Below are 140,014 nucleotides of genomic sequence, written 5' to 3'. Positions count from 1 at the left end.
ATAAGGACAAAATAAAGGGTAAAGTGAATAGTACCATGATTGACTTTTTAGTGTAAAAATATGGTTTTTCGTTAAAGTGAACAGTACCATAAGCTTTTTGTTAAAACTCCTTTATATAAATAATAGTGTAAAGTGAAGAACCTATTGCTTTATGTACATGATATAGATCTATATACAACAGTTTTCAATATACCATTAAACATCATATAGTGCAGATCTCTATGTACATCAACTCTCACTTGTTCATCGCTCTTTTGGTTTCTTCATTTTCTATGGCCTTCTCTTCAACCCAAACCTAACCTAATGGGAACTCCACCACTTGGACAAGCCTTGAGGTTCTTTGAAACTTGGCAAGGAAGCAACTTTGAAATCCAAAGCATCTACCTAGGAAGGCTTTTTAGATCAACGGCAGGGGGTGCAACAACAGAAGCACGAAAACCAACTGGTTGGTTGAGTTGTGGCGACATTTAGGGGTGTTTCGGGGGCTTCGTGCTCTACTTGCTTATGCATCTCCTGCTGTGCGTGCGGCTCTGACTCTAGCTTTCCTGAGTCCATCTCTGCAGGGATATTTTTTTCAACCTCATGACCTGCCAACCTGAAAAACACCAACTGCTATCAGTTCAAGCGTACTGACAATTTATTGATACATATCGACCACATTGATACAAATCCGTCCTTTAATAAAGGCAAGGGCGGAGCTACCTAAGGCCCAGAGGGGGCATCCGCCCCCACTCAGATTTTTGGGCGATGAAAAAAATTGTCATGACAATTAAAACAACAATAAAATTTTTGATTTTGGTTCCGAATATTTCACGTTTTCTAACCTAAATCAAACTCAATTGAACTGGGGGTTTCATAAATAGATTGGATTCAACCGATGAAGCATCATAACTTGATATAAGAAATTTACTCTGCAAAGTATTTTATATGAATTTACTTCGTCCATTCGTTTGTGGCATTACAATTTAAAATTTAACTTTTTAATTTAGAGATTTTTCATTGTACTTGACCCTCAACAACTTAACACCCATTATTTTACTTGGTTGTTTTAGGACGCCCCCAGTCAAAAACATTTCTAGCTCCTTCCTTGAATAAAGGGTGGACGTCTTGCACTGAGAATGTCTGCCGTGCAAGAACCATATGCAATAATTTTCAAGTATTCTATTCCTGCCATGAACAAATACCGGATAATCCTAACTGCAAGGAATGAAGTTAACAATGCTTACACTGGGAACCGGAATGACTTGGTGCTGTTATTGCTCCCATCAGACCGGTTTGAAGCGACAGAATTCCAGATTTCCTTGGGTTTTATGGCTTCTGTCTTTGCGGATTCATCTGGTCCTTCTGTTTCTTCTACTGATTCCTTTTCCACATTTTCCCTCACGCTTTCAACCTTATATATCTCCACATTTGCACTCTCATTTTCCTCGATTTTTGCCTCCACGTTCGGAGCCTTGTTTTCAACCTTCTCTTTCTCCACATTGTGAATCTTAATTTCAATAGTTTCTGCCTCAGTAACTGTGGGAAGTGGAGTTGGAATGTAGAATAATTCATCATGCCGCGTCAGTTCACCGGATTTATAAAGCTCTCCGGATTTATTCAGAAAAGCAAACTGATCTCTCGAGAAGCTGTTGTTCCCCACATGAAGACTAAATAATGATTCATTTGAAGCAACACTCCAATCCATGCCTGCTGCCGGTTTACTGGAAAAAATATTCGATGGGATTCGACTCGGGTCATATCCTGCAGGCCTTCCCATCATCTGAAACTGAGAGGATTGCGCGGATGATCCGCTTTGCATGCTCCAAGGCAGAATCGGAGAAGAATAACCCTCTGGTAATGACAGAGCCCCCTGAGACTCGTGGTCTGGTCGTGTCGTTGTTACGCAGGGATTGTTACCACCTTCTGTACCATTGACAGATGATTCCAGCGATGAACGTGGAGATGACGATGATGAGGACGATGGTGATGATGACGAGGATGATGGGAAGCTTGAATTTCGGTGGTGATTAACCAGATCGCTTTCAAAATGCACCCTTGGATGCTTACTACCACTTGCATCCCTATATGCATCATCCATGACTTTATAATTTGCAACAGTTGATTATCTTCAGAGAATCAAATCTCCTTTGCCTGTCTCTAATTGTTATTTAACTGCATGATATGAACAATATCAACAATAATTAACTACTTATACACAATGTGACAACAGAAAGGAAAGAGCACATCAACAATAATTGATATTTAACTGCATGGTATGAACAATATCAAATATGGTTAATTACTCGACTTCATGCAAACACGTTGAGAGCTAAATGCAGCGTTTCAATAACATCACAAGCATACTTTCACATATGGTAGCACTTTAAACATTGTAACCATATGCAGACGTAGACTAGGCCAGTTGGCAGGGTAGTATGCATACCTTGTTTTACCAAGTTTTAATCCCACTCCCCGTAAATTAGAGTAGATTATAGAAGAAGAAAAATCATCACAATCATATATTTTTACAATCAGAGAGGCTCAATCTTTTAAAATTGCAAGCAAAACCCTAATCTTGGTTTGAACCATGCATAAGGGTTAATCACAAATCAAACCCTATAGAGATGCATATCTTAGATTCTGGAAACTGGGTTTTGAGCAGCAAACTTACCACTAAATGGAGAACCAAAATAATCATCACATATAAACAAAAGGCCGTTACTTGAATCTTCAAAAACCCTTTTCGATGTTGAACCCGTAAATCAAATCAAACCCAGGAGCTCTTTAACATAAAAGTTGAATACCCTTGAACATCACAATGGTTGTGATTCAAAAGATGGTACAATTTGGGTTTGGGAAGAAAAGGAGTTTGGGGTGAGAGTAAGAGAGAAATAAAGGAGCTAAAAAGGGGTGGGAGACAACCTCGGAGGGTTTCTTACTTTGTTATTGTGAAACAAAAGTAACCAACGGATCAGATGGAAGGTCTTCTGTCGCCATTTTTACTAACTGATTAACTGACTGGAACTCTTGTGAACCAAAATGCTAAATTAACGAACTAACCGGTTCACGCGGGAAAGAAAAGATGAGGGTCTAGAAGTTGGCCCACTTGTGGGGTAGGCCCATTTTGAAGCCCAAATGAAAATTGTCTGAGCCTCTGAGGGATGGGAGGGGTAGAATTGGAAATACAATGGAATATGAGGGTGACAAGTTTAGACTACCAGAGGCTGAGTTTTAGCATGCTATCTGCAAGATCTTGTTTTGATTCACATGCTTTTGGATTTGGAATTTGCAGGAAAAATGGTTCCAGTGGAAGGAGTTTTGAAGAAACAGTTATTCCATGGTGGATTTCTGGCTTTTAACTGTAAGCTGTACTCTCTTTTATATCTTAGACCTTTTGAAACTAAATGTATATATATCTTAGAACAATCATGTCCTACCACCGACTGATACAATCATGGTTACGTGATAAGAGAGACATGCACATAGTTGTATACAACCGGTGACTCCCAATGGCCGTACAATGTTTTATGAGTAAGCTGCAGGCAATGATGATGTTGCTAACTTTAGTTATACAAAACGCTGTATTCTAACATCACTAACAGCACTATAATTGCAGGCACAGAAGGTACAAAGAGCCGGATTCGAGCTCCCGTAATTCAATTAATGCCGACACGAAAAAATGATGAGTCTGAGTACATGAAGTACTTCGTCAGCAAACATAGCGTAGTCATGTTGGCTAGAGCTGATGTGCCCCCTCCCCTCCCTGCAAACCTAGACGTAGTCATGTTGGCTAGAGTGGATATCTCCCTTCCCATAGTTAAGATTCAATTAAAGTAGAATACCGCTTGAATCAACGAGAACAAGTTTTTACTTCAGCATGAAATCCTAGATTTAAAATTTGTGTTGCAATTTTTGGACAGGTTTGTGCAGTGAGGCGGAGAAGGATATATACCATAACAGTGAAACTTATGTGTTACTGGAGCCAGGAGAGGATGAGAAGTTTGTTTCAGAGGATGAGCTGAGAAAATCATTCAAGCCTTGAAGATTAAAAGTTTCTTTTGGCTCAAAGAATTGAGAGTTTGATTGTATTTACTGAAATTAGTAGTTAACAAAGCATAATCACAAACTGTAACAACTACACCCTCTTGGTTAATTTTATTTTGTAGTTCTCACGTCACCTAATAAAAATTGAACACGTGTTAGGCTCGAGACACTAAAGAAACATGTTGAGATTATCCCACATTGTAACATCCTACTAGAAGAGCATATATGAGTTCTCACTTCACCTAATAAAAACTGAACACGTGTTAGACTCGAGAAACTAAAGAGACATGTTGAGAGTATCCCACATTAGAGATAAGAGTCTGACATAAAGTGCATAAACGGTCTTCTGTCTAGACACACATTATCAATTGGTTTTGAGTCGAAAGCTCGAATTCTAACAGAAACAAGGCATGGTTTCAACCAGTACAAGGGCAAGTACAAAATCATTGACACAAGTTTTTGGTACAATCAAACATGAGTGAGTGAGCATGAGGAATTGAGGACACGTTGAAAAATCTCATCACCAGAAACACAACTGTTCCAAAATGCATCAAATTCCACCAAGTTTGAAACAGTGAAAGCTGAAACAAAAAACAAGAAAAAAGCTGTTGGAAAAAAAGTCACAAAAGTGCTTCTCCTCATAGCCTTCAATTATTGCACCCAAACTTTACTTCTGAAGCTGGACCATCCACACCTGCAACTCCTGAATCTGCAGCAGTGACCCAAAAAAACCCAATTAAATTTCCTGCATCAAGTTTTTAATAATGTTCATGCAGTGATATAATATGTATGTATGTGTGTATGTATGTACCTAGAGGAGGTTTGAGTAAATTTTTGCTAGGGGGCAAGAGGGCACCGCCCTTTCTGTTTCTGGCTAGAAGGCCTTTTGTTACAGGGGACAATTTCATATCTGTTGGGCTTGTATACCTACAAAATTTAAGAAAATATATAACACATAAATCATAAATCTTGTGTATAGGATGTCTAATAAGAACAGACCCGCATCAATATCGAGATATTATCGATAACATATATATGTGTGTGTGCAGAGTAATCTTATATGACAATATGAATGGAAGATTTAATACCTTTCTGGGAATTTAAATGCCTTGGGGACTTTAAGGTGGTCCGGCGTGGTGGTTTTGCGTAAATCGTTGCCGGAGTTTTGAGAATTTTCATCCTTGTGTTGGAGTGGAGGCGGTGGCGATTTGCACTCGGAAAATATCTTCTCTGATTGAGTCGGGCTCGTAGGAGGCATTTCTGGTAGATTCTCCAGAGTGTGATGTGTGAGAGAGAAGATTGAACTGCAAATTTTAATAAATTCAGGTGGAATTTAAATACTGAGAGGAAGTGTGCAAATTTGATGCGAGAGGTTACCGTTTGGGATGAGGAATATAAAAAATTTCAACGGTCGAATTTTGGGTTTGTCCGGATCAGGTTTTGGTCGATTTTGAGATTCAAAATAAAGTTAGTAAGAAATTAGTTTTTCGGGTGGAGGCCCAACATCTTAAGGTCCAATTGAGAATATAACTGCAAACAAATAATCATGCATACCATACGAAGAAAAAAATTTGCATTTTGAAAGTACAAAATGTTTTTTTTTCGAAATCCAGATAATAGCTCTTTACTTATTACGGTAAGAGTGACGCTACACTTACCACACATATTTGTATCATTTATCTAATAAAGAAGGGCCCACAATACATGTGAGTCTCATCTCTTATAGAGAGATGGTACAAATATATGCATCTGGATTGTCTGCCCTCCCCTATCCCATACTCTTCCCATCCTCTTCTATTTATGTGGTCACGGTTAAGCCACGTCAACATTTTATATTTCTATTGCTTTTGGTCTGATTTAAGGGCGATGTACAAAATTGCATGAACTATAGGGGTATTAAGCTAATGAGTCATACAATGAAGCTTTGGGAGAGAGTCATTGAGCATAGATTGAGGCAAGAGACACGGGTTTCGGACAACCAATTCGGGTTCATGTCAGGGCGCTCAACCATGGAGGCAATCTATCTCTTACGAAGATTGATGGAAAGATATAGAGATGGGAAAAAGGATTTACACATGGTCTTTATAGATTTGGAAAAAGCGTATGATAGGGTCCCAAGAGACATTCTTTGGAGGATTTTAGAGAAGAAAGGAGTACGAGTAGCATATATCCAAGCTATACAGGATATGTATGAAGGAGCAAAGACTGCCGTAAGAACTCATGAAGGACAAACCGAAAGCTTTCCCATAACTGTAGGATTACATCAAGGCTCATCCTTAAGTCCTTACCTTTTTGTGTTGGTAATGGATGAGTTAACAGGACATATTCAAGATGATATTCCTTGGTGTATGCTTTTCACAGACGATATAGTGTTGATAGATGAAACTCAGGAAGGGGTAAATGCAAAGCTTAACCTTTGGAGAGAAGTGTTGGAATCTAAAGGTCTTCGCCTAAGCCGATCAAAGACAGAATATATGGAGTGCAAGTTCAGTGCAAATGGAGGCCAAAACGAGTTAGGGGTGAGGATCGGAGATCAAGAAATACCAAAGAGCGACCGTTTTCGTTACCTAGGATCTATCTTGCAAAAAAACGGAGAATTAGATGGAGATCTCAACCATAGAATACAAGCTGGATGGATGAAGTGGAAGAGTGCATCCGGCGTGTTGTGTGACCGCCGTATGCCACTGAAGCTCAAGGAAAAATTTTATAGGACGACAATAAGGCCGGCGATGCTGTATGGCACAAAATGTTGGGCGGTGAAGCATCAACACGTACACAAAATGGGTGTAGCGGAGATGAGGATGCTTCGTTGGATGTGTGGGCACACGAGAAAGGATAAGATTAGGAATGAGGATATCCGGGGTAAAGTAGGAGTAGCCGAAATTGAAGGAAAGATGAGAGAAAATCGGTTACGGTGGTTTGGACATGTGCAAAGAAGGCCTACCGACGCTCCGATTAGAAGATGCGATTATAGGACAGAGGTTCAGGGCCGAAGGGGTAGAGGAAGACCTAGGAAAACTTTGGAAGAGACCCTAAGAAAAGACTTAGAGTACTTGGATCTAACGGAGGACATGACACAGGACAGAACACAATGGCGTTCTAAGATTCATATAGCCGATTCCACTCAGTGACTTGGATTTTCCAAGTCTTCAACCGAGAAGTTTTCCTCACTCGGGAAATTAAGGGAACACTACCTCAACCTACATGCTCCACTCACAAAGCTTCAACAAAAGAAAATTCAAAGAACTTAGCGAAGAAGGCTTTGGTGTATTTAACACAATATGTTGAAATGAAGGAAAGCTTATTTATTGATATCCCCGATAAGTTACAAATATGTACATATACTTGAGTCAAAATAAACAAACAAGAGGGAGCCTTCACAAAGGTTGCTTAGGAGAAGTCTCAGCAGTCGGTAGAGCCCCAGAAAGAGAAGGCACCGGAGGGGGATCATTCGGAGCCTCAGTACTGGACAAAACCCTAGAAGGAGGAGGCATCAGAGGTTGATCATTTGGAGCTTCATTACGCGATACAGCCCCAGAAGACGAAGGCAATAAATGCCTTTGGAACAAACCCACAAATCTCTGATGATCAAGTAAAACCTGACCATCAGATTCCTTCATCTGGTCAAGCTTCCTCTTCATGTTTGTAGCATAGTCATGTGCGAGCCGGTGCAACTGTTTATTCTCGTGCTTGAGCCCTCTAATCTCCTGTTTGAGACTCATCACTTCAGCCGCCAATGATTCAACTTGGCGGGTTCGAGCAAATAGGCGTTGGGCCATATTAGACACAGAACCTGCACATTGAACACTGAGAGACAGAGAATCCTTAACAGCCAACTCATCAGACCGTTTGGAAAGTAGTCTGTTATCTTTGGGAGTGAGAAGGTTCATGGCCACTACCACAGCGGTCATATCATTCTTCATCACGGAATCCCCAACGGTAAGAGGACCAGTAGGGGAGACGAATGATGGGCGCCATATGTTGTCTGGAGAAGGCGGGGCTGCCTCTTCAACAAGGTTCAAGTCAAAACGACGGTCGGAGGGGCCAGACATTTTCAAAGGTGTTGAAGAGAGAAGAGGTCGGACAAATCAAGATCTTAGAAGTGCAAGAATGGAGCTTCTACTGGTGGATATTCAAGTGTGCTTTGGAACTTAATGTCAGCCCCTATAAAAATCTGCATTCGACGAAGCTTCAGAAATCGAAGAGGCGTTTGCTTTCTCAAAAGCTGGGCTGCTCAGAGACCACGAGGGTCGATCTCAGAAATTGAAGAGGCGTTTGCTTTCTCAAAAGCTGGGCTGCTCAAAGACCACGAAGGCCGATCTCAGAAATCGAAGAGGTTTGCTTTCTCAAAAGCTGAGCTGCTAAGAGACCACGAGGGCCGATCTCAGAAATCGAAGAGGCACCTACTTTTCCAGCCTTGTCAGCACCTGTCACACGCACACTCAGCTTTGCGGAAATTATGGGCATTCTGTCGAAGATTTCTGGCGAAGTAGAAAGCACATGAATCGTACTGTTCAATCACTCACTTCCCATACGCAACAGTAACTCATGGGTACCACAGATAACTTTGCCAAAGTTCTCTGACAAAGTTGAGACACGTGAAGCTTGCAGCTCCCGCTACATCGCTCTGACCAAGAAGGGTAAAAGAATTGCAAAGAAACAACACTAACAAAGTTTAGACACATAAATTTTGAAGGTCTAGCTACCATATTATTACCCACAAGGGTAAAGGAACAGTACCACTGCTGGATAATTGGAAAGTCTCGGTGTGTCAACCTTTGTGCTTCGTGGCAAGGTAGACTAGCAAACATGCCCAACCTTTACTCACATTCGAGAAAACACTCCCAACAGGATTGCTTGCTCCAAAATCGAAGAGGCACCGCCCTCCGAATCTCGAGAGCCAGACTCCCAACATGATTACTTTCTCAAAAATCGAAGAGAGGGTAAAGGAACAGTACCACTGCTGGATAATTGGAAAGTCCCTGTGTGTCAACCTTTGTGCTTCGTGGCAAGGTAGACTAGCAAACATGCCTAACCTTTACTCACATTCGAGAAAACACTCCCAACAAGATTGCTTGCTCCAAAATCGAAGAGGCACCGCCCTCCGAATCTCGAGAGCTAGACTCCCAACATGATTACTTTCTCAAAAATCGAAGAGAGGGTAAAGGAACAGTACCACTGCTGGATAATTGGAAAGTCCCTGTGTGTCAACCTCTGTGCTTCGTGGCAAGGTAGACTAGCAAACATGCTCAACCTTTACTCACATTCGAGAAAACACTCCCAACAAGATTGCTTGCTCTAAAATCGAAGAGGCACCGCCCTCCGAATCTCGAGAGCCAGACTCCCAACATGATTACTTTCTCAAAAATCGAAGAGACACCGCTCTCCGAATCTCGAGAGCCAGACCCCCAGTAGGATTGCTTTCTCAAAAATTGAAGAGGCATCGTTCTCCGAATCTCGAGAGCCAGATCCCCGACAGGATTGCTTGTTCGAAAACCGAAGAGGCATCACTTTCCCAACTTCAAGAGCTGGATCTCCTTGGATAAAGCTTGTCTGTAATCTTCACACGCAACATCAGCTTTCCAGATACCACAGACCACTTTTTCAAAGTGCTCTGACAGAGTTAAAACATGTGAAGCTGGCAGCTCCCACTACCGTGCTATGACCAAGCAGGGTAAAGGAATAGCATTATTACTTGATGTTAGGGAGACTCCTATATATGTCGACCTCCATCCTTAACGGACAGGCAGACCTGCAAAAATGCTCAACCCTTTCTCTTATCTGAGAGGGCACTCCCAACGAAGCCTTTCGAAATATTCAGCTTTCTTTCCCCCCGATAATACCTCTGTAAACAAGCTATACTAGAGCAAGAATATCTCATATCATCAGGGTTAAAAGCAAGAGTATCCCATATCATGCTTTTTCCCTGTCTTTTCCTTTGGCCTTGTTCTTACCTGCAAGACAAGGAGAAAGAGAGCAATCAGTCAGCACTTGGAATCAAGCTTCCAGCCAGGAACTGACTGCCTGGAACCCCTTACTTGATTACTTACCTGGCATTGCTCTCGAGTACTCATCTTCAACATCTTATGCTTCCAGGGAAGATACCGCATCTGCCTAAGGAACAGATAGGGCAAGTGAGAAGGATACAAGGAAGCATGTGGAGACAAGCGTAACAGCACACGTGCCGATACATCCACTACTCTGTCAAAAGCAAAAGTATCCCATATCAGCAGGGTCGAACGTACTCTAGATTTGATGGACTTGTTTTGACCCTCAAATTCTTCAGTCGGCCTTATACTCTGGAGGAAACCAGAAAACCCTCCAGCCCGGTTCAAGAATAAGCCTGTGGAAAGTTACTTCTTCAAAAGCAAAAGTATCCCATATCATCTCTTCTCATTTTTCTTCTCTTTATCCTTCATGCTGCCTGCAAGATAGGGAGAATGTGAACAATCAGCTGGAGCTCTGATTGCTTACCTTGTCTGTCACCTCTTTCAGCAGATCCCCTAGCCCGGCGACTTGGGGGACTCCTACTACATGGTTTGTATCGCGCTTGACCAAGCCTGAAATTACAAGTAAGCTTCAAGTGAAATTGATACATTACCTTGTGCATCTCCACCAATTACAGATACCACCCCTGGATGGAGGAAGAGTACTTCCAGAGAAGACGCCACATCTACCTATGAGACAGATAAGGCAAGTCAAGACGATACCACACTCCGGTACTTAGAAGTTTCGTGGTTACGAGATCATTCTCCCACAATATTTCCTAATGTCATTTGTACTAAATCATTCACTTGTACTCACTAAATGAGAGCTTGAACCTATGTACTTGTGTAAACCCTTCACAATTAATGAGAACTCCTCTATTCCGTGGACGTAGCCAATCTGGGTGAACCACGTACATCTTGTGTTTGCTTTCCTATCTCTATCCATTTATATACTTATCCACACTAATGACCAGAACAATCTAGCGAAGATCACAAAAAGTGACCGTTTTCACTACCTAGGATCTATCTTGCAAGAGAACGGAGAATTAGATGGAGATCTCAACCATAGAATACAAGCTGGATGGATGAAGTGTAAGAGTGCATCCGGCGTGTTATGTGACCGTCGTAGGCCACTGAAGCTCAAGGGAAAATTTTATAGGACGGTAATAAGGCCAGCGATGTTGTATGGCACAGAATGTTGGGCGGTGAAGCATCAACACGTACACAAAATGGGTGTAGCGGAGATGAGGATGCTTCGTGGGATGTATGGGCACACGATAAAGGATAAGATTGGGAATGAGGATATCCGAGGTAAAGTAGGAGTGGCCAAAATTGAAGGAAATATGAGAGAAAATCGGTTCCGGTGGTTTGGACATGTGCAAAGAAGGCCTACTGACGCTCCGGTTCGAAAATGTGACTACGGGACAGAGGTTCAGGGCCGAAGGGGTAGAGGAAGACCTAGGAAAACTTTGGAAGAGACCCTAAGAAAAGACTTGAGTACTTGGATCTAACGGAGGACATGACACAAAACCGAGCGCAATGACGTTCTAGGATTCATATAGCCGACCCCACTTAGTGGGAAAAGGCTTTGTTGTTGTTGTTGTTGTTGTTGTATTGCTTTTGGTCTTATTATTTCTATAAAAAATCAATATAAAATGTTGACGTGACTTAACCGTGGTCACATAAATATGAGGGAATGAGAAGGGTATGAGATGAGGAGGGCAGACAATCCAGATCCCAAATATATAGTGTGAAGATGGGAGGGTGGACAGAGGTTCTTGAGCTTTTTAGATCATTTATTCAAGGGAGGCCTCTTCCAAAATCCTCATGAAAATTGAAAAAAAAAAAAGATGATAAATATACAAACATGAACAGGAAAAATTATTGCTCGTCAATTTTAACCCCAATTGGTCTTCTGTATTTTTATTGTCCTCCTTAGGTAGTTCCACTAGTGTAGAGAAAAGAGGGTATGACTATGTTTGAGAAACAAGAAAATGTTCCATTGATGGGGGTGTTTGATGCTTATTAAAGTGTCAATTGATGATTCAAATATTCAAACAACAATATACTAGGGTCAAATCAGACATTGGAGTCTACAATGCTTGAATCGTCTTGTTGGATTTGCTCGTTATTGTTGGAGAATACCAACCCACATCTGTTACATAACAAAATAATGCACAATTAATATTTGGGAGTTTTCACCCCTAATATCACCAAGACCCTTTTTGTGATAAAACCAAATACATAGTAATAGGTGGTTAACTTGGGATAATGTCGTTTATGTCGGTAGTGGACGCATAGGCTACAAAGTTTATCATGGTAACATAGCAAGTCCTCCATTTACTAGGCTCGAGTTTAACTTCTTAAGTTGGGTTTTCGAAAAATTGCACCTAGTTTAAGGATATTGAATGACTAGACCCTCGACCATAATCTGTGAATGATGATCGCGCTCTTGAAAAGTTTCATTAGCTTCGGTATAATGACTTGACCCATTCTCAATGTGGGAATTGGTTTCCAGTGTGACCCCACATCAACCTCAACACTTAGTACTGGATGATTAAGTTGAGACATATCAATAACAGTGATTGTGGACCATGTTGAACTTATATTTATCAGTTGCGTTATTCTTGGATGCATTCTTCCATATGTTCTACATTATAAGTAGCCAATCTTATAATGTAGATAGTGCTATAATTTTAAGTAGCTAGGTTTAATTAAGGGAACTTTAACGAAAAGCACCCGGTACTGTTCACTTTAACGAAAAACCACATTTTTACACTAAAAAGTCAATCCTGGTACTATTCACTTTACCCTTTATTTTGTCATTATTATTAAAACTCAAAGTTTTCAAGCCATTTTCATTAGTTTTCCTTTTAATTAAATGGTTGGTTTTCTACTTAAAAACTTGTTTTCATTCCAATTAGTCGTATGCCAATTGATTTCACGACCAACATTTCGTATGATATATTAACCGGGGGTTGTTAATTAGATGTTGTAAACTACTTTGTCCTTTAATATATACTATTCGCTTAGAGCTTCATTTGGATTTCATACACTTTCGCTTCTTTTTATTTTGTCTATTTATTCAATTTTTTAGAATGGAGAATAGTTGGTGGCTTTGTCACGACAATTTATTTTTGGGAGTTTTAACAAAACACTTCTGGTACTATTCACTTTTAACGAAAAACCACATTTTTACCTTTCCCTGGTACTATTCACTATACCTTTATTTGTCATTTTTCATTACAATTAAAGTTTTTTTGGGACTTTTTTTTAGTTTTCATTTTATTTTTTAGGGGCTGAGAAGATTCAGAAAGATATTTCAGCCTTTCCTTATATATCATTATGTGATTTATTAACGTCAATAATCAAACTTAAAACGTATCATGTATAATATGAGGTTGGAATTCGTCCCAACCACTGAGTCACCCGTGATGGTATTTTAGAAACGTGTATTTGGTGTGAAATTACAAATTCATGAATTTGGATGTTGACTTGGACTTTTGAGAGTTTGGTTTTGGAAGCAAAAGATTGTATAAAGGACAACAATGACTTCTTCTAGAAAACAACCTTTTGAATAAGAAAAAGATAAGAAGATATTTTGTTTGACAAAAAGAAAATTACTACAACCACACACACACATATATATGTATATGTATATGTATATGTGTGTGTATAAATGAATATATATATATATATATATATATATATATATATAATATTGTGTGTAAGTGGAGAAATTGGAGACGATGACTATGGTGAGATAGGTAGTGAAGGTGACAACGACAGATGTCTCTGTAAATAGCCAATATATTGACAAAAGCAGATTCTCTGCCCTCTCACTTTCCGTACCCTCCTGTTTTGTGTGATCACGGTTAAGTCACGTTAATATTTTATATTATTTTTTTTATAGAGATAATAAAACAAAAATGAATAGTAATATAAAATGTTGACATGACTTAACCGTGACCACACAAACAGGAGGGCACATGAGGAAGGAATCAACTTTTACTTTTGGAAGTAGATTCTTTGCCCTCCACTTCCTGTGCCTCCTATTTTACGTGGTCACGGTTAAGCCACGTAAATATTTTATATTATTTTTTATAGATATAATAAGACAAAAAGAAATAGTAATATAAAATGTTGACGTGACTTAACCGTGACCACATAAACAAAAAGGCACGAAAGGGCAGAGAATCTGCCTCCTTTACTCTTTTTCATTTTGAAAATGACTTCCAGGACAGGAATTCATTTTGAAAATTATTATTTTAATTATTAGAAAAATGTCTTTAAAAAGAAAGTTATTAAAAAAATGAAATTACTAAGACCCATCTTTAATTGAAAAACAAATACCTTTTTTTTAGAAGGAAAGACAGATACCTTACGCAATAAAATTGAGTACCATTAGTTTTGGTAATACGGAATATAGTTACTAAAAGTATTACAAGATAGCTTTCTTGAAAAATATGTGAAACATTCATGCGTGAAAAGTAAGTACACATACACATGTTTAACATGCGTTTATGTTTGATTTAAACAAATTAATATTTTAATGAATTATTTAAATGCTACAGAAAATATAAGCAATTTTCAAAAACTATGTTAATATGTCTATATACACGATTTTATTTTGTTAATGTGTATACACGAATTTAAACTAACAAAATAAATTTCACCAATTTTCGTTTGCAAAATAATGTCATTATTAAATTGATTTAAATATGTTTACTAGAAATCTAGTATTAGTACTTACAAGTAACATATTTAATATTAACAAATCAATTAGTGAACAAATTTGAGAACTAAATTTGACAACTCTGGTATTATTTTTAAAGATTACTTTGGCATGAACTATGTAAAAGAAAACTAGTGATTTCAAAAACAATAGTAAAGTATATAGAGGTTTTTGGTTTGTGCAAATATTCTTCAAGCACAAGAAGTTGGTGTGTGTGATTTATATCAAATAAATCGAAATATGTGATTTTATTAAATAATGTCCACCTGAGAAGTGGAGGCACCTCCATGTTAACTGGTAAGACTAACATTATGCTAAATTTCTAATAATACGTCACATATTCGGTTTTTAGATAAGTTGTTCATATAATATTCTTTTTTTATTAAAATATAATATTGTTCGTTAAGCATAGCAGGGTGTTGGTTTCTAACATCTCGAATTCAAAATTATCTTCTCTTAATTATTATTAGCAGATGAGCACACACTTTGTGTGTGTGAACAATTTCATTTTATTTTTTGTTTTTTATTAAGGAGTGTGATTAATTTTTAAAATTTTAAAAAGTGTATGAAATAATGATAATAAGTGCATATTTTTTTTTAATATTACATAATTAATGTTTTGTCTTCTTTATGTAAATATTGTGTATCAAAAGTGAGGGAAAAATTGAAAAAATAGGAATATGATTGTCATTTTTTTAAAATAAGGGTGAAATAGGAAAAATAGGGACATGATTGTCATTTTCTCAAAAGATACAAAATTACTGTTTTGCCCTCCTCATGTCAATATTGTGTATCAAAATGAGGGCAAAATAGGAAAAAAGAGGGGCAAAAAGTTAACAAGGAGGGTTCTCTTTATAGAACAAACTAGCATATGGGCACACACAAAGTGTGTGAGAAAATTTTTTATTTTTGTTTTTAAAATAGAAGGAGAGAGGAAGAGAGTGATAGAGAGAATGTGGGAGTGAGAAGTTTTTTTATTTTTTATTTAGAAATATGTTATGATTACATGTATGTGAGGTTTTGAAAAAAAAAAACCAAAATTTGATTGTGTGAAATTATATTTCTGTTCCATATTTCTTATTCATGTTCTATTTTAATTAGAGGGTTAAATTGATAATTTTATAAAATTTTGATTAATAATAAGTGTTTTATTAATCAGTAAAGATTAATAGAGATAATAATTTCGAACTACCACACCCTAACGTTAATAATAAACTTAAAAAAAAAAAAAAAAAAAGCATTGTTGTTTGCATTACTAGGCGGAGGGTAGACTCAAACCGAGCAGGTCAAAGCATCCAAGCCCAATTGGCGTTATTAAAAAAAAAACAGACCGTAAAGTGCAAAAGACAAATCGAGAAAGGTTACGCAAAGTAGAGCCCAATAATTCTTATCCGAGAAAGTTGGCTTCTCTGTGTTTTCCCAGAGAAAATGTCCGTACAGTTCATCTGAATGCTTTTGCTGGCTGCTACATCTTTTGCTTCAACCATTTCTGAAGCAGAATTTTGGGGTCTCTCCTTTTTGTACGTATTGCAAATCTGCAACCTGCAAAAAGTTCGAATCCTGCAAAGAGTAAGAGGTAAGATTTCCGTTTTTTTCTACTGTTAATTGCTTTTTTGGGTTCAACTTTGGGGTTGTTTTTTCTGCATCGTATTGTTTATGGTGATTGCCATTTGCCACTGATGACCAACTTTTTGAAAAGACTGGTCTTTTTTGCTAATTCGACGATAAAAAGATTGCCCCTTTATTCTAATTTGACGATTCCTTTTGATTGCAGGACTTTTCTTATCCTCAATCGCCTTTTGGGTTCCCACTTAATTTTGGAGAGTGGTGTTTGTTGGGTATTTGCCAATTTTCAACATAGACTACTTCAGTGGATGCAAAAAGCTTTGATTCTGCAGTTGTTCCACCAAAAGGGTATCTTTTACTTTTCTGTTTTTTTGATAAAATTGGAGGGTTTTGGTTCAATTGCTGAAGTTGTTTCTTGTACCTTGGTAAGGATTTTGAACTAGGAAGGGCCTGAAGTTCAACTGTTGTCCTTGATCCCAAAACCGAAAAGATTTGAGTTGGATTTGTTGGTTCATTTTTAGGTGTTTTTATTGTATGTTGAGGGGGGATTGTAAATCTATGAACCCGGAAATGGAAGGAGAATGCGATTTGATTGCCGCGGCAAAGAACATAGTGAGGGCCTTGGGGTCGAAGAAGAACCTTACAGATGGTGAGAGGGAGATTTTGGCTAATCTTGGCACCCAATTGTCCAGCATGATGGGACTCAGTGAGAGAGATGATGAGAATAAGGATAAAAAGATCAGTGAGGTCGAAGATCGCCTTAATTGGATTCAGGAGAGGATCATGAGTTGGGAGGCTGATCAGTCTATGATATGGGATTCGAGCCCGAATGAGTCTCTGGAGTATATGAAGGCTGTGGAGGAGGCTCGGAGATTGATCGAAAGATTGGAAAGGTCGTGTTTGGATAAAAATGATGAAGAGTATGAGGTGTTACATAGAGCTCATGATGTTCTTCAAACGGCAATGGCTAGGCTAGAGGAAGAGTTCAAGTACATGCTTGTTCAGAACAGGCAACCCTTTGAACCCGAGCACATGTCTTTTCGTTCGAGTGAAGAGGATATTGCGGATGGAAGCTCGATAATCTCTTTTGGGGATGATTCGATTGAGGACTCACTTCAAACGGATAGTGTCAGCAGAGCGTCTGAGGAAGTCATCATTGATTTGGTTCATCCGGATATAGTTCCTGAGCTCAGAGGCATTGCAAATTTGATGTTCAATTGCAATTATGATCAGGAATGCATGCAAGCTTATACCATCATCCGAAAGGAGGCATTGGATGAGTGCCTCTCCATTCTCGAAATCCAGAAGCTGAGTATTGAGGATGTGCTGAAGATGGACTGGGGCTCCTTGAATTCCAAAATCAGAAGATGGGTCTGGGGTATGAAGATCTTCGTGCGAGTTTATCTAGCTAGCGAGAGATCGCTCAGCGATCAGATTTTTGGGGAGCTTGGAGCGATTTATTTGGATTGTTTTGTTGAGGCATCAAAGGCTTCAATGCTGCAGCTTCTGAATTTTGGTGAAGCCATGTCTATTGGCCCCCACCAACCGGAAAAGTTGTTCCGCATTCTTGACATGTATGAGGTGCTTGCAGATGTTCTTCCCGACATAGATGCTTTATACGCAGACGAGGCTGGTTCTTCTGTAAGAATTGAGTGTCATGAGGTTCTGATGAAATTGGGTGAGTCTGTGAAGGCAACATTTAGTAAATTCGAGAGCGCCATTGCATCAAACCCCTCGACTAACCCTGTTGCTGGAGGAGGAATACATCCTCTCACCAAATATGTGATGAATTACTTGAGGATTCTCACAGACTATGGAGAGACCCTTAATTATCTCTTCGAGGACAGTACTGATGCTGATTCCATTTCGCTGTCGCCTGACATGAGTCCTACCTCAGACGAGGAGAACAAACCCACTGATTCTCCAGGCAGAATTTTCCCAATGGTTCGCCACTTCCGATCACTTACTTCAACTCTGGAAGGCAACCTTGACGAAAAGTCCAGGTTATACAAGGATCCTTCCTTGCAACACGTATTTTTGATGAACAATTTACGGTACATGGCTCAGAAGGTTAAGGGGGATGAACTGAGGCCCATTTTCGGAGACGGCTGGCTTAGGAAGTGCAACGGGAAAGTTCAACAGCAAGCATTGAACTACCAGAGATCTAGTTGGAGTTCCATCCTTAATTTGCTCAAAGAGGAGGGCATTCAGAATCCCGGTACAAATTCTATCTCAAAAACCCTCAAGGAAAGGCTCCGCAGCTTTTATCTTGTGTTCGAAGAGATCTACAAGAGCCAAACAACATGGTTCATTCCGGATCCTCAGCTTCGAGAAGATGTGCAAATCTCAGCATCCCTGAATGTAATCCAAGCTTATAGGACATTTGTGGGAAGACATTCAAACGACGTAAGTGACAAGCTCATCAAGTACAGTGCGGACGATTTGCAGAATTACCTCTTGGATCTCTTTGAGGGATCCCCGAAATCATTACAAAATTCCAGCAGGAGGTGACAGCATAATAAGTAGTATTGTGACTATTGTCATGTTATTATTTACAGCAGAGGAAGGCTTTTCATTTCATGCTCATATATGTTTTGATTGTTACAACTGGCCAGGATTCCCCCATGAAAATTGAAAAGGGATTCTTTCCCTCGGTAGTTTTCGTGTGTGTAACGTTTGTAATGTGATGAATTCAGTTCACTTTTCTGACCTCTGCATTGGATATCCTAACTGATATAAGATTGAATGAAGCAAGTTTTCGCGTGTGTATCATTTTTAATGTGATGAATTCGGTTTATTTTTCTGACCTCTGCTTTGGCTGTCCTAACTGATATAAGATTGAGCGAAGCAGATTTTCGTATGCAACTTTATGTGCTTTTGCCGAATATGTTTCTCTTCAAGTTTGTCAAAATTGGGTGGTGATTCTGTCATAAAGTTCTATGCCTCAGCTGTTGCAGCAAACTCAAGACTATGATACCATGTGAGTAGATTTGGCCCCAGTAGTCCATACCAACTCAAAGTTTCATCTCTTGTTACTGGTGATTCATCATAAGGTCAAGTGACGCTTGAGACAGACATACGGTAATCACTGGTTGCACGAAAAATTCTTCAAAAAGGCTTGAAAGGCTAATTTATTTGAGCAATCACTTCACTCACAAACAAAATAAAGGAAGTCACGTGAGCAAGATATACATACGTGGATATATTATCCGCTGCATCCGCATTTTCCTCTCGAAGTTGATGTCCAAGTCGCAGTAAGATTGTTCAGCAAGACTAGTCAAAATGGAGTCACAAGTACATTGTGTTTCAGTTTTTTAGGTCCAGTCCAGGTTAACAGAATTTTCCAGTTCACGTTTGACAAGGACTCAAGGACCGGACTGCTAACTTTTATTACCTGTAGGTCCCTGGAGAAGTTTGCTTTTGTTAGGAAATGCCATCAATGTCCTGTAATGTAATGTTAGGTCCCTAGTGGTGGTTGGAGATATAAATGGAGACCTACTCTGTCTGATTTTTGTGGCTGAGAAGAAGTCCGAAGGGCTGAGTCATGCCTCCCAAGAACCCCATTCAAATTACAAATACAAGTGACATTGAAAGAGTATTTTGCACCATTGCAGCAAAAATCAATTGTTTTCTGTTTTTCTCACTTCTTCAACCTCATTTATTTTCCAACTACTTGATTTAGTCGTTCCTTTATTTGTCTCTTTAAATGGAGATATTCTTTGTGTCTGCCAACTGTATTTAACACATGACCGGTAGTAGAACCCGCGAGAGACCGGTTGTACCCATCATACGAGAGGGACTGGACCTTTGTATGAATGATTTTATTAATGACCTGTGAGCTTGGTCGGGGCAAAGCTGAATCTCCAAAGAAATTTTTACATAAACCTTTACTTTTCTCGCACAGCAAAAACTAACAGCTAAATAACCGAAAAGTGAAGGTTTATGTGAAAAAATACAAGGTTAGTTGTGTACTGTATCTTAACTTTGCTTGTATAAGTTTATTTTACACTACCGGTCCTAAGCCCGGATAAAAGAGGAGGAAGAGTGTGTTAGGTAGTCGACAAGCAACTCCCTTAATATTGTTGTTTTTGCGTACTGCGTCTTGGAAGGGTACAGGAGGACAAGGATAGAAAAGGGTAGTTGTAAATATTATGTTCCATTAGCAAGTATTGTGCTAGACTTGCTCCACGGATTCCAGGAGCAAGAACAGACCAATAGTTGCCCCACCAGCGTCGACAGCCAATTTTCAACCATCAACACCAATGCGACTTTTATGCCAATGCAACCGGAAATATCAGTAGTAGCTCAAAATTTGCATTTCAAACTAAACTAAAACTAAACTAAATTAAACTAAAATTAACATATCAAGTCTGTACAAGATTCAACTTCGTTACAGTGACAACTTTTTTTTTTTGTGCCCCTCCACTTATTTATGACACACCACAATCCACCTAGACGCGGTCATCATAAATGGTTTGTGCGATAATGTCGGAGGCGGGTTCAGGATAATCCATTCAATCTTCTTCTTTTCTTTCTTTTTTTTTATAATTTTCCTCTTCCCACGGAACTCCTCCTCTTTACACCATTGAAGAAGATGTCAAGTCCTCTGATCGACCCTTCTATGATCACTGCCTATGCACAGATCAGAACTCAAACTTCTCAACGTAGAGTATCCGTTTGAATACCAGTGACTGAGAAAAATTTCTCGTCCGACACCCCTTACAATATAGCAAGATTCTCTATATTTAGTTGATCATCTAATCCATGTTAATGTCATGCGATAGAGTTAGTTGCCTTATACGAGTTGCTGCTCTCGCACACATAGCATATATAGTATGAAGACTTAGCCCATCTCAAAATTTGACATCTGATACCCCTTGTCAACCTAAATTCACTTTTATCATCCAGTTGTCGGAGGTTTGCACGTAAGGTAAATTTAGACGAGTTCGCCATCAAGTGTGTAAATCAAGATGAGACGTAACAGTGAATGTGTTTAATGTTAGTTGCTCTTCTTAAATTGATACAAGCCGTTCAACGAAACGACGGCTGTAAAAGTTGAAAATTTTCTGAGCACCTTACTGTGCTGTCACGCCCTAAGCAATCCAAGTAGAAATCCCCTCTCCTTTCTGTTTTGTTTTGTTTTTCTATTTGGCAGCACCCACACACTCTCTCTCTCTCTCTAGTTTTTCACTTCCAGTGGAAAGCAAAAACCAGCTGCACAATCCGCACGGCATTCTGCTGCTGCCAGATCAACGGAAGAATCAGAATGATGCCGCTAATGTGGTGTTCTGCGCCACCGTCGCCACCGCCGGAAGCGATGGTGGGTACGTTAATGGCAAAGAAAGATGGAAGCTCTAGGAGTGTGGTGATCAATATGAGGGGTGCAGGTACAAATAATGGGTTCCCATCGTTCCTTCCAAAGGAGGTTGAGAAAATTAAGGACCCATATGCCAGAAAGTTGGCTCAGAGGATGGAGAGGCTCCCTGTGTCGGTAACCCACTAATCTCGTTCTCATTTTTGTTAATCTGACTAATTTCGTTTATTTACGAGTTTAAATTACTTTAATTTACTAATTTAGAACTAAAGGGAGTTTGATGAGCTCTTAAACTGGTCTAATCCACATATAAGTTATAACACATGTATGCTTAATGCCACTAATTATGATGTACATTTTTTCATGAAGTACTTGGGCTTATTCCTAAGATGATTTTCGCATGCTATTATTATTTTTCTTTTTGTGTACTTCTGGAGAAGTTTTAAAAAGAAAATGAATATGCGAAAATTAATTTTCTACCGATTAAAGCGATTCCCTGTTTTTTTCATTTTCATCATCTTCTTCAAGAACATCTGACTCAAAAGCTGGGAAGTACTTGAGCTTGCAGCCAAAACTGGGAAGTGGTTGAATAAGTGCATTTTTGTTTTTACTTTATTATTTGTCCTGATTCAATGAAATGAATAAGGCCATCTCTAACCGAGGGCTGGCTAGAAGACTCGTTTTAACCATCTGGCCTTCCAAGATTCCCCAAGATATTAATATTTTAATGAACAGTACATGGTCATATTTGCCTCCGTCTCCAACAGAGGGCCAAAGGGCCAGAGGGCTCGTTTTAGCCATGTCACAAAAAACCGTCTCCAACCGAGGGCCAAACATAATTTATTATTTAAAAACTACAACAAAAATGTTGTTTAAGTTTCATGTTGTATAATTTTTATGTTGGTTAATGTTATTTAATGTTGTTTCATATTGTTTAATGTTGTTTCATGTTACTTAATTTAATTTAATGTTGTATAATGGCTTAGGAAGTTATAGGAAAAAAAATAGAATTTAAAAAAAAATATGAAACAAATTTTCTCAAATAGAAGTTATAGGAAAAAAAATGGAATTTAAAAAAAAATATGAAACAAATTTTGTGAAATAGAAGTTATAGGAAAAAATGGAATTTAAAAAACAATATGAAATAAATTTTGTGAAATAGAAGTTATAGGAAAAAAATGGAGTTAAAAAAAATATGAAATAAATTTTGTGAAATATAAGTTATAGGAAAAAAAATATGAAACAAATTTTGTGAAATAGAAGTTATAGGAAAAAAATGGAATTTAAAAAAGAAATATGAACCAAATTTTGTGAAATAGAAGTTATAGGAAAAAATAGAAGTTATATGAAAATTTTTGTAAATAAAAAATAATAATAATAATGTAAAAAAAAATCAAATCAAATGCAACGGCTAGTAGCCGTTTCATTTGAATTTTTTTTAAAAAAATCATGTCGGTTATAACCGACAGGAATACACCATTATTTAGTATATTAAATAATAGCATGTATTCCTGTCGGTTATAACCGACACGAATAACAAAACTATAAAAAAAAAATTAGCCAGCCCGAAGCTGGCTGGCTGGCCGAAAGCAGCCAGCCCTTTGGCCCTTTGAAATTCCGTGGGGCCCTCCCAGATTCTCGAGTCCTCTGGCCTAGCCCTCGGTTGGAGACGGTTTTAGGGCTATTTTCGGCCCTCTTGCCCTCTGGACCCTTCAATTAGAGATAGCCTAAGTACTTTTTGCCTTTTGTGGGATGGTGAACAGTGAACTCACTCAACTTTGGAGTGATCGATACAAGGTGATAATAGTCATTTCCATATGGTGGGAATATTCTTTGCATGAAACTATTTTTTGTGAATACAAAATAATCAAGCTAAATGTACTAATTTTCCAAGTTTTTGTTTAATAAAACTTTAGTTGCGCTCAGTGACGGAATTAGGATTTTCAATATGTGATTGAGTTGAAATATTCATTGAAACTGTATGTGGCACGTGACATGTGATGAACAGATGATTCTCAATTTTCTCGTCCACTTTGAAGTTACTCATTGACTTTGAATAATTTCTCATTTCTCTCTTTAATGTAGGGGTATTACCCCTGCTAACATAGTGTGACTAATGGGGCAAGCCGGTTGTGATTGCAGATTGGGTCGTCGGAAAGTTGTATCATGAGTAGTTGTGTAAGGCCTCTAAAACAAAGTGAGATCAATCCGGTGGTTCTCCTCCATTGCTTTGACAGGTTTGTAATGCTTGCAAATTGCAGATTGACCCGTTACAAGGTGATTTAGTGCTGAACATGTTTGGTCATGTTTGTGTCTTTTAGTTCTTGTTTAGAATGGAGGTGCGCGTACCCCCTGCTTGAAGAGGCCGGGTTGGAGGCTTGGGCTGTTGATGTTCTTGGGTGGGGCTTCTCTGATTTAGGTTCGTTTACCTGCGTTTTCCTCATTGTTTTATTTTTTTATTTTTTCCGGCTGGATATGATTATATACTTCCAGTCTCTTTCTTGCAACAAGTGCTTAATGTTCATCTGTTTAATCATTTGTTATCTGTTATCTGTACTAGAAAGGTGTCCACCATGCAGTGCGGCAACCAAGCGGCATCACCTCTATCAGGTATATATGCAGTGTGATATTCTTTTCTTTATTCTTTTGTTGCTCCAGTGAATATTGTTTCGGTCTATCTGCAATGGTTTTGATATTTTGTTATGTTAATTACTTTAAGTCGAAAATGGTCTACATTTTTCATCATCTGTTGAGAAAATTCGAATTTAATCTTATTGTTTGAGCTCGGAGATATAACTGGATTTCACATTCGAATTATAGTTTTGGAAGTCCTACATCAGAAGACCGATGGTATTAGTTGGACCAAGCCTCGGTGGTTCTGTTGCAATTGACTTTGCATACCACTATCCAGTAGCTGTGAGTGTCTATCATATTGAGCTCCTTCGCTCTAGATGCGTTGTTTCAGAAATTATGTAGTGTCCATTTCATAAATTTAATTCTTGTTTTCTATTTTCAGGTTGAAAAGCTGGTTTTAATCAATGCAAGCGTCTACGCAGAAGGCACCGGAGACATGGCAAAGTTACCTAAAGCTGCGGCCTACGCTGGGGTTGGTGTCCCCTTACAGCGATATTTCAACCCTATGTGAATTCTCTTAGCTTGCTTGCCTAATGTTCTGATCTTTTTATTCACCAGGTTTCTTTATTGAAGAGCACCCCTCTACGCTTCTACGCAAATATGCTGGCCTTCAACGACATTTCATTAGCTACAACCTTTGATTGGACTAATGTAAGATAATCTTTCTGTTAATATACTCAAGTTTCCAACTGAAACAGGCATCTAGTATATTGTTGAAATTTTTATCTTGGCATCTTTGTCTTAGATTTTTGAAGTATGTGTAATGGAAAGCTAACAGAGATCGTTCCATAATTAGGTCGGACGCTTACACTGTCTGCTGCCTTGGTGGAAAGATGCAACAGTCAGTTTTATGAGTAGCGGAGGCTATAATGTCGTTTCTCAAATAAAACAGGTAAACTCTCGCCATCTTAGTGAGTACGGTATATAAGTGGTACGCAGAATTCGGCAAGTCGGGTAGGTAATAGGAAGCTTGTATTCTGAAACCTTATTTTACAGGTAAAGCAGAAAGTACTAGTGATTTGCAGCGAGCAAGACAATATTATCAGCTACAAACAAATATTGGTGAGTTTTGAGCTCCTACCTGCTACTTAACTTTTCCTGTCGTACTTAAACCAAGCATGTTTCGCAATCATTTTATGACGGAGGACTTAATTTATTCTCGTAATCTTAAAAAACGCACGAGAGATTGCAAACCCTACTTCAAAATCGTTGCTAAAACTCGATATGCCTGTTTGAAGCGTTTTGGAAAACTTGATGCGAAATGTATTGTGCGACCACTGACATTGCCGGTTGCTATAAAGTAGAAACCGAAACACATGCTAAGATGTCAACATATATGCATTCCTTAATGAGTCTTCTTCTTGTTGTAATCAAAATGCAGAGGCTGCGTTGTGAGCTTTCGTCTGCAATCATGCGGCTAATACCGGATAGCGGACATCTCCCTCACGTTGATAATCCCGCCTCCATCGCAAAACTAATTGCAGGGTTTGCCCGGAACGGTCGTTGCTGAGAGAATCCCTCCTCTGGTCCTATGTGGCAGAATTATAGGACTTACTCCCTGCTAAGAGGCCCGTTCTTCTTCTTAGCAATACTAAGTTTTTCTTTAAACACTTCCTTTTATAGTTGTGAGCTAAAGGAAGATTTAGCGCAAAACCAAGCGTAATGACGTTATATAGTTCATATAGCCGACCCCACTAGACTTCGTTGTTGTTGTTGTACTTATTTTTATAGTTGTGGTTGTAGTTCCAGGACTTAACATTTATGATATTTGTTTATATAATGTGAATCTGAATAAGAGATTGAACAACTAGCCAAGAAATATTATGAATATTAGAGATAAAAAAATAATTACAATTAAATAGTTCGGTATACAAGTCTTGTGTTCGAATTTCCCTTAACTAATATCACTTCTATTGAAAAATACAAAAAATATTGGTTTGCATCTTTCGCTCAGTAAAATATCAACAGACTTGTAGATACTTGCAATCTTATTTTTTCTTCACACTTCTAACATAATATGAAAGAAAAATTGCACTGTTTGTTCTGTGGTGCGTATGATTGAGTGATCCAAAAAATTAATAGTTAGATCTTGCATATATGAATCTAATAGAACAATAAATTTTTGTAACAGTTAGATCTTGCGTAAAACTTATACTATTGAATAATACGCGCTATTGTAGCTAGACCTAGGTATCATTCGGTAAACCTACTTTATATAGATCGGGAAAACCGTACGGTTTTTTTAAACCATGAGCTATTGTAACATCCCACATCGCCCAGTGGAGTGATCCTTAAATGTATATTCTCATCCCTACCTAGCACGAGGCTTTTTGGGAGCTCACTAGCTTCGGGTTCCGTCGGAACTCCGAAGTTAAGCGAGAAAAAGGCCAGAGCACTCCCATGATGGGTGACCCACTGGGAAGTCGCTCGTGAGTTCCCAAAAACAAAACCGTGAGGGAATGGTAAGCCCAAAGCGGACAATATCTTGCTACGGTGGTGAAGATGACCCGGGAAGTGATCCGCCCCGAGCCGGGATGTGACAAATGGTATCAGAGCCAATCCCTGGCCGGAAGTGTGCCGACGAGGACGTCAGGCCCCTAAGGGGGGTGGATTGTAACATCCCACATCGTCCAGGGGAGTGATCCTTAAATGTATATTCTCATCCCTACCTAGCACGAGGCCTTTTGGGAGCTCATTGACTTCGGGTTCCGTCGGAACTCTGAAGTTAAGCGAGAAGAAGGCCAGAGCACTCCCAGGATAGGTGACCCACTGGGAAGTTGCTCGTGAGTTTCCAAAAACAAAACCGTGAGGGAATGGTAAGCCCAAAACGGACAATATCGTGCTACGGTGGTGAAGATGGCCCGGGAAGTGATCCACCCCGGGCCAGGATGTGACAAATGGTATCAGAGCCAATCCCTGGCCGGAAGTGTGCCGACGAGGACGTCGGGCCCATAAGGGGGGTGGATTGTAACATCCCACATTGCCCAGGGGAGTGATCCTTAAATGTATATTCCCATCCCTACCTAGCACGAGGCCTTTTGGGAGCTCATTGACTTCGGGTTCCGTCGGAACTCTGAAGTTAAGCGAGAAGAAGGCCAGAGCACTCCCAGGATGGATGACCCACTAGGAAGTTGCTCGTGAGTTTCCAAAAACAAAACCGTGAGGGAATGGTAAGCCCAAAACGGACAATATCGTGCTACGGTGGTGAAAATGGCCCGGGAAATGATCCGTCCCGGGCCGGGATGTGACAGCTATGGCTCAAATCCATAGTCAAATTTATTTCTACTTCCGATATTCGGATAATTCAGGTTTCATTTAGAACATTGGTGTGTTTTACACTTTAAATGTTTACTCACATTGTACTTTAAATTAATTTAAACAACGAGAGAAGATTCGAGCTTGGTGCAAGAACAAAACATTGCTCTAGCTAATATATTATTTGTCTTCTTATTTACTAAATTACTATCATATATTTTAAAGAACTAAACAATTATTGGTTCAAAAATCCACTAAATATTGGAAAAATAATTTTCTCTCTTAACCAAAACGGTGCGTTGCGAACGGCTCTTGTTACTTTCAGTTACTAAACCCTAGTTTCCTTCCCTGCTACCACCTCTCTCTCTCTCTCTCTCTCTCTCTCCACCTCCACCTCCTCCTCCTCTTTCTCTCTCTACGATCTCTTCCGCCAGAAGCAAAGCGATGGAAGCCGACGGAAATTCTGAAGAGCCGTCGCTGTTGGTCCTCGTCCTCTTCAAAACGGACCTCGGCCACCCCTACAAAGTTCCAGAATCCTCCATTTCCATCCCCGCCAGTCTCACCCGCTTCGGCCTCTCCACCGTCGTCAACAATCTCATTACATCAGGTAGCCTCTCATGTGCTTACACGTGTTTTTCCCTCCGCGATTGATTCTCTAAGAAAAGGATTTTACTTTTTGGTGTTCTAAAGCTTTGATTGGTGATTGTGATCAGTAAACCCTTATTGGGAATCGGAGCCTTTCGATTTCCTTATCAAGAATGAGCTGGTTCGGATGTGGCTTGAAAAGTTCCTTCTTGCCAAGAACATTTCCGCGGTGTGTATCTCCAATTTTTCGGATTCAATTTGCAATTTGTTGTGTGAATTGTGTGCTTAAGTTGTCTGATAAAATGCTGTATGTTATGCAATTGCAAGCAACGTGAAATAGAAAGCAATGCTGAGAGAATGGATAAAAGTGAACTGAGAGAATGGTAATAAATGACGGGATTGGAACAGTGGAAGTTAGAAAGTTATCAGCTTGGTTAATGATAGGGTTTCACTGCAGATTTGTAATTTACTTGTTCCATCTTAAAACAAACTGAAGTAAACTTTGAGAAAAAGAAACATCGATTTCCATTCGTTAGCGGGGTTTTCTGAACTACACCTTGTTAGGCGTAAATTGAACTCAGGAAATTCAGTTTCAGAGTTGCCAAATGGGATACTTGAAAGATTTGGGATTTGTACATTCCGTATACCATTAAATCCCGTTTTGAAGTTCTGAATCCAAACTGGGGCTAAGAAACCAACAAGAGTTAAGCTAATTGGATAAATTATTCCAGTTAGCCACATAATATGAGTTTTTCAATTATTTTTTCGGTTTCACAACTATGAAAAATTGATTTCACCGATTATTTATTGCGTTTAAATTTACTGGTTGAGTTTGGAATTAGGGTTTATTTTTTGTGCTTTAGTGTCAAGTGCAGGTCTAGGGTTGCATATGTTGCTCTAACAAGCTGATTTGGGAGAAGTAACTTTCATCATTGTCATTTTATCCGCCTTCTTATTTGATATCTAATGATGGGTTTGTGACTATGACAGGAGAGGATATTGGAGATCAAATATATACGGGCTGTGGTCCCAGGTACGCACATCACAATTTGTAATGTGTACTTCATTGCTTCATTTCTTATCCTACAATCTGCATGGCTAATAAATTTACCGTTCACATGATGCTAGGTGATGTAAGTAAAAAATAAGGATATATCTGTTCCCAGTGCACAAGGCTCCCGCTTTACGCAGGGTCTGGGAGAGGTGAATGTCGGCTAGCCTTACCCCCATTTATGGAGAGGCTGCTCCCAAGTCTCGAACCCGAGACCTACCGCTCATGGGCGAAGGCACTTGCCATCACACCAAGTTAGAGTAATTTATTTGAGCTGGGGAGTTGTAGTTAGGTCCTCGTACTAGTAAATAAGGTAGCATGGAGTAGCTCTCTTGGAAAGTATAATTTTCAGTTCAACTCCAAATCTCTTCAGAGGAAACCTCTAATGGGATACTTCTGTAAGAATTGAATGTCATGTGGTTCTGATGAAATTGGGTGAGTCTGTGAAGGCAACATTTAGTAACCCTGTTGCTGGAGGAGGAATAAAATTTAAAGTTAGAGTAATTTATTTGAGCTGGGGAGTTGTAGTTAGGTCCTCGTACTAGTAAATAAGGTAGCATGGAGTAGCTCTCTTGGAAAGTATAATTTTCAGTTCAACTCCAAATCTCTTCAGAGGAAACCTCTAATGGGATACTTCTGTAAGAATTGAATGTCATGTGGTTCTGATGAAATTGGGTGAGTCTGTGAAGGCAACATTTAGTAACCCTGTTGCTGGAGGAGGAATACATCCTCTCACCAAATATGTGATGAATTACTTGAGGATTCTCACAGACTATGGAGAGACCCTTAATTTTCTCTTTGAGGACAGTGCTGATGCTGATTCCATTTCGCTGTCGCCTGACACGAGTCCTACCTCAGACGAGGAGAACAAACCCACTGATTCTCCAGGCAGAATTTTCCCAATGGTTCGCCACTTCCGATCACTTCAACTCTGGAAGGCAACCTTGACGAAAAGTCCAGGTTATATAAGGATCCTTCCTTGCACCACGTATTTTTGATGAACAATCTATGGTACATGGCTCAGAAGGTTAAGGGGGATGAACTGAGGCCCATTTTCGGAGACGGCTGGCTTCGGAAGTGCAACGGGAAAGTTCAACAGCAAGCATTACCAGAGATCTAGTTGGAGTTCCATCCTTAATTTGCTCAAAGAGGAGGCATTCAGAATCCCGGTTCAAATTCTATCTCAAAAACCCTCAAGGAAAGGCTCCACAGCTTTTATCTTGTGTTCGAAGAGATCTACAAGAGCCAAACAACATGGTTCATTCCAGATCCTCAGCTTCGAGAAGATGTGTAAATCTCAGCATCCCTGAATGTAATCCAAGCTTATAGGACATTCGTGGGAAGACATTCAAACGACATAAGTGACAAGCTCATCAAGTACAGTGCGGACGATTTGCAAAATTACCTCTTGGATCTCTTCGAGGGATCCCCGAAATCATTACAAAATTCCAGCAGGAGGTGACAGCATAATAAGTGGTATTGTGACTATTGTCATGTTATTGTTTACAGCCAAGGAAGGCTTTTCATTTCATGCTCATATATGTTTTGATTGTTACAACAGGCCAGGATTCCCCCATGAAAATTGAAAAGGGATTCTTTCCCTCGGTAGTTTTCGTGTGTATAACGTTTGTTATGTGATGAATTCGGTTTTCTTTTCTGACCTCTGCATTGGATATCCTAAGTCCTAACTGATATAAGATTGAATGAAGCAAGTTTTCGCGTGTGTATCGTTTGTAATGTGCTGAATTCGGTTTACTTTTCTGACCTCTGCATTGGATGTCCTAACTGATATAAGATTGAGCGAAGCAGATTTTCGTATGCAACTTTATGTGCTTTTGCTGAATCTGTTTGTCTTCAAGTTTGTCAAAATTGGGTGGTGATTCTGTCATAAAGTCCTCTGCTTCAGCCGTTGCTGCAAACTCAAGGCTACGATACCATGTGAGTAGATTTGGCACCAGTAGTCCATACCAAGTCAAAGTTTCATCTCTTGTAACTGGTGATTCATCATAAGGTCACGTGACGCTTGAGACACACATGCGGTAAATCACTGGTTGCAAGAAAAATTCTTCAGAAGGGCTTGAAAGGCCAATGTATTTGAAGTTGGGGACTCCTTTGCATGTAACCAGAGATATACACGATTGTCTCTGTCACACTCGTCACATGAGCAAGCGTTTCATTCACAAACAAAATAAAGGAAGTCACGTGATGAGCAAGAGATAGATACGTTGATATATTCCCGGCTGCATCCGCTTTTTCCTCTCTAAGTCGATGTCTAAGTCGCAGTAAGATTGTTCAGTGTTCAGCAAGACTTGTCAAAATGGAGTCCCAAAGTACATTGTATTTCATTTTTTCTGGTCCAGTCCAGGTTAACAGAAGTTCACATTTGACAAGGACTCAAGGACCGGACTGCTAACTTTTTTTGGATGAATCCATGGTATCCCCGCACATTGGCGATGACTAATCCCTCGAGCCGAGTCGGGACCCGATTCGAGGGAGGGTCAAAGCTCAAACCTGAGATCTTGCTTAAGGGGAACAAGCTCCTTACTATTTCAACCACCAAGCATTGGTAGGACTGCTAACTTTTATTACATGTAGGTCCCTGGAAAAGTTTGGTTTTATTATAAAATGCCATCACTGTCCTGTAATGTAATGGTAGGTCCCTAGTGGTCGTTGGAGATATAAATGGAGAGCTACTATGTCTGATTTTTGTGGCTGAGAAGAAGCCCTAAGGGCTGAGTCATGCCTCCAAAGAACCCCGTTCAAATTACAAGTACAAGTGACATTGAACGAGTATTTTGCACCATTGCAGCATGATCTAGTAAAATATACTGTTTTCTGTTTTTCTCACTTCTTCAACCTCATTTATTTTCCAACTACTTGATTTAGTTCTTCCTTTATTTGTCTATTTTCATGGAGAAGTTATTGTGTCCGCTAGTTGTATAACTTGTATTTAACACATGACCGGTAGTAGAACCCGCGTGAGACCAGTTGTGCCCATCACATGAGAGGGACTGGACCGTTGTATCAATGGTTATATTGATGACTTGTGAGCCTGGTCGGGGCAAAGCATCTTCAAAGAAATTTTTACATAGGGGTGTGCTATCCACACATCTCATTTTACTTCTCACACACCTCTTGATAATTTATGTCCGTTGATCTTCTTCAATTCATTCGATCTGAGGGCAGAAAATTAAAAAAGTGTGTGAGAAGTAAAATAGGGTGTGTGGATATCACACCCGTTTTACATAAACCTTCACTTTTCTCGCTCAACAAAAACTAACAGCTAAATAACCGAAAAAAGTGAAGGTTTATGTGATAAAATACAAGGTTAGTTGTGTATTGCGTCTTAATTTTGCCTGTATAAATTTATCTTACACTACCGGTTCTAAGCTCGAATAAAAGAGGAGGAAGAGTGCGTTAGGTAGTCGACAAGCGACTCCCTATAATATTGTTGTTTTTGCGTACTGCGTCTTGGAAGGGTACAGGAGGAAAAGGATAGAAAAATGTAGTTTTAAATATTATGTTCCATCAGCAAGAGATGAACTAGACTTGCTCCACAGATTCCACGAGCAAGAACAGACCAATAGTTACTCCACCAGCGTCGACAGCCAATTTTCAACCATCAACACCAATGCGACTTTTATGACAATGCAACTGAAATATCAGTAGTAGCCCAAAATTTGCATTTCAAACTAAACGAAACTAAACTAAACTAAACTAAAATTAACTTATCAAGTCTATACAAGATTTAACTTCGTTACAGTGACAAAAATATATTTTTTTGTGCCCCTCCACTTATTTTATGACACACCACAATCCACCTAGACGCGGTCATCATAAATGGTTCATGCAATAGTGCCGGAGGCAGGGTTTGGGATAATCCATTCAATCTTCTTTTCTTTCTCTTTTTTTGAACTTTCCTCTTCCCATGGAACTCCCCCTCTTTACACAATTGAAGAAGATGTCAAGTCCTCTGATCGACCCTTCTATGATCACTGCCTATGCACAGATCAGAACTCGAACTTCTCAACATAGAGTATCCGTTTGAATACCGGTGACTTTGAAAAATTTCTCGTCCGACACCCCTTAAAATATAGCAAGATTCTCTACATTTAGTTGATCATAATCAATGTTAATGTCATGCGATTGAGTTAGTTGCCTTATACGAGTTGCTGCTCTCGCACACAAGAACAAAGACAAACCCATGCTTTTTTTGAGAGAAAAATAGCATATATAGTATGAAGACTTAGCCCATCTCAAAATTTGACATCTGACACCCCTTGGCTACCTAAATTCACTTTTTATCATCGAGTTGTCGGAGGTTTGCACGTAAGGTAAATTTAGACGAGTTTGTTGAATTGTAATCTTGTCTTGGCTCAAAGATAATGGATCTAGCCCATGCACAAAAAAAGATCCATGCGCATACTAGAGAATTCTAGCAAAATTCAAGTTGGTGGAAGAGTCTAGAAGAATGGTGAGGATTCCACCAACATACAAGATTAGTGTAGATAATTCTCGCATAGGAAGGTAGTGGAATTATCTAAATATCTCTAGCATGATGCTTCCATGCTTCTCCAAGGTTCCATCCATGCCTATAAAAGGAGAAGGCATCCACACCATTTGAAACAACCAAGAGAGCAAGTAGTGTGAAGTGAGAAGAAGTAACAAAGCTTATAAGAGTGTTTGAGTGTTTCGTCTTGTACTAAGTTTGTGAGTGAATAAAAATCTTGTGTAATACATTGAGTGTTCTTTCTTTCTCTTGCCTATCAATTCCGCTGCATTACATTCTTTTTTATAAGATAAACATCTCCAAAAATAGTGAAGTCTTTTTAAGCCCCAACAGAGTTCACCATCAAGTGCGTAAATCAGGATGAGACGTGAGCCGTTCAACGAAACTACGGCCGTCAAAGTTGACAAATTTCTGAGCACCTTACTGTGCTGTCACGCCCTAAGCAATCCAAGTAGAAATCCCCTCTCCTTCCTGTTTTGTTTTGTTTTTCTATTTGGCAGCACACACTCTCTCTCTCTCTAGTTTTTCACTTCAGTGGAAAGCAAAAACCAGCTGCACAATCCGCACGGCATTTTGCTGTGCAGCTGCCAGATCAACGGAAGAATCAGAATGATGCCGCTAATGTGGTGTTCTGCCCCACTGTCGCCACCGCCGGAAGCGGTGGTGGGTACGTTAATGGCAAAGAAAGATGGAAGCCTTAGGAGTGTGGTGATCAATATGAGGGGTGCAGGTACAAATAATGGGTTCCCATCGTTCCTTCCAAAGGAGGTTGAGAAAATTAAGGACCCATATGCCAGAACGTTGGCTCAGAGGATGGAGAGGCTCCCTGTGCCGGTAACGCGCTAATCTCCTCATTTTTGTTAATCTCACTAATTTCGTTTCTTTACAAAGACGATAGTTTAAACTACTCTAATTTACTAATTTAGAACTAGAGGGAGTGTGTGTTTGATGAGCTCGTAAACTGGTCTAATCCACGTATAACCCATGTATGCTTAATGCCACTAATTATGATGTACATTTTTTCATGAAGAACTTGGTGGGTTTATTCTGAAGATGATTTCCGCATGCTATTTTTATTTTTATTTTTGTGTACCTTTTGAGAAGAAAATGAATGTAAGGGAATCAATTTTTCTAAGGATTAAATGGATTCTCTATTCTTACCATTTTCATCATCTTCTTCTAGAACGTCTAACTCCAAGGCTGGGAAGTGCTTGAGCTTTCAGCCAAAACTGGAAAGTGGTTGGATAAGTGCATTTTGTATTTTACCTTATTATTTGACGTGATTCAACGAAAGGAAAAAGTACTTTTTGCAGTTCGTGGGATGGTGAACTCGGAAAAGGATCTGATCCTTGACAGATTCTTTTCGTAGGGATTCCAGACATCCGTAATCGTGACCGTTCATCGTATACCGTGCAATCAATTTTTGTTATATACTATTTATATTTAATTTTAAATTTTAAATTTTGAAATGATTTCTGACCGCGTAATGTACGATGAACGGTCACGATTACGGAATCCTAGAATTCTATAGATCATTTTCCGGTGAACTCAACTAAACTTTGGAGTGAACGATACAAGGCCATAATAGTCATTTCCGTATGGTGGGAATATTCTTTGCATGAAACTATGGTTTGTGAAAACAAAATAATCAAGCTAAAGGTACTAATTTTTCCAAGTTTTTGTTTAATAAAACTTTAGTTGCGATCAGTGACAGAAGTAGGATTTTTAGTATGTGATTGAGTTGAAATATTTATTGAAATTGTATGTGGCACATGGCGGATTTGTTTGGTATTGTTGTGCTTTGAAAAAAAAATTGTTTCTGCTGTGCTGTGAGAATAAGCTCATTTTTATTGTTTCACGTTTTCATCTTTTTTCACCTAAAACTATGAAAATAAGCTGTTTTTAAATGTTTACCAAATACCTTTTTGAGCTCAGTTTTTTTTTATACTCACTTTTTATAAAAGCACTTTAGTACAAAACTAGTACGACATGTGATGAACTGATGATTGTCAATTTTCTCGTCCATTTTGAAGTTACTCATTGACTCTGAATAATATCTCATTTCTTTCTTTAATGTAGGGGTATTACCCCTGCCCAAGGTTCTAAAAGACCCTAGGCGCTAGTCGGGCGGCAGGTTAGGGCCTAGCGCCTAGGCGGACTTAAGTAAATCTGTTATATTTCGCATAAATAAGTGTAGCTTATATTTAAAATATATATAATTTCATTATAAACTACAAAATAGAAGACATATGAATGAAGTATTGGAACATAATGAAAACGTGGGGACCAAGGATATAATGTGTGTTCATTTAAGTATGCAACAAGTTTCTTACAATTTACTGGAAAAAATAAAATGTGAAATTAAAGTTATATATTGTATGTCTAATTGAGTCGTGACCTAGGCGGGTCTAACGGGTGCCTCAACAGGTCTAAGCGTCATTTCTTAATTTTCAAACGCTTAGGCATTAATCGGGACGGTAGCCAGCCGTTTAGCGCCTAGGCGGGGATTTTTATTTTGACTAATGGGGCAAGCCGGTTGCGATTGCAGATTGCGTCGTCGGAAAGTTGTATCATGAGTAGTTGTGTAAGGCCTCGAAAACAAAGTGAGATCAATCCGGTGGTTCTCCTCCATTGCTTTGACAGGTTTGTAATGCTTGCAAATTGCAGATTGACCGTTACAAGGTGATTTCGTGCTGAACATGTTTCGTCATGTTTGTATCTTTTAGTTCTTGTTTAGAATGGAGGTGTGCGTACCCCCTGCTTGAAGAGGCCGGGTTGGAGGCTTGGGCTGTTGATGTTCTTGGGTGGGGCTTCTCTGATTTAGGTTCGTTTACCTGCCTTTTCCTCATTGTTTTATTTTATTTTTTTATTTTTTTTATTTTTTTTTCAGCTAGATATGATTATATACTTCCAGTCTCTTTCTTGCAACAAGTACTTAATGTTCATCCGTTTAATCATTTGTTATCTGTTATATGCACTAGAAAGGTGTCCACCATGCAGCGCGGCAACCAAGCGGCATCACCTCTATCAGGTATATATGCAGTGTGATATTATTTTCTTTATTCTTTTGTTGCTCCAGTGAATATTGTTTCGGTCTATCTGCAATGGTTTTGATATTTTGTTATGTTAATTACTTTAAGTCGAAAATGGTCTACATTTTTCATCATCTGTTGAGAAAATTCGAATCTAATCTTATTGTTTGAGCTCGGAGATATAACTGGATTTCACATTCGAATTATAGTTTTGGAAGTCCTACATCAGAAGACCGATGGTATTAGTTGGACCAAGCCTCGGTGGTTCTGTTGCAATTGACTTTGCTTACCACTATCCAGTAGCTGTGAGTGTCTATCATATTGAGCTCTTTAGCTCTAGATGCGTTGTTTCAGAAATTATATAGTGTCCATTTGATAAATTTAATTCTTGTTTTCTATTTTCAGGTTGAAAAGCTGGTTTTAATCAATGCAAGCGTCTACGCAGAAGGCACCGGAGACATGGCAAAGTTACCTAAAGCTGCGGCCTACGCTGGGGTTGGTGTCCCCTTACAGCGGTATTTCAACCCTATGTGAATTTTCTTAGCTTGCTTGCCTAATGTTCTGATCTTTTTATTCACCAGGTTTCTTTATTGAAGTGCACCCCTTTACGCTTCTACGCAAACATGCTGGCCTTCAACGGCATTTCATTAGCTACAACCTTTGATTGGACTAATGTAAGATAATCTTTCTGTTAATATACTCAAGTTTCCAACTGAAACAGGCATCTAGTATATTGTCGAAATTTTTATCTTGGCATCTTTGTCTTAGATTTTTGAAGTATGTGTAATGGAAAGCTAACAGAGATCGTGCCATATTTAGGTCGGACGCTTACACTGTCTGCTGCCTTGGTGGAAAGATGCAACAGTCAGTTTTATGAGTAGTGGAGGCTATAATGTCGTTTCCCAAATAAAACAGGTAAACTCTCCCCATCTTAATGAGTACGGTATATAAGTGGTATGCAGAATTCCGCAAGTCGGGTAGGCAATAGTAAGCTTGTATTCTGAAACCTTATTTTACAGGTGAAGCAGAAAGTACTAGTGATTTGCAGCGAGCAAGACAATATTATCAGCTACAAACAAATATTGGTGAGTTTTGAGCTCCTACCTGCTACTTAACTTTTCCTGTCGTACTTAAACCAAGCATGTTTCACAATCATTTTATGATGGAGGACTTAATTTATTCTCTTAATCTTAAAAAACGCACGAGAGATTGCAAACCCTACTTCAAAATCGTTGCTAATACTCGATAGGCCTTTTTGAAGTGTTTTGGAAAACTTGAGGCGAAATGTATTGTGCGACCACTGACATTGCCGGTTGCTATAAAGTAGAAACCGAAACACATGCTAAGATGTCAACATATATGCATTCCTTAATGAGTCTTCTTCTTGTTGTAATCAAAATGCAGAGGCTGCGTTGTGAGCTTTCGTCTGCAATCATGCGGCTAATACCGGATAGCGGTCATCTCCCTCACGTTGATAATCCCGCCTCCGTTGCAAAACTAATCGCAGGGTTTGCTCGGAACGGTCGTTGCTGAGAGAATCCCACCTCTGGTCCTCTGTGGCAGAATTATAGGACTTACTCGCTGCTAAGAGGCCCGTTCTTCTTCTTGGCAATACTAAGTTTCTCTTTAAACACTTCTTTTTATAGTTGTGAGCTAATGGAAGACTTAGCGCAAAACCGAGTGCAGTGGTGTTATATAGTTCATACAACTAACTCCACTTAATGAGATGAGGTTTTGTTGTTGTTGTTGTACTTATTTTTATAGTTACAGTTCCATGACTTACACATTTATCATATTTTCTTATATAATTTGAATCTGAATAAGAGATTGAACAGCTAGCCAAGAAATATTATGAATATTAGAGACAAAAAATAATTACGATTAAATAGTTCGGTATACAAGTCTTGTGTTCGAATTTCCCTCAACTAATATCACTTCTGTTGAAAAATGCAAAAAATAGCAAAATATTGGTTTGCATCTTTCACTAAGTAAAATATCAAGAGACTTGTAGATACTTGCAACCTTACTTTTTCTTCACACTTCTAACATAACATGAAAGAAAAATTGCAATGTTTGTTCTATGGTGCATATGATTGAGTGGTCCGAAAAAATTAATAGTTAGATCTTGCATATATGAATCTAATAGAACAATAGATTTTTGTAACAGTTAGATCTTGCGTAAAACTTATACTATTGGGTAATACGCACTATTGTAGCCGGACCTAGATATTATTCGGTAAACCTACTTTATTTAGATTGGGAAAATCGTATGGGTTTTTAAACAATGTGCTATGGCTCAAATCCATAGTCAATTCTATTTATGATTTTGATATTCGGATACTTTAGGTTTCGTTTAGAACATTGGTGTGTTTTAAGCTTCAAATGTTTTCTCATACTGTAGTTTAAATTAATCTAAACTACGAGAGAAGATTCAAGCTTGGTGCAAGAACAATATATTATAAGAACTGTTATTAGCACTTCAAAAATTTTATTCTACACGTATTTTTCTTTCTAATTATAGAAAGTTTGAAGTACAAAATGAGATTTTTTTTTTAGTCCCAATAACAATTCCCTATATTATTTGTGTTCATATTTACTATTAAAGAACTAAATAATTATTGGTTCAAAAATCTACTAAATGTTGGGAAAATAATTCTCTCTTTACCAAAACGCTGCGTTTCGAACGGCTCTTGTTACTTTCAGTTACTAAGCCCTAGTTTCCTTCCCTCGCTTTCGTCTTAAACCCTGCTGCTAGCCTGATACCACCTCTCTCTCTCTCTCTGCACCTCCTCCTCCTCTTTCTCTCTCTACAATCTCTTCCACCAGAGGCAAAGCGATGGACGCCGACGGAAATTCCGAAGAGCCATCGTGGCTGGTCCTCGTCCGCTTCAAAACGGACCTCGGCCACCCCTACAAAGTTCCAGAATCCTCCATTTCCATCCCCGCCAGTCTCACCCGCTTCGGCCTCTCCACCGTCGTCAACAACCTCATTACATCAGGTAGCCTCTCATGTGCTTACACGTGTTTTTTCCTCCGCCGTTGATTCTCTGATTGGCCGCTGTCTGAGGAAAAAAAAAAAGATTGTACTTTTTGGTGTTCTGAAGCTTTGATTGGTGATTGTGATCAGGAAACCCTGATTGGGAATCGGAGCCTTTCGATTTCCTTATCAAGCATGAGCTGGTTCGGATGTCGATTGAAATGTTCCTTCTTGCCAAGAACATTTCCGCGGTGTGTATCTCCAATTTTTCGGATTCAATTTGCAATTTGTTGTGTGAATTGTGTGCATAAGTTTTCTGATAAAATGCTGTATGTTATGCAATTGCAAGCAACGTGAAATAGAAAGCAATGCTGAGAGAATGGATAGAAGTGAAGTGAGAGAATGGTAATAAATGACGGGATTGGAACAGCGGAAGTTAGAAAGTTATCAGCTTGGTTAACGATAGCGGGGTTTTCTGAACTACACCTTGTTAGGCGTAAATTGAACTCAGGAAATTCAGTTTCAGAGTTGCCAAATGGGATACGTGAAAGATTTGGGATTTGTACATCCCGTATACCATTAAATCCCGTATTGAAGTTCTGAATCCAAACTGGGGCTAAGAAACCAACAAGAGTTAAGCTAATTGGATAAATTATTCCAGTTAGCCACATAATATGAGTTTTTCAATTATTTTTTCGGTTTCACAACTATGAAAAATTGATTTCACCGATTAGTTTTGCGTTTAAATTTACTGGTTGAGTTTGGAATTAGGGTTTATTTTTGGTGCTTTAGTGTCAAGTGCAGCTCTAGGGTTGCATTTGTTGCTCTAACAAGCTGATTTGAGAGAAGTAATTTTCATCATTGTCATTTTACCCGCCTTCTTATTTGATATCTAATGATGGGTTTATGACTATGACAGGAGAGGATATTGGAGATCGAATATATACGGGCTGTGGTCCCACGGAAAGAAGAAGAACCTTCTTTACACAATGAATGGGTTAGTGCAGTTGATGGTTCTAGTCCCAGGTACGCACATCACAATTTGTAATGTGTACTTCATTGCTTCACTTCTTATCCTACAATCTGCATGGCTTGGGTTTTCACCTCTCAAATAAATTTACTGTTCACATGATGCTAGGTGATTTAAGTAAACAATAAGGATATATCCGTTGCTAATAAAATTTAAAGTTAGAGTGATTTATCTGAGCTGGGAAGTTTTAGTTAGGTCCTCGTACTATTAAATAAGGTAGCATGGAGTAGCTCCTTTCAGTTCAACTCCAAATCTCTTCAGAGGAAACCTCCAATTGTCCTTTTTCAAAATGTTTGGTATTCATTGGATATATTTTCTTGCATCCCGGCACAATATGAAGTTATCTGTGAAAACATTATTCTAAATTTTATATTCTTGTTTTGGCCCTAAAGTAGTTTGAAACTCCTGTAATTTGTATTATGTGGCAGGTTCTTTTTGACAGGCTGCTATGATGGCTTGGGAAGGTAATTGCACTATTTTTTTTTCTTTTCTTGTGTACGTTGCGATTTCTTATGTGGATACATAATACGGAAGCTTGATATCTGATTTTTTGAATTTATCATCTTTTAGGGTGTGGAAAGCCCCTGGAGCATGTACACATATACTGGAAGGACACAGTGGACCCGTTACTTCAGTTAGTATAATCAATCCAAAAGGTAGCTATAAGATATAAGTGTTCATGATTGGCTTATTCCTTGTGGATTATGGCCAGGATACTGTTGTTATCAGTTCTCTAGTGAATGTCAGTTGGCACTGTCAACTACTTACAATTTTTCAGTTCTGGCCTTTAGAGGACCAAGTTATTATGGCATCCTCATTGTTTTTTCTTTTGGATTTGAAAACCTTTTCATGTCTAATGGGATACTTCTGTGCATGAATTTCTGTTTGTGTTAGGGAGGTGGTCTTTACATGGTAGCTGCTAGGGTAGTGCAGTTCCCAGTATCTATCTTGTCGCAAGTGCTTAAGCTGGTATATTCATTTTTTTATGAAGGTGGAGAAAGTGTTACCGTAGCTACTGCTTCGAAAGATCGGACACTGAGGCTGTGGAACTTAATTGGACGACCATACTGTTTTTATAAGGATAGTATGACGTGTATACTAAATCTTTATTATTTGTTTTTTGGGGAAGTTCAATGCAGAAGAGACCCGAAAAAATCCTTTGAGGATAGCATTCAAAATTTTACATGGACATACAGCAGCTGTTCAAAGTGTTGCTGCTCAGACCTCTGGAAACATGGTCTTGTCTACTTCTAATTTCCAATATATAATTTGACAAGTAATGTATGTGAGATTGGGCTTTGGCATAAGTCTATAATTTACCTTTTCTTTTGTCTTCTTACATATGCTTAGGTCTGTTCAGGCTCTTGGGATTCCACTATCAATTTATGGCAGACAAATGAGCCTGATGCAGAAGGTGATACTGTGTCAACAAAGAAGAGAAAAAAGACTGGTCAAGAAAAGGAATTGCAGTTGGAGGTATGTGATATGCGTTTATTAATTTCTATAAAGGGGTTTAATAATTTTGGGGTGACCAGTTGACTAAGTGGAGATAGGCTTATTAAATATTTAACTCCGGTTGCACACGGTATATACAACTTCCAAGCCCTAACAGATGGCTTAACACTTTGTTATCGATTGAAATTTTTGCACTAGTGAATTCTTGATGGTTTCTTTGGTTCTGCCGTAAGTAATGGAAAGATTGTCATTTAAAGGAAATATCTATGTAAGAAAAAGAGGTTCAATTATTTCCTTGAACAGGATGTCTAACTGCTTGGTTATTTCTTTGAGAGTTGTTGAGCTAGAAATAAATGAAATGTTTCCTTTTTATTAAGATTTAAAAGATTATTGCATCAATCATCCTGGTCTGACATCCTATGTCACTTTACTTTTTCAAAATTTTCATTTTAAATTAGACTAGCTTGTGTCCTTTTTGACAATTTTTTTTTCTTATGAAAATATTATAATATTAAGATTTTAGTGAGCCAGATTGTTTTCCCTGTTCATTGATAGTTATTATACATTATATTACGTCACAAGGAGAGGCTGTTTCTTCTCTAGTAGGTCATACACAATGCGTATCTTCCGTAAAGTGGCCAGAGCCTAAAACAATCTATTCTGCATCATGGGACCATTCTATTAAAGAGTGGAATGTCGAGAGAGGCACAGCCACGTCGACAATTGTAAGTACAAATAGCCTTAGTTTTCTGTTGTCTGAAGTCTTTTTCATAATCATGCTTGCATTCGTTCTGTGGCATCAAATCACTCAATATCTGGCATTTGTTCTCTCAGAGTTAATAAATGTTTGTATGATAAACATTCTCCTGGTGACAGTACCATGATAAAGTACTCAACTGCATTGATATTGGAGGTGAAGGTTCTGCTTTGATTGCTGCTGGTGGTTCTGACCCCATTGTTAGGGTATGGGATCCTCGTAAACCAGGTCCGTTTGATGAGTCAAGTGATATGCTCTCTCTCTCTCTCTCTCTCTCTCTCTCTCTCTCTCTCTCTCTCTCTCTCTCTCTCTCTCTCTCTCTCTCTCTCTACGGCCGGCCCTGAGGGTAGCCCAAGTAGGCGCCCGCCTAGGGCCCCCACTTCGGAAGGGTTCCCAAAAAAAATTTATATTCTGTAATTAACATATAAATACAAAAAAAAGTAAGAAATATCATAATTCATTTGTTAGTGCAGTGGAAATGTTGGCTTCATTTTTCTTTGGGGTGTTGAGTTTGAAACACGAAGCTGCCTTATTAGTCACTAGATTTTTCTTGTTTTTCAAATTTACTGTCAATCCATCTGTCCAACTCCCAATCCATCTGTCCAAATGCATAAAAAGTTATAAAACTCAACTCTCCATTTCTATCAAATGTTTAAACCAACTTCACAATCTCTCCATTTCTATTGAATGTTTAAACCAACTATCATATTGTTTTAAAGATTGCACTTTAAGGTAATCAAAACTTTGAATTATATATTTTTCTTTTCAATCACTTTGTATTCAATGGATTATTTTAGTATTCAATTCGTTAGTGTGATGTTGATTTTAGAAGAAGAAAAATAAACACAATAGAAACAATTGGCGTTGAATTTATTATACTCGTCAATCAAGTTTTATTGTTATTTACTCTCTTGATCATCAAGTTTTATTGTTCTTCACTCTCAATCTTAAACTTTTGACTGCAAACATTTAGTACATTTGTGTCTAAAAACGTGAATCATGTAATGTTTAAATAATGTTTGTATATTTATCTTCTTTTGATATTAATTTTTAATGATATTTGATGTGAAAATAGAACTTTTTATGTATTTAGCAAATTTTTTTTTATACAAATCAATACACAAAGAACCGGAGATCAGAGAATTTTAGGACCCCACTTCGAAGGTTCGCCTAGGACCCCCAAATTCTCAGGGCCGGCCATGTCTCTCTCTCTCTTCCATGCACACAAACAAACTGAAGAACACAAGCATCTGACATAAAAGCTTTTATTATTTTTGTAGGAACCTCTGCTTCTATCAAAACTTTCTCATCTCACACTTCTTGGGTTACGGCGTGCAAGTGGCATGACAAGTCTCCGTTTCATTTAGTCTCTGCATCTCATGATGGAAAAGTTATGCTGTGGGATACGAGAACTGCTGTATGTTTTCTTCTTGTTTTTGTTTTCTATCAACAGTTCACGACCGCTGCCCAGCATGAACTGTAGATAAATTCGTTACTCAATAATAGTGTTTTCTCTTGCAGTGGCCCTTGTTTATCTTTGATTCACGCAAGGACAAGATGCAATGTTATTCTTTCTATCATTTTTCTTTTCTTTTTCCGTCAGTGTTCGAAAATTCAATCTACTTTTTATAATTCGGTGATCTTTGCTGTAATCAGGCGCTATGCGCCGACTGGTGGAAAGGTGATACTGTGCTTAGTGGTGGTGCAGATATCAAGCTTTGCATGACGTCCGGGGTTTCTGTCCCTCCCAACTATCAAAGCACAGAAAGTTACTACGCTCATTAGAGGAACAAGATAACATATATCTATCAGTTCTATGCCTTTCTTTGTTCATCTGGGTGCATAATTGCGTGAATTTGTGCTTTTTCTGGGGCTATAATTTCGGTACTTTTGCCTTTGTTTCCCTGCTATAAGCAGAAGAGTGATTTGAAGGCGGAAGGACTTTTGCATAGTTTGGCACGTCGTTGGAGCTCTCTCTACATTTTTCATGATCTTCTGGAAATTGGTAGTGAGAATGGGCAGTCTTAAGTATTGTGTCTAGTGGGGACGTTTGACCGGGATTTTTGGTGCTCGGTTGTAACATGGCCGGAGGATATATTTAGTCTCGGAGCTATATTTCAGTCCAAGGCGGATACTATGGCTTGAACAACAGCAACAGACTGACTTCTTTATACGTGCGCTCGATGTACAATTGAATGATTTATATCTTACAAATTCTTTTGGTAATTCTGTACTCCTGGAGGTTTGCTTGAATTTTGTAACTGTGTAAGTCTGAGAATCGAAGTCGACGGGAGAGGAGAATAGGTTTTTTGTTTTAACGAATTTACAAAAACACCCTAAGTTAACAGATAGTTAACGGATTTGCGGATTCACCTGAGACCAGCCAGAAAAAAAACAAATGATTAACAGGTCCAATCGAGAATTTGTATTGAATGCATGGCGTAGCTAGGATTTTCAAATCATGTTTAACTTCAGGTTCTAACCGGAATGTTAACAACCCGATCCTTCAATTCTCCTCCCAAATGTTGATTTAAACGGATGAGTTGGGTCCGGTCCGGTTATTGGGTTGGGTTGAAATTGCCACCCCTTCTCGGGTAGGGGATGAATTTTGGCGCGAGAGTTCAGTTAATTAGTTACGGGTGCTTCTATTTGTACCCGTTAATATCTCTTCCTACCCAATCCTAGTGTTTTGAAGTTCCTATTTCACCCCTGCAGACAATGCCCGAGTGTTATTGGATAACGACTTCCGTTGATGAGTTTGTTCGAGGCGGTTCACTTCCGTTGATAAGTTAGTTAATTAGAGGCGGTTTTAACTGATCAGTGTAATTAGAGAGAGAGAGAGAGAGAGAGAGAGGGAGAGTGTGAGAGTGAGTTAGAGAGAGAGAGAGAGAGAATATATATAGCAGTACGTAGCTAGTTCATTTCTTCATAGTTCTTCATAGCACACTGGCCTTCAACTTTGATTCTCTCTGAATTTCCCAAACCTTCCCAGAAACCCTCTACATCTCTGCCTCTCTCTCTCTCTCTCTCTCTCTCTCTCTCATCTTCTTTCGTTCTCCTTGTCGCTTTTCTCTTGTTTCCGTGCTTCTTGCACATCATGGAAGGAACCGCCACTGCGGCCACCGAACTGAGACCTGACTGGCTGATTTACTTTGAGGTGTGGTTTCTCAATCTGCTCGACCGCCTCTGCCAGACTGAAAGAAGTTGGGCCGACGGATATCCACTGGCGTCTCTCAAACAAGATTTCCGCTTCGAGACTGGCTTCGAAATCGATCACCAAGCGCTCGGCTTCGACAACTTGAGAGGATTCATTGCCCGTGGTTACTCGCGCATCTGTACAGTGGAGACGGTGGGCCGTGGAAGGAAACAAAGGCTGATCGTCCGCCCCATCAAGACTCCTATCAAGCACATTTCTCCGGCCACCGAGTTCTTCTGTGTCGTACTTTTTGCTATCGCAGTCGGTGTGGGCGCTTTTTTCATCATCAAAAACATTCTTCCGGCTATGTAGGAGGCCTCTGATGATTGTTTCTTTAATTTCCGCGAGATCTTAGGCTAGGCTAGGCTTATTAGGCTAGGCTTGGCTTAGGGTTTGTATTACTTTCCGCGAGGTCAAGAAGGTGCATGCATGGTGAGGAGATATAGTGATTGTATCGGACTTCTTGAGACATTGGTACTTTTTAGAATCTTGATGTATTAATAATCCATTACAATAATAATAAAAGAAGAATTTACGTTTTACTTAGTGGATAATGCTTGTGTCTTCCGTGATGAACCGTCTATTTGTTTAAAGATTTTCAAATTGGATTCTAGAAATAGTTGACAGATTCCTGATCATGATCAGGCAGTAAGAAGTCGAAAGACCGAGCTTTTTTCAGAAAACCCTCAGGAGGACACCGCTAAGCGCGACCAATCCCGTCTTCTTGTACAGGGAGAAGCGAGGAGAGCGTAGCATAAGCCACGGAGGTTGAGCCCTTGCTTGCAACTGACATTTACTTATCAACAGCGGCTCTCCAAGAATGGCATACTCGACGAAACCGAAGACGATCCAGTGTCATTAAACGTCTTGAGGAAGTTTGGGTTTCGAATAATTGTGTTTTTGTTTGGAGGAGATCATCGTATGCTAAGATGTTGAGATCATCGCGATCAGCTTGCGGTAAGTAACCCAAGGAAGAGTGAGGATTAGCAATGTTAATGGGTGTTTCCGTCAATTTCCCTTTATTTTGTTTTTCATTTTTTTAAGGAGTGGGTCCCTACATGGGAAGTATGCAAAGGTAGCTTACTTATCTTCTCTTAGGCTGCAGATGTTATTTGCGAAAAATTCTCCAGAAGAATTGATTGAAAATAAACAGTAGATTGACCAATAGTTTTTAGAGAACTTTAACAAAAAGTTCCTGGTATTATTTATTTTAAAAAAAATTACATTTTTCGTTAAAATAAACAGTATCGAAAGCTTTTCTTTAAAGTTCTCTAGTTTTTATTCATTACATTCACACCTACATTATAAGTATACATATAGGGAAGCCCCTAAAACACAGAGGTGGCAAAACGTATAGTACATATTAACTATTAATTAAGTAGATCAAAAGGCCATATAACTGATTAAAGAAGCCCGTTCTGCTGATCGGATTCCATGGCCAACTGGTTGTCAACATTCCTGATCACGAAGGGCTCTTTCAATCTGTTAAAGGCATTAGAAAGTGATGCGCTTGCACCAATACTCATGAACAACTCTTTCAATTTGTCAAACACCTGAAGAAGATGTTCAAGGGCTCTCTGATACAATCTTTTCAAAACAACTGCAATTTCACGGTACGGCTTTGTTACTGCAATCACAAGGCAAATGCTCCATGCTGTGATGGTGAACCACCCCAAAGCTGGAACCATGATCAACAATTCTAAGGTTATGGCAAGTGTCCCAGACGATAGGCTAATCTTATCCATGAACTCAGACAAATCTGTATTTTCACGAGCCTGGAGTATCTCGACAGCCAATGAACTGATGTAAACCAAAAAAGCAACAATAAACGCCACAACCGTGACGTATTCCGTGAAAAACAGAGATACTGCGGCTCCAACTCCGTTCCTGAGCTGGACAAACACGGCCAGAATGGTGATGGCAGGGATAATATACTTGTGCAATGCCTTTGAATAGGATGTACTTACTTTTGATGACAAAGGGTAGTTTTTCTGCAACAACAACATCTACAAGGGTGATATTGGGCAAAAATACTTGTTTTACATAGTAGTTTAAAGTATATATATAAGAGCAGCTAAGCAATAAGAAGCCAGATGAATAGGATGTACTTACTTTTGATGAGATGAAGATGAAGATGAAGGGGTACTACTGCTCACAGTCACAGGAAGGTTGCCACCTGCTTGAATCATCGTATTCATAAAAGATCTTTCTCCAGAAAGCGATTCTTTTTTTCTTTTTTTGGAAACTCCACAGAAAGCAATTCAGGTAAGAAGCGTCTATTTATAGCACGGCAACTGAAAATTGTTCAGACAAATGTAATGGAGTGGGGCCCACTCGGATTCAGAAAATTTCTTGTCAGAAGTCATTTGCTCTCTTGCTCGGCCAAAAAGTCCCCTTCTTGGGACCAGGATCCTCTGCTGAGCAATTCTCTATGAATTTCGCAATTTTGTCCATTCATTTTATATCGTGCGATCAATTTTCGTTAGTTACTATTTATATTTAAATTTTTAAAAATTAAATTTTAAATGATTTCTAACCGCACGATATACAATGAACGAACAAGATTGCGGGATCCCTAGGGAATTGCTCAGGAGAGGATCCTGGTTCCCTTCTTGCATTCCTGCAATCAAATTATCAATCCCTTTCTTGCAAGAAATTTTTTCTGATACATCACGAGCTTTTATATAAGTAATAGAAAATTTTATTTTTTAAGCTATTAATTTTTTAACACACATATCTTACTACTTACATAATAACATGTGATGTAACACTCCGTGTTTCGGCTATACTGAAACATTTATCCTTTCTTTCATTCTTGCATGAAAGTCTCTTTCTTGCATTCTTGCATGAAAGTCAAATTACTCAGTCAAATTACCATCTCTTTCTTGCATGAAAGCCCCTTAATAACCATCTCTTTCTTGAAGTGGTAGAAAATTTTATTTTTTAAGCTATTAACTTTTTAACACATATACTTTACTATTTGCATAATGACATATAATGTAACACTCCGTGTTTCGGTTATACTGAAACATCTCTCCTTTCTTTCATTCTTGCATGAAAGTCTCTTTCTTTCATTCTTGCATGAAGGTCAAATTACTCAGTCAAATAACCATCTCTTTCTTGCATGAAAGCGCCTTAATAACCATCTCTTTCTTGCAATCAAATTACTCAGTCAAATAACCACTTGCAGCCAAATAACCACCAAATGGTCAAAAAGACCACCAAAATATATTAAGGTAAGAAGCCGCATCGTAACTGCGAATTGCACAAAAATATATTCAGGTAAGCAGCGTTTATACATAGCAAGGCAAAAAAAGAAAAAAAAAAAGGAAAAAAAAATTACTGGGCATTTAAGAAGCTGGATAGAATGTACTTACGCATGATTAGATGAAGACGAAGATGAAGGGGTAATACTGCTCACTGTCACAGAAAGGTTTCCGGCTGCTTCAATCATCATATTCGTATTGTTGTACATGCCAAACCCCTTTCTCCACAAAATTATATTCAGGTAAGAAGCGTTTATACATGGCAAGTGACAAGAATAATAAAATTACCGGGCATCTTTTTTTTCCTTTTTTTTTTTTTGATCATTACCGTGCATGCATCTCACTTAATACTACGATTTAGTGATATTCTTTTTCACTTGTAAGTGAGAGGTCTTAGGTCCAATTATCACCAAAGACGAGTTTAAACCATATTATTGCTAGTCCATTATGAAACTAAGTTCACCTTCTCTAAAATATCGTTTGATTAAAAAAAAAAAAGCTAGAAAGGATGTACTTGCCTATGGAGTGGGGCCCACTGTGTTTTTATAATTTCTTTTGGGGCCCACTGTGTTTTTATAATTTATTTTTAAATTATTTAATTCTTAGTTTAACATTTTTTATTGCATGAAGTGAGGGGGCATAAAGGTATAAGGATAGCACAAACTTGCCTATGTCACAAATTCACAACCATTACTTTTATTTTTTGTGGCATGAGGTGCCTGATGGAGTTACAGGTTCTATTTGTACCAATTAAATCTCTCTTCCTACCCAATCCCAATATATTTTCAATTTCCTATTTTACCCCTGCAGACAAAAGCCGAGTGTTAATGGATATATAGCGACTTCCGTTGATAAGTGTGTTAGAGGCGGTTTTAACCGATCAGTGTAATGAGAGAGAGAGAGAGAGAGTTAGAGATCCGGACACGCCAGCTTAAGAGCTTAAAAGGTGGTTTTGAAGTTGTTTGTACCATACTTGACTAATCCCGAAACTACTGAGCACCGGTCAACGTTATACCGTCAAGGACCCAGAAGAGTTTCCCTTCAACCAGAAGGCCAATCACAACGCGACACGTGTCGACATCAGAAGCCAATCACAGCACGACACGTGTCAACATCAGAAGCCAATCACAACACGACATGTGTCAATATTAGAACAAAACTAGAAACTCTCTTCTATAAATAGGGATCATTCTCCCACAATAATCTCTAATGTCATTTTGTACTAAACTATTCACTAGAACTCACTAAACCAGAGCTTGAACCTATGTATTTGTGTAAACCCTTCACAATTAATGAGAACTCCTCTACTCCGTGGACGTAGCCAATCTGGGTGAACCACGTACATCCTGTGTTTGCTTCTCTGTCTCTATTCATTTACGTACTTATCCTCACTAGTGACCGAAGCAACCAAGCGAAGGTCACAAAACCTGACACTTTCTGTTGTACCAAAGTCATCGCTGATTTTGTGCATCAACATTTGGCGCCGTCTGTGGGAAACGACACTTATTCCCACTCTCTTCAACTTTGTCAAGCTGGTTTCCACCACTCGTACACTCTCTTTTGGCCAAGCATCTCTCTCCGATATGGGGAGCGAAAGAAGCCACAGCACACAGAATGACACCCCTGCTGGACCTAGTATGAAGCAACGAAAGCAGGAAGGAAATAGAGTTACTCTTCAAGCTAAAGTCGATGAGCTAGAGGTTCAGAACAACAAGATAGCGATGAAGAATGAAGTCCTCCAGGAACAATATGAAAAACTTTTCGAGATGCTTCACGAGGCTAGGCAGGCTCAAACACAAAAGCTCGTCGCCCCTGTCGAGGTCAACAATCAACTGAATGCCCCCCAACACGGAGGGTCGCCGATATCCGACACGGACATCCTTGATAGGGATCGAGCTACACATCAATGTGATAATCAACATGAGACTTCTCTCAACCCAGCTGCTTCAACCCGAAGCAGGAGAAGTAGAGGAAAACACCTCCTCACAGAGGGTGTGGAAGGATCAAAAGCTGTCTATCGCGATTGTCGAGACTTCCTAAAGCAACGTCGAGAGAATCCCATCCACATAAGCTCGAAGATCAATGACCCAAGGGTTTCTGAAAGACTCGGTCCTCTTCCACGACCCAGGCCAGCCGCCAATCTAGAGAAGGGGCAACAAGTCCCAGAAGAATATGAAGGTACTGGGGACTCGGAAACATTCCGACATACTCACTCTAGAAGTCAGTGTGGCGAGTCCAGAGAAAGATCACGCTATCTTGATCAAACTTTCCTACTTCCAAGAGGCGATGGGGACTTAAAGAAGAAAACTTCAGTGGTGCACGACTCCGCTCAGGACCCCCTTGTCCTGCAGCTCATTGAGGAAGTAAACAAGCTGAAGGCTGAACGTCAAGCCGAGATACCTGACTGGAACCAACCCAGGCCTGGCCCTCTCACAAGAAGGATCCTCAACACTTCCCTCCAAGCGAAGACAAAGCAGAAGCTTGACTTACAGCTCTATACTGGAAGGGAAGACCCGATTGAACACCTTAACCTCTTTGAGTCCACCATGGTATACCGGGGACACACCGACGAAGAACGGTGCCTTCTCTTCCCCTCCACCCTCTCTGGCGGAGCTTTAAACTGGTATTGTCGTCTTCCACCTGAGACAGTAGACTCATTTGAAGAGTTGAGAAAGCTGTTTGTCTCTCAACACATCTTCTAGACCGATCGCTTGCATTCCGCAGATGACTTGTACACTATTCACCAGAAGCCGGACGAGTCATTACGAAAGTACGCTGGCCGCTTCAGCCATGAGTATTCTCGCTGCGCTGAGGCAGATGACAAGACCGCCCTCAAGGCTTTCACTGCAGGCTTACGTGACTGTTTCTTCAAGTACATGATCAATGCCAACACTTGGAAGACTTACTCTGAGGTGATGACACAAGCTTACAACCATGCCTCCGCCGAGGCAAGGACATATCAAGGGAAACCCCCTACAGTCACCCCTTATCAGCAAGTAGGGAGTGGAGGCCAGATCCAACCGAATGAAAAGACCTCAACCTTCCAAATGGTAGCAGCACACCCCCTGCCTCATTTAATGCTTCGCCAAGTCAGCAGACATATCAATCTCAGGGCAAAAGGAAGGACTTCCATCCTCACCAATCTCATTTTAATAAAAATAATAAGGGGCACTATCGCGATAACTCAGGATATCGTCACAATAATGCCCGCCCCCAGGCAGTCAACGCAGTGGGCCAATCACGTGTCAAGACAGGCCCTACCCCGAGGTATGAGACATACACCTCTTTGAATGCTACATGTGCTGCCATCTACCCCAGTATAGCTCACCTGATACCAAAGCCAAAGCCAAGACAGCCAGATTACAAGTCCACGAAGAACACGGGCATGTTTTGCTGCTATCACGAGTATAATGGCCATGATAGTGAGAAGTGCATTATCCTCCGTGACCATATTGAAGCTTTGGCACGTGAAGGAAAAATTGATCAGTTCCTCATTCACCCTCCAAGGGATAACCGTAACCAACGCCAGGTGAATGTGATATATTCCATAAGCGGCGGCACACCCATGTCTGAATCTTCCAATAGGGCCATGAAAAGCAGTGAACGAACTTTGAGACCTGGCCATCAAGTGTTTCACGTGGAAGACATCAGAGGAGGCAAGTATCAAAAGCCTAACTGGGATCCAATATGTTTCTACCCTGAGGAAGAAAGAGGTATCATCTACCCTCACAATGACCCGCTGATCGTGGAAGCTCACATAGCAAATTTTGATGTGAAACGAATCCTGATAGACACAGGTGCTTTAGTCAATATCATGTTTGCTGAAGCTTTCAAGGCACTTAATGTAGCTGAACACTTGCTCGATCGCTCGATTTCTCCTCTGATAAGCTTCTCTGGCGATATCGTGCAACCTTTAGGGAGTATACACTTACCTTTCACCATTGGTACATGCCCCTACACAGCTACTATTACCACTAACTTCCTAGTGGTCAACTGCCCGACGGCATACAATGTCATCTTTGGGCGCACAGGCATCAATGATCTCAAGGCCATGGTATCCACACATATGTTGTTGATGAAGTTTCCAACCCCTTTCGGCAATGGGTACATCAGGGGAGATCAACTTAGTGCTCGATCATGTTACAACACTTCAGTCAAACAACAACACCTGCATGTCCCCAAGGAGACTCTCTTTATACATAACCAAGTCGTAAAGACCAGTCCAGATGAATCCAACTCGGGTCTTCAGGATGGCAACAGTCAACCCGACGACCCTCGAGATAACTCATTCACCCAGCAAGCACAACCCGCTGAAGAGTTAGAGAAGATCTCTATCTCCAAAGACCATCCAGACCGCATGGTGAATATTGGCACCACTTTGTCACCACCCCTTCGGTTGTCGCTGATCTCCTTTTTGCAAGAGAACGCCGAGGTCTTCGCTTGGTCATATAAAGATATGCCGGGCATCTCTCCCGATATCATCTGTCACCACTTGAGTATTGATCCCAAGACCAAACCAGTAAAACAGAAGCGAAGATCTTATGATGTTGAACGATACGAGGCGATGAAAGCAGAAGTTGAAAAACTCAAGGACATAAGCTTCGTCCGTGAAGTCAATTACCCAACATGGGTAGCAAATGTTGTCCTTGTTAAGAAAAATCCGACCAAGGAAAGTCTCCTGCTTCAAAAGGTCTTGTGGATAATGTGTGTCGACTACACCGACCTAAACAAAGGATGCCCGAAGGATAATTTCCCCCTTCCTCTCATTGATAGACTTATAGACTCTACTGCAGGGTGTGAGCTCTTGAGCTTCATGGACGCTTATTCAGGATACAACCAAATCCTCATGAACCCCTCAGACCAAGAACACACGGCCTTCACTACTGACAGGGGACTATATTGCTATAAAGTCATGCCTTTCGGCCTAAAGAATGCAGGAGCAACTTATCAGAGACTGGTCAATTCAATGTTCGCCGAACAAATTGGGAAGAGCATGGAAGTTTACGTTGATGATATGCTAGTCAAAAGCAAACATGCTGACCAACACATCACCAACCTATCTGAAACTTTCACCATTCTAAAGAGGTATCGAATGAGGTTGAACCCCAACAAATGTGCCTTCGGCGTGGGCTCTGGAAAATTCTTAGGCTTCATGATTAGCCAACGAGGCATTGAAGCTAACCCTGAAAAGATCAAAGCAATCCTCGACATGAAAGAGCCAATAACTTCAAAAGACATCCAAAGCCTTACTGGCAAGGTGGCAGCCTTAACCAGATTCATCTTTAAGGCCACAGACAGATGTGGTCCTTTCTTCAAAGCACTCAAGGGAAATAAGAAGTACATTACATGGACGGAGGAATGTGCCAAGGCATTCAGGAACCTCAAAGAGTACATGAGTAAAGCCCTTCTGCTCTCTAAACCAGAAGTTGGTGACACTCTTATCATCTATCTATCGGTTTCGGCTTCAGCAATCAGTTCTGTTCTTATTCGAATGGACAGTGGTGTCGAACGGCCCGTCTACTACGCTAGCAAGGCCCTACAAGATGCGGAGACACGATACTCCAACATTGAGAAATTAGCTCTAGCATTGGTCATGTCTGCTCGGAAACTTCGCCCTTATTTCCAAGCACACGACATCATCGTGCTTACCAATCACCCTCTTCGACAGATACTCCAGAGTCCTGACACGTCTGGACGAATTATCAAATGGGCGATAGCATTGGGTGAGTTTGACATCTCCTACCAACCAAAACCAGCAGAAAAATGTCAAGCAGTAGCAGATTTCATCGCCGACTTCACATATCCTGTTGACATTGCTTCTACACCTGAAGCAGTAGCTTCATTACCATCGGAAGCTCAGAAAGTATAATCAACGACCCCAGCATGGAGTCTGTATGTTGATGGCTCATCCAACCAACAGGGCTGCGGAGCAGGATTAGTCCTCACTACCCCCGACAAAGTGGCGATGGAATACGCTATTCGTTTCAAATTCAAGGCATCGAACAACGAGGCCGAATACGAAGCCCTTCTAGCAGGCTTGCGTTTGGCCAAACACCTTGGGGTTAAACGAATTGATATCTTCAGTGAGTCCCAATTAGTGGTCAACCAAGTCACAAACAACTTTGATGCTAAGGATAGCTCCATGGCAGCATATCTTGCGCAAACGCGACTTTTGCTCAAGCACTTCCACTACCAGATCACCCAAGTTCCTCGAGCGGCAAACAGTCATGCAGACGCTTTGGCTCGCCTCGCCTCGGCAGTGGAAGACAAGATTGGGAGAAAAATTCATGTCGAATTGTTGGCAGAACCAAACACCATGGTCGCGGAGGTGTACAATTTACAACAAGAAGATAGTTGGATCACCCCAATTTATAAATTCCTTGCTCATGGCACCCTCCCAATTGACAAAATCCAAGCTAAGCAGATTCGATACAAGTCTGCCCGCTACCTGATCATTAATGACCAACTCTACAAGCGCGGTTTCACCCTGCCATACCTAAGATGCCTTACACCTGCGGAGGCGGAAATTGTCCTTCGGGAAATACATGAAGGAGTCTGCGGAGATCATGCTAGGTCTCGATCCCTAGCTCACAAGACTTTTCGCCAAGGATACTATTGGCCAACACTCCACCAAGATGCCATCAGAATATCTCGCTCATGTGATAAGTGTCAACGCTACGCAACTATCCCTCACTCCCCTCCCGAGCCGCTCACTCCTATGATCAGCCCTTGGCCCTTCGCCTAATGGGGACTTGATTTGATCGGCCCAATGCCTGCAGGGAAAGGCAAGGTCCGCTATGCAATCGTTGCAGTTGACTACTTCACAAAGTGGGCTGAAGTAGAACCCTTGGCAACCATTACTGAGGGAAAAATAGAAGACTTCGTATGGAAGAACATCCTCTGCAGATTCGGCATTCCCAATGCGATAGTCACGGACAATGGGTGGCAGTTCGACAACAAGAAGTTCAAGATGTTCTGCTCTAAGTTCAACATCAACTTATGTTTTGCCTCTCCAGCCCATCCCCAGTCTAACGGACAAGTCGAGGCCGTTAACAAAATAATCAAGCACACTCTGAAAACTAGCTTGGACAAAGCTAAAGGTTGTTGGCCAGAATTCGTACCCCAAGTCCTTTGGTCATACCGCACTTCATATCGGACTTCCACAGGAGAAACTCCATTCTCACTTGCTTTTGGTACAGAAGCAGTTGTCCCAGTTGAGCTTGAGCAAGCAACATACCGAATCCAGAACTACATACAGAGTGAGAACGACAAGCAACTCACCCTCAACCTGGATCTAGTCGAGGAACACAGAAATCAGGCTCACCTGAGGAATGTCGCCTACAAGCAGCGCATCTCCAACTACTACGACTCAAGGGTCAAACCTCGCTCTTTCAAAGTGGGAGACTGGGTACTGAAGAAAAGATTACTCTGTGATAGAGTCCCGAGTGAAGGAACACTCAGTCCTAACTGGGACGGACCGTTCGAGGTCGTCGGCATCAGTCGCCCTGGCTCCTACAAGCTCAGAAACTCCGACGGCAAGACCCTTGGCCATCCATGGAATGCTGACCACTTGAAGTACTATTACAAATAAGACTCATATTGTACAAGTGTTAAGCTACAGCCGTTCCGCATCCTATGTAACAAAGACCATTTGGTATGAATTCAATAAAGAGGTGATTTAGCCAACTCGGCCATAAACTCTTTTCCATTCTGAGCAATGAAACACTCAAGTGTTGAAGCTTCAACGCAAATGTTTCCAATACAAAACAAAATCTAAGTATGTGTCAACAAGACTATACAAAGGATCTACATCATACATTCCAACACATTCATACATAAACATCATACATTCCAACACATTCATACATAAACATCATACATTCCAATACATTCATACATAAACATCATACATTCCAACACATTCATGCATAAACATCATACATTCCAACATATCCATACATAAGCCAACTGTGCTTCGAAAGGGTTCAACACACTTTGTGTCATTCGACATTTGCCACAATGTGCCTCGACACTTGCCACAATGTGCCTCGACACCTTGCCCTTATTCTCACCAACTAGGTGATGAAGGAACTCACCTTCGTACCACCAACTAGGTGATGAAATGCCCTTATTCTCACCAACTAGGTGATGAAGGAACTCACCTTCGTACCACCAACTAGGTGATGAAATGTACAACTCGTACTCTAATATTATTTGGAAACTTGCCACCCTTATCACCAATCAGGTGAAGAAGGAACTCATCTTCATGCCACCAACTAGGTGATGAAATGTACAACGCGTACTTTCCTTCATGCCACCAACCAGGTGATGAAATGTACAACGCGTACTCTCCTTCATGTCACCAACCAGGTGATGAAATGTGATGAAAGGTGATTAAGGAATTCACATTCGTACCACCAACCACGTGATGAAAGCAACCTACCATTCATTCCATTAACCAGAAGACGAGTGGTACAACTTGTACATGTGAACTCCTAGCATTCACAAATAATCAAAAACCATCAAGCTTTACAACTCAACTAGGGGAGCACTTATGCCTAACAAGAGCTATAGTCACCAACAAAGTCTTATTGCAAGCCAACAATGGCTTCAATGCATGGTATACGAAGATCAAGCTCTTCAGCCCTCTTGCATCTGCTTCAGACATTTCTCCTCTGTAACAATGCAAACACTACAACTCATAGAACGCTTCAAACGCTTTTGATCAAGACTGTTCGAAGCAAATTCAATTTATATGGTTCATCCAAACCTTCGACTACTACAAGATGTGGCTTGCATCACAATCTCTCGCTTAACAGTATGGAAGCAAAATTTGTATACGTTGTCTCTCCCACATTTTCAAATTTCTAGTTTTCCCAAAAAAAAAAAAAAAAAAAAAAAAAAAAAAAAAAAAAAAAGGAAATTGGAAATTGGGAAATTCAACAAAAGCTTCATCAATGGAGGACAAATATCAATCTCAAAAGCTTCGTACTATGTTCATCAAGATAGTGCGAAACACAATCAATTTATGGTGCCAACAAAAGCTTCATCAATTGAGGACAAGTATTAATCTCCAAAGCTTCGCACTATGTTCATCAAGATAGTGCGAAGCACAATCAATTTATGGTGCCAACAAAAGCTTCATCAATGGAAGACAAGTATCAATCTCCAAAGCTTCGCACTATGTTCATCAAGATAGTGCGAAGCACAATCAATTTATGGTGCCAACAAAAGCTTCATCAATGGAGGACAAGTATCAATCTCCCAAGCTTCGCACTATGTTCATCAAGATAGTGCGAAGCACAATCAATTTATGGTGCCAACAAAAGCTTCACCTATAAAGCTTCAACCCCAAAGCTTCACCTATAAAGCTTCAACACAAAGCTTCACCTATAAAGCTTCAACACCAAAGCTTCACCTATAAAGCTTCAAACACAAAGCTTCACCTATCAAGCTTCACCTATCAAGCTTCAACCCCAAAGCTTCACCTATAAAGCTTCAAACACAAAGCTTCACCTATAAAGCTTCAACACCAAAGCTTCACCTATAAAGCTTCACCTATCAAGCTTCAACCCCAAAGCTTCACCTACAATACCAAATTTCAACACCAAAACACATAAAAGCTTCACACACTCTTCATCAAGATAGTGCGAAGCTAATTCCAGTGGAGCTGAATTTTGGACATCTTATAGTTCTTGAGCAGATGAACAACTTTCACGAAGGAAATTTTTCTATTTGAGCGACGAAAGTTAGAGTGTTGAAGCTCCAAACATGACGGTCAGATTTCTGCAAGCTTCAAAGCTGCTGCGGTGTTTCGAAGATCTGGAAATATTCAACCGTTAGTTTGTTCTGAATTTTTGATATGTTATGGAAGAGATGATGAGGAACAACTTCCATGAAGAAAGTATGTTGATCTGAACAAGAGAAAATGGAATTTCGAAGCTCACAACAAGTCTGACGGGTTAACAGAAAATTGATGAACAGTTACTCATCATACTTTAATTTCTGAAGTTGTACTACTCCGATGGATCTCAAATTTGGATATGTTGTAGTTCACAAGATAAGGAACAACTTTCATGAAGACGAATTTGCAATCTGAGCTATAGAGAATGGTGTTATCTTGCATCCACTCAGGCTGATTAGTGGAAACGAAAAGCAATTCCACCAAAGAAAAGATGAAAAAGAGAGAAAAGCTACTAATTGCACTTGATCTTGTCTAGTCAATAGCATGCAGCATCAAACACACAAAAGTTGGAAATATTTTTAGATAAAGCATATACGAATGTGTGACATCGAAACAAGGATTCGTTACTTTGACAAATTAGTAACAAGCGAGACACCTCATTCGGCAACTCTCTTCGCCTGAAGACTTGGGGGACTCCCACCATATGCTACTGCACCTTGATACTCGGCAGTCTCACAACCACTCAGTGACTTGGATTTTTCAAGTCTCCAACCGAGAAGTTTTCCTCACTCGGGAAATTAAGGGAACACTACCTCAAACTACACGCTTCACTCACAAAGCTTCAACAATACAGGTTTCAACAAAAGAAAAAATTCAAAGAACTTTATGAAGAAGGCTTTGGTGTATTTAACACAATATGTTGAAATGAAGCAAAGCTTATTTATTAATATTTTCGATAAGCCACAAATATGTACATATACATGAGTCAAAATAAACAAACAAAAGGGAGCCTTCACAAAGGTTGCTTAGGGGAAGTCTCAGCAGTCGGTAGAGCCCCAGAAAGAGAAAGCACCGGAGGGTGGTTATCCGGAGCCTCAGTACTTGACAAAACCCCAGAAGGAGGAGGCATTGGAGGTTCATCATTTGAAGCTTCATTACCAGGTACAGCCCCAGAGGACGAAGGCAATAAATGCCTTTGGAACAAACCCACAAACCGCTGATGATCAAGTAAAACCTTACCATCAGATTCCTTCATCTGGTCAAGCTTCCTCTTCATGTTTGTAGCATAGTCATGGGCGAGCCGGTGCAACTGCTTATTCTCATGCTTGAGCCCTCTAATCTCCTGTTTGAGACTCATCACTTCAGCAGCCAATGATTCAACTTGGCGGGTTCTAGCAAATAGGCGTTGGGCCATATTAGACACAGAACCTGCACACTGAACACTAAGAGCCAGAGAGTCCTTAACAGCCAACTCATCAGACCGTTTGGAAAGTAGTCTGTTATCTTTGGGAGTGAAAAGGTTCCTGGCCACCACTGCAGCGGTCATATCATTCTTCATCACAGAATCCCCAACGGTAAGAGGACCAGTATGGGATATGAAAGATGGGCGCCATATGTTGTCTGGAGAAGGCGTGGCTGTCTCTTCTCCAAGGTTCAAGTCAAAACGACGGTCGGAGGGTCCAGACATTTTCAAATGTGTTGAAGAGGGAAGAGGTCAGACAAATCAAGATCTTAGAAGTGCAAGAAATGAGCTTCTACTGGTAGAGATTCAAGTGTGCTGTGGAACTTAATGCCAGCCTCTATAAAAATCTGCACTCGACGGAGCTTCAGAAATCAAAGAGGCGTTTGCTTTCTCAAAAGCTGGGCTGCTCAGAGACCACGAGGGCCGATCTCAGAAATCGAAGAAGCACCTGCTTTTTCAGCCTCGTCAGCACCTGTCACATGCACACTCAGCTTTGCGGAAATTACAGGCAATCTGTCGAAGATTTCTGGTGAAGTAGAAAGCACGTGAATCTTACTGTTCAATCACCGCTCTCCATATGCACCATCAACTCCTCGGGTACCACATATAACTTTGTCAAAGATCTCTGACGAAGTTTAGGCACGAGAATTTCGAAGTTCCAGCTACCCTACTATTACCCACAAGGGTAAAGGAACAGCACCACTGCTTGACAACTGGAAAGTCTCTATGTGTGTCGACCTCCGTGTTTTGCGGCAAGACAGGTTGGCAAGAACGTCCAACCTTTACTCACATTCGAGAAAAGACTCCCAACATAATTACTTTCTCAAAAACCGGAGTAGCACCGCTTTCCGAATCTTGAGAGTCAGATCCTCGACGGGATTGCTTGTTCGAAAACCGAAGAGGCACAACTCTCAGAACTTCGAGAGCCAGATTTCCTTAGATAAATCTTGTCTGTAATCTTCACACGTAACATCAGCTTTCCAGATACCACATACCACTTTTTCAAAGTGCTCTGACAAAATTAAAACACGTGAAGCTGGCAGCTCCCACTACATTGATGTGACCAAGAAGGGTAAAGGAATAGCATTACTACTTGTTATTGGGAAATCCCTATATACATCGACCTCCCTCCTCAACGGACAGGCAAACCTGCAAAAATGCTCAACCCTTTCTCGCATTCGAGAAGGCACCCTCAACATAACCTCTCGAAATACTCAGCTTTATTTCCCCCCGATAATACCTCAGCAAATAAGCCACACCAAGAACAAGAGTATCTCATATCATCAGGGTCGAAAGCAAGAGTATCCCATATCATGCTTTCTCCCTGTCTTTGTCTTTATCCTTGTTCACACCTGCAGGACAAGGAGAAAGAGAGCAGTCAGTCGGAACCTGAAATCAAACCTCCAATTTGGAACTGACTGCCTGGAACCTTTGTCTGGTTGCTTACTTAGCATTGCTCTCGAGTACTCATCCTCAACTGCTGTCAAGGTCACGAATTCCACCGGCAAATACCTCATGACAGTTGATCAGATATTGGCTCTTTACACTGAAGCTGCCAAGCGTGGATGAGTCACTATGAAGGAATGTTCTGAAGGACCATTTAAATGCAAAGGTTGCACACCACTTCTGCCATGCAAAAGATTGAAGCAGAAGGTTCAACGGTGAGCTGAAACAGATCACTACAGCACGACACCTTTCCATACCACATTCATTATTCCGTCAACAGCAAAAGTATCCCATATCATCAAGGTCGAACGTACTCTAGATTTGATGGACTTGTTTTGACCCTCAAATTCTTGAGTCGGCCTTATACTCTGAAGGGAACCAGAAAACCCTCCAGCACAGTTCAAGAATAAGCCTGTGGAAAGTTACTTCTTCAAAAGCAAAAGTATCTCATATCATCTCTTATCCATTTGCTTCTCCTTATCCTGGCAGTTGAATGAGAGACAAGGAGAAGGAGAACAATCAACCGGAAGCCGAAGTCAAACCTCTGATCCTGGGTTGCTTACTTGGAAGTTTGACTGCTTACCTTGTCTGTCACCTCTTTCGGCAAATCTCCTAGCTCGGCGACTTGGGGGACTCCTACTATAGGGTTTGTATCGCACTTGACCAAGCCCGAAACTACAAGTAAGCTTCAAGTGAAATTGATACATTACCTTGTGCATCTTCATCGGTTAAAGATACCACCCCTGGATGGAGGAAGCGTACTTCCAGAGAAGATGTCACATCTACCTATGAGAAAGATAAGGCAAGTGAAGACGATACCACACCTCGGTACTTAGAAGTTTCGTGATTACTCAGCGGCTTGGATCTTGCAAGTCCCCAACCGATGAGCTTCCCTCACTCGGGAACTTAGGGGAGCACTGTTTGTACCATACTTGACTAATCCCGAAACTACTGAGCACCGGTCAACGTTATACCGTCAAGGACCCAGAAGAGTTTCCCTTCAACCAGAAGGCCAATCACAACGCGACACGTGTCGACATCAGAAGCCAATCACAGCACGACACGTGTCAACATCAGAAGCCAATCACAACACGACATGTGTCAATATTAGAACAAAACTAGAAACTCTCTTCTATAAATAGGGATCATTCTCCCACAATAATCTCTAATGTCATTTTGTACTAAACTATTCACTAGAACTCACTAAACCAGAGCTTGAACCTATGTATTTGTGTAAACCCTTCACAATTAATGAGAACTCCTCTACTCCGTGGACGTAGCCAATCTGGGTGAACCACGTACATCCTGTGTTTGCTTCTCTGTCTCTATTCATTTACGTACTTATCCTCACTAGTGACCGAAGCAACCAAGCGAAGGTCACAAAACTTGACACTTTCTGTTGTACCAAAGTCATCGCTGATTTTGTGCATCAACAGAAGTAATATTTATGTGGTAAAGTGTGGTATGTGCAAATTTAAGAAAAAAATATATTTTTCTTAACGGGTCATAAAGGGTCGAGTCACTTTACCCAAGGTGTGACACGACACGATCCGTTAAGTTAACATGTGTTACACGAAAACGACACGAATACGACAGACACGACCCGTTTGCCAGGCCTAAGCACAACCGTTAAAATGACCGAACTATCCTTACAATATGACTAAAATATCATTAATGAGTGATAATATAAGTAATTTTCATATTAACTAATAAATACTTTAAACTCTAATAATGTGTTTACTTATCTCAAAATTTCAATCGATGCTCACACGATATCAAGAATTTGACTACTAAAGAAATGAATTGAGTTCTTGGGTAGGGGAGTAGCATTCTAATTGCTCGAGAAAAAAGATTTTTTTGAGATGATTCTCTATCACAGTTTCTTCAGTTTTTTCCTCATGTTGTTCAAAATCATTGATTAATTACTATGACCATCGAGAAACATTTTTATTAATTTTTTTATTCTAATAGATATTTTTGATCATTTTATTGTAGGAAACAGTTCTACTTGTATCAAATAATAATTTTAAAATTTTAATTCGATCTTCTGAATCAATTCTTACTTGTCGTGTTCTGTAACTAAAAAAGGTCTCTTAAAATTTACATTGTTGTGTGTCATTCCGAGTTCATTTTTTTTGCTCATTGTACGCTTACGCTATTTTTAAAACTTCAAATTTGCTTAATTTTAACCAATAATAATTTATTTAAAACATGAACTTTTAATAGTTTGATTCAGACTCACGTGCAATAGTAAAAAAAATTAATTTGAAGTTAATATTTAGACCCTTTTCGATAGACTCTAAATTTTGACTCGCCCAATTGTCCTTAATTTATTGGAAGGTCGATTACCCAAGGAAAATTGTCCGTCTCTTTGCAATCAAGTTCACAACCCCCTCCGTTTCCTCTTTTTCTTAGCATCTAACTATTTAACCCACTAACATTTGTCGGTCTCTTTGTGAAGATGCATACAAATAATCGAGGGGCATTAATGTCATTACAAGGATGGTCAAACACAAGGGAGCCCCGAGCTTGATTGGAAGCCTCTCAGTCTGCGCGCCATTGCATTTCCTTCTCCTCCTATTTCTCTGCTCTGTCTCTCTCTCGCATCCTAATACAAGAATCCAATAATCCATCCACACTAACAATTCTCCACCATTTTTCTTATCTTCCCAAAATCATGGGGTCTCTCAAGTTCCTTTCAGATTAGCTCCACCATTTTTCCATCAGGTTTTTATATCTATACATTTTTATATATGATTATATTTCTTTCTGCGCATGAATTTATTGGGATTCTCAAGAAAAAAATGGATCAAATCAGCTGATCAAGTGTTTGATGTGAAAATTTGATGTAAAATGTTCTGTGGTCGTTAATGTACACATGCATGCTGTTTGATGAATTTGGTTTTCTGGGTTATTGTTGCTTGAATTTTTGAAATTTTACTTGAATACTATGTAACCTGGAATTATAGATTTGAGTTTTCTTGGAAAAAAATCATATTTTTATTTTTGTTGTTTGTAATATTTTATTGTAAAATCAAACAATTTGAAGTGAATATTTCTCCTTTCAATCCCTTGCAAAGCAAGGTAAGCCTCCGTACAATAGACGTTAACTCTACCCTCGCAAAGTGGGGAGCCTTGTTGGCTTGGGTCGTTCTTTTTACTCTGTAATTTGATGAAATAACTTTTCTGTGTTTACATTGTTTAAATTTTACTTGTAATTGAAAATTGTGGAACTTAAATTGTAGAACCTGGGTTTTGTTGGTACAAGATCGTTTATTTATGTTTATGTTTTTGTGTGCCTGATATCTTGCTAAAGATCAAAACTTTGAATTCCTTGCAGGAAGAGATGAATACAATTTCATTGCCTGAAATGGCAGTTGGGGTTATTCACCGCTGCCCCATTGCATCTTCAGGTCCACATTGCAAGTATGATAGGAGTTTATGCCGCCTGGGGCGGCTGCGCCCTCTTGTCTTCAGAACTAATTCGAATAGAGAAAAGTGCGCAATTTCTCTCCACTGATGCTCCTGTGAATTTGTAATTTCATTCCTGTATTGTTTGTTGACATTTTACTATGTTTCCTTCTTTTACGTGTGGCGGAAACTGTTGGAAGTTATGTGAAGGTTGCGTTTTCAATATCATGACCAAAATGAAATTCGTGCAGGAACCTTTTCTGCACACAGCATTGGTTATGTAAATCAAGAACAAGTATTTTTTCAAGCATGGTAATGTCTCTTCATGTTAAAGGAATGATGTATTTCTCCTCATAGTATTCACGGTTTTTGCGACTCATGGCTTCTGATTTTTATGACAGGATGATTCCAATGACACTTTTACCGAAGTGTTTGATACTTCAGGAAGCAGTGAAGTGTTGAATATAGAAGAAGATGAATTAGTGACAGCTAGAAAAGGTCTTTTGGAGGCCCAAGCTAAACAAGAAGCCACTGAGAAAGAGAGAGATCAATTGCTTGAAGAGTTGGCCTGTTCCGAGGGAAAAGAACGGGAATATGTTGCTAGCATATTGCACGACAAGGAATTGGCTATTGCAGGACTTGAGGCAGCCAAGTCGCGGTTCCATCAGAAGCTGCAGGAATCTGTTGAAGAGAAGTTCAGCTTAGAATCTAAGTTAGTTCTTGCAAAACAGGATGCGGTCGAACTTGCAGTACAAGTAGAAAAGTTAGCGGAAATTGCTTTCCAGCAGGCCACATCTCACATTCTAGAAGATGCCCGGATGAGGGTTTCGGCGGCAGAAACTACAGCTGCTGAAGCAGCTTATCAGATCGAAAAACAAATTAAGGAGGTGACAGAATGTAGTATATTGTCAATTGTGGAACAGTCAAAACTTGCAATAGAGAAGGCACTGGATGTGGCGGAAAAAGCTGGTGAGCATGCATCAAAAGCAGTATTAGAATATACTGAAGGTATGAGTCCACTGGATGAGCTTGCTTCCCTCCAGTCAAAAAATATGATGTTACAGGGTGCCATAAATGATTTAGAATCTCAGTCGTTGCTTACAAGAAGTGACATTGATAGGTTGAAGTTGGAGTTGGAAAAGGCCCATGCACATGCAAATGCGTTTGAGCTCCGAGCTAACGACGCTGAGAAATCATTGCTTGAATTTCAGGAATCAAGCAGGAAAAATACTCTCCAGAAAGAGGAGGAGATTATGTCTTTGTTGGAGAAAATGAAGAAAGATTCATCAGAAAGAAAGAAGTCTTCTTCCAAGGCTTTCAAGGCTGAGTTGCAAAGCATTATGGATGCTATTGGTGCTGCCAAAGAAATGGCAAGTGCGAAAGATGACGCATACTTGAGAAGATGTGAAGCACTGCAAAGATCATTGAAGGCATCTGAAGCTACTACAAAGATGTGGAGACAGAGAGGAGAAATGGCAGAATCATTGTTGTTGAAGGAAAGACTGCTGGGTGAGGGGGATGAAGATTCCATTTATGTTGTTAACGGTGGACGGATAGATCTTTTAACAGATGATGATTCACTGAAATGGAAACTTTTAAGTGATGGCCCTCGCCGAGAGATACCTCAATGGATGGCTAGGAAAATTCGTACTATCCGTCCCAGGTTCCCACCAAGAAAGATCGATGTAGCTGAAGCCTCCAGTTCAAAGTTCAGATCTTTGAACTTGCCCAAACCAGATGAAGTATGGTCTATAGCTCAGGAAAAGCCAAAGGAGGGCGATACCCTTATTGAGCATGTGCGTGAGAAAGAAACAATAGAAAAGAAACGAAAAGCTCTGGAGCATGTTCTTGAGAGGAAGACCATACAATGGCAGAGCACCGAGGAACAAACAAATTTAGGTTAGTTTTCTTGTATTCGTAAAATTGCTAATGTTACCGAGAAAACATATGTCCCAATTCCCAAACAAGGCCTGTACCTGACTTGAAATTGTGCATTGACTTCAATGCAGAGCCAGGAACTGGAACCGGACGTGAAATCGTGGTATGTATTTTCATACCCGTTGGTTGAATCTTGAAATACCAATATGTCATCCCAATTGTAGTGAAGATTGGTTATGCAAGACTAGATTTTCAAGTTTTTCCCCCAAAGGTCTTCAAGTTTACTTTGATCAAAATGTGCCTGCTCTCTCTCTCTCTCTCTCTCTCTCTCTCTCTCTCTCTCTCTCTCTCTCTCCCTCCCTCCCTATATTTGATTGTTTTACACGGGATAAAGATGCAATTCCTAGATTGTTTCTTCTACCGACTGTTATTCTATTGCTTTTGAAGTTTCAAGGCTTCAATTGGGAAAGCTGGAGAAGGCAGTGGTACCTGGACTTAGCTCCTAAAGCTGCTGATTTATCAAAAATTGGGGTAACGGCAGTGTGGTTCCCACCACCAACAGAATCTGTTGCTCCTCAAGGTTCATCTCTTCTTCGTCCACTTTGTTTTTTTTTATCTGTCTTGTAATCGAATTTAAATATAGCAAGATTAATGCCTTTTTTAGATATCCCTGTGTATGCATATAATCATTCTGGATGGCAATGATACCGTTTAGGTGTTATTAACAATGTTGCACTCCTAACAACTTATCTTGTCTGAAGTACATTTCTTTTGTTTATGTTCTTAATATTTGTATAGTGTTAACATGCCCCCTGCATGTGTGTGTTTATCTGTAGAAATATACGTAGGACCTGCATTAGTATATTTGGTAGCATTAAAACATGATTTGATGAAGTTTGCGGCTCTTCAATAATTGTACAGAATTTGTAACCAATATGAAATGGCGTGCAGGTTATATGCCTTCTGACCTGTACAATTTGAACTCATCGTATGGTACCGTGGATGAACTTAAACACTGCATTCAGGAAATGCATTCCCACGATCTTCTGGTATGTATAATCTTAGGCATCGAAGGTCAATTCTTGAACTATTTAATGGGTTTTTTGTTTGATAAGAGGTTTCCTTTATTATTCTTTTGTTCTCTTTGTTCAAAAAAGTAAAAGTTGTTAAGAAAGTGAATTTGGCTCGTCATAGGCTCAAAACAGAAATCGTTTTTGGATAATCAAATCATGGGGCCAAGTGAGAATGATGCAGTGGATATGTATAGGAATATTATCTGCTTTAATTTTTTTTCTGTTTGATTATCACGTGAATAGTCGTGTTGGATTAGTAACGTATTTTTCCTGTGAGCAGGCCCTGGGAGATGTTGTCCTAAATCATAGATGTGCACATAAACAGGTAAACACTTGATTTACTGTTCCTGTTTCGAAACTTTAGGGTATTTTATGACATTAGATCATTATTTTCATGTTGCATGCTCGGTTGGTCATATGTGTTGTCACTCCTCTTGGTAAAACTCACATTCTTGCCGATTTCAGAGTCCAAATGGCATTTGGAACATTTTTGGTGGGAAGCTTGCTTGGGGGCCTGAAGCAATTGTTTGTGATGATCCAAATTTTCAGGGCCAAGGAAATCCTTCAAGTGGTACTTTATTTTTTCTTTGATTGTTGTGTAAATTTTATGATCCTTGGAAGGGTTCATCGTTTTGATTGTTTTAGAATCCCTTCCAATCGACTTTATGATTAAGATGGAAAGGGTGAGAGTCTATGAGACATAATCTACGCTTCACTTCTGGTCTTGATTGTTTGGTTTAGTTTACCTAAAACAGTTCAGACCTGAACAAGACATGCTATTTACCACCCCACATCAGTGTGGGAATGTTGGGATAACCTCATGAAGTTTACAAGTATATGCATGTCCTAGAGGCTGCTGAAATTTTAAGCTTACCCGTGTACTCATCTGCTGTTAATGCTGTGCGTAGGGGATATATTCCATGCAGCACCCAATATTGATCATTCGAAGGACTTCGTAAGAAATGACATAAAGGAGTTGCTAAATTGGCTTCGAAGTGATATTGGTTTTGATGGATGGCGCCTTGACTTTGTAAGGTGAAAGTGCTTTCTTTTTTGGGGGGGGGGGGGGGCGAAGGTTCAAGGTCTTTTCTTAGTTTGACCCAAAGTGCAGATGTCTGAACTCTTTAGAAATTTCTTTCTCCTTTTAATCCATAGCATGCGATTAACTCCTTTTGTGTTGTTCCAGAGGCTTTTCGGGTACCTATGTAAAAGAATATATTGAAGCTTCGGTTCCTGCGTTTGCTATTGGAGAATATTGGGACAGCTTGGATTATGAAAATGGAAACTTGTGTTACAATCAAGGTATGAACTTGTGAACCCTAGATTGAATTTACAACGTTGAACAAGAAGATAGAAGAGTAACAAAGAAGATAACCACAATATTGTTACTGCGAGATACAATTATATGCCTCCTTAACTTAGTAAAACTCATTTGTGGCCAGAAGCAACGATGTGATTACTGTTTTTCTTAGCATGGTGAACTTAACGAAAAAAATTAACTTTTCTGGTTCTGTAGATGCTCACCGGCAACGAATTGTTAATTGGATCAATGCCACAGGCGGTACTTCCTCTGCATTTGATGTCACTACAAAGGTACTTGCTAGACTGCATCTGCTACATCCTATATTAGTTTGACCCACAGAAACAAGGCTAAGAACATTGTCACTCGGGCCACGGGGAAAATTTGAAAAGTAATGTGACAATTGATATGGTTTTGCTTGTCAAACCTTTGTTATCTTTTTATAAATAAAAACGAAAGTTATATCTGATAATTTACCTAATGGTGAAATTTATGTTATGCGGCTGCATATTTTAGCCCAATGCATACTTAGTATTGCATTTTTCAGGGAATACTCCACTCCGCTCTTCATAACCAATACTGGAGATTAATAGATCCTCAAGGTAAACCAACTGGAGTTCTGGGATGGTGGCCCTCTCGTGCTGTCACGTTTTTGGAGAACCACGACACAGGATCAACACAGGTCCCTCTTCCCTTTTCTCTCGCACACACGCATGCACACGCACGCACACGAGCACTGAACCCAAATATCCCCTTATACGATGTCATAGTGCCATTAACGAAGCACAAGAAGCCAGTTACTGGTTTTTAAGTGCTAGACACCTAATGTAGGAACTTTCTTTCATTTTATTTCAGGGCCATTGGCCGTTTCCACGAGATAAGCTTACGCAGGGATACGCATACATCCTGACGCATCCTGGAACAGTGAGTTCTTAATCCCTTAGTTGCCATTACAAATGGCTGCTATTTAACTTTGCAATCTTTACCTCTGTTGCAGCCTGTCATTTTCTATGACCATTTATACGACTTTGGTCTCCATGACATCCTAACCGAGCTAATAGACGCTCGGAGAAGGGCCGGGATCCATTGCCGGAGCTCAGTGAAGATATACCACGCGAACAATGAAGGTTACGTTGCACAGATAGGTGATACACTGGTAATGAAGCTTGGAGATTTCGATTGGAATCCGTCAAAGGAAAACCATTTGGAAGGGAGCTGGCAGACGTTTGTTGACAAAGGATCGGATTATAAATTGTGGGTACGACAATAGTCCGATTCAAATGGATACATATATACTTGTAAAACCTGGGATTAATTTATAATTGTAACTCCTTGGCACCAGAAATAAGTGCAAAATAGATGGGTGTGTAAATCAGTTCACCCACATTTGCCTCTGTTTACGCGGTGATGTTTGTGGATTTGTGTTCGTGGGGGAGTTCTTAGGTTTGGATTGTTAACCGTTTGATGAAATGATATCACATCGTCATTTACATTTGTGTTTGTGGGGGAATTCTTAGGTTTGGATTGTTTAACTACATGATGAAATGATGTTACATCGTTATTTACTTTTCATTTAGACTCACAAACATTTCAAACATGTATAAAACATACGAAGCAATATGAACGACATGCAGATAGTCAATAATGTGTTGATATACTTGTCCGACATCCAATCGCTCTCCTTCCTGTGAGCATGAGATAGCAGCGAAACTGATTATTTTAGAAAAATAATAATAAAAAAAATACATAAAAACTGAATGATGACATCGTTATTTACTTTTCATTTATACTCACAAACATTTCAAACATGTATAAAACATACGAAGCAATGTGAACGACATGCGGATAGTCAATAATGTGTTGATATACTTGTCCGACATCCAATCGCTCTCCTTCCTGTGAGCATGAGATAGCAGCAAAACTGATTATTTTAGAAAATTAATAATAATAAAAAATACATAAAAACTAAATGATTTGGAGATGCAGGGGATCGAACCCTGTACCTCCCGCATGCAAAGCGGGCGCTCTACCATTTGAGCTACATCCCCGTTTTGGTGTTTGTACTCAAACAAATTATAATTAATCTTATTGTGGCATGATTGGTGTGCTAAGAATCAAAATCTCTATCACCAACTCTGCAATACTCTACTATCTTTAGGAAAGAGATCATCTCTGGATCTTTTCCACCAAATCAAGTGATCCGAGCCTTCCAAATTTCATCCAACAACCAAAAATTATCACAGCTTTTAAGGGATCAAAATAGGTGGACCATTGGATAAAATTTGGAAGGCTCGGATCACTTAATCCAGTGGCCTTAGTGGAAGAGATTGTTGAGGATCTCTCTTTCCCTATCTTTAAACATAAACGAGAGAGAGATTTTTTACTGTGTTGGCAATACAATTAAGTATACTAAGTGTTATACAAGTAGTTGGATACTTGAAAAAAATTTCAACCACGTATATTATGACACTTAGTATACCAAATAGTGTTCCCAGCACACTAAATTTTTTATCTAGATTAGGAAGTATCAAAATCCACTCTACCACTACATAAACACATGTTATATATTACAATCAAACAACTTGGTTATGTAGATGTTCTTCATCATTGCTAACGCATTGTTCATAAATTACGAATCATACATGCACTAACAGTTCGAAATTGTCAATTTTAAGCTGTGTTTGGAAGAAGGTTGTTGTCTATCATTGACTTCTATTATAGACAAAGCCTAAAACGCAATAGCTACTCTGTAGTGGATATCAACATTTTGAGTTTGTTTACTACCTGCATCAATGGTTACAAAAGTCCACTTGTAAGTTGTGTTCATGGGAATGCTATTGTCCATCATTGACCTTTATGATTGAATTAACTGGGGCCTAGAAGACGATGATGTACACTGTTATAAATGTCAGGTTTGAGTTCCGTTCATCTGAAACTTGTTAATTTAGCTAATATAAAGCTTCATGATAAAGCCCACTATTTCAATTCAGCAGACGTTATATACCTCATTTCGTAGTTGGTCCTCAGATTAGTTAAACCCATGTTTTGGTTTAGCTTAACCAATACATAAACACGAATTGACCAAATATGGTTGCATTTTTGTGTTTCTCTTCCACAATTATAGTTGCCAAGAATGTTGATCTATCGATTTATTCACTATTGGGCCTTGAAAGTTAGGTGGCTTGGCCCAAACCTATAACAACCCCAGACAATTAAACACTTACGCCTCGTTGTTTAATCAGTAATTAAAATGAGAGAAATTAAATTTAATTGATTAGGAGTTGGAAGGAGGTGGATTCAAAATTATATTTATGTTAAAGTTGTTTATCTCGACTATAAAAATACACCTTTCTAAAGTTTATCTCAAATAACACAATTATTGTTGACGTGTTCTCTTATCTATTGCCATTAAACCCAAGAAAGAGATCTTAGGTCATCAGATCAAATGATCCAGACTTTTGAAATTTGATCAAATGAAAATGACCCATATTTTTAACCGTTTGATCAAATTTCAAAAGTATAAATCACTTAATTCCGTGATCTTAATAGAAGAGATCCGGAAAAGATGTATTTCCTTAAACCCACTTGGATTGCTTAAACCAGCGGCGGGAAAATAAACCGAAATAATAAGAAATAATATAAACTTATTATCTACAAAATTCTTAAAAAAAAAAACAAAAAGCTCAAAAGTTTGGCTTGAAAATAAAGTGCACCGCTCCACGCGTGCACAAAAGCGCGTGACATCCGAATATCCCGTCCACTTTTCCTTTCAAAGCCACAAGCAATACGCACTCTTGCTACAGAGTACGTCTCCCCACTAAGCCAACCGTCGATCATCCAAATTTATTGATCAAACGGTTGAAAAATCACGGCGCACGAACACCCGCGAAGCACACTAACGCCTCTAACCCCTTGCCGTAGGTTCGGTTACTCGAACCTTGTCCGAACCTGAGGTGCGGATTCCGAGGCTGGGGAGGCGTTTTCTTCTGAGACTCTCTGCAGTGTTTGTTGCAAGACAAATTTTTCGGAGCGGTGTTTTGGTTGGATCGCTTTATCTTCGGCTTCGGGTCCGAAAAATGAATTTCGGTTTCTCACTCCTCCAGTCCTAGAGAGAGAAACTTCAGTACCGGAGAGAGAGAGAGAGAGAGAGAGAGAGAGAGAGAGAGAGAGCCATTTGCGACGTCGTTTTGGAGCTTAAGCAACTGCTGTGTGAATTGGGAGCTGCAAAGAAGCAGAACGACGCCGTACTGTCCGCGATTTTGAAGAACCCTAGTTCTCCTGGCTTGGATCACACTGTGAGCTCCCAACTCTCCGCTTTGTGCTCGTTTGTGGTTTTGAGTTCACACTCTGTTGCTTTAGCTTGTAAGAATGAGACATTAGAGTTGGAGCTGTTAAGGTCTTCTGTTTCTAATTTTAGTCAAATTACCTGGGAATTTGTTAAATTCAAGTGGTTTCTTAGTATTTTTGGGAGAATTGAGGTTCCATTGGTTGTTGGGTAAGATTTTGTTGGATTTTTTTAGGGTTTTTGAGTGGAAAGTTTGAATCTTGGTTTTGATTTAATTTGGGTTTCTGTTGCTTAATTATAGAGTTTAAGTGCTTTGTGTTTAGTCTTTGATTTGTTTTTGAAATCCCGAGTTCGCATTAACATAATTTTCTGCTGAATTTGCTATCTTTCGTATGTTTTGATATTAGCTGTCATACTCTCATAAGATTCGTAAATTTGGGGTGCTGAAAAGAAACTGTGAATATCGAAAAGTTCGAATCTGTTTTCATTTCAGATGTTGAAGAAAGTTTGAATCTTGTAGCTGGACATCCAAGTCCCTAATTTGATCTCTCTCTCTCTCTCTCTCTCTCTCTCTCTCATAAATTTTATTATGCAAGCAATCGAATAAGACACATGCAACTTTGTTGTAGCGGGTACCAATTGGCAAACTGTTTTGGCGGTTCTCCGTAATGAGACCGGCTTGAGTTTGAAATCTGATGTAACTGTATTTTCGAGGTTTTCGTGTTTAAATTTTCAATATTTATTATTTGGTCTTTTGTCAAATTGTCTGTCAGTACTTCTCATCTCAATTTGTCCAATGAAATATGCAGGACAATTTGGAGAGTGCCCAGAATTGGCGGGATAAAGGTGCCGTATGCATAATGGTCTCATATATAGTCGTAGCTATTTTTCACAGAAACAATTAGCTGAGAAAATTTGGTGCCTGGGAATTTAATGCCTGGTAACGAAATTGAAGGCAGGATCCATAATTTTTATGAGCTAGACAGCTATTCCCGTCAATCTCAAGTTGCAGACGGTAATTGGCCTGCGCATATATATAATCAATGGCAGGGAAATCAAAGAGAGAAGAGTAATGTACAGCAACTAGGTATAAGTGGCTTCACCTTTTATGGTCTTCTTGATTGCTTTATAGGTTCTGTGTTTTCATTGTCATGTCTGCATTGGAATTCGCAATCTGTTTCCCAATTAGTGGATAAATCTTTGAATTTTCCCCCAGGACAATTGCATAATGTAATGTATTAAATACCAAGTTTGTGTTTTTGAATGCCCTAATGTATCTGTTGTGGTATTTGCAGATTCTGGGAGAGGACGGGGTGGTGAGTCCTTGAGGTTTGATAAAAACTATACACAGTTGTCTCAGAGACCGGAATTGTCTAGAAACCAACTTCTGGAGACGAATGGGTTTATGCTTGGACGGCAGGATTTGCAGGAAAGCCAGTTTTTTGGTGATAGCTCAGTTTTCATTCCACATACTTTAACCTCAAGAGGCTTATCTATCCTTCAATCAGAGCAAGAAAATGCATCATGCGATAGTCCCACTTTGACTACCAATTCAGAAAGGTCTGAAATTACTGAAGCTTCCAGCGAGTTTAACTTCATTGGAAGGCAGCAACAACTTGTGAGGGGACAACAACAAGGCATTCCACAGCTTCACTCAATGCAGCAGTCTGGGTACAATGACATGCAGATGTTGCAGCAGCACCTGATGTTTAAGAAACTGCAAGAACTTCAGAGGCAGCAGCAAGTGCAACAGTTCGGAGATGTGAGGCAACATAATGCAGTAAATCAGCTCTCTGCAATCAATAAGCAGGGTTCTGGGGTTCATTTTTCACCACTAATCAATGGAACACCCGTTAATGATACGCCACAAATGTTTATGAATTGGATGCAGCGGGGTGGATCGCCAGCAGGACAAAATGTTTCTAATAGAGTTATTTTTTCTCAAGAGCAAGGTCAAACTTTGAGCTCAATGGGTCTTGCTTCTCAGCAGTTTGATGTATCTTTATATGGTACTCCTGTTGCTAGTGGAAGAGGGACTATGAATCAGTACCATCTCCCGGCGATGTCTCAGGATTCTGAAAATTTGTTGACCAAGGCTAATGATCAAATGCAGAAGCCTGCTATGCAGTCATCAGCCTTCAGTAACCCCTTTGTAGGTGATCATTGTATGACTGCTTCTCCGGACCAGATTTGCTCACCTCAAGGGGGTTTCGTATCCCGACAAGACTTTCAGGGAAAAAATGTATTTGGACACGTTATTACTCAGGGTTCAAATTGTGGATCCCCTTTGGGTAACCTCCAGCTAGGGAATACCTTGCAAACAAATACATCACTTCAAGAACTCAGTGGAAAGCAAGATCAAGCTGGCTGGCTGGGAACCTGTCAGCAAAAAACAATGCAGCATGGCCCTTCACAGAGTTTGGTTCCCCTTGATCCAATGGAAGAGAAGATTTTGTTTAACATGGATGATAGTACTTGGGATCCTTCTATGGTAAAGCACAGTGATATTGGGGCTGGAGGCTTTGGAGATGCATTCGAAAGTTCATTTCCTTCTCTCCAAAGTGGAAGCTGGAGTGCGCTTATGCAGTCTGCTGTAGCAGAAGCTTCTAGTAGTGATACTGGCCAACAAGAAGAGTGGAGTGGTTTGACTTTTCAGAATACCGAGCTGTCAACTGGTAATCAGCCTTCAAACATCATGGACAATGAGAACCAACAAGGAAGTTGGGCTGATAACAATCTGCAGAGTGTCTCTTCCTTAAGTTCAAAACCTTTTCCCATGCTTAATGACTCAAGTGTTAATTCTAGCTTCCCCGGCTTTCCGCAGCCAGACATCCAATTCACATCTGAGCATCAAGAAGGGATTCACCAGGATGAATCTCATGAATCCAATCAGAAGTCTCCCAAAAACTCTAGCGAGTGGTTGGATTGTAACCCTCAGCAGGTTCAGCCACATATGCGTTTGGACGGCACATGGACCAGTCAAAGCAGTAAACCAGAAGGTAAGATTGTTCATTTTCGACCCTGTAATGGAAATGAAGCTTGTTTACGTTTCCCTGACATTGTGGGTGATTGTTGGACAGGTGATATTCACGAAGGCACGTACAATAGGAACTCTGAGAGTCATATGTGGAATAGGGGAGGTGATTCCAGGGTAACTTCATTTTCCAGACCAACTGGACAATTGGAGCAAGGACAATCGGGCTCAGAGGATACTCTTAGGAACAGAGAAAATTCAAATATTTTTAACTTTCATTCCGTGCAAAATTCACACATGACTAATGTCCATCAAGAAACCAGTCACCAAGTCCAATATAATAATAAGCTTGATTACGGGAAACATTTTATATCTAGCAACAAGGAGGATAATGAGGCCATTGGAGAAAAACAGCGTCAAATGAGTGACAGCTCTCGTGTTATGCATAACTCTTATGGGAGGGAAGGTGGAACATATGAGCAGCAGCAAAATTGCTACCAGAGGGACAACTTGTATGACTGGAAATCAGAGGATTCTAGTGGCATGCGTGTGACTGCACAAACAAGGTAGTTTTCTTTTGAATACTAATGAACATTAAACATTCTCTCTGCAGCCTTCCTTATTATACCTTACGTATTCGCATTCGTTAGCATATTTACTATTGCGTTGTTCCAATATAATTTTATTGTACATTCACTCTCGTCTATTTTGTATATTCTTGTGGAATATTTGGATGGCTTAACCGCAACAGTCAAAATATGCTTCATCTTCTTAGCAGGGTTGACCAGTCGAAGGAGAATAGTTCTATCGCACAGTTTGGCCCTTCTGGATTTAATCCATTATCTGAGGTAACTGAGGCAAAAACTCCTGGAGCTTCTGGTTCTCATATCTACAATCAGTCTTCTGCATCTCAAGGTTTTGCTTTGAAATTTGCTTCTCCATCTCACCAATAATCCAATTCAAACACTCTTTTCTCTTCTCAGGGTATGATCCAACCAGCTACTAATTCCAATCAAATGCAAATGGATTCTAGTTTAAGAGAGAAAAATCAGACCTGGTCTACTTCGTCCCCTTCTCAATCTTTGCCCCAATCACATGAATCATCACCGAGATCCCGTTGGGATGATAAATTTAGTATCGGTGGACAATCGAGCATCCCTACATCTTATATGCATGGAAGCTCTATTGCAGAAATTACATCCAGTCCTACATTTTCAAGGAATCAACTTCAAACGCAACATCTGTTTAATGTACCTGGTCCATCTAATCAGACAACATTAACTGGTTCTGCTGCAAGACATCCACCTTCCAACCTTGCTCTATCTCAAGATACTTCTCAGCAGTCTTTTGTCAACTCTGGTGGTCAACAATTCCCTGTTCTTGAAGCTGCTCCAGTTTCTCAGCCTCCTTTTATGTCAGGCATGCCTGCACGGGGTGGAGTATCAGTGAAGCCACAGAGTTTATGGACGAATAACCCAAGTCAGCAACATCTTTCTGGCATGGAAACTACTTCGTTGGCTTCGAAGGAGCTAAATGGTCTGAATACCCAGGATGGTGGATATGGGTCCTCTGAATTTGGCCATTCCACTACAAGTTTACAAGGCTTCATTTCTGCACAAGAGCAGCAAGGGAAGGAGAGGATGCTTGATGCTTCACAGACAGGGGTAAGGAATGTCTCTGATCCTAGTGCTTTTGCCTCTGGTTCATTGTTGAATCATTCGCAACTGCAGGATCTTGGTGGAATACAACATAGCAACAACAATGGCCTGGCTCCCTCTGCAAGAAATCTTGGATTTCTTGGCCATGCTTTAAAACATTCACATGGATTTCATCATGACTACTCCCGGCTACACCAAGTGCAGGCTACGAAGAATGAAGAGGCCGATCCAAGTAGGAGGGATCTGGATGTACAACAGGTAACTGCTATGGAAGGACAGCAGTCAATTTATGGTCATAACAATGATGGTGAACTGAATTCTACATCAACTCACAAGTTATCACCACTTGGAAATTCCAATGCACCAAGTTTCCTGGCAGATGCAAGAGAAGGTCCAAGTGTAAAAACTTCTTCACAAGCTGCTTTCCAAGCCCAAGGCATGGTTGCATTTGGTGAAAGTGATTCTCAGAGCCAATCTACTGGCAATAATGTGCTATCTCATAATGGTGAAACTTCTCAGGCCAATCTAAGCATGGCATCAAACTGGTTTAAACAGTATGGGACTTTCAGAAATGGGCAGATGCAACCAATGTATGATGCAAGGCCTGCTACGGGGCAGTTCTCACTTATGAAGCCTTCTCAGAGCCTAAACATACATTCTTCTGTGGAACAGATAGATGCTTCTAATGCTAGTCAAAGCAACAGAGTCTGGCCAAGTACAGCGACGAATTTGATAACAAGTGAACCCTTCATAGATCCTTGTGTGTTACCTTCAGATACCATTGATGAAAGTATGGGTATTGTGAGACCAAAGAAACGCAAAATTGAAACATCAGAACTTCTACCATGGCACAAAGTGACACAAGGTTCCAAAAGGGTTCAAGATGTCAGGTATTTACTGTTGCTCCCCATTTATTTTCTTATGTCAAATTTGGTGTGTAGAAGATGAGTTACTCCTTTGTTCATTGAAGCGCACAACCCTTGGGTTGTTTCTGCTTGTTTATTAACTTTTGAATTGCATTTGTTTATGCAGTATGGCAGAGCAAGAATGGGCCTTGGCATGCAATCGGCTGATTGAGAAAGTGAGCTTCTAGTTAAATGGGTCACACCATGCAATTCATTCCACTTTAAAACATTTCCCAGGTATTTGGATCCAAGTGTTTATATATTGTTCATTTTTAATGGCAGGTTGGACATGAGTTTGAAATGATTGAAGATGGACGTCCGATCCTTCGATCTAAGAGAAGGCTTATCTTCACAACACAGTTTCTGCAGCAATTGCTCGGCCCTGCACCAGCATCCATTCTCTCAGCAGACGCTGTGCTGTACTATGATAGTGTGGCATATTTTGTTGCCAAATTATCATTAGGAGATGCATGCACCCTGACCTGCAGCAAAAGAAAAAGTATTCATGCGCCACTGAACGACAGTGATATGTAAGTTGCCTTTCATGGTTTTTTGAGAGAGCCAGAGAGAGATTTAAATATGAAGTTTATAAAAAGTTCTAGTGCTTCGAGTTGTATGGTTTGAGGTTTTAGCCTTCTAAGAATTAATTCCTCTGCAAATGTTTTGTAGGATTGCGGAAAAGCCTAAAGTTTCTGAAAATATTGATCAGCAGTACTTGTCAAAAGCTGTGGAAGAGTTCACGTATAGATCGAAGAAGCTGGAAAATGACTTACTGAGGTATGCCAAAGTTTTCTGTTCATGAAGTCTTCATTGGGAATGAATGGTAGAAAAATGTTTCTTGTAACTGACCGTAAGCAGTTGGACTAAGGCTCGGTTGTGCATGCTTTTTCCTTAATAACCAGATCTGCAACTCTGCTAGAAGTTTACAGGGGTACTCAACCATTTTTTTTTCAAATTCTGGTATAGTCAGAGATCTTAGTTATGTCAGACGTCAGGTACTTACCCTATTTCTAAGGGTAAAAAGAAAAGGTGCTTTTGGATTCAGAACTACATCCTTTGAATGTGCGAAAATTGGATAAATCCTTAGAACTATGCCTCGTCAATCTGCCAGAATAACCACATTTGGTATATGTAGCTATGTCTTCGGCCGTTTAGTTAAATTTCTTTTGTATCATGAATCATGCTATCTTTTAATGATGCAGGTTAGACAAGGTATCAATTCTAGACTTAAGACTGGAATGCCAGGAGTTGGAAAGATTTTCCGTCATCAACCGGTTTGCCAGGTTCCATATCCCCCAAGCAGCTACGTCCGGCATCTCTTCTTCATCCGGTACCGTTCCAACTGCACCAAAACCATTTCCCCAACGATATGTCACTGGACAGCCACTGCCAAGACATCTACCAGAAGGGGTTCATTGTCTTTCACTGTGATTCTGAATTGAATGCTCCTCCCGCCTGAATGCTCTCCCCTTTTCATCCATATGCATTCCATATCCCGCTCATGCACTCGTTTATGATCGCTTTTACTGACATATATGCTGGCATTGAAGAAAGAAGATTGAAAAAGATGGAATGCAGGAAGTTGACCCCAAGTAACAAAGGCGGCTCGTTCATTTTTGAACCAACACCTATTGTTGTCATTTTTGAGAAAGTACATATGGTTCTCTTGTATATTTTGATGAAGTTGCTGAGGAGAATAGGTAGAGTGCCTGAAGTAGCAGGAGGATCGTCGTTGGATGTGTCTCTTAGTTGCCCTAAGTTGCAAAAATTAGATTTTAATCTAGCCATACCTAATTTATACAAGAATCTCCGGTAGCTACGGGCACTGTCACAGTCGTATTCCCTCTCTTTTTCTCTTCCTCCGCCGCTCTTTTCACCGTTTTCACAGGTCTTTTTCTGCATAAAGCTGTGCTGGATGAACCGGGAGAGAGAGTTGAGATGTTGAAGATGAAAAACAGTTCCAAGTTAGTTAGGAAAATTGAATAATATTATGAAAGTTGGTTGTAATTTTAACTTTTTTTTTTCTGACATTAATGATAGTATCTTTCTTTATTCTGACATTAATAATTTGGCCCTTGAATTTTCGGTGGGGGAACACAGAAAATCTATCTGAAAAGGTTGCCGAAGCTTCCAACTTCATGGGGATTTTAAAAATCATTTGTTTGTCTTTTGTTGTTCTCTTGAAAAGTACTTGTGTTGTCTGTCTGTCTGTCTGCATCATCAGAATCTAATCACTTGATGATCCACCAAAGTGTTTTATTTTTTTATTTTTGGCGAAAATGACGATAAAATTCTGTGGGGTTGCTTGCTTGATTGGTTGGTTTTGTACGAAGAAGCTTGGGATTTGGTGGGATTTTTTGGCACTTTCCCAACAGAAATGTTGACTGCTGACAACACCATGGATTTGGTGTTTTTACTGTAAATTTCACCATCATTTTCTGTTCTCCACGTGGGTTTAGATTAGGACATGGGACTTGCTGCCACGTGGAATGTGGGACCTGAATTACCAAGCCCTAGATTGCTCATGGAATGTATGTCGGATGGTTAATTCCTTTGACTGTGTACCATTTGTGTGGTCCAGGTCAGCCCTATATTGCTCGTACAATTACAAACACGACTGATATTTTAATTTAAACTACAAAGGAGTTTCTATTGAAACTTAAGCGCAAAAGAGGGAGTCTCTGACTCTGTGCCTAGCTTAATTCGTTTGGAAGAAAGTGTTTTTTTTTTCTTTGAAACTTGAGTGCAAAGGATGTAGTCATGATTTAGTTCGGCCACAAGCCTACGCTTAGTTCTGCTATTAAAAGACTATTTTTGACCCGATTAAAAATCTCTTGAAACAATTTTTTTTCTTTCACTTTTTATGTAGCAATTGGTGATTCAATAAAAATATTTTTGTTATCTGAAAAAATTACTTGAAGTGCTTCTTACAAGAAGTACATAATTGGCCGTTTGTCTCTTTCTTGCTTGCCAGGAAAACCATAACTCGCAAACACCCAATGAAATCGCCAAGGCTCCCAACGGACCCTCTAGGAAAGAAATTAACAAAATGGTAAAACTGTTGGAGAAAGAGCTAGAGATCGGTTCCAAAGCTACAGACGACGAGAACCTTTGGGGGAGATATTGCTCAAATCTTGGTATGAATAGTATTCGAGATAGGAACGCTGTGGAGGAGACTCTGAAGAATTTGAAGAAGTTCGGCATAAGAAGAAGCCCGGCATCTGTCGTGGCAACGATTTTGTACATGATAGCGCTACGTCTTTCGAATGGCAAAACTATTGAAGATGTGCATCAAGTAACTGATGTTGCGATGGGGACAATTAGGAGCACATACAAGGATATTCTGGCCTTCCTAGTCGGAGAACTTCAACAGACTTCACACCACTCCTGCTTGAATGTGTTCGATGAGAGCAAGAAACTGATCGGACTAGAATGTTGGGATATTTGGCTTAATTTCCACTTTTAGTCAGTTTTGGGGATTATGATTATTTTACTAACTGCAAAATTTTTAAGTCAAAAGCTTAATTTGAATTGGTATTTGGTCTACAACGTTGCAAAACTCCTAACAGAGAAGAGGGTTTTGGGACAGGAAATTCGGAACATTAAAACACTCCGTTGGGTAAAGTTATAAAATTAAAATTGTGAATTAACTAAAAAAAATGATATTATACTTAGACAAGAAAGAAATACAAAGAAAGCACGCGTCCAAGAACAAATTATGGCATAAGGAAGGGCAACAAGTTAGTTTTGTATATTCGTTGCTCGCTCAAGTGCTCTTTAGAAAAAGATAGGTTTGACTTTTAAATTTGTAAGAAAGATCAAGGTTTGCGTGATTTTGTATTTCCTTGTACCATAATGTTTTGGTTTCCTTGTTCTAGTTAATTATGATTTTTTTTTTCATCAGGTCTGTAGTTTAATTCCTTGGCGTATTATTAATCAATAAATAATGTTAGTAAGACTAAATTTGAAATTTTTCGAAATAAAGAAATTCTATTTTTCTCTTTATTGAATTTGACATTTGTCAAAGTCAGAAGATGGGGGGGGGAGTGGCCCAAGGCCCAGAGTTTCCAAAGTTTCTAGGAACCAGCCCAGACTTTCACAAATGTGGCCCAAGGCCCGTTTCAAAAAGCAATGAAGCATATAAACCAGAAAATAACACCAAAATAAAGGACAATAATGAATTTCGAAGCCACGACACTCAGGAAGATTGACAGAGGAATTTCAGTCTCTCCTGACCACAATTGTGTGATTCACATGTGCCATGAATCGCACCCAAGACGTATCGTGTGGAATACAGGCCATAACGTGGTGGTTAGGATTAGTTTAATAGTTGATTCCAATTAATATCAAGGCAACTTCTTGACCTTTTGGTCTTATACGCCCAACCTCTCTTTAAAAATGATACAAACTTGAGATTGAACATCGTAAACATATATGAGTTAGACAAGTTGATCAAGTCACTATTCCCATCTCCTTATACCTAAGTTCGAATATTTCTCCTTATAAATTAAAGTAGTTTGAATATCGTTGTGCTAAAAAAAAAAACCTAGCCAAGAAAACAAAAGGAGAAATGGCCAACCCACATGTTTTGGTGATTCCTTATCCAGCACAAGGGCATGTAATTCCTTTGTCTGAGCTTTCAAGATGCCTTGCAAAACACGGTATCAAGTTCACTTTGTGAACAGAGCATAGGGAGTAAAATTCATCATGTGTTTATTTCTGATGGGTTAGAATCCTTGGAAGATAGGGCAAAACCAGGCAAGTTTTCTGCAGCAATCGCCCAGGTTACGCCTGGAAAATTCGAGGAGCTTATCGAGCAGATTAATGGAGGAAATGGGAATCAGATCACTTGTGTTCTTGCTGATCAGAGTCTTGGATGGGCCCTGGAAATTTCCAAGTAGAAGGTGATCAAGCACGCTGCCGTCTGCCCGGCAGCAGCTGCACTCTTGGTGCTTGGATTTAGCATCCCAAAGCTGATTGATGAGGGATTGTTGCGAATGATGGTGAGTAGTAACACTTTCTTATGTCTAAATTTTCATAGTCAACTGCAGGACAATATAATGGAACACTAGCAGATGAAAATTATGAAATATATCTTTTTTTTCTTTTTAACGACAGAGAAGGGATTCAAAGTTCAAACTCCGGAGCGTAGTGTTGTGTTTGGCTCATATAATTATGAGTTGGCAACCATTTTCTCTCAACCATGTGGAGTGCTACAAAGGAAAAGCAAAAGTAGGTTTGCTTTTGGACTTTGGAAGCATGTTTTGTGGATGTTGGGAGCAACATCCGCTCTTCCACGTCTGCAAGGAATATACCATTAAATGTAGCAAACAAATGAAAGCTCTTTACCATGACCAACTTCAATTATGACTTGTAGACGTGGGCGTAGCCACATCGGCTAGAGCGAATGTGCTCTCTCCATGCACCCAAGTTCGGATCCCCTTTGCTGCAGTTTAGATTAGTGTAAAGTATAATAGTGCTTGTATTGAAACCTTCAACTGTGACTTGTATTTGTAGGAACTCCCACAAAGAAACAAGTAATTAAATTACCACCAGAAATGCTTGGCATGAACACATCAAAGTTTGTGTGGGCATGCCTTGGCAGTAAGGCTCTGCAGAAGAATGTGTTTCAACTTATGGTTAGAAACAAGGTGGAGCAACTGCTAGGGGATGACGGAATAAGACCAAGGGCTTTGGATATCAAGAAAAAGGAGTGTCGAAGAAGGTGGCGTCTCAAACAAAAATTTGAATAGTTTTGTCGATTGGAAGAAATGATAGATGACTTTGTAAGGTGGACTAATACAACATGGTTCTAGGATCACAATTTAACATGCATCATGATAATGACAAGAAGGAGATGAATGACACTAACTTGTACCGATTGGGGACATGGTGGCTTGAGTTCATAGGTTATCTTCTACTTCCAGTACTTCAAAATGTCTCTCTACCGTGAATAGGTTTTGGCGTGATTAAGAGTACAAGCGTATGGAAGTAGGGACTTAACCGTGGTATTTATATCGTTAGGGTTTTTAACACAGCCGACCTATCATTGGCTGTGAAGATTGACCCTATCTCTCTAGTGTTTAAGTCCCACCATGATTCTACATCTTCGTAATAAAATCTATCAGATTTCCTCTAGGTTAATTGCAAGGGATAAGACTCCATAATCCTTATTATGTTAGGACTATCGGATCACTTTGGTTGCTAACAACTTGCTTACAACAAAATGATCCAATACAACATTCATTGTCATTCACAATCTTACATTTTCCCACTTGAATGTCAATAATTCATCCTAACAAAATAAGAACTCATGGTGATCACTGAGTCTTCATAAGTATGTAATAACCTTTCCTAGCAACCAGTCACTTTGAATCGAATGCAGAACCAAAGAAAACAAAGAACAACTTGGTCTATTCCTTGCACTCCAAGATCACATACACATTCAACTTAAAGCACTTTGTTGCTAACAAAATCATGGTGTCAAGAGCTAATAGTCAAAACATTAGCTCACAATAGTCGAACTGAAAATATGAAAATATATTTCAATACAAAAGTAGTTCACAAAAGAACTCAACAAGGTTGGTAACAAAATTCAACTTTTCTGTCAATTTAGAATATAATAAGAGAACAAGTAAAATACGACATATTGTTTACAAAATCAGGACCTCTTATTAAAACTTATGAACAAGATTTAAACAAAATTTACTCTTAAAGTATCAGCCACTAACACTTCAAAATTTTTAACACAAAAGGTCATCTCTTACTCCCACTGATTAACAGAGACAAAATTATATAGATAAATTATTATTACTCCCACTGATTAAGAGAGTAAAACAAAACTTTGTAAATGTCTACAAAATGAAACAGATACCTTTCACATACTCCCATTGAAAAACAATTAGTCATGGGATCTAGAACATAAAATTTGTGAGCTCAACATCTTTATTCTAGATATCTGTAAGGAAGTGACTCTTATGACTGAAAAACTATACAAAATCATTTGGTTAGTATTGGTCATCTAACATTTGACAGAAATAGAAAACTTTAACTAAATGTTTTCTTATCGCATCAAAAGCATATAATTCCATAATCATCTCTGGACATAAACTAATTATATTAGGTTTGCATGGCTAAAACATAAAATACAAGGGTAAACTTATATAGCTTTAACACTTTTGAGCAGATGAAGTATATACAATCTTGTCAATTCCATGTTTCACTATATATTGATTTATAGTTGTACTGAATAAGAAAACACTTTTGAGCAGATTAATTATTCCTCAATAACATATAAATCACAAATCCAATTTCTTGAACAACAAACAAGAATTAATAAGCAAAACACTTTTGAGCAGAATATACTCATTACATTAACCCTTCTTGAATTTCTTGCAAGATTAGTTGCATATATAAAATATAAACAAGTATGATAATGTACGTTTTATCTACCAAAACTATGACCATTAAAAGCATGCAAAATTGATGAGTGTGAAGCCATAATACATTATTTCTCCCACTTGGGCAAACACTCAAAATTGCAAGATTAAACACTAGAGAAAGTGGTTTTCATATAACAAAATATAGGCTAGTTGAATCAATAAAGATCAAATACATATATATATATATATATATATATTAATGGGTTCAAATTAAAAGTTCCATAAATGAAAAAAAAACTTATGCAATGACTACAAATTTTATTTTATTTTAGTGTATGAGCATATGTGTTAAAGATTAGGTCATCAATTAAAAATGAAACCTAATAAGAGAATTCAAACTCAAAATTTATGTTTTAATTCTAAAACAAAGTCGATTAAAATAAACACTTAGATATCTCAATAACATCAATTTTTCAACAATAATTTTAATCCAATTTAGAACTCAAAGAAAATTAAGACAAAGGATTGGTAAATTTACCTACTCATTCTCGATTTTGCAAGATTCATCATGGAAGTAGTCGAGTTATGGAGAATCAAACCAAACGCAAATTGCATGATTGTTGCACCTTTGGGCAGAAACTAATCATGCAAAGAAAATACCTGCATAGCTAGCCAAAACATAAAATACACAAAATACATATAGCTTCAACAGCTTTGGCCAGATGAACATATGTTAAAAGTATTTTATGATTTGCTATAATACTAATTTATAATTGGTGAGTGATTTCTTGAAATTCCCATTGGGACAAAAGTATTCACCATATAAATTAGAATTATGATTTTTCAAAATAATTTTTTAGAACAGTATTAAATAACCATTTTGTTGGATAGTCAATGATTCTCAAAAGATTCAATCAGACACAAAAAGTATGTCGTTGTTTGACATTGAACAATAGAGTTCTCGAAAGAGGAAACATGGTTATTCAATTATTTGATAGGGACCCAAATGATCAATTAGTAAACTGATGCCACTTTCCAATTTTCTCTCAAAAGACAATTATCATCATAATCAGAATTGATGACCAAACAAAACATTGGTTTAAACAAAACAAACCAATACATCTTTAAATCAAAATTTAATCAGTGTTGTCTATAAAATTCATTAGTATTGAGAATTTGCATAAAATAAGGACATATTGGAACCATAACCTTGTATAATAATCGGTACCAATAGATGTGCACAAATCAGTGAAACAATATCACATAACAAAACTAGTTTTGAAGTACCAAAATTCAGCAGTACTACTTTAGTTTGCAAATTCACTCAAAATCAATTCTCGTTAGATTGTCATGAAAATTTTCAGGTATGAATTAGACACATATAGATACTATTTCACAAAATTTCATGATTTTAAATCTTTACAAATGACCCAAAAAGTGAATTCGAAAAGCGATGTGCTGCAGAAACTACATAAAATATGCAATACATACCTAAGATTAAAATTCACTTAAAAATTAATTTTCATCCAATGTATATGATAATTTCCAGAAATGAAGTAGATATATAAATTTACTGTCACCCAAAATTTCATAATTTGTTCGATTCTACAAGTGGGCTAAAAATAAAATCAAAATGGAATGTGCTATAGAAACCGCTTAAATTCTGCAATACATTCCCGAGATTAAAACTTCATCAATAATTTATTTTCAGACCACTGCTAGTGAAAATTTCTAGATTTAAAATAAACATCTCAATGTATATCATAATAAAATTTCATGAATTTAGGAGTTGCATAAGTATATCAAAATAATATCACAAACAGACTTTGCTGCTGAAGTCTGCAGAAGAGTAAATTGTACAAATGGTCCCTCAACTTTAATCAAATTGGAGCAATGGTCCCTCAACTAAAAATCCATTACCTTTGGTCCCTCAACTTATCAAAACGTGCAGCTATGGTCCCTCAACTAAAAATTCATTACCATTGGTCCCTGAACTTTAATTCAAGTGGAGAAATGGTCCTTTAACTTTAACCCAATTGTAGCAATGGTCCTTCCAATATAACTCGTTTTAACAAATTTTTTGACATAGTTGACGAAAAGAACCATAATTATACACTTTGATGAGTTAAGGGACCATAATTATATAAATAGTCATTCCAACATAGCTTATTTTGACAAAATTTTGACAAAATTGATGAAAATGACTATAGCTACACATTTTGAAAAGTTGAGGGACCAATGGTAATGGATTTTTAGTTGAGGGACCATTGCTCCAATTTGATTAAAGTTGAGGGACCATTTGTACAATTTACTCTCTGCAGAATTCCAGCAGCGTGGTATCACATTTAACATTTTACTATAAATTTATTTGATGTCCCAAAACGTGAAAAATTGCAGTATATACAATCTATTCTGAACTACAAGAAAACAATTACATAAGGTTTGGAGTTACGAAAGTCTCTATAAAAATAGGACGTTTATCAGGCCTAGGTTAGTGACATGAATGGTTTTCCTTTTCATGTGAGTTTCTTGCCTTTCAACATATCCTATTTTTGACTTATAAATACTTTTATTGATTTCTCACTCAAAATATAGCAAAACACATTAAACTTAAGTTGAATCCACTAAACCGCAAGCAAGACGTTATACGATAATCAACATAGTATTAGTATCACAGTTGACGTGAATCATGTCATAAGTATTCATAATTTGTCATAGGTAATCAGTCATACCAAACATGTACCTATAGCAAACAAGAGAATGCAAAAGACTTACTTGCAAACGATGTCGTTGAAGAAATTCTCCAAAATCTCAATTGTGTGTATTTGAGAAATTTCTCAAAAAACAAAGTCTCATCTAACGCAATTTTATGTTTGAAGATGAAGGTCACAAAGGACAAACTTTGCAAACATGAACTGAAATCAAACAAATTCTGATTTCTGAAGAGGGGTGTTTACAGGCATAACGATAGGGGGAAGCGTAAACATCAACTTAATTAACATGTATGGGAAAGTCAGTTTGCAAAAACAATGTGAAAAACATAGCAAGCATTTATATTCAAATTAGTTCAACCGATCAACTAATACGCCTAAGTGGCCATACCATTATTCTTGTACTCCATTACTCAAAAATTATGCAGCGAACTGGAATAAACGAAATTAAATGTAATTGGAGAAAATCATCGAAAGCTCATTCTAGGCATTAGGAATTAAAGGCCCAGAAAACTTACTTGTGAACAGGATTGATATATAGCTCAAGCTCCTCAGGATCACAATGGCTCACCCAAATTATATGGTATTACTTGAAATTAAAATACGAAAGGCCTATTGTAAAAGGTTCCTTCAACCAGATTTATTCAATCATGCAGTCTTAAGACAATATATATAGTCAAAATGCAAAGTCATGCGGCAATCCTTGTTTGCAACATAGAGTTAATGTATTTATGGAAAATGAGCAGAAGCAAGAAGACAAACCCCAATTTATCTCCTAGCAGGGAGTAATTCTCAACTGGGTTTTGATGATGTGCGGGGAAGCAAAACCCGAATAACGGCTCGATCAATAATAACTGGATGGTGGCTCACTTAGAAATTTGAAATTAGCTATCACAGTCGAGCTCGTGGAAGAGAACACAGTCAAGAAAACATGTCAGGGAGAAAATTCTTTATGCCTTCTCCAGTTATGAATCAGAAACCAGTTATAAATTTATCAAATCATAATTGACTAATAAAACATTTCGTTTCAATTGCTTCACCGAAAGTGTAATTTTCAACCAAAAGGGACCACAAATCCATGACGTTATTCTGGATTGGTGTTCCACTTAATATCAAACGATGTTGGGATTTCAATTGAACTCCTGCAGATTGTATTATCTACACCCTGCACCGTATATAAAGTTTCTGCACCAAACTTATTAGCCATAATATATTCTTCTTTATGATGAATAACATCGCAGCACACGGTCATCATACATAAAACTATATTGAGTCATGAAAGAATAAGAACAGCGGAAGCAAAATGGGATGATTTGAATTATCCATAACGATGCAGTTATTTGAATTGGATTCTAGTCATATTGTTTGGCTCTGATACCACATGTAAGGTGGACAAATACAACATGGTTCTAGGATCACAATTTAACATGCATCATGATAATGACAAGAAGGAGATGAATGACACTAACCTGTACCAATTGGAGACATGGTGGCTTGAGTTCACAGGTTGTCTTCTACTTTCAGTACTTCAAAATGTCTCTCTACCATGAATAGGGTTTGGCGTGATTGAGAGTACAAGCGTATGGAAATAGGGACTTAACCATGGTATTTATATCGTTAGGGTTTTTAACACAGCCGACCTATCATTGGCTGTGAAGATTGACCCTCTCAGTGTTTAAGTCCCACCATGATTCTACATCTTCATAATAAAATCTATCAGATTTCCTCTAGGTTAATTGTAAGGGATAAGACTCCATAATCCTTATTATGTTAGGACTATCAGATCACTTTGGTTGCTAACAACTTGATAGACAAGTGGCTTACAACAAAATGATCCAATACAACATTCATTGTCATTCACAATCTTACAGACTTCGCATTGCTTCAAACTCGGATTATTTCTTGGAAGGAGTTGAGATCAAGCTGGTGTAAACTACAAAAACAGATACCAAATTAAAACTGAGTTTACGTGTTTAAATCTTTCAGTGCTTCCAGGAAAAAAAAATGAAACCCAGTTGCATCGGCTATAGAACAAGAGTATAAATTAAAACAATAGATAGATGAAACTGAAGCCGTTCGCTGAATGTATCCGCAAAACAACATCGTAATAAACCAAAGAAAGAAATATCATGTGTAAAACGGATAAATGCATCCGGAATGACTCTAAATCAAAAAGACAAAATGGTGGATTCCCCAATGAATCCAAACTGATGCTCCGGATTCTTCTATGTATGATAAGATTCAGAAGCAACATTCGAAAACATCTTATAGCGGAAAAAGGAAAGATCAAGAACAAAAATGAGCAACCTACACATAATAGCTGTTCCTTATCCGGCACAAGGCCATGTGCTTCCCTTGATGGAGTTGTCACAATGCTTAGTCAATCATGGCTTCAAGGTCACATTTGTGAACACAGAGTTCAACCACAAACGCATCGTGAACGCCTTGGCTGGAAAAACTCATGTAGGAGATTGTATTCGTCTAGTTTCGCTTCCAGATGGCTTAGAACCCGGGGAGGACAGGAATGACCTAGCCCTGGTTTGTGAAGCTATGCAATGAGTCAGGCCGGGAAAGTTGGAGGAGCTAATAGAGAAAATCAATGAAGAAGGAAGTGACAAGGTCACTTGCGTCCTTGCTGATGAGAGTTCCGGGTGGGCTCTGGACGTGGCAGTGAAAATGAAAATCCCCCGGGTTGCCCTTTTGCCTGCATCAGCTGCAGCTTTGGCATTGAGTTTCAATATTCCAAAGTTGATTCATGAAGGAATCATCAACGATGAAGGTACCATAAGACTAGTTAGATTAACAAATAAATATTTTGATCCAATTCACTAATTATATTTTTGTTATGATTCACAAATGGCAGGAACTCGGTTGAAAAGCCAAGAAATTGAGTTGGCAAAAAATCTGCCCGAAATGAAAACTGCAGACTTGCTGTGGACATGCTTTCATACACTAGCCACTCAGAAAATCGCCTTTCAAGTTGTAGTAAGAAACAATGTGTTTGTGGAAGCGGTAGACTGGCTTGTTTGCAACTCGGCGTATGATCTTCAACCAGCAGCATTCACCCTAGCACCCGAGATTTTACCAATAGGCCCAATTTTGGCAAGCAACCGGCTGGAGAACTCAGAAGGAAACTTCTGGCCACAAGCCTCAACTTGCTTAGAGTGGCTGGATCAATAGAAACACAGATCAGTGATCTATGTTGCATTTGGCAGCTTCACAGTTTTTGATCAAGGACAATTCCAAGAGCTTGCTTTGGCTCTTGAGTTGTCAGGGAGGCCATTTCTGTGGGTTGTGAGGCCGGATACCACTGATGGTACATGTGATCCTAACCCGGAAGGATATCAAGAGCGAGCAGGCTCTCGCGGTCTGATGGTCGGTTGGGCACCTCAACAAAAGGTTCTCAGTCATCCTTCGATTGCTTGCTTCTTAAGTCAGTGCGGTTGGAACTCTACCCTGGAAGGCCTAAGCAATGGGCTTCCTTTCTTGTGCTGGCCGTACTTTGATGACCAGTTGCTCAACGAGAGCTACATTTGCGATATTTGGAAGGTGGGATTGAGATTCGATAAGAATGAAAGCGGGATCATCACAAAAGGAGAAATCAAGAACAAGATGGAGCAACTACTCAGTGATGAAAACTTCAAAGTGAGAGCTTCGAAACTGAAGGAAATGGCCATGAACAATATCAAAGAAGGCGGCCAATCGTCCAAGATCTTCAAGAACTTTATTAAATGGATGAAGTCTTAGACGAGACGCCCATCGATCCTCGTTTTCTTCGGAATAAACAAGAGGAACTAGGCCGCAAAGAAAATGTAGCAATGCATCTGGTTCGAGAGTTAATAATATAAGATCAACATGTCAGTTGATTGATTCAACTGAGACCAATGTGTTTACCAAAACAAGAATATAGGAGTGATGAAACTCGTTTACCCGAAAGCATCAACTAGACCAATGCCCATGAATACAAAACCTACAGTAAAGGATCCTAAAGCACCTATATATGGTATTCTGTAGCTAATGAAATTTGATGAACCATACTTTATATCTTTCTTTTTCTTTTAAAATGACGATATGTTCTACTTTAAACTAATCCAAACGACAGAGAAGGGATTCAAACTCCGATGCATAGCAATAGCACATCCGCTCTTCCACGTCTGCACAAAATATATCTTTAAATGTAGCAAACAAGTGAAAGCTCTTTACCGAGACCAACTTCAATTATGACTAGTAGAAGTGGGCGTAGCCACATTGGCTAGAGCGGATGCGCTGTGCTCTCTCTATGCACCTCAGTTCGGATCCCCCTCACTGTAGTTTAGATTAGTGTAAAGTATAATATCGCTTGTTTTGAAACCTTCAATAGTGAATTGTATTTGCAGGGAACTCCCACAAAGAAAAGTAATTAAATTATCACCAGAAATGCCTGGCATGAACACATCAGCTTTTGTGTGGGCATGCCGTGGCAGTAACACTCTGCAGAAGAATGTGTTTCAACTTATGGTTAGAAACAACCAAAGGTCGTACCCAGTGCACAAGGCTCCCGCTTTACGCAGGGTCTGGGAGAGGTGAATGTCGGCTAGCCTTACCCCCATTTATGAAGAGGCTGCTCCCAAGTCTCGAACCCGAGACCTACCGCTCATGGGCGAAGGCACTTGCCATCGCACCAAGTGCGACCTCTTTTATGGTTAGAAACAACCAATCAACAAAATTAGCAGACTGGTTAATTTGCATCTCAACCTACGACCTTGAGCAGGCGGCATTTGCCATTTCTCCTCAGATTCTACCAATAGGTCCACTTTTGGCAAGCAACCGACTCGAAAACTCTGCCAGAAACATCTCGCCGGATGACTCATGTTTGAATTGGCTTGACCAACAATCTCCACAATCAGTCATATTTGTTGCTTTTGGTAGTAATGCAGTTTTTTTTATCGAAAACAGTTCGAAGAATTGTGCCAGGGGCTTGAACTCTCCGATAGGCCTTTTCTGTGGGTGGTGAGAGCTGATACACACACAGAAAATGAACCCTAGCCAGAACAATTTCTTGATACTGTTGTTGATCGAGGGCGGATAGTAGCTTGGGCTCCACAGCAGACAGTTGTCTCATCTGTCCATTGCGAGTTTCTTGAGTAATTGTGGTTGGAATTCCACCACGGAAGCTGTAAATCATGGGGTGCCTTTCTTATGCTGGCTATACTTTGCTTGACCAGTTTTTAAACCAAACCTACATTTGAGACGATTCAAAGGTTGGCTTGGGGTTCGAATGCGATGAAAGTGGAGGCATTACACGCAGAGAAATTGCAAACAAGGTGGGGCAACTGATAGAGGATGAGGGAATAAGAGCAAGGACTTTGGATATGAAGAAAAAAGGTTATGGATAGTGTCGAAGAAGGTGGCGGCTCAAACCAAAGTTTCAATAGTTTTGTCGATTGGATGAAATGATAGGTGACTTCTTCGAGCATTGTTTTCAAACTTGGATTACTTCTTGGAAGGAGTTGAGATCAAGCTGGTGTAAACTAGAAAAAAAAGAAACCAAATTAAAACCGAGTTTATGTGTTTAAATCTTTCAGTGCGTCCAGAAAAAGAAAATGAAACCTAGTTCCATCAGTTATAGAACAAAAATATAAAACAATAGATTGATGAAACTAAGGCCGTTCATTGAATGTATCAGCAAAACAACATCCTAATAAACCAAAGAAAGGAACAAAATCACGTGTAAAAGGGGTAAATGTAACCGGAATGAACCCTAAATCAAAGAGACAAAATGGTGGATTCCCCAATGAATCCTAAACCGATGCTTCGGGCTTCTTCTATATATGATACGATAGAGAAGCTACATTTGAAAACATCTCATAGCGGAAAAGGAAAGATCAAGAACAAAAATGAGCGACTTACATATAATAGCTGTTCCTTTTCCGGCACAAGGCCATGTGCTTCCCTTGATGGAGTTGTCACAATGCTTAGTCAGTCATGGCTTCAAAGTCACATTTGTGAACACAGAGTTCAATCACAAACGCATCGCCCTGGCTGGCCAAACTCATGTAGGAGATCGTATTCATCTAGTTTCACTTCCAGATGGCTTAGAACCCGGGGAGGACAGGAATGACCTAGGCCTGTTGTGTGAAGGAATGCAACGAGTCATGCCGGGGAAGTTGGAGGAGTTGATAGAGAAGATCAATGAAGAAGAAAGTGACAAGGTCACTTGTGTCCTTGCCGATGAGAGTTCCGGGTGGGCTCTGGATGTGGCAGCGAAAATGAAAATCCGGCGGGTTGCCTTTTGGCCCGCATCAGCTGCAGCTTTGGCATTGAGTTTCAATATTCCAAAGTTGATTCATGAAGGAATCATCGACGATAATGATGGTACCGTAAGAATAATTTGATTAACAAAGAAATATTTTGATCTAATTCACTAATTATATTTTTGTTATGATTCATTTATGGCAGGAACTCCGTTGAAAAGCCAAGAAATTGAATTGGCAAAAAATCTTCCCAAAATGAAAACTGCAGACTTGCTGTGGACATGCTTTCATACAATAGCCACTCAGAAAATCGTCTTTCAAGTTATAGTAAGAAACAATAAGTCTGTGAAAGCGGCAGACTGGCTTGTTTGCAACTCGGCATATGATCTGGAACCAGCAGCGTTCACCCTAGCACCCGAGATTTTACCAATAGGCCCGCTTTTGGCAAGCAGCCGGCTCGAGAACTCAGAAGGAAACTTCTGGCCACAAGACTCCACTTGCTTAGGTTGGCTGGATCAACAGAAACCCAGATCAGTGATCTATGTTGCATTTGGCAGCTTCACGGTTTTTGATCAAACACAATTCCAAGAGCTTGCGCTGGCTCTTGATTTGTCAGGGAGGCCATTTCTGTGGGTTGTGAGGCCGGATACCACTGATGGTACAAGTGATCCCTACCCGGAAGGATATCAAGAGCGAGTAGGCTCTCGCGGTCTGATGGTCGGTTGGGCACCTCAACAAAAGGTTCTCAGTCATCCTTCGATTGCTTGCTTCATAAGCCACTGCGGTTGGAACTCTACCCTGGAAGGCCTAAGCAGTGGGCTTCCTTTCTTGTGCTGGCCGTACTTTGCTGACCAGTTGCTCAACGAGAGCTACATTTGTGATATTTGGAAGGTGGGACTGAGATTCGATAAGAATGAAAGCGGGATCATCACGGAAGGAGAAATCAAGACCAAGGTGGAGCAACTTCTCAGTGATGAAAACTTCACAGCGAGAGCTTCGAAACTGAAGGAAGTGGCCATGAACAACATCAAAGAAGGCGGACAATCGTACGAGACCTTCAAGAACTTTATTGAATGGATGAAGTCTTAAGACGAGACGCCCATCGATCTTCGTTTTCTTCGAAATAAACGAAAGGAAGTAGGCAGGAAAGAAAATGTAGCCATGGATTCAATTGAGACCAATGTAAACGGTAATCCAAAATCTTGTGTTCATTAAATAAAGTTTTCCAACAGTACCAAAACAAGAATATAAAACAACGGCGTGATGTTTTGGGCGGCCAGACCTAGAACTACCTTCAACTTTGTGCAGCCATAATATTTTATGTTCACAGTAATATCTGTTGACTTCGTATACCATTCCAACCCATTGTCGTTTGCCCGAAAGCATCAACAAGACCAATGCCCATGAATACAAAACCTACAGTAAAGGATCCTAAAGTTCCTTCTATTTATAGTTTCACATAGGTAATGAAATTTGACTAAAGATACTTTATAGTTTTAGAAACTCTATTTGAATTGATGGTTTCTTCAATTTAACGGAGATTTTTCACATGACTAAAGTGATTGATTTGTTGGTAGACAATCTTAGAACTACTTCTATCGATTTTAAAGATTAGGGACTAAAGTGAGAATTTATAACAATTTCAAATACCATTTTGCTAAAAATCCTTATGTTTTTAGGTTGACAGAAGAAAATAACATATATTATAGGGTTTTAGGGTTTATAGAAAACGTACCAAAAAAGGATGCAGCATTAGATCCAAAACAAACCAAAATAGGTCCAAAAATAAGATACAAAATCTATAAGAAACTAATCTAAAATATGGGCAAAAGCTTCCAATACGACCGTATAAATCACGTGTTTCGCCCGATTTTACATATAAAGGTCTTTTTAACCTCAATAGTATATCTCAACCTCTGACTCGTGCCCCTCACCTTTTGTATCTGATATTCTCTCCATTTTTAGGGCTGGTCCATAACCCTAAATGTCTCGTCATTCGCTCCTCTCTTGTAAAAGCCCTTGAACTTCAAGCGACCTTCATCTCGCTTGGAAAACCAGCATAAATTTTGGTTTCAATTTTGTTATCCTTGGAGCCTACAAAGTTATTGTACTTTTTATGCAATGATGCAGGGTCATGCATGTCACTTGACGCCTAGGTTTGGAAAAGAAAATTTTGGGATATAGAGCATTTTCTATAGCTAAAATTAGTGATAATCTACTATTAACTAAAGAAGTAATAACAAGTCTTACGTGGTAACGAGATTATCTGAAAAAATCGTGCATGTTATGGCCGAATAACTCGATGGATCAATTCACTTGTGTTCTTGCTGATCAGAGTATTTGCCGGAATTGTTGAGAAAAAGGCAATCTAGCGAGCAAGCTGCATTCTGCCCGGTACTTGAATTTATGCCCGAAAACTCTAGGATCATATGATATAACACTAGAAACAAAAATATGTCTAGCAATCAAGTTATGGGAAGTATTGGAAGTAGGGTTAAAGCATCTACTCAAGTGTGTAGGGTTAGGGGTAAAGCAACCACTCAAGTGTGTCTCCTAAGTGGTTAATCATTTGTTCTCTTTAAGTAGGTTAAAGCATCTACTCAAGTGTGTAGGGTTAGGGGTAAAGCAACCACTCAAGTGTGTCTCTAATCATTTGTTCTCTTTTCTTAGGAGTCCACCGATTGTGGCATAACTCAAGGAGAGTTCATCTCCTTATATACGGCTAAACAATTGTAATGCATTCATGAAAGATATAAACAATCCTTGAAAATCAATATGGTATCAGAGCAGGAAAAATAACATGCTTCTGCTTTACTACCATCTGAACGGGTTCAATCTTCAAAATGGCTGAAGACAATCCTCTTGGGTCGGATGCTGAAAGGTCACTGGTTTTTTCCTCCGTGAATATGCCTGAGGTGGATATCAACCCAAATCAAAGATTAAGCTCAGTCTTGTTGAATGGGTTTAATTATTTGCCTTGGTCAAGGGCTGTATCGTTTGCCTTAGGTGGAAGGTCCAAGTTAGGATTCATAAATGGAAGCATCGAAGTTCCTGATGCTTCCTCACCAGCTTATGAATCCGCTTAGCAAGGATCAGCTGGTTATGTCATGGCTCCTGAATTCCATGGAACATAAACTAGCTGAAATATTCAGTTACTCTGAATCTTCACTCCAGCTATGGGAGACTGTCAAGGAAATGTATGGCAGTCAGAACAATGCTGCATAGGTTTTCCAATTAAAGAAGGACATCTCCAACCTGTAACAAGAAGGTAAACCCTTTGTACAACTTTTAGGTAGCATGAAAAGCATGTGGAATGAGTTGGAAATATATCGCCCTCATACCACTAATGCTGGTTTGTTACGGACGAAAGCAGAAGAAGACAAGATATTTCAACTTCTGTCCAGTCTCGACTCAGAATATGAAGACCTACGAAGCCACATACTCATGAACACTGAACTTCCTTCCTTCACCAGTATTTGTGCAACAATTCAATGTGAGGAAGTAAGGAGGAAGGTCATGAACATTGGTACAAAGGCCAATGTATCTAAAGAAAAGGCCTACCTAATCAACGAGAAGAAGTACAAAGTGAAGCATCCAAACTTGAAGTGCCAACACTGCAACTATACGGGCCATGTTAAAGAGACATGTTGGATTTTACATCCAGAATTAAAGCCTGATTTCAAGAAGGACAACAAGGTTTCACAGAGAGTGAACCGTACTGTACATCGAGCAAATCATGCGTCTGCCTCCTCTTCACATGTGTCTGACACAGTTAAGAACTTCACAGCTAATCCAGCTGCACTCATGAATGAGTTTGCATTGTATCTTCAAAGAAAGAAATGAGAGACTGGAAGTGACCGAATAGACAACGTTGAAGACGGAAACCCAACAGCTTTGCTAGGCAAGTTTGCTGGTTTCTTAGCCGACACGAAACATGTACCTTAAGAAGACATGCAAGGTATCATGAAAGCTTTCAAAACTGCTCTTAATATAAATATGTTGCATGATTTTTGGGTTGTAAATTCGGGTGCCACAGACCAAATGACCAACCATGTGTCTAAGTTTCATAAGTTTGAAAAATTATTAAATCCTTCCCAAGTTTCAATTGCAAATGGTGAAAATGCAAAGGTTTTAGGAAAGGGAAAAATCAACTTAATATCTGATGAAATTGAGTCGGTGGCCTTATATGTTCATTCCTTTCCATTTCAACTCCTATCTGTGGGAAAATCACAAATACCTTAAATTGCTTAGCCATATTATCCCCTCACAATGTTGTTTTTCAGGAATGTGCAACCAAGAAGACGATTGGTGAAGGGTTTTATCTAGATGGTCTCTATTACATATCGAAGAGTAATCCCAGAGGGTTTCAAGCCAAGTCCTACTCTATCCAAGATAACCAATTGTGGCATCAACGTTTAGCTCATCCTTCTCCACCCATTTTGTCAACTTTATTTCCAAACTTAGGGAAGGATGTAATTTCATGTGAAACATGTCACTTGTCTAAGGCCACTAGATTACCTTTTAACTCTTCCTTATCCAGGGCTAGTAAGTGTTTTGAACTTGTCCATTTGGATGTATGGGGACCAACTTTAGAATCTTTTGATGGTTATAAGTATTTTGTGATATTTGTTGATGATTTCTCTAGAGCCACATGATTGTACCTCCTAAAGTCTAAGAATGAAGTTATAGAAGCTTTTAAGGATTTTCATAATCTTGTTAAAAACCATTTCACTTCTCAAATTCAAACTTTAAGGTCTGACAATGGCACCGAATACACATCTCATATCATGACACAATATTTGAGCACTCATGGTATCATGCATCAAACAAGTTGTGTTGGCACACCTCAACAAAATGGCATAGCCGAAAGGAAAAATTGTGACTTACTTGAAAAAACTAGAGCACTAATGCTACAAATGAATGTACCAAAGAAATTTTGGTCCCAATGAGTCATGGCAGCTACCTTTATCATAAATAGGTTACCTAGCAGAGTCTTGGAGTTTAAATCATCCCTTGAGGTCATGAAAGGTAGGAAAATCGATCTTTCACACCTTAGAGTCTTTGACTGTATTTGCTTTGTACATATTCAACCTCATCATCGAGGTAAATTGGACCCTCAAGCTGTTAAATGCATTTTCCTTGGCTATTCTTCAACACAAAAGGGATATAAGTGTTATAATACCCAATTGAGGAAATTGATTGTGTTTAAAGATGTTCGATTCCATGAGACTGACCCTTTTTACAGCAAGTCACTTGAAACTACAAGTCAAGGAGAGTGTATGTTGGAGGTGTTTCCTCTACTAAGAATCGACCTTGATGCTTCAACAAATAGAGTTCTCAGCCATGTCAACACTGAGTCATCCCTCACTAAAAGTGGCAATGAAGGCCCTCACTCTGATGGTACAACACATGAAGATGGTGACAATCAAGATGATCCTCACAGTGTGGCTCAAGATGTGAACGAGTGTGAGACAACTCACACAACAGCCCCACGAAGCAATCCAATGCGTGAAAGACAACCTCCCCCAAGGTTTCAAGACTTCGTCACCTACAAACCCAAACATCCAATCTCCAATTATGTGTCCTACCAAAAGGTGACTCACTCTCATGCTGCATTCTTAAGTAACATTGCAAGTTGTAGTGAGCCTCAGAATTTCCATGAGGCTAACAACAAAGAAGTGTGGAAAGAAGCAATGCAAGAAGAACTTAAAGCTCTAGATCAACACAAAACATGGAGTATAACCACACTTCCAAAAGGAAAAAGGGCTGTGGGTTGTAAATGGATTTATAAGATCAAATTCAATTCAGATGGCTCAATTGAGAGACATAAAGCAAGGTTGGTGGCTAGGGGATTCACTCAAACTTTCGATGTAGATTACAAAGAAACGTTTGCCCCTGTTGCGAAAATGAACTCAGTTAGGGTTCTATTGTCTGTGGCTGTCAATAAAGGATGGTCCATGTACCAAATGGACGTGAAGAATGCATTCTTACATGGTGATCTCGAAGAAGAAGTCTATATGAAATTGCCACCAGGGCACCCTCAAAGCAATGAGCATGATTCAGTGTGCAAATTGCATAAATCAATTTGTGGATTGAAACAATCCCCCCGAGCTTGGTATGGCAAGCTAAGCTCAGTTCTCACAAATGTTGGTTTCAAAAGAAGCAATGTCGATTCCTCATTATTTGTTTGCACTGGAGCTGTGGACAAATTGGTTGTCTTGATCTATGTCGATGACTTAATAATTGCAGGAGATAATGCTGAAAAGATCTTCAAACTCAAACAGTCACTCAGACAAAGGTTTGCAATTAAAGACCTTGGGGTATTGAAGTATTTCCTTGGCATATAGATGGCAACTTCTCACAATGGACTATTTCTAAATCAAAGAAAGTATATCCTGGATTTGCTCAAGGAAGTTAACATGAGAGATGCCAAACCTACAATTACTCCTCTGGATAGCAAGCTCAAACCTAGCTTGGAAGGCACCCCACTCACTGATATACGCCATTATCAGAGGCTTGTTGGTAAGTTGATCTACCTAACAATCACCAGACCTGACATCACATATTCCGTAAGTGTCATAAGCCAAGTCATGCACTCTCCCACAATTGAGCATTTGAACCTTGTTAAGCGGATATTACGCTACTTAAAAGGGTCTATGGGTCGTGGCATCATCATGAAGAAGAATGAAAACACACAACTCATGGGATATTGCGACGCTGATTGGACGGGAAACGCAATTGACCGTAAGTCCACAACAGGTTACTGTACATTTGTTGGTGGAAATTTGGTCAAATAGAAGAGCAAAAAACAAAATGTCATCGCACGCTCAAGTGCTGAAGCCGAGTATCATGCAATGGCCTCCACTGCGTGTGAGCTGATATGGCTAAAGGGTCTTCTGAGCGACTTAGGAGTGTTTACAACTCTCCCCATGTCTTTATTTTGTGACAATCAGGCAGCAATGCATATAACATCAAACCTAGTGTTTCACGAGAGGACGAAACATATTGAAGTTGACTGCCATTATGTTCGGGAACAAGTCCAGTCAAAAATGATTCAGACCCATTATACCAGAAGCTGTGATCAATTGGCCAACATTTTCACCAAACCCTTGGCTTCTCACCAGTTTATATACGGCTAAACAATTGTAATGCATTCATGAAAGATATAAACAATCCTTGAAAATCAATAGGAAGTAACAAATTAAGTTACCAAATCCAAATTCCTTGCTTTCAATCTACATTCACATTTCCAAATGAAAACATGTTCATATAGTGCACAAAAAGATTTCACTACAAAAGCCACTTAATCTACAATGGAAGCCGAGATCTTTGTATGGCTTGCGATGTCCACAGCATAGAAAAGGAAAGACGAGTCTAACGCTTTGAAAATTCAGGGGCTTTGCGAGCTTTCTTGAGACCAAGTTGTTGGGGCTTAAAAAGACTTCACTACTTTGAAGATGTTTATCTCACAAAGAAGAATGTAATGCAGCGGAATTGATAGACAAGAGAAAGAAAGAACACTTAAAGTATTACACAAAATTTTTATTCTTACACAAACTAATACAAGAGGAAACACTTACACTCACACACTTCTTCACTCTTTTTCTCACTTCTTGCTCTCTTAGTTACATCACAACACATTCACCTATATTTATAGGCAAGCATTACCGACTTACCAAGTCGGTGGAATTTTGTTCTTCATCCTAACCTCAAGTTATAATTATTCTAGAGTTTTCTATAACAATCCATTAAACAAACTTGCCAACTTAATATGCTAAAATGCTAGAATTGTCTGTTATATTAATATGCATGCATGACGCACCGACTTTGGTGCTAGAATTCTCTAGCATTTTCAATGTATGAACCGACATGCTCTTGCTATAATTATCTAGCAATTGATGAATCTTGTTTTGCCTTTTCAACATGGGCTGGACCTGGCCCAAGACAAGATTACAATTCAACATAGGCTTCTTCCTTTCAACTACTCTGGTGTCTCTGGTCAGCAGCGCTTCCTTTCTGAAAGGTCTTCTATGGCCTTCGCTGACCCTTAGCAAAGCTCGAGCAATGCCAAGGGATATCGCCTGCACCTGACCAGAAAGGTCACCACCATGAGCCTTGACAAACACATCGTACCCACTTTCGTATCCTAAAGTAATCAACGGTACTCTTAATTTTTCCCTTACCAGCAAAACCAACACAGCATGCTGAGTTACTGTGGACCTCTGCTCATGCTTTTTCACATGGTTTCCTTTTACAAGCTTAACACACATAATTACACATAGCAGAAAGAATGTTAAGTAACATACAGATTTACTTACTACATGATACATCCAAACTGGCAAAGATGACATTACTGTCGTCTAACGTGTTATACCATGTGTATCTATTTAGCAAATTTGTACTCTAAATCCACAATATATTAGTTTTACCGTTCACCCATATAATAGTACTCCAATTAGTAACATCACGTAGTAATTAATACAACTGCCACACCTAAACAAATATAGAGCACCACGGCATCCAAACCGGCAATGATGAAATTCTTCCGTGTGAATATCGTACATTAATGCTGGTAATCAATCTAGTCATGTTATATCACATCCCTATATTTAATAATATTATATTTCAGGATATGTGGATTAGAGTAGTTGTCTAGGGCAGTGTGTTCAACCCTTTGCACCAAAATTCAATTCCTTGCTGTAATATGATTTTTTATACCAAACCAAAAGAAATTAGAAAATATCAACTTAATCGTCTATCCATATTATAATATATAAACTAGTAATGTCTCTCATGTTAGTGTGACCGCCACACCTTGAAATTTTTCCCCGGCAAAGAATCCTCAAATTTGGCTTTTGCACATGGGATTCTTGACTGTGCTGAGAAATAAAAAATTGCCACTATCATCACAAACATTGCATGCCACAAGGGGCACTGCTGCCAATTTCATGGAGATATTATGTGAAATATCTATCACATTCAAATTTGCTACATGCACCCATCCATCCCCATTTCTTTAATTTCTAGTGTAGTACCTCTACAATGACTGTAAGGCCATCTCCAACCGATGGCTGGTCAGATGACTCGTTTTAGTCTTCTGGCTCTCCAAGATCCTCCAAGATATTAACAGTACAGGGCCATATTTGCGTCCGTCTCCAATCAAGGGCTAGAGGGCTCATTTTAGCCCTGTCACAAAAAACCGTCTCAAACCGAGGGCCAAAATGCCATAAGGCCAAACATAATTTATTATTTAAAAACTACAACTTAAATTCAAATCCAACGGCTAAGTGACGTCAGCTAGCCGTTGGATTTGAATTTTTTTTTGCTATAAATAGGGTGGATATTGGGATATAATTCACATAACTTTGAATTCAATCTATTTCAATTCAATCTCTTTCAATTCAAGTTTGCAATGAATTCCAACTTTGGATCCTCTTCATATTCCAACTGGGGGTCCTCATCCAATTCCAAAAGAGAAGCAAAATAGGCGCAAATGAGACAAGAAGATGAAGAGTCTGGTGAAGAAGTTCAAGTAAGGCGCAACAAACAAAACAGAGCAGCAGCCATAGCTGCGGCCATGGTGTGTCAGCCAACTGAGGAACAACCTCAATGGGGTGGCTTTATTGCTGGTCGCTCTTAAATGTTTTTAAAAATATTGTTTAAGTTTCATGTTGTTAAATGTTTTTTTTATGTTGTATAATTTGTATGTTGGTTTGTGACGACTCGTCCCTAATTTTACGTTTTTATTAATTTTAAAAGTGTGAATTTACGAAAATGTCTTAAAGGCAAGGACTTTGACTTCCGTTGACCATCAGCTAGAGAAACATATGACTTATTCTTTTAGCATATCCTCATAGTAGTCGTCGCTACGAATGTGTAGACGTGTGTTAGACTCGAATTGGATTTGTAACGAAAAAATTACGCTCCGTTAAAGTACGTTAACTACGGGTATTTTGTACAAGCACGAACAAGATAGAGGCAGATTTTGTACATTTTAAATTGTACAAAATTAACCCATCCAATCCCAAAAAGGGATATGGTCCCCTTCCTTTCACACCAATCAACTTTTACTTTCCTTCTTTTCCTCTCCACCATTCACATCATTTCCCTCATTTTTTTACAACAATAAGAAACCCTTGCTTTTCTCTTCTCTCTCTCTTCCTTATTTCTCTCTCCCTCTCGAAACTCTCTTTTCTCTGCAACAAGGAAGACCAACCCCAAATCTTCATTGTTCCAGCTTAACAACCTTACGATTGTGTTCACCTTACCTCCACGAACACAACCATACCAACCAAACTAAGAATGGACGAGTTTTGACTCACCAACTTGGAAGGTCCGAACTCGGACGAGTTGAGTTCGACGTGTTTTCAACCGGGTCACGATGTTTTAGGACTCGGGAAAGCCTCTACGCAACTCCCTAGGGTCCCTAGTCAAGGTTTGAGGAAGCTTTGATGTGAAACAACTCGGTTTCGAGAAGTTCAAGTTTGACCCGTGCTTTTCGAGCCAATTTCCAGCCAAACCACGGCGAATTAGCCGGCATGCAAGATATCAATCTCTTCGTCTCGCTAAGTACTATAACTCGTGCGAGATACCATTCTCTTCGTCTCTTCGAGAACTACAACTTTCATTTTTGTTTCACTCGATTTCGTTGAGTAACGAGGAAGTTGTGAACGTTTAAAGGTTGTGTATTTTTCCAACCGAATTTCGGCCTTCATCTTCCTTTGGGTCCGGCGACCCATATGTTGGACTCGGGCCAGGCTTTTAAGCCCTACCCTTTCAAACCCAGGCCCTTGGGGCCGAGTAGAAGAAGGCCTTTGGCCCGTGACTCCAAACCCAAACCCTTAACCCTTTTTAATTCTTTTGTTTTTATGTTATTTGTTAAATTGAAGGCCTAAACCCCAAACCCAATCCCTAAAGCCCTAAACCCTTTTAGTTTAGGCCCAGAACCCTTAAGTCCAACATATTAAACTAATCCAACCTAATAACCCTTAACCTAGATGAAATATTTCGTTAGGGAATATCCCATTCGTCAGAGAATATTTCGTCATTCAGGGAATATTCATCATGTTGACTTTTGTTTTCTTTTCAGAAATTTAAGCGGGACCCTTCTTAGGGTAATTCGACGTCCTGAATCTGTTTTTGACGTCTGTTTTCCCAAATTCAATTTTTATAATATAGTTTTATTAATTGTACCTTTATGTGCTTAAGGGCAATTATTAGTGGCATTTCCATTCGCTAGGTTGCGTGGCTCGTCAGCGGTGAAATATCTGTGAGTGGGCAGTTTATTTTATACCTATACATATTGATAGTTTCCCTAAATGTGTAGTTACTTCACTTTTTCGCTTATATTGCCAAGTATTCGATAATGTGATATGAAATGTGATAAATGCTGCTATATGGTTGAGATATTATTGTCATGACATTCATACATATTTGTACATGCTCATCTTGCTGCACCCCGATGTTAGTACTCCGCCTAGGGCCAGGACTAGTCGTTCACGTGTATGTTCACATTCGCACCATTCGCTCACCTTGGATCCAAGTTAGGTACCAGTCTTGTCGGGTAGATTGCATTAGGCAATCCGACTTGTATGTGACCATGCTTCTGTACCAGTCTTTGTGTGATCGTAGTACTAGAGCACATTGATTACACCCAGTCCTGTCGGGTAGAATTGCCTTAGGCAGTTCCGACTCATGTGCTAGCTTAGATGATGAGCAAACTACTTATAATTGATTATCACATGATTATATTACTTTGGCATTTGATATATCATGACTTGGCAAATATTTGGTTATATTGCTGTTATATTTGATTACATACTTACATAATATGTTTTAAGGAAACTATACTTGTTTTACGGCGAGGGGTTAGTATATTAAAAAATAAAGTTTTTCGTATAAGTATTGTTTTGCTGACCCACTCAACTTTGTTATTCGCCCTTCCAGGTTTAGTAGCTATGTTTACGCGTATACAAGGATTCTGGCAAATCTCATAAGATGGTTACCTTCAGTGGTATAACCCTTATCCTATTTACTATATTGTCTTATGCTCTGACATCATGTGTGAAAAGGGTTCAATCCCGCTCACCCGCACACTCTTTTGATTAGGCATTTTTAGGTTTAATTTATTCACTTTTTTCACATTACTACACTTTATGGCTTCATCACCTTCCAGTTGTCGGCCAGCACAACTCGATTCGGAGTTCTAGTAGACATTTCGGGTCGGGGTGCATCATGGTTAATGTTATTTAATGTTGTTTCATATTGTTTAATGTTGTTTCATGTTACTTAATTTAATTTAATGTTGTTTCATATTGTTTAATGTTGTTTCATGTTACTTAATTTAATGTAATGTTGTATAATGGCTTAGGAAGTTATAGGAAAAAAAATATGAAACAAATTTTGTGAAATAGAAGTTATAGGAAAAAAAAATAGAATTTAAAATAAAATGAAACAAATTTTGTGAAATAGAAGTTATAGGAAAAATGGAATTTTAAAAAAATATGAAACAAATTTTGTAAAATAAAAGTTATAGGAAAAAATAGAAGGTATATGAAAAATTTTGTAAATAAAAAATAATAATAAAACTGTAAAAAAATAAATATATCAAATGCAACGGCTAGTCAGCTAGCCGTTGCATTTGAATTTTTTCTTAAGAATTAACCGACAGAAAATCCGACACATTTAAAAAATTTATGGCCAACCCGGGGCTGGTTGACTGGCCAGAAGTGGCCAGCCCTCTAGCCCTTTGGCCATTTCCGATTCCGTGGGGCCCTTTCAGATTCCACAGCCCTCTGGCCTAGCCCTCGGTTGGAGACGATTTTAGGGTTATTTTCGGTCCTCTGGCCCTTTGGACCTTTCGATTGGAGATGGCCTAACCACCACCACCAACCCATGCTCTCTTCCCACGATTAATACTAACGTATGGCTTTCAAGGCTTTCTTGTGAAGAGTAGGATTTTCTCCCCTCCTATTCTCATTCCTTTATGTCCCTTTCTCTCACATATTATTTTTTGTCTTATTGTCTCTATAAAAAAATTAATATAAGATGTTGACGTGATTAAATGGTAACTGTTCAAATAGGAGGGAAGAGAAGGAAAGAGAGTTTATAATAGAAGACATCTTTCTTCCTTTGAAAATACCATGCCATTCACTCATGCAGTCCTTGGATTTATATTTGTATATATAGATTCATCAAATATCTATATATATATATATATATATATATATATATATATATATATATATATACAGAATATCGAGGCTTCGTTGCAAGGCTTTATTGAAAAGTGAGGAGTCTTAGATGATGTGATTGGTGGCCCCGTTATCCAAAATCCAAGGTTTTGTAAATATGGAATTAACAGAAGCAACAGTAAAAGGGAACAGAACTGCAGATTTTGCATAAGCATTGTTATTAACAGGAGCATGGTTAAGGAAAACTAATGAAAAGAGCTTGAAAACTTTGAGTTTTAATAATAAGGACAAAATAAAGGGTAAAGTGAATAGTACCATGATTGACTTTTTAGTGTAAAAATGTGGTTTTTCATTAAAATGAACAGTACCAAAAGCTTTACGTTAAAGTTCCCTCAAATTTATCATGGATACAGCTTGGGCTAATTGTTGAAGTTGTTCTGCTGAAAGTCCTTGCAGAGCATTTGATTAAGACATGTGTGGTTGAGAGGGGGCAGCTGTTGTATTGGCAGCAAGAGAGGATGACCCAGCAGCGAAATTTGCAGCAGGGAAGGCAACACGTGGGTTGCTGCTATGGGACCCACGGGAGTGAGGTTTGTTGATGTGTTTCTTGTCTTGGTTTCCCCTATAACTAGAGTCCTCGGTCCCATTTTTTACTCTGCATATGTCTTCAGTGTGGCCTCTTTTGTCAAAAAACTTGCAATAATATTTCGAGTTCTACAATTTTCGGTTAATCCTGATATCATTTGTTGTTGTGTTTCATCTTGAATGACAAGTGAATATGCCTGACGAACTTTTTGGCAATGGTGTCATCATAAGGATATTACTGCGAACTCCATTGTAAAAGTCCTTAAGACCCATAAGAAATTGCATCATCTGATCTTCTTCTATTTGCTCATTATGTGCCTTTGTCTGATCGCAGGTAAGAAGATGTCGATATGTCTCTAATTCATCCCAAAGGCCCTTAAGTTTTGTAAAATAAGCCGAGACCGTCATGGAACCTTGTGAGAGAGATGTGATGGACTTCTGAAGATGATAGATTGTTGGTGCATTCTTATGTGAAAACTAATTTTGAAATCTTCCACACACCCTTTTAGACACTTTTGGCTTGAACAACTCCTTTAGATAAATCAGATTCAACTGATTGAGCAAACCATGACAAAATCATACTATTGCATTGATTTCAGAAAGCAAATTCTTTTGGTTGACTTGTTGCTGAGGGGGGCTGAATAGAGCCATCGATGAAGCCAATTTTATTCTTGGCTGTGAGATAAAGGATCATGGATTTACTCCAAGATGGATACTTGGGACCGTTCAATTTTTCCGAAATGATCATATGATCGGGGTTATCTGAATAATGAACATAGTATGGACTTGATGGATCGATGCCGATACTGCATTTGTTTTGATTTTTCTGTGGTTGTGGCAAGGACGGAGCTAGAAATTTCCTTTAGTGGGGGCAACCCGAAAATCAATTAAGAAAACCTTATTATAGTATGGCTTAATTATAACCAATATGAAAATATGGATGATTTCAAATGATAATGTATTACAGTTCCAATGTTACAAAAATTTCAGGGTAGTAGTGGAAAGTGGCAAAGTGATAAGAAAAATATTAATACATAATTATGCAAGAGTAAGGTTTTTCGATTTGAATGACAGAACAAAAGCACTTTTGCTCATATAATATTTGATATAGAGTATACGCATATGAAAGTAAGTTGGATATTAGGTACATATATTTTCTTAAAAAATAACGCATGTGTATTATATAATTGTAGTTTACAACTTAACAAACGAATATCATTTAAATGACGGCATGTGCCCCCAATAAGCCTTCATTGGCTCTGGGTGGTGGTTGAACAAATGTGTCTGACATGATGTTTAGAAATTGATGAGAGTTGAAAACGTGGGCAATCAGGTAGGGGTGGGTTCAAAAAACCGAAAACCGAAAAAAACCGAAAACCAAACCGAAATCGAAACAGAAAAAACTGAACCGAATGAAAAAACCGAACCGAACCGAATTCTTTTGGTTCGGTTCAGTTTTAGTGATCTAGAAACCGAACCAAACCGAACCGAATTAATTAAATTAATTTTTTTATTTAATTATTTGTTTTGGGTATTATTTTCTAAACCCAATTTGTAAGTTAAAATATGCTAAACCCAATGTGTTGCCAAACTTTAAGCTCAAAATATTAAAAAAAGGCCTATAAAAACTCTAAACCCTAACCTATTATTTCTCCCCTATATAAGGTTCCGAAACCAAACCTCCTCCTGAAGTACCTACATCCATCTCCATAGCACTGTCTACTTCTGCCCCAGCTTTCTTTTCCAAATCTACTCTCATATAACATGTAACATAATCCATAAACATTTATTTCAGGTAGATTACTTGGGTAATTTGTGATGGAAAAGAATCCAACACACACTAAATAAATCCACTCACACATTACTTTTACTAATCAAGTTGTCAACATGCAGTTACAAGCAAACAACCATGATCTTTGAACAACATCATACAATTTAACTTTTCTAAGTCATTTGTACGATTTTTGTGTTGTGAGGTTGTTAGTTTGGACTTTGGAATACTTGATTGATGATTTTAGTTCAACTTTAAATGTTTATTTTCATTGTCTTTTATTATAGTTAGAATGCTTATGTTATGATTGTGGTGGATATGTTAAAAATTTCAATGTTTTTCATTTTTTGAAAAAAAAAACAAAAAACCGAAATTGAACTGAAATCGAACCGGAAAAAACCGAACCGAAAAAAAAATTAACCGAACCGAACCGAACCGAAATTTCGGTTTGGTTTCGGTTTTGGCAAAAAACCAAACCGATTTGAACCGAACCCACCCCTACAATCAGGCACCAGAACCTTACGCTCTGGATATAGCTCTGCAATGATTGTAACCACCACCACCAACCCATGCTCTCTTCCCACAGTTAATACTGACATATGGCTTTCAAGGCTTTCTTGTGATAGTAGGATTCTCTTCCCTTCTATTCTTATCTTCTTCCCTCTTCTTCTCTCACATATTATTTTTTATTTTATTGTCTTTATAAAAAAAATCAATATAAAATATTAACGTGACTAAATCGTAACCGTTCAAATAAAAATTAAAAAAAAATTAGAAGGGAAGAGAATCCTCGTCCTTCCTGTGAACATACTATGCCATTCCCTCATGCATTCCTTGGATTTATATGTGTATATATAGATTCATCAAATATATGTGTGTGTATGTATACACACACACAGAATATTGAGGCTTCGTTGCAAGGCTTTATTGAAAAATGAGGAGTCTGAGATGATGTGATTGGTGGCCCGCTATCCAAAATTCAAGGCTGTGTAAACATGGAATTAACAGAAGCAACAGTAAAAGGGAACAAAACTGCAGCGTTTGCATAAGCATTGTTATTACCAGGAGCATGGTTTAAATTTAGGCTAAATTGGATTAATGGTCCTTGTGGTGATAAGTTAATCGAATGATAATCCCCGTGGTGAAAAAAAAATAAATTTAAACGCTTGTGGTGAAGTTTCATTAGGATTCAAACCCAAAATTAACTGACGTCAACTTCCGTTAACATTTCCACCTTGGTTCTTTGATTCTGCCTCTCCCCACCTGGTTCTTTGCATCCCATCTCTCTCTCATTTTCTCTCCAGACCTTCGGCCTGGAGCAAACCAATGGATATTTATCTTCATCCCAGCACCCAAATCATAGAGTCATAGCTATGGTTATGGAACATATGAGTTAATTAACTAATTATTTTCAGCTCCAAAATAAAAGAAATTAAGAAATCGAGTCATGGGGGCATAGAACAGAAGACGAAGAAACTAATCGTAGCGAAGTTGCCAAGGCAGCGATATACAACAAGATTACAGATTTATCCATAGATAACGAACAACAATAACCAGTCGAATTGACGAACACGAGAAGAAGAAGGAGGGGAAAAGAAGGGTAAGAGAAGATAATACATAGGTGAGAGAAGGGCAAAATTTAAAAAAAACGAAAACCAAGAAAAGGATATGAGTATTTATGAGAAACAAAATCTGGGATTAGAATAAATGTAGGAAAAGAAAAGGGTGTGAAATTTTGGGGTTGGAGTTGATGATGGTGGTGACTGGTGTTAGAATTTTACCCGCATTCCTTCTTCTAACAAAAATATCTTCGAAAAAAAAAATAGAGAGAGGAAAAGTAACTCTCAAAATTGAAAATTCTAACGGAAATGTTAATTTTGAGCTTAAATCCTAACGGAACTTCACTATGAAGGTTTCAATCCGAATTTTTTCACCACGGGAACTATCTTTCTATTAACCTATTATCACGGAAACCATTAATCCAATTTAGCCTTAAATTTATCATGGATGCAGCTTGGGCCAACTGTTGAAGCTGTTCTGCTGAAAGTCCACTGCAGAGCATTTGATTGAGACATGTGTGGTTGAGAGGGGGCAGCTGCTGTATTGGCAGCAAGGTGAGGACCATGTGCTGCGTTGGCAGCAAAAGAGGATGACCCAGCAGCGGCATTTGCAGCAGAGAAGGCAGTACGTGGGTGGCTGCTATGGGATCCACGGGAGCGAGGTTTGTTGATGTGTTTCTTGTCTTGGTTTCCACCGTAACTAGTCCTCGGTCCCATTCTTTATTTTGCATCTGTCTTGGCCTTATTTGTCACAAAATTTGTAATAATATTTTCCAAGTCCTACAATTTTCAATTGTGTGTCTGTCTTTACCACAGTATTCGTAACGAAGATTCGTGGAACTGTTAGAGGAATGGTTCGATCGATTTTGAACTGCAGTAGCGATTGAGAAATTTTCGATTAATTCTGATGTCATTTGTCGTTGTGTTTCATCTTGAATAACAAGTGAATATGCTTGATGAACTTTAGATCATATGTCTCTAATTCATCCCAAAGGCTTTTAAGTTTTGTAATATAAGCCGAGACCGTCATGGATCCTTGTGAGAGAGATGCGATGAACTTCTGAATCTGATAAATTGTTGGTGCATTTTACTGTGAAAACTGATTTTTGAAATCTTCCCACTCCCTTTGGACGCTTTTGGCATGAACAACTCTTTTAGATAAATCAGATTCAACTGATTGAGCAAACCATGACAAAATCATATTGTTGCATTGATTCGAGAGAGCAAATTATTTTGGTTGACTTGTTGCTGAGGGGGACTTGATGGATCGATGCCGATATTGCTATTGTTTTGATTTTTCTGCGGTGGTGGTTGAACAAATGTGTCTGACATTATGACATTATGTTTAGATGGATGAGAGTTAAAAACGTGGGCAATTAGGCACCAGAACCTTATGCTCTGGATACCATGTTAAAATAGTTGAATATTCAAAAGGCTAGATTGGAAGTCTATGACAATTGATAAACTGAAAAAAAAATTAATAAAAATAATTTGAAATTTTTGAGTTTTAACAATAAAAACGAAATAAAGGATAAAATAAATAGCATCAGTTTTAACTTTTTAGTGTAAAATTATGATTTTTCCTTAAAATGAACAGTACCGCGAATTTTTCGTTAAAATTTTCTAGATTGAATGTTTTTCATCTGTCTCAATTGGCAGAGTATACTGTACAATATATACACCACCTAGTGAACTAATCAACCCTACATTAATGACTAAGGAACAGTGACCCATATTTTGTGGGATTTGACTCAAACGTATTTAGGTAAATATAATACAAGATATTTACATATAATACCGTATATAATATTTCCTAATACGATGCTCCGGGCTTCTTCTATATATGACACGATAGAGAAGCTACATTCGAAAACATCTCATAGCGGAAAAAGGAAAGATCAAAACAAAAATGAGCAACCTACATATAATAGCTGTTCCTTTTCCCGCACAAGGCCATGTGCTGCCCTTGATGGAGTTGTCACAATGCTTAGTCAATCATGGCTTCAAAGTCACATTTGTGAACACAGAGTTCAATCACAAACGCATCGTGAACGCCTTGGCTGGCGAAACTCATGTAGGAGATCGTATTCATCTAGTATCGCTTCCAGATGGCTTAGAACCCAAGGAGGACAGGAATGACCTAGGCCTGTTGTGTGAAGGAATTCAACGAGTCATGCCGGGGAAGTTGGAGGAGTTGATAGAGAAGATCAATGAAGAAGAAAGTGAAAAGGTCGCATGTGTTCTTGCTGATGAGAATTCCGGGTGGGCTCTGGACGTGGCAGCGAAAATGAAAATCCGGCGGGTTGCCTTTTGGCCTGCATCAGCTGCAGCTTTGGCATTGAGTTTCAATATTCCAAAGTTGATTCATGAAGGAATCATCGACAACGATGATGGTACAATAATTTGATTAACAAAGAATTATTTTGATCTAATTCACTAATTATATTCTCGTTATGATTCACTTATGGCAGGAACTCCGTTGAAAAGCCAAGAAATTGAGTTGGCAAAAAATCAGCCCAAAATGAAAACTGCAAACTTGCTGTGGACATGCTTTCATACACTAGACACTCAGAAAATTATCTTTCAACTTTTAGTAAGAAACAATAAGTATGCGAAAGCGGCAGACTGGCTTGTCTGCAACTCGGCGTATGATCTTGAACCAGCAGCGTTCACCCTAGCACCCGAGATTTTACCAATAGGCCCCCTTTTGGCAAGCAGCCGGCTCGAGAACTCACAAGGAAACTTCTGGCCACAAGACTCAACATGCTTAGATTGGCTGGATCAACAGAAACCCAGATCAGTGATCTATGTTGCATTTGGCAGCTTCACGGTTTTCGATCAAACACAATTCCAAGAGCTTGCGTTGGCTCTTGAGTTGTCAGGGAGACCATTTCTGTGGGTTGTGAGGCCGGATACCACTGATGGTGCAAGTGATCCCTACCCGGAAGGATATCAAGAGCGAGTAGGCTCTTGCGGTCTGATGGTCGGATGGGCACCTCAACAAAAGGTTCTCAGTCATCCTTCGATTGCTTGCTTTGTAAGCCACTGCGGTTGGAACTCTACCCTGGAAGGCCTAAGCAGTGGGCTTCCTTTCTTGTGCTGGCCGTACTTTGCTGACCAGTTGCTCAACGAGAGCTACATTTGCGATATTTGGAAGGTGGGACTGAGATTCGATAAGAATGAAAGCGGGATCATCACGGAAGGAGAAATCAAGACCAAGGTGGAGCAACTTCTCAGTGATGAAAACTTCACAGCGAGAGCTTCGAAACTGAAGGAAGTGGCCATGAACAACATCAAAGAAGGCGGACAATCGTACGAGACCTTCAAGAACTTTATTGAATGGATGAAGTCTTAAGACGAGACGCCCATCGATCTTCGTTTTCTTCGAAATAAACAAAAGGAAATAGGCAGCAAAGAAAATGTAGCTATGGATTCAACTGAGACCAATGTAAACGGTGATCCAAAATCTTGTGTTCATTAAATAAAGTTTTCCAACCGTACCAAAACAAGAATATAAAACAACGGTGTGATGTTTTGGGCTGCCAGATCTAGAACTACCTTCAACGGTTTGTGTATCCAATGTAAACGGTATATCCTTCTATTTATAGTATCACGTAGATAATGAAATTTGACTAAAGATGCTTTATTGTTTCAAAAACTTTAGTTGGATCGGTGGTTTTTTCTATTTAACAGAGATTTTTCACAGGACTAAAATGATTGATTTGATGGTAGACAATCTTAGGACTACTTCTATCGATTTTAAAATTATGGACCAAAGTGAGAAGTTACGATAATTTCAAATATCATTTTGCTAAAAATCCTTATGTTTTTAGGTTGACAGAAGAAAATAACATATATTATAGGGTTTTAGGGTTTATAGAAAACGTACCAAAAAAGGATGCAGAATTTGATCCAAAACTAACCAAAATAGGTCCAAAAATAAGATTACAAAATCTATAAGAAACTAATCTAAAATATGGGCTCACCTTTGTATCTAAATCTCTCTCCTTTTTTAGGGCTGGTCCATAACCCTAAATGTTTAGTCATTCGCTCCTCTCTTGTAAAAGCCCTTGAACTTCAAACCACCTTCATCTCGCTTGGAAAACCGGCATAAATTTTGGTTTCAATTTTGTTATCCTTGGAGCCTACAAAGTTATTGTAATTTTTATGCAATGATGTAAACAAAGTTATTGTACTTTTTATGCAATGATGCAGGTTGCATGTCACTTGACGCCTAGGTTTGGAAAATAAAAATTTGGGATATAGAGCATTTTCTATAGCTAAAATTAGTGATAATCTACTATTAACTAAAGAAGTAATAACCAACAAATCAAGGTTATCTGAAAAAATCGTGCATGTTATGGCCGAATAATTCGATGGATCAATTCACTTGTGTTCTTGCTGATTAGAGTATTGGCCGGAAATTGTTGAGAAAAAGGCGATCTAGCGAGCAAGCTGCCTTGAGCCGGTACTTGAATTTATGCCCAAAAACTCTAGGATCATATGATATAACCCTAGAAACATAAATATGTCTGGCAATCAAGTTATGGGAAGTAACAAATTAAGTTACCAAATCCAAATTCCTTGCTTTCAATCTACATTCACATTTCCAAATGAAAACCTGTTCATATTGTGCACAAAAAGATTTCACTACAAAAGCCACTTAATCTACAATGGAAGCCGAGATCTTTGTATGGCTTGCGATGTTCACAGCATAGAAAAGGAAAGACGAGTCTAACGCTTTGAAAACTGAGGGGCCTTGCGAGCTTTCTTGAGACCAGGCTTCTTCCTTTCAACTACTCTGGCGTCTCTGGTCAGCAGCCCTTCCTTTCTGAGAGGTCTTCTATGGTCTTCGCTGACCTTTAGCAAAGCTCGAGCAATGCCAAGGGATATCGCCTGCGCCTGACCAGAAAGGCCACCACCATGAGACTTGACAAACACGTCGTACCCACTTTCGTATCCTAAAGTAACCAACGGTACTCTTACGTACTGTAGCCACAACGGGTTGCCTTGCAGATATTCCTACACAAGGTTATAATACAGAATCATAAGGGTTTCGTTAACATTGTCTAAAGCAAACAAAATCCCCTAACAAGCAACTTTGGTGCCTGTACTCCAACTACTGCTATACTTGCTACATGATCATGATATTCACGACAGATGTGACAATTATTTGTTGACCATGAGATTTAAAAAAGAAAGCATTGTTCAAGGAATTGCTGATACTGAAAGCTGTAAAGGACTCGGACCACAAGAAATATCACAGTAGTCGGCAACCATGAACAAAACCTAACACAAATCATCGCATTCCACTCAGAGTTGTATCTAGAAACAGATAACAGATCGAAAAACAAGATTAGACAAACGAATTAACTACTACCCAAACCTTTCCATCATAAACATAATCCCCAAAGAAGAATGCTTGAATTCAATACATAAAAATCATTGGCGCACTTCGAGCATAAAACGAAAAGAACAGGACAGAACAAACAAAGCAAAACATAAAGAACTAAGAACATCATAGCAGATAGATAAAGGGCAATCCCCCACAACCGCATCTGCTATCGTAATGTTGTTAGGGGGTTTTGTCCAATGCGGGATAGTTGCAGGAGGTGAATAGCCCGCAACATTCTTCCGGCGTTGAAGAATTTCTGAATGTTGTTCATCTTACAACATTTATATTACTTGTGTCTATACTCAGCAACAAACAATGTAAAAAGTACAAAAGCAAGCATCTTTGGCTGCCCAAAGAAGCACACTTTGAGCATGAAATTGCTTAACCGCAGAGATATCAGCTTAACTATACATTATTCACAAATCAACTACACTAAAATCATTATTCTTGTGGAGAAAAAAAATCGAATTCTGTAGCTAACAAATCGGTAAAATTGGATGAGCACTGAAGGCCCAATTCGAAACCCTAAACTACATGTGTTAACAAAGAAAGCGAGAGAGAGAAGAGACCTTGGCGTCGCGATAGTTGATGATAACTTTTCCGGTGCCCTCCTGGAGTACAACACGAGCAATCGCACATTTCCGGCGACCGGTGCCAATGATTGTCTGAGCCGCAAAGCCGCCGGGAAGCCTCGATTTCACGTATTTCTTGAGGTTTTCAGTCTCCACCACTTCCGTTGGAGGAGCTGCCGCGACGGAAGCCACCACCAGACGAGGTGCACGTGTGGGGGCTCCGCACACGTGCGAAACAGACACTGATTTGGAGCCGGGAAACGACACAATGCTGGGCTTCTGAGCTACGTGGGAGGAAAACGAGAGAGAGGATAGGGATGACGTGAGAGCCGTTATCGAAACCGCCATTTTTGCCGTAATGTTTCACACCACTGAGCCTGCTGCTGGTGGGAAGATGAAGGGGATAATGTTTATACTGCGAAATGGGAGGATTAAGGGGATAACGTCTGCAACTGTTATTATTTCGTAAAATTGCACGACTGGCACCCATATTATTTGGCATTCGAATTTCCACCCCAAATAAAATTTGATCAATGTCATGTCACTCGTATTGACATTAAGGGTTTATATCAACTTTTCCCCATGAGTTTTTTAGGTTAGTTCACTTTGGTTATTTGAAAAATATTTAAGTCATGTTGTTAAATATTCTAAACTACTCTAATTTACAAAATAATAATAATAATAATAATAATAATAATAATTCAAACTTAAGTGTTGGGGACAAATTCGACGGGAACACGGTCCTTGACTAATTGGCCTAACCGACATTTGCGTAGAAAAATTAATTTTCTTGGAAGGGAATTGAGACCTGTGAGTTCCTCTATCACTAGTTATTCAGCCATGCTATGTAAACATTTTAATCCAACTAGTTCTAAATTAAGTTCGTAAAGCCTACTCATTTGAAAGATAAGATTTTGAAGTTTAGAAAGTGCTCATAATGTTATTAAAATCGCTTTTACTTGTCAAAAAACGCTTTTCTCTATGCCATAAGTAGTTTCAAACTGGTCCACTAGGGATGGATATAGACTTCCTTGCTAGTTACTCTTTGAAGTGTTCTAAACTTTTGGTTACTATAGTGAAACTTCGGGTTGTGTGGCGTGTGTAACATCGGTAACCTAATAGATCTAGCATATGTAAGTGATTATCGAAGCCTCGCCAATACGTGTTCCACAAATGACGCATTAAACAAGTAAGCGAATAGAGACCAGGTTCCTTGGGGATTAGTGACTAGTCCTCTTGACAGTTGAAACCTCCATGATTAGTAATAGGAAATGCAACACTTAAGTTCTGTTTCTATGGTTATCTTTCAAAAACATTCACTTATGGCAGGAACCATGTTGAAAAACCAGGAGATTCAGTTGGCATCAAACATGCCCACCTTGAAAACTGCAGACTTTGTGTGGGAATTCTACCAAAAGACCCGCTGTTAGCTAGCAGCTGGCTTGGGAATTCAGCAGACTACTTTTGGCCACAAGACTCAACTTGTTTAGAGTGGCTGGACCAACAGCCACCCAGCTCAGTGATCTATGTTGCATTTGGCAGCTTTACAATTTTGAATCCAATCCAATTCAAAGAAATGGTTCTGGCTCTTGAATAATCCGAGAGGCCATTCCTCTGCATTGTGAGGCCGGATTTCACTGACAAGACGAGTAATCGCTACCCGGAAGGATATCAAGAGCGAGTAGCCTCTCGCGGTTGGATGGTTGGTTGGGCGCCTTAACAGAAGGTTCTGGCTCATCCTTCGATTGCTTGCTTCCTAAGCCACTCTGTTTGGAACACTACTCCAGAAGGCCTAAGCAATGGGGTTCCTTCAGTTCACTAATGAAAGCTACATTTGTGATGTCTGGAAAGCCGGCATCATCAGGAAGGAGAAATCAAGAACAAGATCTTCAAGAATTTTGTTGAATGGATGAAATCATAGGCGTGCAAGTGGAAGAGGTAAATAAGAGAATGTGCTGATCATCTGGCTTTTAAGAATTAATATAAGACTAGTGGCTTAGTTGATACAGTGATACAATACTATTTGCACCAAATTGCTCAATGTTCACATCTCTCACATAGATGAAATCTATTTTTTTTTTTTTTTGGTCAATAGATGAAATCTATTTAAATCTTAATTATATCTATCAATTGTGATCCGAAAATTTAATCTCCACACATTAAAATTCTACAATATTACATAATAAATAGTTCAAGATATATATACTTGTATTTGAAATTATTTATATAATTAGGGTTTATAGGTCGGATTAGCATAGCTAATAGGATAAAGGATGAATCATATTAAAGAGTGTCGATCTTACCTGATTGGTAAACATTTGTACGATGTATAATTTCCAATCTTATATGTAACTAATCGAAATGACTCCTTGATTCGACTTTCGTGTTCATTCAACTACAGTGATAGCCAACAGGGGTATCCAACTAGAGGGCAAACGCATTTACGAACCGGCAAAAAGCATACTTTTATTGGAGCTATTCGGAAAGAAAAAAAAAAAGAGGAGCAATATTTTATCCCAGCTTCAATGTATAGACAAATGGTAGCTGATGAAGATGTGACAAAGATGATTGTTTGCATCTAGTCATGGTTGTGGAGGTTGGACCCCTTTTGAAACGAAAGATCATGGAAGTATCATCCTTCTTGTTTTAAGTGAAGTGAGAACAACACCACCAACAACAAAGTATTTTCCTACTAAGTAAGGTCGGTTGTATGAATCCTAGAACGTCATTGCGCTCAATTTTGCACATTTTTGTAAGATATAATTCTTAAATGCAAACCCTAGCTAGTACTCAAGGAAGAAAATATCGGTAATATCGGAAATATCGGTAGTCCGAAAACACGGAAATATCGATGGAAATATCGGGATAATATCGATATCGATAAAAATTACATGGAAACCACGGAAATTGTAAGAAAAACTTGGAAATTTTTAATGAAACTTTGTAGGATGTTTATTTAGTCAATTATCTATTAGTTTATCACAAAAAATTGGAAGGAAATGCATTGCATGATGGATTTAACTGATTTAAGTTGATTATATAGCGAGCTGACAAACATTGTGAGTGTAGAAAATATGTAGTAATTAATGAAATAAGTTTAAACACACCATAATCATTTATATATAATTAATTAGTACAATATTTGGAGGTTTTATTTAGGATATTAAAAAAAAAAAAAGGGAAGTGAATAAAATGATGAAGAATAATGTGCCGAATTTGACAATTTAAATTTCTTACACATAAGCATGCGTCTAGGCGTTGAAGTTCCAAATTATAGTATATCAATTAACGATTGAAAATCAATACATTGAATAAGATTAAACTTTAATTTGGATGCCGATTATGTTTTTTCAACTTGATATAAAGTAAAAGTATTGAATTTTGGAAGCTAGGAGTGTGTCAATTGAATTTTGGCTGACGTGCAAGGTATCAATCTCTTCGTCTCTTCGAGGGCTACAACTTTCATTTTTGTTTCACTCAATTTCGTTGCGTATTGAAAAAGTTATACTCATTTGAATCTTACTCAGTTTCCGGCGACCTCAGTAGATTTCGAGGAAATTTCCGGCCAAACCACAACGAGTCAGACGTCGTGTGAGGTACCATTCTCTTCGTCTCTTCGAGGGCTACAACTTTCCTTTTTGTTTCACTCAATTTCGTTGCGTATTGAAAAAGTTATATTCATTTGAATCTTACCCAGTTTCAGACGACCTCAGCGACCTCAGTGACTTTCGAGGAATTTTCCGGCCAAACCACTACGATTTAGACATTGTATGAGGTACCATTCTCTTCGTCTCTTCGAGGGCTACAACTTTTCTTTTTGTTTCACTCAATTTCGTTGCGTATTGAAAAAGTTATACTCATTTGAATCTTACCCAGTTTCCAACGACCTCAGCGACCTCAGTGACTTTCGAGGCATTTTCCGGCCAAACCACTACGATTCAGACATAGTGTGAGGTACCATTCTCTTCGTCTCTTCGAGGGCTACAACTTTCGTTTTTGTCTTGCTTGATTTCGTTGAGTTTTGACAAAGTTATGGCCGTTTAAAGTGGGTGTAAAATTTCGGCCGAAATTTTGATTTTTTCCTCCATTGGGCGAGTCCCACATTGCCCATGCAAGGAAGTGAGCAATGAATTTTTCCTATAAAACTCACACTCCCCTGGTGAGATAACCAAAACTTGTTTGGCCTTTGGGCCATGATCAAGTTAACTATGTGTTGAGTTTTCTCAACATATTTTAGTATTTTTTTAATAAAATATCGCGATATTGTTGATAATTTTAAAAATATCGCGATATTATCGATATTATCGATAATATCGCGATATTTTGACGAAAATAGTTTGGATAGTTAAAAAAATTTCGAAATTTCAAAAAAACGATAATATCGGCGATATTTCGCCGATATTATCGATTTTTTCCTCCTTGCTAGTACTAGAGCTAGCTTTAATAGAAGATGGACGCTTCCCAACAAGAGTAATGCTACAATTGGTCGGCCACATTTAGCTGTTGTCAGTCGTCAATGCAAGTAAATCTCATAACGTAATGACAATTGACACTCATCCTCACGCATGTAGACCCTCACTATTTCAACAATTGTCGCAATTAATTACGTTAAGAATCTACAAAGAATTAGGGCAAAAATTACTGAAATTTGGTCAACTAATTGCTACCAAAAAAGCAAACAAGTGAACAAATATTTAAAGCGAGCTCTGAACTCCATGTTAACAAATTTATTGAAAAGCAACCGAAATTAGATTCACCAATATAATGAAGCCTGTGACATGGTTGCTCAATTTTTCCCTTAACAAGCAAAACCAGCACAGCATGCTGAGTTGCTGTGGACCTCTGCTCATGCTTTTGCACATGGTTTCCTTTTACAAGCTTAACACACAAAATTACACATAGCAGAAAGAACGTTAAGTAACATACAGATTTACTTACCACATGACACATCCAAACTGGCAAAGATGACATAACTGTTGTCTGAAGTGCTATCGATCAACTCATGTTATACCATGTGCATCTATTTGGCAAATTTTTACTCTAAGTCCATAATATATTAGTTTTACCATTCACCCATATAATAGTACTTCAATTAGTAACACCACGTAGTAATTAATACAACTGCCACACCTAAAAAATTACAGAGCACACGAGGCATCCAAACCGGCAAAGATAAAATTCTTCGGTGTGAATATCGTACATTAATGCTGGTAATCAATCTAGTCATGTTATATCACATCCATATATTTAATAATATTATATTTTAGGATATGTGGGTTAGAGTAGTTGACTAGAACAGTATATTCAACCGTTTGCACCAAAATTCAAATCCTTATTGAAATATTATTTTTTTATACCAAATCAAAAGAAGTTAGAAAATATCAACTTAATCGTCTATTCATATTATAATATATAAACTAGTGACATCTCTCGTGTCAATGTGACTGCCACACCTTGAAAATTTTCCCAGGCAAAGACCCCTCAAATTTGGCTTTTGCACATGGGATTCTTCACTGTGCTGAGAAATAAAAACTTGCCACTATCATCACAAACACTGCATGCCACAAGGGGCACTGCTGTCAATTTCATGGAGATATTATGTAAAATATCTATCACATTCAAATTTGCTACATGCACCCATCCATCCCCATTCCTTTCATTTCTAGTGTAGTAGCTCTGCAATGACTGTCACCACCACCACCAACCCATGCTCTCTTCCCACAGTTAATACTGACATATGGCTTTCAAGGCTTTCCTGTGAAAATGCCATGCCATTCACTCATGCATTCCTTGGATTTATATGTGTATATAGATGCATCATATATATCTGTGTGTGTATATATATATATATATGTTGCTCTTTTGTGATGGAAGGGTAAGACTACGTATGATAAACGTTTTTACTCCCAACCCTGACAAAGTCTTGTTGTCTTAGAGTCGTTCTTTTTTCTTATTTTCTCTGCAATGCATATGTCTGTGTGGTTAGAAAACGATGTGTGTGCAGTGTGTGCCTGCAAGAGAGACATATACGGAGAGAGCCAGAAGGGATGTCTAGCTCTTGGGTGCCAAACAATTCCTGCAGTTTTTGTTTATGCATTTTAACTCAGACATAAAAGCAAACAAAAACCCAGGAATAAAATATGACTAATATTCAAATTCAACCAATTTCAAGCAAAAAATATTCCAAGTAGAAGGAAAATGATGATAAAAAGGAAAAAAGTATAAAACTTTCGGTCTTATTTAAGATAAAAATTACCTAAGCTAAGCTATTTTTTAACGACCGATATTTTAAACTACTCTAATCAACAAAAAATATTCTAATCAACAAGAAAGAGAGATCTAACAGGCGAACTCGTTGCTAGAAGTAACACATTTTGTCACAAAAGATCTGGGAAAAAAAATTAGCTATTAATAATTTAGTTGAGCCTCATATGGTGGATGACCTTCAACCAAACAAAGCATGCAACATCTAAACTTCCAAACAAAAATTAAGAAAAATAAAAGGAAAAAAAAAACCCAAAAAACCAATCTTTTTCTTCTTCTTCTTCTTCTTGTTTTCCATTGACAAATTAAAAGATATGGAACGACTATAATACAGCAGCAGCATTTTCCTTCTCACTAGATCCATAAAACTCGACGAGTCTCTGCAAAATCACGACCTGGGTCCGCAGCAGGACGATGTAATCCGCCGTTTCCTGGAACAATTCGTCGGCTTTTAGCGTTTTCCCGACCTGGGTCGGATTAACGAGGCTCTTCAGGGTCTCCAGCTTGGCGGAGACCGCCTTCAAACACCTCCGTTTGCGGCCGCTATTGTTGAATTTTCTTACCGGAGCTCGACCCCTACGCGACACAAGTCTTCTTCTCGAAGTGGTTCTTCTTCTTCCGGCGAGGGTGGCTTTGAGGTAATTTCCAGGAGCCGAGCTCATTGTGTTTTTGTATGATGGAAAAACAGAGTCGCAGAGAGAGTGTGGGGAGGAAGAAGAGGCCTTACGGGGTTTAAGTAATGGAGGGTTGGTAAATTGACACTCGGGTTGTTGGTTACTACGAAAGTGCCATTACTGGTTTCCTTTGTCGTTTAGCCATTTTCTTATGATTCTCATAATTTTGACAACGTTTTAAATTACTATAAATGATTAGTATTTGTGAATTTGAACTTGAGGGTAAGAAAGCGGATACATTATCGGCTCATTAGCCTAATACACAGTAAGTTCTCAAGTTCGATTCTTGCCAAAATCGAAATTGAACCACATTATTATGATAGGCCAATTGTACGATTTAGTCCACTCTCCCACCTCCCTTGGTGCATATTCTATCGTTTATTCAGAAAATACACGATAAGTTCTTGTGTTGAACAGTCCATTAGAACTCAATGCAAGGAAATGGGTGCACTTTTGAACTAACTATCGTAACACACGAGAAATTTTTATGTCCAACAAGAGGATCAAGCTGAATATTCGACACACTGCCTCACAAGAAATTAAACTCTTACACAAAGTGTGAGTCGTAAAGTCCACCTGATTTGAATGTGCTCTCCTTGGACATGTTTGGAAGTTTACTTTTATTGTTTACCAGTTTTATTTTGATTCTCTCTATTTTGGCCTTTGGCTTTGATGCATTTGGTAAAAGGTTGTGCCTTCTTCTATTTATTGAGCTATAATTGAAAGAAAAATAACCATGCGAGGAGCAAAGGACGGAAGGAAAATGGCAAAATGCAGATCTTTCCAATGAGGAGATAAAGGGGGTGTTTTTGTAATTCCACCTTCGAGGAGTTCGCATCTCAATCAAAAGGAGAAAGCGGGAACACGGCACAACTTGCGAGCCACAAAGGCAGAAAGGCTGCCCATCTGTAACGGCACATGCGAGGTCCGGGACGGTATAAAACCCTCGTTCCGAAAATACCCCTCAAGTTTGTTTCTTTGATTTTTTGTGTTTGAGAGTTGAGAAGCATTAACCTCTAATCAAAGGGTTCTTGTCTTTTAGATTCAAAAATACTGATAATTGGTGCAAGTTTTATTCGGGATGAACAACGCGTGTGAGTAGTTGTACATAATAAATTTTGTCCATTGTAAGTAAATAGTCAGTACAGATATCCGAAACAAACCGATTCATTAGGATTGGATCGAAAAATACATAGTTGAATGCATCAGATGGAAGGCACTATCATGTTAGGCAACCAAAGCAACAAAGGACAAATATGATACTATACCAAAGTCCAATGGAACAAGTTAGAGAAAATATTATATGGGGTGATCTAGAAGGTATTGCAAGACAACAAATTAACCTTCTCTTCTTCTCTCTACTCTTCACGTTATTAGAAGACAAAGCTTGTCTTTTTTATTAAGGTGAAGAAAGTAATTGGGTTGTTTAGATGACGATGAAGCTAATCAAGGGGTAAAATGGACATTTGGGGCATAAATAAATGTTGGAGTGTAAGTTAGCTAGGGAGTTGTATTGGGGGTGGGAGTGAAGTTGCATGTGAAGGTGATATGGGCCAGCAAAGCCCCCATCTGAGGGCTGTGAAGGGGAGAGAGAGAGAGAGAGAGACAGAGAGAGCACATGGGAAGCACATGCAGAAGAGGGAGTTTTGGAGGGTAGTTTGGGAGAGGGGGTAGGGCATGTGACAAATGAGAGACAGTGAGGCAGCATGAAATGTACAGCATGTTTTGCACATTCCCTGCATGGAACTGATCGAATGGCAGCAAATGCACCTTTTCTCCTCTCTCCCCCCGCCTCCCTGTTTTCCTTTTGAAAATAATAATATAATCTCACAATGTGATCCCGATCCTAAAACTATATAAATCGAAAAGTAACTTACAATAATATTTATCAAATGTTGAGTATGAATTTCACGTTAATAAAAAAAACGACTTCAAATTTATTCGTAAAAATGAACTGATTTGACTTTAACTTACGATTCAATAAAGTCTTATTGAAATCGGGATTACTAATTAAATTTTATTATACACATGCATGTTTAGACTTGGTTTGATTTTCAATCAGGCATGCGTGTAAGCAGTGCACATGATGACATCATTCCCATATATACCTTGTCAATTATTTAAGATTATGAAAGTACCATTCTCTTCAATTTATTATGCTAAACAGAAGATATTGTCTTCTCTTAGGTGGACTTTTGTTGAACTACCCACTACAAACTTCCAACAGATATTTAACTTTATCTATTTAATGTGAAAACAATTGCTGTGTACTACAAGTTCAAAAGAAAGAGCTCAAATTTTTATGAATCTTCCCCAAATATCGAAGGTTAATCATCTCGTAGTTTTTTTTTTGGGTAAAGTACAAAAAACTACCTCAACTATTGATGTCACGACACTTTCATACCTTATCTTTTAAAATTGACAATGTCATACCGCATCTTACGAATTTGTGACAATGTCATACCTCCGTCAATTTTTCTGTTAATTTCTCCATTCAATGCTGACGTGGCCCGACACGTGTCCCACTCACTAATACAACTGGATTAAAAAATAATTAAATATATTTTTAATAATTAAATATTAAAAATTTAACAAAAAAAAAACAAAAAAAAAAAATCCTATGGGTGGGTGCAGCATCCTTTCCTTCTCCCGCACCAATTTCAATTTTTTTTTGTTCTTCTCTCTCCTCCTTCTTCTTCTTCATCTTCTTCTTCTTCTGAGCGATTTGTAACTTTTCTTTTTTTTTTCGTTTTCAATTTTTTTTGTTCTTCTCTCCTTCTTCTTCTTCTTCTTCTTCTTAGGCCGAAACTGGGTTCGATTATTTATTTTTTATTTTTTATTTTTTTTGTTTCTGGGTTGCAGGTAGAGGGAAAAAGGGGAAGAAGATGAAGATGGGGGAGGAGAGATGAGTGCACGTTGGGTTGGGGGGGACGAACTGGGTTGGCAGAGTGAGGGAGTGGCGAGAAAGGGGGGAGAGAGAGAAGAGAGAGAGGAGAGAGAAGGTGGTGGAGGACGGGTGGGAAGGGGTTTTGGGTTGTGCAAAGAAGAGAGAGTGGCGAGAAAGGGGGGAGAGAGAGAGAAGAGAGTGAGAGAGATTTAATATATATATATATATATATATATATATATATATATGGGCAAAAGACTGTTTACTACCCTCATGTTTCGTGGTTTTCAACATTTAGTACATCAATTTTTTTTCATCCCAGAGTCATACCTAAAGTGTTAATTTTGGGACAGTTTCATACATCCGTTAGTCAAACTGTTAGTTCTCCCGTTAAGTGATGACGTGGCGCCCATGTGGACAATGATTAGGCACCACGTGTCATTAAAAATATTTATATTAAAAAAAAAACCATAATTCCCTTCTTCTTCCCTGCAACCCGCACCCTCCCCAGCTTTTTCTTTCTTCTATTCTTCTTATTCTTCTTCTTCTTTCTTCTTCTTTTTCTTCTTTTTCTTCTTTTTCTTCTTTCTTCTTCTTCTTCTTCTTCTTCTTCTTCTTTCTTATCTTCAGGATTTAAGAATTAAAAAAAATAATAATAATTCTACCCATCCCGACCCCCCCTCCCTCATTCTCCCTCCCTTATCTTCAAGATTTAAAAATTTAAAACAAAAAAAATAAAAAATCTAGGCTTTCACCCATCCCGACCCCCTCCCTCCTTCTCCCTCCCTTCTCTTCCCTGCACCCATCCTCCCTGCACACCCACCCATTCCCCTCCTTCTCCCTCCCTTCTCTCCTCTGCAGTCCACACGAAGCTCTCTCACCTTCCCTCCAATCCCTAACCCTAACATTAATCTGGTATAAAAAAATTAAAATCTGGAATTGCAGGTCGTCGGACTTGATGGGTCCTCAAGGAACCTTCGATCTCCGCCATAACCACCAGGTCGACGACGCTCGACCTCCTCCCAGTGGCTTCGGAGGGAGGGGTGGGAGGGCTCCGTGTGGATTGCAGAGGAGAGAAGGGAGGGAGAAGGAGGGGAATGGGTGGGTGTGCAGGGAGGATGGGTGCAGGGAAGAGAGGGGAGGGAGAAGGAGGGAGGGTGTCGGGATGGGTGAAAGCCCAGATTTTGTTTTTTTTTTTTTTTTTTGTTTTAAATTTTTAAATCCTGAAGATAAGAAAGAAGAAGAAGAAGAATAGAAGAAAGAAAAGGAAAAAAAAACAAATCTGGGAAGAAGAAGAAGAAAAATCTGGGGAGGGTGCAGGTTGCAGGGAAGAAGAAGGGGATTATGGTTTTTTTTTTTTTTTTAAATATAAATATTTTTAATTTTTTAATTTTTTTTAATGACACGTAGCGCCCAATCATTGTCCACATGGGCACCACGTCATCACTTAACGGGAGAACTAACAGTTTAACTAACGGATGTATGAAACTGTCCCAAAATTAACACTTTAGGTATGACTATGGGATGAAAAAAAATTGATGTACTAAATGTTGAAAACCACGAAACATGAGGTAGTAAACAGTCTTTTGCCCTATATATATATATATATTTTATTATTTTGCAATCCAATTGGATTAGTGAGTGGGACACGTGTCAGGCCACGTCAGCATTTAACAGAGAAATTAACAGGAAAACTGACGGAGGTATGACATTGTCACAAATTCGTAAGATGCGGTATGACATTGTCAATTTTAAAAGATGAGGTATGAAAATATCATGACACCAATCATTGAGATAGTTTTTTATATTTTACCCTTATTTCTTCTAACAGATAGATCATAGTTTGATGTTTGAATGCAATTTTTTTTTTGTGATTTTAGTGAGTTACAGTAAGTAAGCAGAAAATCTTCATTACATGTAAGAAATTGAGCAATTTTTCTTCCAAAATTATCTTTCACACCCTCTTCCATATAAACATAGACATAGAGAAGTGGACTTTGGATTGAAGGGAGTTGGTCCAACCGCACTAACGGTTCTTTTTTTTTTCTTCGTGTTTTTGTGGGTTAATTATAAGAAACTTCATAGAGTCAAAAGTTAACTTTGTTTTGGTCTTTTAAATTTGATGATCATCATGTGCTAATTACTTATAGGTCCAAATTAATGATAGGAATGGTCATTATAGGCTTCACACACACACACACATATATATATGCAAGTATTTGTGTGAGGGAAATGTTACTCTTTTGTGATCCAAATGTCACATGTTTGAGTTGTAGAAACAAACTCTTTACAAAATAAGGGCAAAATTGCGTAAGATAGACGTTCCCTGCCAACCCTCGCAAAACAGAAGCCTTATTGACGTGAAGTCGCCTCTTTTACTTTTACTTGTGATTATGCTGATGATGAAAGGCATATAATTGTTTAAAATTCAAATCCAATTATATCGGGAGAGAGATAGAGATTTAGATGTGATGTAACATCTTTTTTCTGGTTCATGATCCGCTGCACTTTTCTGTATAGAGAGGACAGGTGAGTGAGTACTACTGCTCATGAACTAGCTGAGCAGAGAGAGAGAGAGATATGCAATATCATGTGGAGCTAGGTTTAAGTTGTTGATCACTTTATTCCTTTTGTTTTTGCGTCGGCAGAGGCTGCCATAATCGAACATGGCTCACTCACTCAACGCTCTTTTGGTTGCAACCCCACTTGTTTTGTCTAGTCTCAACCAACTCTGCCCCACTATGCTTCATTGCATTCTCCTTTTTCCTCCTCCTCTCTAGCTTCTTTTTTTTTTTTTTTTTCTTCCCACTTTTCCACTTCTTATATATATGCTCAACCCTCTTCAAGTATATATAGATATATGCTCAACTCAAATTAACCATTGTCGGCACCTAATCCATAACCAACAAGTGAGGTTTTGATTGTTCTATGATACATACGATATATTATGGATGATTCTAATTTACAGAGATAGTGATTCAAATTTAAATGTACAGCGGCGGTATAATATCAATTCTACCCAACTGACTTAACCAACAATATTATTATTAATTTTGGTTTGAAAACCTGGTCTTTATTTAATTTTCCCTTTAATTTTGGAAGTTCATCGCATTACCAAAATCATGCATTTTCATCTTATTTCTCCATAAAAATTATATTTGATTTCACATCCTTTTCTAATTGTCAATCAAAACTAGGGTTTCTCTAAACAATTTAATCCTTTTTCCTTTGAATTCTTTGTTAAAATATATAAAATAAATTAATAAAAATGAGGGTTTCAAGTTCAAAGTTCCAACCTGCATGCATGCATCCCCCCTTGGCGGCCGAATCGGATAACGACCAGGACCAGGGGCTCCTCTTCAGCTAAGATGGCCTGCTCCACCGCCCATCCCGACTTCAGTTCTAGGGTTGCCCAACGGTCTTTTGCTGCTCTGTTGGGCCATTGGCGACCCCAAAACTATTAATTTTACATCAAAGTCCCTTATTGCGATTTTATTGTATTTTGTTTTTATCGTTAATTTGCTACTTTTCTCTCCTTCCTCCCGGCCTCTGCCTAACTCTAATCTCCCACTTTCCCCATTCCTCTGCTTCCAATTTCCATCAACGTTTTTGGGTTTTTCATTCCAATCAATTATGATTGGTTTTTTTTTTTTTTTTTTTTTTTTTGCAGTCTTAATTTTAAATTTTGTATTTCATTTTCTTAATTCCCTGTTTTCTATGCCTTTTAATCTGATCTAATCAAGTGCTAGAAATATGTGCTCATTATGTGTGTTGGAACTGAACAATCTGAACAGGAGATAGAAAGAATTAAGATTGTCTTGTTATGTATACATATATAAAAGGACGATCCTAAATCAACAAGACGCTTTTGCAAGATCGGGGCAATGTCTAGTGTACGCAGCTTTATCTTTACAAATAGCATGTTTCTACAACTCGAAACCGTGACCTTTCGGTCACAAAGGAGCAACATTTCTGTTGCGCCAAGGCTCGCCCTTATTATACATATATATCTGTTTGTGTGTGCATATGTATTGATAATCCGCACGTTGTTAGGCATTCAAGTGTAGGAAGAATTCCGTGGTTGTTGTGACATCCCACATCGTCCAGGAGAGTGATCCTTAAATGTATATTTTCATCTCTACCTAGCACGAGGCATTTTGGGAGCTCATTGGCTTTGGGTTCCATCGGAACTCCGAAGTTAAGTGAGAAGGTGGCCAGAGCACTCTCATGATGGGTGACTCACAGGGAAGTTGCTCGTGAGTTACCAGAAACAAAACCGTGAGAGCGTGGTCGGGGCCCAAAGCGGACAATATTATGCTACGGTAGTGAAACGGGCTCGGAAAGTGGTCCGTCCCAGGACGGGATGTTGACAGTTGTTCGATACGAAAATTAGCTATTTGGTTGAAGCTTGAAAGTTTGCTTATTCGTTTAGACCGTCCATCCCGATTATCAATACAATGCGATTATGCGAGGTTCTTACTGAGTTGATAGACATAATGCGACGTTCTTTACTCCTTCTCGGGGCTACCTGTTATATGGAACAAGTATTTTTTCTTATGATTCATGCGATTATGCGAGGTTCTTACTGAGTTGATAGACATAATGCGACGTTCTTTACTCCTTCTCGGGGCTACCTGTTATATGGAACAAGTATTTTTTCTTATGATTCATCTAACACTGAAGTCATTCGTTATATCTGAACTGATTTTGATATGATCTTTTGTGTTTTCCTCGTTACGCTATACGGCATATTCATGACCGTGTGCTAATCTTATAAGAAAAACTTATTACGAGTGTATATTTTCTGATCTTGGATTTTATCCTTTTTCCGCAGGGTTTTCTATCTGTTCTCATCTCTGTTGATTTTAGTCCTCCTATGTAGTGATAGTTGTGGAGCAAAAAATAATCGAGAAAAATATGGAAGCGATCCGTGGATTATAGTGTAAAAAGGATAAAATTATCATCAAGGAATACCGGAATTCATACGCGCAGTGAACAATCATGACTCAATCAAGGTCAGAAGTGTTCAAAATAAGTATTTATTCAAAATATATTTCATCCATCCTCATCAAATATTCTCCCCAAGGTAACTCTCAAATCTTTCATTTCAAATGATATTAATTACCTAATTAATTGATTTATTATTCAATTAATTTATTAATTACCTACAAATCATGAATCTCATCAAAAAAACCATCAAAGTGGCTGGTCCATCTCCTCCCAAAGGGGCCGGCCACACTCCTATATAAACACCCTCATTTTCTTCAAAACCTAAGATCTACACTCTTACAAAATTCTCTAAATTCTCCAAATATTTTTTTCTCAAAATTCTAACTTTGGCATCGGAGGTTCTTCGGCCAAAGCCCTCCAATTCATCGTGGCGCGTGAGGCTCTTGGCCTTGACCTAAGGTGTTATTTATTTTGTAGGTGCAATTTTTTCCAAGAACAAGAAGGAAGAAATTTGCATTCACAATAGTTGTAGCGGCGGATTTTTTTGTGAATTGTTTGTGAGCTGAAAAATGGTGAATGAAGAGGTTCTGAAGATGCGGTTTTTCCTTTACTGGAGGGGTGGATCTTGCTTCTTGTATGGGAGTGTGCAAGCAGTGGAGACGCATAACTAGAGATGATTTCTTTTGGAAGTGTTTATGCGCCCAGAGATGGCCCTCTACCTGCAAGCGACCTAACCCTCCCACTTCAACATATTACAAGCTGTATCAACCCTTTTATAAGCGCCACCATCGTTGAACTCTTCTTCCACCAAGGCTTTCCTTTGATGACTGGGAGTTTTTCATTGATATATGGGATGAAGATCGATTTCTCTTTTCTGAAGTGGTCCCTGGCCGCGTCCTAGATAGAGATATCAAAATCCCACTACCAGGAGTACGTGACATGCTTAGATTTCACCTAAAGGGTCCTGAGTACAAGATGAAACTCGCTGTTGAGAAGGTTTATCGATCCTCTGACCCAGACTGAGTGTTTCAGTGCTTGTTGGGCGCAAGGATTCTAATAGGTTTGCATGTATAATTGATAATTCTATGTTTGACTATATTGATCGATCGGCATATAGAGCCACGGCAAATGACTACATTGACTTCTCCCCGGTTACCCATTCACTTCAGGTATCTGGGCCCGGTTCTCTTTGCTTTTCATGGACAACGGAGATGAAGGAGTTGTTGATGTTTTTGGGATCGCAATGGATTTCATGGGTGCTGCGAACTCGAAGGAAGAGGTTTTGAAGCTATTAGACATGCTTGATTGGAAGTGAAGGTTTGGCTTTTGTCTTCTACAGTTTAGTTGACATGCTCAGTCTGCATACGGAAGAAAACAGCGCAACGCTCACATTTTCAGCATAAACACTTTGCGTTAGCGGTCACTTTCTTTCTTGTGTAATTGCATATTCAAAATTTTGAAGTTCATACAACTTGTGACCTAATGTGACCTAATGTGACTACTTCTGAGTCCGTTAACGATCTATTGTAAAAAGTATCTTCGTAAATAGCGTATCTTTAGCCAAAAGAAAAGAGCGTAAAAACCTGTTTTTATTCACCATCTGCATTACAGATCAGTTCTAAAATCTGGTAAATAGGTAAAACAAAAGCTGTAAAAGTAACTCTTAGAAAACTAAACCCTAAACGCTAGAAACCTAGAAATTTCTTCTCCCCTCAAAGGTTTGTCCAAACTGCCAATTTGCTGGTGCGACATTATCCAACTCTATTGTTTTCCCATCACTCGTAGTGACTAGGAATGACAAGCTTTGCCCTACAAGTTGGTTTCCGGTCGCCACCCAAACCTGCCCCCAATTTCTTGACATTTGAATCCAATTCCTGCTAGATCCTTTGATTCTGACGTTCGTAACATCGCCAGCACCGCCGACGTTGAACACTGTCGCGGTAACCCACCAGGGGTTTCCCTTGAGCTCGAACTTAACCCCTCCTCTCTTCTGGCACGAGACCCTGCGGTACTTAACTGGAATGATACCGGCTTTTGTCTGTGCGAGCTTTGCGAACATAGGCATGGACAGGTCGAAGTGCTTTTGGGGTGGATTGCACCAGTGATCAGGAGCCGGAACCCAATTTGGCGGACAAAAGTTGGTTGCGGTAATTGTGATGGCTCTAACGTGAGGGTTGCACCACTGGGGATCATTGACACACATGAGCTGGAAACATGCACCGCAAGTACCACCATTGTTGAAGAGGGCCGTACTTAGGGCTGCCGTCTCGAGGCCATAGCCTTGTTCATGGAGATTGCCGTATCCACAACCCCCCTCTGTCCAACAAATCACAAAGTCAAAACCTAATCAAATTCTAGTTAACAACAAAACAAAGAAATCGCACGTAACCAGAGCGAACAAAAGTTCTTCACTTACGCATGGTATCTCCTCCGTTCATGTCACCGTAAAACGTTGCATGTGCATCTTGCCAAACATTGCCGTCTCTTCCGCCTGTTGGGTTTACATAGCCGTTACCGATGCTTCCACCGGTAGGGATTATATAGCCGTGACCGGCTCTCATATCGGTAGGGATTATGTAACCCATGGCTTGAACCAAAAGAGTGATCAACACTGCAGATGTGAACAAGTTCTTCCGAAGCTTAGCCATGGCTATGTGAAAAACAAGTTCTATGCAGGTTCATGATATAATTAAGTTAATTTATAGCATAATTGGGATTAATTGTAAAAGGAAAGAAAATATGAGGATTCCAATTAAGTGAAAAAAGGAATTCACATTAATTGACGTGATTAATTCCTATAATCCTATTGTTACGTTAAAATGTAAGAGATATGTATACTTATTACACTTTCAAAGCAGATCTAAAATACAACGGGAAACGACCAAAAGAATAAAAAAAATTAAGACCTCAAATTATTGCAAAACTTTCAATTAGTTTTTTTTTTTTTTTAAAGGATTAGCTAGTGGCTTGAAATTCATCCACAACCAATGATCACCCGTGGTGGTTAATTAGTTAAAATTTTGGATGGTGTTATTTACATACCTCTTTTTACTTTTTTATATACCCTATTAATTTTTGGTTGTCTGATCGAATGAATTGAAGAAGATAAAAAAAACATAAATTAACAAAGGGCATGTGAAACGTAAAAACAAATGCGTGGATAACAACACTATTTTTTTTATACAATTTTGTGTGATTTTCCAAATTTTGCGAAATTAGTTACCAAAAAAAAAAATGCAATTACTTATAAATTGGGCGTTATAGTAGGCTTGATATATTTAATTCATAATTTGTTTATTCAAAAAATGATAATTTGTAATTTGTTTAATTACTTATAGTAGGTTAGGTCAACTTAAGGTCAGCTTTTATTCTGTCGTGCCCCGATCCTGACATACTTTCAGGATCGACACGTAACATCACTAAGTATTCGTGTATCTAACATACCCTGCCTCCAGGATATGTACCAAGCACACTCAAGCCTCGAATTGCATAGTGATTTTTCGTATACTTTATGTGACACACCCCGACCTAGATCAAGGCCACTACTACAAAAGAGGCTATCAGTGGCGGTGTAAAAACAAACATTAAGTGATATAAAGTCGTGCAATGTCAGATATGTGAAGCGACAACATTGCTACCGTCACCAAAAAGGTATTGACATCGGTTAGTCCCTTTAATCCGCCACCAAGAAGCAAAGTAATATAAAATAAAAAAGAACAATAGCGTCGCTTAAAAGCGACATCCAACATTACGTCAGTTAGAAGAGATGTTAATTTCTGACATGATGGCGGTTCTAAGTGACGTCAAGCAACAATTAAAGAATTAAAATATCAAACATACTGTCGATCCTAACCGACATCAGCAATTAAAATAATAAATTAATCAAACCTACTGTTGGTTCGAACTGACATTACCTAACATGTCGATACATAAAATATTTCTTGTGCTGTCATCCATAAGCGACACAAAATATTTTAAAAATAAAAATTAATTAATTAATTAATACTAATAAAAAAATTATATAAAAAAAATTCCTGACATATTTTAGGCCAAAGCAAACATTAATAGAAATGAATAACAATTATCTACCATAACAAACATTTTATATCACACATAACATACAAAAACTCATCCACCATAACAAACTCGACTGGTTTATCATTGACTTATTCTACAATCTTCAAGTAAAAAAAAAAATATTTATACCCTTATTCCATAATTGGCAACGAAACCAGCAGAAAATGGTAAGAAAGGAGAACAGAAGTTGCACAAATCGAAATAGAATGTTTGAGAACGTCGCACTCTTGTAGAGTATAATAATAATACAAGAAATGAATAAAAAATTAGATAATTTGTGGACCGTAGTGGCAGATGTTGGGATCTGGGAAAAGCGGAGGGGGTTCTAATTCGGTCGATGAAGCAGTGGACCATCACACTTACGAAGGTGCGAAGCTAGTGGAATCAGAGGAAGTCCAGGGCGAGCGATAAGAGAAGCACCCAGTGAGAATTACCTCGTTGGAGCTAAGGTGTTTAGAGAGCAGGAGAGTAGAACCTACTATACCAAAAACATTATCGCCGGCGCCGCTATCACACTTAAGCAGTACAAACTCCGCGACACCATGCAGGTAGTGACCTCCAATCGCAGATTAACCAAGCAGAGCCACCCCTGAGTAACCATGTAGGTAGTGGCCCCCCATAACGGATTAATCAAGCAGAGTTACTCCTGAGTAACCATGTAGATAATGACCCCCAATCACGGATTAACCAAGCAGAGTCACTCCTACGAATTTGCTAGGCATTGATCACCTATCACGGATTAACCAAGTATGATCACCCCTAAGTATGTATGACCATAATGATCGCCCATCATGGATTAACCAAGCACAATACATAAATAATATGGTCCCCCATCGCGGATTAACCAAGTAGGACCAATAGCGACCCCCATCGCAGATTAACCAAGCAGAGTCACACCTACAAAATTGTTAGGCAGTGATCACTCATCGCGGATTAACCAAACATGATCACTCCTAAGTATACATGGCCACAAGGATTGTTCATCGCTGATTAACCAAGCGCGATCCATAAATGGTATGGTCCCCTATTGCGGATTAACCAAGCAGGACCATCCATGTACCATTGCTACATGGTGCAGACTCGGTGTCACCTAACCCCGTGACACTAAGGTAACGATTCCCTACTAGCCTTCAGTTTAACAACTATTTCAATATGCACTTCAAATCACTTTTTCAAAAATATTTCCAATCCATGAATCAAATCACATTTAATAAAAATAGATTGATGGCCAATTATAAAAATCACATTTTTACAGAAAACACTTTTATAAAACCAAGTCATATCCACAAAGGATACTAATATAAGAAAACAGGGTAATAATCATATAACATATATTAAAGTCACTCACTGAGACAAGTCCTCAAAGCCTCACTGAGTCTTTAGTAATACTAATTTTAGTAATTCAAATGGTTCAAGACCGATTGACCAAAAGTCAACTCTTAGTCAACGGTGGGTTCTACACCTTAGTAATTTAATCCAGAAGATCTGCACGTCGGATTTTAGACTTGTAACTTCTTAAGATCCACATTATGTTCCTCAAACAGCATACTAAAATCTCATCGCGATCTGACGGTCGGATATCCGCCAATCTCAAATTCAAGTGGTGGTCAACAATTAGTTTTTCAAACTTAAACATCTAATTCGGGAAGATCTGTACGTCAGATTTCTGATCCATCGTTTCTACTATCCTCAAATATTATGTACTATTACGTACTTAAGTTTGGTGAAAATCCAACTATAAGATCATCAATTCATATAATAACCCCGTGGCGGCCAACTAGGTGGTCAATTACGAAACTATATTAAAACATCAGAATTTCACTAAACGGATGTCAAATACAGAATTGGGGTATCAAAATTAGACTAGGATGGTTAGGTGGGGTCTCAGCCCACGTATCGATGCCTGCCCTGACTCACCAAAAAATCCAACTAATTCCAAAAATTACCAAAATTTATAGAATTGTAGATCTCAATGAGTAGAGCAAGTTTCATACCTATGACCAAAGCCAATTTGGCCGAAAAAAAGCCCCAATTTCACTCAAACCCGCCGGAAACCCTTGAATTTGGGTGTTCTTGATTCGACTCCAAAACAACTTTGACACACCAACCAATGCATGAGCTTTGTTCCTGAGGTTGAGGGGAGTTTATTGGTGGTGGTGGTTGACGAAGTTAGCTTCGAGATTGACGGATCACCACCATGGAACCACCGCACCCACTGGTGCGGGTTTCATGAATTCAAGGCCAAATTCACTAATTTTTAGGGCGGAATTGGTAGAGGAAATGTCGTGGAGTGTTTCCCAGGTGGTTG

General features: G+C 38.9%; 16 protein-coding genes, 1 long non-coding RNA gene, 1 other non-coding gene and 3 pseudogenes across 22 annotated transcripts; 17 read left to right on the top strand and 4 right to left on the bottom strand.

Annotated features, from left to right (window-relative positions):
- Positions 1 to 3,133: 3,133 nt before the first annotated feature.
- Positions 3,134 to 4,204, top strand: LOC103442425 (uncharacterized). Its single transcript, XM_070817354.1, has 3 exons — positions 3,134 to 3,343; positions 3,599 to 3,798; positions 3,903 to 4,204. The coding sequence occupies exons 1-3, from the start codon at positions 3,250 to 3,252 to the stop codon at positions 4,002 to 4,004; spliced, it is 396 nt and encodes a 131-aa protein (XP_070673455.1). The 5' UTR covers positions 3,134 to 3,249; the 3' UTR covers positions 4,005 to 4,204.
- A 190-nt stretch (positions 4,205 to 4,394) lies between these two features.
- On the bottom strand, positions 4,395 to 5,461 carry LOC103442423 (uncharacterized). The gene is made up of 3 exons (XM_029097880.2): positions 5,115 to 5,461; positions 4,838 to 4,953; positions 4,395 to 4,735 (listed from the first exon to the last, which is right to left on the bottom strand). The coding sequence occupies exons 1-3, from the start codon at positions 5,282 to 5,284 to the stop codon at positions 4,674 to 4,676; spliced, it is 348 nt and encodes a 115-aa protein (XP_028953713.2). The 5' UTR covers positions 5,285 to 5,461; the 3' UTR covers positions 4,395 to 4,673.
- A 10,570-nt stretch (positions 5,462 to 16,031) lies between these two features.
- On the top strand, positions 16,032 to 19,086 carry LOC103442418 (exocyst complex component EXO70E2-like). 2 transcript variants are annotated; one of them, XM_029097555.2, is made up of 3 exons: positions 16,032 to 16,324; positions 16,523 to 16,662; positions 16,745 to 19,086. In XM_029097555.2, exon 3 carries the CDS (start codon positions 16,849 to 16,851, stop codon positions 18,823 to 18,825), a length of 1,977 nt encoding a protein of 658 aa, XP_028953388.2. In that variant the 5' UTR covers positions 16,032 to 16,324; positions 16,523 to 16,662; positions 16,745 to 16,848; the 3' UTR covers positions 18,826 to 19,086. The 2 variants fall into 2 exon arrangements, with proteins under 2 accessions (XP_028953388.2, XP_070673451.1); XM_070817350.1 differs by having other exon boundaries at positions 16,034 to 16,324; positions 16,836 to 19,086.
- A 1,701-nt stretch (positions 19,087 to 20,787) lies between these two features.
- On the top strand, positions 20,788 to 26,162 carry LOC103411388 (alpha/beta hydrolase domain-containing protein VTE7-like). Its single transcript, XM_029097558.2, has 10 exons — positions 20,788 to 21,805; positions 23,771 to 23,865; positions 23,950 to 24,047; positions 24,189 to 24,238; positions 24,449 to 24,544; positions 24,645 to 24,734; positions 24,821 to 24,913; positions 25,059 to 25,154; positions 25,259 to 25,324; positions 25,644 to 26,162. Exons 1-10 carry the CDS (start codon positions 21,581 to 21,583, stop codon positions 25,770 to 25,772), a joined length of 1,038 nt encoding a protein of 345 aa, XP_028953391.2. The 5' UTR covers positions 20,788 to 21,580; the 3' UTR covers positions 25,773 to 26,162.
- Positions 26,163 to 27,836: 1,674 nt separating this feature from the next.
- Positions 27,837 to 30,878, top strand: LOC103421516 (ribosome biogenesis protein WDR12 homolog). 2 transcript variants are annotated; one of them, XM_070817352.1, is made up of 4 exons: positions 27,841 to 28,124; positions 28,231 to 28,331; positions 29,093 to 29,135; positions 29,231 to 30,878. In XM_070817352.1, exons 1-4 carry the CDS (start codon positions 27,962 to 27,964, stop codon positions 29,248 to 29,250), a joined length of 327 nt encoding a protein of 108 aa, XP_070673453.1. In that variant the 5' UTR covers positions 27,841 to 27,961; the 3' UTR covers positions 29,251 to 30,878. The 2 variants fall into 2 exon arrangements, with proteins under 2 accessions (XP_070673452.1, XP_070673453.1); XM_070817351.1 differs by having other exon boundaries at positions 27,837 to 28,124; positions 29,093 to 29,427.
- A 3,160-nt stretch (positions 30,879 to 34,038) lies between these two features.
- Positions 34,039 to 38,542, top strand: LOC103429153 (alpha/beta hydrolase domain-containing protein VTE7-like). The gene is made up of 10 exons (XM_029097557.2): positions 34,039 to 34,497; positions 36,212 to 36,306; positions 36,390 to 36,487; positions 36,645 to 36,694; positions 36,905 to 37,000; positions 37,101 to 37,190; positions 37,277 to 37,369; positions 37,515 to 37,610; positions 37,715 to 37,780; positions 38,100 to 38,542. Exons 1-10 carry the CDS (start codon positions 34,273 to 34,275, stop codon positions 38,226 to 38,228), a joined length of 1,038 nt encoding a protein of 345 aa, XP_028953390.2. The 5' UTR covers positions 34,039 to 34,272; the 3' UTR covers positions 38,229 to 38,542.
- Positions 38,543 to 39,445: 903 nt separating this feature from the next.
- LOC103429151 (ribosome biogenesis protein WDR12 homolog) lies at positions 39,446 to 44,552 on the top strand. Its single transcript, XM_070817353.1, has 12 exons — positions 39,446 to 39,694; positions 39,823 to 39,923; positions 40,592 to 40,698; positions 41,131 to 41,166; positions 41,273 to 41,358; positions 41,694 to 41,747; positions 41,827 to 41,939; positions 42,053 to 42,171; positions 42,732 to 42,882; positions 43,034 to 43,142; positions 44,195 to 44,331; positions 44,436 to 44,552. The coding sequence occupies exons 1-12, from the start codon at positions 39,532 to 39,534 to the stop codon at positions 44,544 to 44,546; spliced, it is 1,287 nt and encodes a 428-aa protein (XP_070673454.1). The 5' UTR covers positions 39,446 to 39,531; the 3' UTR covers positions 44,547 to 44,552.
- A 19,915-nt stretch (positions 44,553 to 64,467) lies between these two features.
- Positions 64,468 to 71,123, top strand: LOC103421513 (uncharacterized). The gene is made up of 15 exons (XM_008359555.4): positions 64,468 to 64,696; positions 65,310 to 65,467; positions 65,632 to 65,692; positions 65,782 to 67,279; positions 67,390 to 67,421; positions 67,706 to 67,838; positions 68,210 to 68,307; positions 68,612 to 68,656; positions 68,797 to 68,902; positions 69,240 to 69,366; positions 69,518 to 69,633; positions 69,848 to 69,924; positions 70,179 to 70,313; positions 70,487 to 70,555; positions 70,629 to 71,123. The coding sequence occupies exons 2-15, from the start codon at positions 65,316 to 65,318 to the stop codon at positions 70,899 to 70,901; spliced, it is 2,922 nt and encodes a 973-aa protein (XP_008357777.3). The 5' UTR covers positions 64,468 to 64,696; positions 65,310 to 65,315; the 3' UTR covers positions 70,902 to 71,123.
- Positions 71,124 to 71,606: 483 nt separating this feature from the next.
- Positions 71,607 to 71,679, bottom strand: TRNAA-UGC (transfer RNA alanine (anticodon UGC)). The gene has a single exon. It is a non-coding gene; the product is annotated as a tRNA-Ala (tRNA).
- A 1,957-nt stretch (positions 71,680 to 73,636) lies between these two features.
- Positions 73,637 to 81,505, top strand: LOC103442414 (uncharacterized). 2 transcript variants are annotated; one of them, XM_008381198.4, is made up of 10 exons: positions 73,637 to 73,926; positions 74,726 to 75,003; positions 75,212 to 76,915; positions 76,997 to 77,456; positions 77,669 to 77,738; positions 77,874 to 79,438; positions 79,581 to 79,629; positions 79,736 to 79,983; positions 80,123 to 80,230; positions 80,656 to 81,505. In XM_008381198.4, the coding sequence occupies exons 2-10, from the start codon at positions 74,850 to 74,852 to the stop codon at positions 80,882 to 80,884; spliced, it is 4,587 nt and encodes a 1,528-aa protein (XP_008379420.3). In that variant the 5' UTR covers positions 73,637 to 73,926; positions 74,726 to 74,849; the 3' UTR covers positions 80,885 to 81,505. The 2 variants fall into 2 exon arrangements, with proteins under 2 accessions (XP_008379420.3, XP_008379419.3); XM_008381197.4 differs by having other exon boundaries at positions 73,638 to 73,926; positions 77,666 to 77,738.
- A 907-nt stretch (positions 81,506 to 82,412) lies between these two features.
- Positions 82,413 to 82,919, top strand: LOC114822637 (transcription initiation factor IIB-like; the record flags this gene model as incomplete). The annotated part of the gene is made up of 1 exon (XM_029097457.2): positions 82,413 to 82,919. A coding segment is annotated over one exon (507 nt), but the record flags the coding sequence as incomplete, so codon positions are not given.
- A 1,104-nt stretch (positions 82,920 to 84,023) lies between these two features.
- Positions 84,024 to 84,354, top strand: LOC139193649 (UDP-glycosyltransferase 83A1-like). The gene is made up of 2 exons (XM_070817089.1): positions 84,024 to 84,114; positions 84,185 to 84,354. Exons 1-2 carry the CDS (start codon positions 84,024 to 84,026, stop codon positions 84,352 to 84,354), a joined length of 261 nt encoding a protein of 86 aa, XP_070673190.1.
- A 7,466-nt stretch (positions 84,355 to 91,820) lies between these two features.
- Positions 91,821 to 93,293, top strand: LOC103404628 (UDP-glycosyltransferase 83A1-like; annotated as a pseudogene).
- Positions 93,294 to 93,461: 168 nt separating this feature from the next.
- LOC139193648 (UDP-glycosyltransferase 83A1-like) lies at positions 93,462 to 94,982 on the top strand (annotated as a pseudogene).
- Positions 94,983 to 95,405: 423 nt separating this feature from the next.
- LOC108169239 (UDP-glycosyltransferase 83A1-like) lies at positions 95,406 to 96,979 on the top strand. Its single transcript, XM_017324131.3, has 2 exons — positions 95,406 to 95,900; positions 95,985 to 96,979. Exons 1-2 carry the CDS (start codon positions 95,423 to 95,425, stop codon positions 96,866 to 96,868), a joined length of 1,362 nt encoding a protein of 453 aa, XP_017179620.2. The 5' UTR covers positions 95,406 to 95,422; the 3' UTR covers positions 96,869 to 96,979.
- Positions 96,980 to 102,126: 5,147 nt separating this feature from the next.
- Positions 102,127 to 102,576, top strand: LOC114822636 (uncharacterized mitochondrial protein AtMg00810-like). The gene has a single exon (XM_029097455.1). It carries the CDS (start codon positions 102,127 to 102,129, stop codon positions 102,574 to 102,576), a length of 450 nt encoding a protein of 149 aa, XP_028953288.1.
- A 3,298-nt stretch (positions 102,577 to 105,874) lies between these two features.
- LOC114822534 (uncharacterized) lies at positions 105,875 to 110,541 on the top strand. 2 transcript variants are annotated; one of them, XR_011578205.1, is made up of 5 exons: positions 105,875 to 106,893; positions 106,988 to 107,048; positions 107,726 to 107,792; positions 109,420 to 109,562; positions 109,892 to 110,541. It is a non-coding gene; the product is annotated as an uncharacterized lncRNA (long non-coding RNA). The 2 variants fall into 2 exon arrangements; XR_003770546.2 differs by having other exon boundaries at positions 105,882 to 107,048.
- Positions 110,542 to 114,725: 4,184 nt separating this feature from the next.
- LOC103404501 (UDP-glycosyltransferase 83A1-like) lies at positions 114,726 to 116,545 on the top strand. The gene is made up of 2 exons (XM_008343424.4): positions 114,726 to 115,280; positions 115,359 to 116,545. Exons 1-2 carry the CDS (start codon positions 114,797 to 114,799, stop codon positions 116,240 to 116,242), a joined length of 1,368 nt encoding a protein of 455 aa, XP_008341646.3. The 5' UTR covers positions 114,726 to 114,796; the 3' UTR covers positions 116,243 to 116,545.
- Positions 116,546 to 117,431: 886 nt separating this feature from the next.
- LOC103404502 (small ribosomal subunit protein uS9c-like) lies at positions 117,432 to 119,336 on the bottom strand. The gene is made up of 2 exons (XM_008343425.4): positions 118,852 to 119,336; positions 117,432 to 117,909 (listed from the first exon to the last, which is right to left on the bottom strand). The coding sequence occupies exons 1-2, from the start codon at positions 119,200 to 119,202 to the stop codon at positions 117,622 to 117,624; spliced, it is 639 nt and encodes a 212-aa protein (XP_008341647.1). The 5' UTR covers positions 119,203 to 119,336; the 3' UTR covers positions 117,432 to 117,621.
- A 14,862-nt stretch (positions 119,337 to 134,198) lies between these two features.
- LOC114822559 (F-box protein At5g39250-like) lies at positions 134,199 to 134,944 on the top strand (annotated as a pseudogene).
- A 378-nt stretch (positions 134,945 to 135,322) lies between these two features.
- Positions 135,323 to 136,277, bottom strand: LOC114822634 (expansin-A25-like). The gene is made up of 2 exons (XM_029097453.2): positions 136,046 to 136,277; positions 135,323 to 135,945 (listed from the first exon to the last, which is right to left on the bottom strand). Exons 1-2 carry the CDS (start codon positions 136,275 to 136,277, stop codon positions 135,323 to 135,325), a joined length of 855 nt encoding a protein of 284 aa, XP_028953286.2.
- Positions 136,278 to 140,014: the final 3,737 nt, after the last annotated feature.

This window comes from Malus domestica, chromosome 17 (genome assembly GCF_042453785.1).
Source record: "Malus domestica chromosome 17, GDT2T_hap1".
Taxonomy (NCBI): Eukaryota; Viridiplantae; Streptophyta; class Magnoliopsida; order Rosales; family Rosaceae; genus Malus; species Malus domestica.
Note: the sequence above shows the minus strand (reverse complement) of the source record. Positions and strands in the feature narration are given on the sequence as shown.

Bases quoted from the DNA above. Each gene is read 5' to 3' on its own strand.
- LOC103442425 (XM_070817354.1), top strand. From the start codon at position 3,250: ATGCTTTTGGATTTGGAATTTGCAGGAAAAATGGTTCCAGTGGAAGGA. The intron at 3,344-3,598 runs GTAAGCTGTACT...CTATAATTGCAG, and splicing joins TGGATTTCTGGCTTTTAACT to GCACAGAAGGTACAAAGAGC. The intron at 3,799-3,902 runs GTTAAGATTCAA...ATTTTTGGACAG, and splicing joins TGGATATCTCCCTTCCCATA to GTTTGTGCAGTGAGGCGGAG.
- LOC103442423 (XM_029097880.2), bottom strand. From the start codon at position 5,284: ATGCCTCCTACGAGCCCGACTCAATCAGAGAAGATATTTTCCGAGTGC. The intron at 4,954-5,114 runs GTATTAAATCTT...TAAATTTTGTAG, and splicing joins GCATTTAAATTCCCAGAAAG to GTATACAAGCCCAACAGATA. The intron at 4,736-4,837 runs GTACATACATAC...TCACTGCTGCAG, and splicing joins TTTACTCAAACCTCCTCTAG to ATTCAGGAGTTGCAGGTGTG.
- LOC103442418 (XM_029097555.2), top strand. From the start codon at position 16,849: ATGTTGAGGGGGGATTGTAAATCTATGAACCCGGAAATGGAAGGAGAA.
- LOC103411388 (XM_029097558.2), top strand. From the start codon at position 21,581: ATGATGCCGCTAATGTGGTGTTCTGCGCCACCGTCGCCACCGCCGGAA. The intron at 25,155-25,258 runs GTAAACTCTCGC...CTTATTTTACAG, and splicing joins TCGTTTCTCAAATAAAACAG to GTAAAGCAGAAAGTACTAGT. The intron at 25,325-25,643 runs GTGAGTTTTGAG...ATCAAAATGCAG, and splicing joins TCAGCTACAAACAAATATTG to AGGCTGCGTTGTGAGCTTTC.
- LOC103421516 (XM_070817351.1), top strand. From the start codon at position 27,962: ATGGAAGCCGACGGAAATTCTGAAGAGCCGTCGCTGTTGGTCCTCGTC. The intron at 28,125-28,230 runs GTAGCCTCTCAT...GATTGTGATCAG, and splicing joins CAACAATCTCATTACATCAG to TAAACCCTTATTGGGAATCG. The intron at 28,332-29,092 runs GTGTGTATCTCC...TGACTATGACAG, and splicing joins TTGCCAAGAACATTTCCGCG to GAGAGGATATTGGAGATCAA.
- LOC103429153 (XM_029097557.2), top strand. From the start codon at position 34,273: ATGATGCCGCTAATGTGGTGTTCTGCCCCACTGTCGCCACCGCCGGAA. The intron at 34,498-36,211 runs GTAACGCGCTAA...TTGCGATTGCAG, and splicing joins TGGAGAGGCTCCCTGTGCCG to ATTGCGTCGTCGGAAAGTTG. The intron at 37,781-38,099 runs GTGAGTTTTGAG...ATCAAAATGCAG, and splicing joins TCAGCTACAAACAAATATTG to AGGCTGCGTTGTGAGCTTTC.
- LOC103429151 (XM_070817353.1), top strand. From the start codon at position 39,532: ATGGACGCCGACGGAAATTCCGAAGAGCCATCGTGGCTGGTCCTCGTC. The intron at 41,167-41,272 runs GTAATTGCACTA...ATCATCTTTTAG, and splicing joins TGCTATGATGGCTTGGGAAG to GGTGTGGAAAGCCCCTGGAG. The intron at 42,172-42,731 runs GTTGGAGGTATG...ACATTATATTAC, and splicing joins GGTCAAGAAAAGGAATTGCA to GTCACAAGGAGAGGCTGTTT.
- LOC103421513 (XM_008359555.4), top strand. From the start codon at position 65,316: ATGAATACAATTTCATTGCCTGAAATGGCAGTTGGGGTTATTCACCGC. The intron at 68,657-68,796 runs GTAAACACTTGA...TGCCGATTTCAG, and splicing joins ATAGATGTGCACATAAACAG to AGTCCAAATGGCATTTGGAA. The intron at 70,314-70,486 runs GTCCCTCTTCCC...ATTTTATTTCAG, and splicing joins ACGACACAGGATCAACACAG to GGCCATTGGCCGTTTCCACG.
- LOC103442414 (XM_008381197.4), top strand. From the start codon at position 74,850: ATGCCTGGTAACGAAATTGAAGGCAGGATCCATAATTTTTATGAGCTA. The intron at 75,004-75,211 runs GTATAAGTGGCT...TGGTATTTGCAG, and splicing joins GAGTAATGTACAGCAACTAG to ATTCTGGGAGAGGACGGGGT. The intron at 79,984-80,122 runs GTAAGTTGCCTT...AATGTTTTGTAG, and splicing joins CCACTGAACGACAGTGATAT to GATTGCGGAAAAGCCTAAAG.
- LOC139193649 (XM_070817089.1), top strand. From the start codon at position 84,024: ATGGCCAACCCACATGTTTTGGTGATTCCTTATCCAGCACAAGGGCAT. The intron at 84,115-84,184 runs GTATCAAGTTCA...CTGATGGGTTAG, and splicing joins AAGATGCCTTGCAAAACACG to AATCCTTGGAAGATAGGGCA.
- LOC108169239 (XM_017324131.3), top strand. From the start codon at position 95,423: ATGAGCGACTTACATATAATAGCTGTTCCTTTTCCGGCACAAGGCCAT. The intron at 95,901-95,984 runs GTACCGTAAGAA...CATTTATGGCAG, and splicing joins AATCATCGACGATAATGATG to GAACTCCGTTGAAAAGCCAA.
- LOC114822636 (XM_029097455.1), top strand. From the start codon at position 102,127: ATGGCAACTTCTCACAATGGACTATTTCTAAATCAAAGAAAGTATATC.
- LOC103404501 (XM_008343424.4), top strand. From the start codon at position 114,797: ATGAGCAACCTACATATAATAGCTGTTCCTTTTCCCGCACAAGGCCAT. The intron at 115,281-115,358 runs GTACAATAATTT...CACTTATGGCAG, and splicing joins AATCATCGACAACGATGATG to GAACTCCGTTGAAAAGCCAA.
- LOC103404502 (XM_008343425.4), bottom strand. From the start codon at position 119,202: ATGGCGGTTTCGATAACGGCTCTCACGTCATCCCTATCCTCTCTCTCG. The intron at 117,910-118,851 runs GTCTCTTCTCTC...AACCTTGTGTAG, and splicing joins TCAACTATCGCGACGCCAAG to GAATATCTGCAAGGCAACCC.
- LOC114822634 (XM_029097453.2), bottom strand. From the start codon at position 136,277: ATGGCTAAGCTTCGGAAGAACTTGTTCACATCTGCAGTGTTGATCACT. The intron at 135,946-136,045 runs GTAAGTGAAGAA...TTTGTTGGACAG, and splicing joins GAACGGAGGAGATACCATGC to AGGGGGGTTGTGGATACGGC.